Source organism: Acanthochromis polyacanthus, chromosome 16 (genome assembly GCF_021347895.1).
Source record: "Acanthochromis polyacanthus isolate Apoly-LR-REF ecotype Palm Island chromosome 16, KAUST_Apoly_ChrSc, whole genome shotgun sequence".
Classification (NCBI taxonomy): Eukaryota; Metazoa; Chordata; class Actinopteri; family Pomacentridae; genus Acanthochromis; species Acanthochromis polyacanthus.
In genome coordinates, this window is record NC_067128.1 from 35973752 (window position 1) to 36095647 (window position 121896).

General features: G+C 39.2%; 7 protein-coding genes and 2 long non-coding RNA genes across 11 annotated transcripts; 6 read left to right on the forward strand and 3 right to left on the reverse strand.

Annotated features, from left to right (window-relative positions):
* Positions 1-12080: 12080 nt before the first annotated feature.
* On the forward strand, positions 12081-12957 carry LOC127530402 (uncharacterized; the record flags this gene model as incomplete). Its single annotated transcript, XM_051937062.1, has 3 exons — positions 12081-12260; positions 12322-12794; positions 12942-12957. Coding segments are annotated over exons 1-3 (669 nt in total), but the record flags the coding sequence as incomplete, so codon positions are not given.
* Positions 12958-16637: 3680 nt separating this feature from the next.
* On the forward strand, positions 16638-25862 carry LOC127530287 (uncharacterized). The gene is made up of 3 exons (XR_007936779.1): positions 16638-16957; positions 17064-17144; positions 25627-25862. It is a non-coding gene; the product is annotated as an uncharacterized LOC127530287 (long non-coding RNA).
* On the reverse strand, positions 19960-29044 carry naga (N-acetylgalactosaminidase, alpha). The gene is made up of 9 exons (XM_022216750.2): positions 28856-29044; positions 27515-27671; positions 25858-25998; positions 24286-24497; positions 24114-24208; positions 21878-22039; positions 21593-21790; positions 20831-20971; positions 19960-20490 (listed from the first exon to the last, which is right to left on the reverse strand). The coding sequence occupies exons 2-9, from the start codon at positions 27667-27669 to the stop codon at positions 20287-20289; spliced, it is 1308 nt and encodes a 435-aa protein (XP_022072442.2). The 5' UTR covers positions 27670-27671; positions 28856-29044; the 3' UTR covers positions 19960-20286.
* A 2072-nt stretch (positions 29045-31116) lies between these two features.
* On the forward strand, positions 31117-36063 carry LOC127530283 (uncharacterized). Its single transcript, XM_051936658.1, has 2 exons — positions 31117-31212; positions 33380-36063. Exons 1-2 carry the CDS (start codon positions 31194-31196, stop codon positions 34765-34767), a joined length of 1407 nt encoding a protein of 468 aa, XP_051792618.1. The 5' UTR covers positions 31117-31193; the 3' UTR covers positions 34768-36063.
* Positions 35761-36656, reverse strand: LOC127530291 (uncharacterized). Its single transcript, XR_007936784.1, has 2 exons — positions 36536-36656; positions 35761-36444 (listed from the first exon to the last, which is right to left on the reverse strand). It is a non-coding gene; the product is annotated as an uncharacterized LOC127530291 (long non-coding RNA).
* LOC110967219 (adenylate cyclase type 3-like) lies at positions 36654-60694 on the forward strand. The gene is made up of 20 exons (XM_051936653.1): positions 36654-37316; positions 38091-38240; positions 43708-43844; positions 44878-44989; positions 45074-45201; positions 46363-46521; positions 46599-46758; positions 46875-46985; positions 48202-48278; positions 48367-48528; positions 48651-48738; positions 48875-48991; positions 52760-53031; positions 53969-54050; positions 54130-54288; positions 55665-55811; positions 56723-56839; positions 57210-57336; positions 57409-57533; positions 59305-60694. Exons 1-20 carry the CDS (start codon positions 36660-36662, stop codon positions 59485-59487), a joined length of 3270 nt encoding a protein of 1089 aa, XP_051792613.1. The 5' UTR covers positions 36654-36659; the 3' UTR covers positions 59488-60694.
* A 1397-nt stretch (positions 60695-62091) lies between these two features.
* On the forward strand, positions 62092-90937 carry wdr26b (WD repeat domain 26b). The gene is made up of 14 exons (XM_022216749.2): positions 62092-62790; positions 70007-70106; positions 71583-71639; positions 73735-73871; positions 76539-76636; positions 76727-76883; positions 78096-78234; positions 81725-81865; positions 82112-82231; positions 83885-84030; positions 84241-84319; positions 84423-84552; positions 87271-87465; positions 87623-90937. Exons 1-14 carry the CDS (start codon positions 62495-62497, stop codon positions 87646-87648), a joined length of 1821 nt encoding a protein of 606 aa, XP_022072441.1. The 5' UTR covers positions 62092-62494; the 3' UTR covers positions 87649-90937.
* A 1194-nt stretch (positions 90938-92131) lies between these two features.
* Positions 92132-116009, forward strand: fez2b (fasciculation and elongation protein zeta 2b). Of its 3 annotated transcripts, XM_022216746.2 has the most exons (11): positions 92132-92547; positions 102145-102253; positions 103420-103536; positions 104878-105019; positions 106486-106613; positions 108132-108281; positions 108387-108467; positions 108802-108877; positions 109993-110058; positions 111198-111224; positions 111525-116009. In XM_022216746.2, exons 1-10 carry the CDS (start codon positions 92243-92245, stop codon positions 111206-111208), a joined length of 1185 nt encoding a protein of 394 aa, XP_022072438.1. In that variant the 5' UTR covers positions 92132-92242; the 3' UTR covers positions 111209-111224; positions 111525-116009. The 3 variants fall into 3 exon arrangements, with proteins under 3 accessions (XP_022072438.1, XP_022072437.1, XP_022072439.1); XM_022216745.2 differs by lacking the exon at positions 111198-111224 and having other exon boundaries at positions 92133-92547; XM_022216747.2 differs by lacking the exons at positions 108387-108467; positions 111198-111224 and having other exon boundaries at positions 92133-92547.
* A 1885-nt stretch (positions 116010-117894) lies between these two features.
* On the reverse strand, positions 117895-120702 carry si:ch211-57i17.5 (usherin). The gene is made up of 3 exons (XM_051936776.1): positions 120479-120702; positions 120232-120405; positions 117895-119304 (listed from the first exon to the last, which is right to left on the reverse strand). Exons 1-3 carry the CDS (start codon positions 120488-120490, stop codon positions 119215-119217), a joined length of 276 nt encoding a protein of 91 aa, XP_051792736.1. The 5' UTR covers positions 120491-120702; the 3' UTR covers positions 117895-119214.
* Positions 120703-121896: the final 1194 nt, after the last annotated feature.

A 121896-nucleotide genomic window follows, 5' to 3' on the forward strand; every position in this document is an offset into this window, starting at 1 on the left:
TGATTTTACTACATTTTATCTGTAATTTAAGAAAACAGAAAATCTGTAAAACAAGCGTAAAAAATTATATTTTGAAGAATTTTAATTAAACATACAAAAAGGACTTTTACCGTCAGAATTTAACAAAATGTACAAAAATACAGATTTTTCATTTGAACATTGTTTAGTTTTGAACTGTTTTTTCTTTATTTTTTATTAGTTTTTTATTGACACATAAATTTACAGGAAAATCTGTAGAATAACCATTAAAGTACATTTTTAAATTAATTTCAATTAAATACATTCAAAAAAAGGAATTTTACACTGACAATTTTGCAAAATTTATAAGAATAGACTTTTGATGTGGACATTTTTGTTTTTTTATATTCATGTAAATTAATACTTTTCTCTGTGAGTTTACTAGATTATCGGTAATCGAACAAAGTAATAGTTAAACTATTTTCCATTTTTCAACCCTGAAAATATAAATCAAAACAAAATCGAGTGTAATTTTACAGTCAAACACTGTAAAAAAAACAAATTACCATTTAGAAAAAATACACATTTTTTTTAATGTGAACATTATTTACAGAGTTGTTTAAATTTCTCTGAGTTGACCATGTATTATCTGTAATTTAACAAAACAGGGAAACTGTTAAACCTTAAAATATACACTCCATTTTTCAATCCTTAATACATTACCTATTTTTTTCCAAGAAAACCAGAAAAGATCCAAACATTGTTTTTATCAAAGAATAAATTATTATTGCAACAAATAGTAACCATGTGAGTATTATTGAAACTTTGACAGTAAGAAATATCTTCTTCCATTTTCACTCCTTCAGATACATTTTTTCCTTCCAGATAGATACAAATATCTGTAAAATAAACAAATCTAATAATTTATTTAAAAAATTAAATGTTATTTGTAAAAATACACACTTGATGTGAATTTTTTTAATTTTGGCAATTTTTTACAGTCAACATATAAATTAATATTAAATTATCTATACTTAGCAAAACAGGAAACATTTTAAAACAATATTTGCAATTGTTAATCCTTAATATTTATATTTCTGTAAAAACAGTTAAACACTTAAAAAAAATGTAACCCTCAATTCTAGTTCTTCCAAATTATAGTAAACATTTGTAAAAAAAAAAAAAATCTTTAGCTGTTTTAAATACAGTAATAAAAATGGTGTAATTTTACAGTCAAACGTTTATGAAAAAGAGAGCAACTTTTAATGTTGACATATTCACAATTTTTGCCTTTTTTTCAACTACAGCATGTAGATATTTTTTTCTCTACATTTTCCAGTCAATTTCACCAAACAAAAGCAAAGAATTACTGAACATTTGTAAAAATACCAGGTATGTACAGTAGATATCGTTACATGGACTAAATTAATGCTCTTTTCTGTGTTTTACAAGATATTATCTGTAATTTAACAAAAGAGGGGAAAATGTAAAACAGTAAATATTTGTAAGAATGCCAAAAAGAAACCAGTGAAAACCAGTTAAAGGTTAACTTTTTTCAGCTGCTCTGTGTTCCTCATACTGCTGCTGTGAACTGAGGTTGCAGATCAAGGTGAGGAAATAATTGAACAGAAAACTTGATAACGAGTTACGATCTTGCAAATTATTCATCTGCTTCATTCTGTTTCTGCAGGAACCTGAGCTGCAGCGGAGATAAATCTGCCGCGTACCTGACAGACAGCTGCATGACTCACTCTGTACGTGACAACGTCCACACACTACTTGAACCACAATCTCCTCCGACACGCTGACACACACTGGAGGCCGTTGCGTCACGGATCTGACAAGTAGGTCTTTTCTTCAGAGCACACAAAGACTCGACTGTTCATAATGGAGTGAAAGAACAGCTGCTCACATGACAGACCGAGACACCGAGACTCTGCAGGATTCTGTCCTATAGGGGGCAGTGACGGGTCCACAGGTGGACTTCCTGTCGGCTACAGGTGAGTCCACAGGTGGACTTCCTGTGGGCTGCAGGTGGGTCCACAGGTGGACTTCCTGTGGGCTGCAGGTGGGTCCACAGGTGGACTTCCTGTGGGCTGCAGGTGGGTCCACAGGTGGACTTCCTGTGGGCTGCAGGTGGGTCCACAGGTGGACTTCCTGTGGGCTACAGGTGGGTCCACAGGTGGACTTCCTGTGGGCTGCAGGTGGGTCCACAGGTGGACTTCCTGTGGGCTGCAGGTGGGTCCACAGGTGGACTTCCTGTGGGCTGCAGGTGGGTCCACAGGTGGACTTCCTGTCGGCTGCAGGTGGGTCCACAGGTGGACTTCCTGTGGGCTGCAGGTGGGTCCACAGGTGGACTTCCTGTGGGCTGCAGGTGGGTCCACAGGTGGACTCCCTGTCGGCTGCAGGTGGGTCCACAGGTGGACTCCCTGTGGGCTTCAGGTGGGTCAACAGGTGGACCTCCTGTCGACTGCAGGTGGGTCCACATATTATGCGTGACTGCATATCAGATTGAGAATATTTGTCCAGCTAATAATGTTCTGTTATGACAATATCACCTTATGGTGACACATTAAGTCAATAAGATTTTAGTTATTGTGCTAGAACATGCAACTTTGGGTTCTACATGCTAAATCTTACGTATTTTTACACCAAAACCAAGCAAATTGCTGCACAAGACCAAGATCTAAAAAAATATGGAATTGCATGTCAGAAGTGGCAGCCATCTTGAAAATTTGGCTCAATTCTGATCATCTATGTGGCTAATAATGTTCTTTCATGGAAAACTGACTAATTTTGGAGCTTATATGACAAATTATTGCTGACAATATTTGCCGTTGGTCATTAAGAGTACATTAGCATGCTAACATGCTGACATTAGACATTAATGACACCTCTGCCTTCAGGCCTTGAAAATTTGTGCAATGAATAATGTTATTTTATGAAATATCACCTTATTGTTGACAGTAGAGCTAGTTTTGGAGCTTATATGACAAAATGAGCAATTATAATATTTACAATTATGTCATACAAGTCTAAAAAGTCTCTGCTTTCAGGCCTTTACATGAAGTGTTGAACAGCAGGTGAGTTATAGACACATATATACACTTACAGAAGCTTCATTAGACTAAATTATGTCCATAATCCCATAATATATAGGATGCATGCCAGATTTTGAATACTTGTGTAGCTAATAACATTCTTTTTTTAAAATATCACCTTAAGGTGGACATATTAAGCTACTAAGATGTACGTTATTGTATTAGAACATGAAAGTTGGATTGTACATGCTAAATTTGGTATGTTTTAACACCAAATCCAAACAAATCACTCTACAAGACCATGATCTCTAAAATTATATGGGATTGAATATCCAAAATGGCAGCCATCTTGAAAAATGGCCTGAAATTGTAAAATTAGAGTCACTAATAATGTCCCTTTATATAATATCACCTTATGGTGGATACATGAGTTAGTTTTGGGGCTAGCAAGACAAAATGAGCCATTGTTCTGATATCTGCACATTATTTAGTCCATACAGGTCTACGTTAGCATGCTAGCATGCTAACATTAGACATTAATGACGCCTCTGCTTTCAGCTCTCGACATGAAATGATGCACAACAGTTGCATATAGAGACATAAGTGCACTTACAGAAGCTCCGTTATCCCAAAATCCTATAAAATACTGGATTGCATATCAGATTTTGAATATTTGTGTCGCTAATAGCATTCTTTTATGAAAGTATCACCTCATGGTGGATATATTAAGCTACTAAGATGTACGTTGTGTTAAAATAGGCAAATTTGGATTCTACATGCTAATTTAATATATTTTGACACCAAAACCAAGCTAATAATGTTCATTTATGAAAAACTGGACAGTTTTGGAGCTTATATGACAACATTAGCAATTACATTTGCTGTTGGTCTTTTAAAGAGCACATTAGCATGCTAACATTAGACATTAATGACATCTTTGCTTTCAGGCCTCTACGTGAAGTGTTGCTCAACAGGTGAGTCTCCTACAGACGTATACGTTTGCTGGCAGCTCCGTTAGACTAAACGGCTCAGAGTTAATGTTTAGTCGAGGGTCCTGCTGAGATATACGCAGCAGGAGGCGGACCGCCGGGCTGAAGGTCGGCCCCACATGCGCTCTGGGATCTTTTCTGGTCGGGATAGATTTAAAGCTGGCGGGTCGGCCACAGCTGGCTGCAGGGCCACATGTGTGATGTTTTCCAGCCATCAGACAGATGAACGACATGGACCTAAAGTCCTCCAGCTGGCTGCCTGAGTAAGCAAGAGCAACGATACAGTTACCAATATTTCACCCTCTGGACCAGAAAAACAACCACCTGATGGAGGAGCAGTTTTTAATTTAATTAGAAACTCTCCATGAAACATTAACTTTTTACAGCTACAGTCTAATATTTGCTTTGTAATGTTCTATCGTGGTGCAGATAACTGATAAAGCATCAACATTTCTGGAGCATGTTACTTAAAGGATGCCTACTGAGGGGAAAAAAACATAAAAATTCTAATTGGCAGCCATTTTTCAAGATGGCGGACATTGGCGTCATATTCGTTCTAATTCATTCTCTTGTTTCATAGTTTTTTGTAGTCATTTGCATTTTGTTCTGTCACATTTTTGGTCATTTCACTGATTTTTGCAGTTTTTCTGGTCATTTTGTGTTTTACATGTTTTTGTGGTTGTTTGCGTTTAATTTAAGTTGTTTTATATCATATTTTGTGTCTTATTCTGGTCATTTTGTTTAAGTTTTGTACCCAATTTTGCTTGTTTTGTATGCTTTTATGCTGGTTTGCATTAATATGGGTTATTTTCCATCATATTTTATTCATTTTGTGTCTTTTTCTGGTCATTTTGTGGTATTTTTTTTTAACCAAATTTTGGTCATTTTCCATGTTTTCGTGGTTGTTTGAATTCATTTTGGTTGTTTCATGGATTTTAGTGGTTATTTGCATTAAAATGTAGTTGCTTTGCATCACATTTTGTTCATGTTTTTTCTGAGCAATTCGTGGTAGTTTCGTGTATAATTTTGGTTGTTTTGCATCACATAATGTTCTCTTCATGTCTTTTCTGGTCATTTTGTGCCAAATTTTGGTCCTTTTGCACGTTTTTGTCGTTGTTTGTATCACGTTTTGTTTGTTTCTTTTTCTGGTTATTTTGTGGTTGTTTTTCCCCCAATTCTGATCATTTTGCAAACATTTGTGGTAGTTTTGTGGCTAATTTTTGCCCTTTTGCATGTTTTTGTGGTCGTTTGCATTCATTTTGGTACTTTTTCATCACATTTCATTGGGTTTCATTTGTCATAACCCAAGTCAGTCTCGGCTCTTGATAACTGGTACACATTTGGCCACACTTCAGTCGTCATAACTGAAGTTGGACCGGGCTCCAAATGCTGACTCAAGAGCCAGAAGTGGACCAGATTAGCCTCAGATGTTATCTGAAGCCACCAAATGTTGAAAAAGGAGGAAACACTGGTGTAAATTTATCCTCTTGAGACCTTGAACTTTTGGTGCAACCTTCAAGAAGATCCATCCAACAGATGGTGGAGGAGCTTCAGCCAGAACCAAAGTGTTGTCCTGAGTCTTAAAATCATTTAGATTCGCGCTGTGGGAGCGACAGAGCTGGCTGTGGCGGTGTCACAGCGCTGAAAGCTGCAGATATGAAGCCGCGGGGACGTCGCTGCTGCTGCAAATTAAATTATCAGTGACAAGCTGCGACCTTCTCAGGGCCTGTTGAGGACGCCTCTGGCCAGACTGCACACTTAATCACAGTGCTACCGTACGGAGCAGTGACAGACTGACAGACCGGAGCAGCCTCAGTCTGACATGAACAGGAGAAAGTTTGACCGCTGATGGACGCCAACAGAAATAGCTCGGTGCAGCCGGACGCTGGCTGAAGGTTAGGAGGAGCATTGTTGACCGATCATGTCTCTATTTTTGTTGCCCCTCCTCCTCGGCACATGACACCTTTATGCAAACTAATCTCGTCAAAGTTTCTCCGGCGTCACGCTGTGTGTTGTTCCACGGCTCGACCCACGAATAGCTGCATTATCAGCGGCGTCTCCGGTTACCTAACGAATAGTTGCTGTGTCAATGCTCATCTCAGACCTGCTGGACGTCCATCGAGCCGCTCATAACGGGACTCTTTCTGTTCGCCAGAGAAGTCCACCTGCTGCTTCCTACCCTTTCTCCTTGAAGCCAGTTTGAGCCGAACGCCGCCGCTGAAGTCCAGGAAGTGAAAACAGAACCTGCTCGACTGCTCTGGTCTGACGCCGAAGCATCAAACAACAACAACAAACTCACAGATGTAGGATCGTAAAGATGATGCAGGAGTTTATCTGAACGTCAGAGGGATAAAATAAGATGTGACCCCATCAATAATCAGTCAGTCCATCCTGATCTGCAGACTGTTCATCTGCAGTAACTTTTACCTTCATAATATGAACACACAACATCAAAGGCAAAAACACACAAAAACTAAATGAAAAGCTGCAAAATCACTGCAAAAAGACAAAAAAACTCACAACATGCACGAAAAGGCATAAAACAACCAAACTGTGACACAAAAAGCCATGAAATGACCTAAATATGATGCAAAGCAACCTAAATTAAATGCAAAAGACCATAAAAAGATGAACAAAATGTGACACAAAACAAGTAAAATTAACTCCAGACAAGCACAAAACACACAAAATGACAGAAATGTGATGCAAAGCACCTAAAATTAAATGGACACCACCACAAAAAGTCATAAAAATACAAAAAATGTGACACAAATTGACAAAAATTAGCTACAGAAAAGCACAAAACAACCACAATTAAATACAAATGACCACAAAAAGATGCAAAATAGCCCAAAAAAAATACACAAAATGACCATAAAAAGATGCAAATGCATGAAAAGACACAAAATCATGACAAAAAAAAAACAAAATCACCACAAAGAATCTGTCAGATCCGACCAAAGTCCCTTCAAAGCTCCTCAGAACATCTTTTTCATCTTTTCTACCTTCATTCTATGAATATTTTCAGGTCCTTGAAGTCCATAGAGGTGATTTAAAATGACTAATCTGCACAGTTTTTTACTTAAAAGCGTAGAGATGTAAAACAAGCCAAAATATGACACAGACTGACCATAAAAAGATGCAGGAAACACAAACTGTGAGGCAAAGCAGCTAAAGTTAAATGCAAACTACCATAAAAAGCCATGAAATGAGGCAAACATGACACCAACATTAAGTGCAAATGAACACAAAAGGATGTAAAAACGGTCAAATATAACGCAAAAATTATTAAAACAACCAAAATGTGATGCAAAGTAACCTAAAGTAAAAGCAAAACAATCACAAAAAGATGCAAAACAACCAAAAAGTGACACAAAATGACCATGAAAAGATGCAAAGGTCCAAATTTATCACTTACTGAACTTTTTCCACTGTGCTTTTTGGTAATTTTATGTCTTTTTGATGTCATCTGCATTTAATTTGAATGCTTTTGTCATTTTGTGGCTTTGTCTGCAGTTGATTTTACTTGTTTTGTGCCATTTTGTAATTTTAGGGCTTTTTGTAAACATTTCATGTCTTAATTTGGTTGTTTCATGTAGTTTTGTGAGTGTTTCCAGTTAATTTTGTTCATTTTATGGGTGTTTGTCGTCGCATTTTGGTTGTTTTATTAATGCTGTGGCTGTCTTGTGTCATATTTTGACAGTTTTTAAATCTTTTTGTGTTCATTTGTACTTAGTGTTGGTGTTTTGTGTCACGCTTTGCTCATTTTATGGCTTTTTGTGGTTGTTTGCGTTTAACTTTTGTTGCTTTGCTTCACAGTTTGGGGTCGTTTCGTCTTTTTAGGGTCATTTTCTGTCACATGTAGGTTGTTTTCTTTTTAAATTTTGAAGTTATGAGGCTCAGAAATGATGGAAAAACTCCCTTAAAAGTGATAAATTTGGGAATTTGCATCTTTTATGGTCATTTTGTGTCACGTTTTGGCAGTTTCTATATCTTTATGTTTCCATTTGCACTTGATTTGGGTGCTTTGTCACGTTTTGCTCCTTTCGCGGCTTTTTATGGTTCTTTTCATTGAACCTTAGTTGCTTCCCATCACAGTTTGTGTCTTTTTATGGTCATTTTGTGTCACTTTTCGGTTATTTTTCGTCTTTTTGGGACTTTTTTTACGTTTCATTTTGGTTGTTTTATTCATTTTTGTGTTATATTTTGACTATTTTCTTGTCTTTTTGTGTCCATTTGCACTTAATGTCAGTGTTTTGTCACATTTTGAATGTTTTATCAGTTTTTCTAATGCCATTTTGTGTCACATTTAGTTTGTTTTTTCATTTTTGTGGTCATTCGCATCTTATTTTGACTGTTTTTAAATCTTGTGTTCATTTGCGCTTAATGTTGGTGTTTTGTGTCACGTTTTCCTCATTTCATGGCCTTTTGTGGTCGCTTACGTTTAACTTTGGTTGCTTTGCTTCACAGTTTGGGATTTTTAAGTCTTTTTGTGTTCATTTTTTGTCACATTTTGGTTGTTCTACGTGTTTCTAAGCTTTTAAGTCATGAGACTCAGAAATAATGGGGAAAAAAATCCATTAAAAAAGTATCCGAAACTGTTACAAAACCATTAAAAAAGTGCTAAATGTGGACCTTTACATCTTTTTATGGTCATTTTGTGTCACATTTTTGTTTGTTTTTTCCAATTTTGGTGGTAATTTTGTGTCATACTTTGACAGTTTTTTAACATATTTTGTGTTTATTTGCACGTAATGTAATGTTTTGTGTCACATTTTGCTCATTTCACAGCTTTTTGTGGTTGTTTACATTCAAACTTGCATCCCAAGCATGTTTTTTTGTATCTTTTTCGGTTTTTAAGTTACGAGGCTCCAAAATTATTCTTAAAAAATGCAGATGAATCATTTCAGGCCGCCTCCGTGGACTTCAAAGGCCTGGAACTGTTCCCAGCATGAAGGTAAAAGTTTTGAGCAGATAAAGAGTCAGCTGACGGTGCAGTCAGGTGGACGGTGTTTGTTGAGATTTGTTTGAGTTTTACATGTAACGACCTGAATGTGACGCAGGGATCTGTGTGCCGAGCTGCAGGATTAGAGGCTGCAGAGAGCTGAAGGAGGGAATGAGATCATGACGGGGTGACAGTGTGTGTTGGGCTTTGACCCACACCGGCTGCCAGCGAGCAGGCAGCTGACAGGCTGGCCGGTTGCCACGGAGCCCAACGCCTCGGCAACGTGCAGTCTGCCTCGTCCACAGCGGCGTCGTGGAAACTGTAACCAGGCGAGTCAACAGCAGCCACTGGTGGACAAACCCAGACATTCATTCATTAAAAAAAAGAAAGATGAAAGAGCTGCACAGCTGAGAATCTGCACTTTAATGGTGAATCAGGGAGCGTTTGTTCATCCAACACACCAAGATTTAGTGAAAAAAGATGTAACAACGCACAGAATATGACACAAAAATGAGTAAAACAGCCAAAATGTGACACAAAATGACCATAAAAAGATGCAAAAAAGCCAAACTGTGATGCAAAGCAGCTAAAGTTGAATGCAAACAACTAAAATGTGACAAAAAACACCAAAAAGAAGTGCAAATCATCACAAGAAGTGTCAAAATATGACACAAATGACCACAAAAATGTATTAAACAACCAAAATGTGACACAAAATGACCATTAAAAGATGCAAACATACAAAAAGACACGAAATAATGACAAAGAAAAAGCAAAATTACCACAAAGATGGCTTGAAATTTTAAATTTGCATGATTTTAGCTTAAAACTTGAACTTAAAAAACATAAAACAACCAAAATGTGACACAAAATGACCCCAAAAAACCTAAACTGTACAGCGATGCAACTAAAGCTGGATGCAAACAACCATAAGAGATGTGAAACAACCAAAATATGACACAAAACACCAAAATTTAGTGCAAATGAGCACAAAAACATGTAACAACGGACAGAATATGACACAAAAATGAGTAAAACAACAAAAATGTGACACATAATGACCATAAAAAGATGCAAAAAAGCCAAACTGTGATGCAAAGCAAGTAAAGTTAAATGCAAACAACTAAAATGTGACAAAAAAACACCAAAAAGAAGTACAAAACAAAACACAAGAAGATTTAAAAACTGTCAAAATGTGACACAAATGACCACAAAAATGAGTAAAACAACCAAAATATGACACAAAATGACCATAAAAAGATGCAAAAGCCCAAGAAGACACAAAATATCACAAAAAATCACCACAAAGGTGGCTTGAAAGGATTAATTTGTAATATTTTAGCTGAAAAACTTAAACTTAAAAAGATGTGAAACAACCAAAATGTGACACAGAACACCAACTTTAAGTGCAAATGAACACAAAAAGATGTAAACCCAACCAAAACGTCACAAAATGACCATGAAAAGACGCAACGGTCCAAATTTATCACTTTTTAATGGACTTTTTTCCATCATTTCTGAGCTTCATGACTTAAAAACATGAAAAACAACCCAAATGTGACAAAAAATGACCATTAAAAGATGCCAAAAACTCAAACTGTGAGGTGAAGCAGCTAAAGTTAAATGTAAACAACCATAAAAATGTGACACGAAACACCAACAGTAAGAGCAAATAAGATCTAAAAAACACTGTCAACATGACACACAATGACCGTAAAACGATGGAGACGTACAAAAAATCAGAAAATCAGCTGAAGAAATGGATGAAATCTGAACATGTGGTTGTGTGTCTGCAGTTCTGCCTTCATGCTTCCACATCATGCCTTCATGTGTTCACTGCAGCTGAAACAACAGCGTCTGGTTTCCAGCCAGCGGGACGCATTTAAAGCTTCAGAGGAAGAGTCTATCACGGATCACACCGTCCCAGAATGTAACGAAGCCGTCTGGGGTTTGAGTAATGCATGAGAGGAAAAGTAGGACGGAGACGACGTCAGACTGAAGACGTGTTTGATTCAGATGCAGTCTGGATGTCCAGGAGGACGCAACGCTCGCCGTGGACAGAAGAGAGTCAGGCTTTGTAGGTTTACTGTCTGTAAAAACCTGCCTATATGTAAAATACAGGCCACACAGTAGGACCGTAATGCAGCAAAGCTCCGTTCTTTAACCCTCCGGCTGTCCTCGTTTACAGGCACCAAAAATATGGTTTCCCGTCTGAAAAAAATCCAAAAATTCAGCAAAAAATTCCACAAATTACTGAAAAATTGCAAAACCTTCAGGAAGACAGTTCCAATAATTCCTTAAAAGTTTTATTAAAAAAAAAAAACATTTTCTTTGGCAAGAAAATTTTCAAAAAATGAATACAAATCTTCCAAAAATCCTAAAAGTATCTGAAGTGATTCCATATATATCAGTAAAACTAATATTTTCTTTAAGAATATTCATAAAAATTTTGTTGGATTTTGGTTGATTTTTTATTGTGAATGTTTTTAGTAATTTTTTTTCCACACAAAAAAAAATTCAAAAATGTTAAAAATGTGCACACAAGAAGTTTCACGATGAAAATATTTTTTTTCCACATTTCCGTCTTTGTGAAGTCCAACATTCAGATTTTTCTCTTCCTCTGTTCAGTTCTTTTCCACGTGGAGCCATGAAGCAGACAGAACCAGGACTGAGGAAGTTCTGGACCTGTAGACAAATTTTAGTAATTCTGAGACACATTTTTAGTCACTTATGACACATTTTGAGTTATTTCGGATGAATTTAGACTCATTCTTGATATTTTTTACACTTGTATTGGGCAGATTTTGGGTGGTTTTTGACTAATCTGAAGATATTTTGAACATAAACTTGGACTGGAAATCACAGCTGGACTCACTTTAGTCGCTTTGAGTTTCTACTTTGGGGTCTTTCCAAAGTGTCTAAACTTCACTTTTTATTGGAGGAAATACTCGACTGCTCTGAGAAGTAATGCAGCTTCTGAGACGTTTTCAACCAGCTGACATCCTCTTACACTTATTTTAGGTCTGGTTAAACATTGTGTTGGATCAGTTTGTCGGAAAGTGATTTCATGAGGTGCTGATGACATCATTAGCATGTTTTCCTGCAGAAGTGCTCCTGTAAGACAGTGTCCTCTCTGTTCTGACCTACATGCGAGGCCCCATCTGCTTCACCCCCGTCTGCCTCCCCCCCTCCTCCACCACGGTGCTGTTAGGGAGGCGTGAGGCCGGGAGTGTGACCGGCAGCGTGACAGGAACGAGGTCTGCAGGAGGAAGAGGCGGTCGGATCGCTGCACAAAGAGCAGAGCGGCGACTGCAGCTGTGGGCGTACGTGAGCATCGGCAGGGACGCCGACTCACCCGCCTCCCCCTGCACCCTCAAATACACTATAGAGAGCCCCCACCGTACTCCCTGCTCTCCTCGCCGTCCTCCTTGCTTCACCAAATACCTCCTGCCTCCCCCATCATCCTCCCTTCCTCCCCATCATCCTCCCTTCCTCCCCCGTCATCCTCTCTTCCTCCCCCATCATCCTCTCTTCCTCCCCATCATCCTCCCTTCCTCCCCCGTCATCCTCTCTTCCTCCCCCATCATCCTCTCTTCCTCCCCATCATCCTCTCTTCCTCCCCATCATCCTCCCTTCCTCCCCCGTCATCCTCTCTTCCTCCCCATCATCCTCCCTTCCTCCCCCGTCATCCTCCCTTCCTCCCCCATCATCCTCTCTTCCTCCCCATCATCCTCCCTTCCTCCCCCGTCATCCTCTCTTCCTCCCCGTCATCCTCTCTTCCTCCCCTATCGTCCTCCCTTCCTCCCCATCATCCTCCCTTCCTCCCCCGTCATCCTCCCTTCCTCCCCCATCATCCTCTCTTCCTCCCCATCATCCTCTCTTCCTCCCCATCATCCTCTCTTCCTCCCCTATCGTCCTCCCTTCCTCCCCATCATCCTCCCTTCCTCCCCCGTCATCCTCCCTTCCTCCCCATCATCCTCTCTTCCTCCCCATCATCCTCTCTTCCTCCCCGTCATCCTCTCTTCCTCCCCCATCATTCTCCCTTCCTCCCCCGTCGTCCTCCCTTCCTCCCTCGTCATCCTCCCTTCCTACCCCGTCATCCTCTCTTCCTCCCCCATCATTCTCCCTTCCTCCCCGTCGTCCTCCTGCCTCCCCCATCGTTCTCCCTGCCTCCCCCATCATCCTCCCTTCCTCCCCCATCATCCTCCCTTCCTCCCCGTCGTCCTCCCTTTCTCCCCCGTCGTCCTCCCTTCCTCCCCCGTCGTCCTCCCTTTCTCCCCCATCATTCTCCCTTTCTCCCCCATCGTCCTCCCTTTCTCCCCCATCGTCCTCCCTTCCTCCCCCATCGTCCTCCTTCCTCCCCGTCGTCCTCCTTCCTCCCCGTCGTCCTCCTGCCTCCCCCATCATTCTCCCTTCCTCCCCCATCGTCCTCCCTTTCTCCCCCATCGTCCTCCCTTCCTCCCCCATCGTCCTCCTTCCTCCCCGTCGTCCTCCTTCCTCCCCGTCGTCCTCCTGCCTCCCCCATCGTTCTCCCTTCCTACCCCGTCATCCTCTCTTCCTCCCCCATCATTCTCCCTTCCTCCCCCATCGTCCTCCCTTCCTCCCCCATCGTCCTCCCTTCCTCCCCATCATCCTCCCTTCCTCCCCCATCATCCTCCTTCCTCCCCATCATCCTCCCTTCCTCCCCGTCGTCCTCCCTTTCTCCCCCGTCGTCCTCCCTTCCTCCCCCGTCGTCCTCCCTTTCTCCCCCATCATTCTCCCTTTCTCCCCCATCGTCCTCCCTTTCTCCCCCATCGTCCTCCCTTCCTCCCCCATCGTCCTCCTTCCTCCCCGTCGTCCTCTCTTCCTCCCCGTCATCCTCTCTTCCTCCCCCATCATTCTCCCTTCCTCCCCGTCGTCCTCCTGCCTCCCCCATCGTTCTCCCTGCCTCCCCCATCATCCTCCCTTCCTCCCCATCATCCTCCCTTCCTCCCCGTCGTCCTCCCTTTCTCCCCCGTCGTCCTCCCTTCCTCCCCCGTCGTCCTCCCTTTCTCCCCCATCATTCTCCCTTTCTCCCCCATCGTCCTCCTTTCTCCCCCATCGTCCTCCCTTCCTCCCCCATCGTCCTCCTTCCTCCCCGTCGTCCTCCTTCCTCCCCGTCGTCCTCCTGCCTCCCCCATCGTTCTCCCTTCCTCCCCCGTCATCCTCTCTTCCTCCCCATCATCCTCTCTTCCTCCCCATCATCCTCTCTTCCTCCCCATCATCCTCCCTTCCTCCCCGTCATCCTCTCTTCCTCCCCCATCATCCTCTCTTCCTCCCCATCATCCTCCCTTCCTCCCCCGTCATCCTCTCTTCCTCCCCGTCATCCTCTCTTCCTCCCCCATCGTCCTCCCTTCCTCCCCATCATCCTCCCTTCCTCCCCCGTCATCCTCCCTTCCTCCCCCATCATCCTCTCTTCCTCCCCATCATCCTCTCTTCCTCCCGTCATCCTCTCTTCCTCCCCCATCATTCTCCCTTCCTCCCCCGTCGTCCTCCCTTCCTCCCTCGTCATCCTCCCTTCCTACCCCGTCATCCTCTCTTCCTCCCCCATCATTCTCCCTTCCTCCCCGTCGTCCTCCTGCCTCCCCCATCGTTCTCCCTGCCTCCCCCATCATCCTCCCTTCCTCCCCCATCATCCTCCCTTCCTCCCCGTCGTCCTCCCTTTCTCCCCCGTCGTCCTCCCTTCCTCCCCCGTCGTCCTCCCTTTCTCCCCCATCATTCTCCCTTTCTCCCCCATCGTCCTCCCTTTCTCCCCCATCGTCCTCCCTTCCTCCCCCATCGTCCTCCTTCCTCCCCGTCGTCCTCCTTCCTCCCCGTCGTCCTCCTGCCTCCCCCATCATTCTCCCTTTCTCCCCCATCGTCCTCCCTTTCTCCCCCATCGTCCTCCCTTCCTCCCCCATCGTCCTCCTTCCTCCCCGTCGTCCTCCTTCCTCCCCCGTCGTCCTCCCTTTCTCCCCCATCATTCTCCCTTTCTCCCCCATCGTCCTCCCTTTCTCCCCCATCGTCCTCCCTTCCTCCCCCATCGTCCTCCTTCCTCCCGTCGTCCTCCTTCCTCCCGTCGTCCTCCTGCCTCCCCATCATTCTCCCTTTCTCCCCCATCGTCCTCCCTTTCTCCCCCATCGTCCTCCCTTCCTCCCCCATCGTCCTCCTTCCTCCCCGTCGTCCTCCTTCCTCCCCGTCATCCTCTCTTCCTCCCCCATCATTCTCCCTTCCTCCCCCATCGTCCTCCCTTCCTCCCCCGTCATCCTCCCTTCCTCCCCGTCATCCTCTCTTCCTCCCCATCATCCTCCCTTCCTCCCCGTCATCCTCCCTTCCTCCCCCATCATCCTCTCTTCCTCCCCATCATCCTCTCTTCCTCCCCGTCATCCTCTCTTCCTCCCCCATCATTCTCCCTTCCTCCCCGTCGTCCTCCTGCCTCCCCCATCGTTCTCCCTGCCTCCCCCATCATCCTCCCTTCCTCCCCATCATCCTCCCTTCCTCCCCGTCGTCCTCCCTTTCTCCCCCGTCGTCCTCCCTTCCTCCCCCGTCGTTCTCCCTTTCTCCCCCATCATTCTCCCTTTCTCCCCCATCGTCCTCCCTTTCTACCCCATCGTCCTCCCTTTCTCCCCCATCGTCCTCCCTTCCTCCCCCATCGTCCTCCCTTCCTCCCCCATCGTCCTCCTTCCTCCCCCGTCGTCCTCCCTTTCTCCCCCATCATTCTCCCTTTCTCCCCCATCGTCCTCCCTTTCTCCCCCATCGTCCTCCCTTCCTCCCCCATCGTCCTCCTTCCTCCCGTCGTCCTCCTTCCTCCCCGTCGTCCTCCTTCCTCCCCGTCGTCCTCCTGCCTCCCCCATCGTTCTCCCTTCCTACCCCGTCATCCTCTCTTCCTCCCCCATCATTCTCCCTTCCTCCCCCATCGTCCTCCCTTCCTCCCCCATCATTCTCCCTTCCTCCCCCATCGTCCTCCTTCCTCCCCGTCGTCCTCCTTCCTCCCCGTCGTCCTCCTGCCTCCCCCATCGTTCTCCCTTCCTACCCCATCATCCTCTCTTCCTCCCCATCATTCTCCCTTCCTACCCCATCATCCTCTCTTCCTCCCCCATCATTCTCCCTTCCTACCCCATCATCCTCTCTTCTCCCCATCATTCTCCCTTCCTCCCCCATCGTCCTCCCTTCCTCCCCCATCGTTCTCCCTGCCTCCCCCGTCGTCCTCCCTTCCTCCCCCGTCATTCTCCCTTCCTCCCCCGTCGTCTTCCTGCCTCCCCCGTCGTCTTCCTGCCTCCCCCGTCGTCCTCCCTTCCTCCCCCGTCGTCCTCCCTGCCTCCCCCATTGTCCTCCCTTCCTCCCCCGTTGTCCTCCCTTCCTCCCCCGTCGTCCTCCCTGCCTCCCCCGTCGTCCTCCCTTCCTCCCCCGTCGTCCTCCCTGCCTCCCCCGTCGTCCTCCCTTCCTCCCCCGTCGTCCTCCCTTCCTCCCCCGTCGTCCTCCCTTCCTCCCCCGTCGTCCTCCCTGCCTCCCCCGTCGTCCTCCCTTCCTCCCCCGTCGTCCTCCCTTCCTCCCCCGTCGTCCTCCCGCCTCCCCCGTCGTCCTCCCTTCCTCCCCCGTCGTCCTCCCTGCCTCCCCCGTCGTCCTCCCTTCCTCCCCCGTCGTCCTCCCTTCCTCCCCCGTCCTCCTCCCTTCCTCCCCCGTCGTCCTCCCTGCCTCCCCGTCGTCCTCCCTTCCTCCCCCGTCGTCCTCCCTTCCTCCCCCGTCGTTCTCCCTTCCTCCCCCGTCGTCCTCCTGCCTCCCCCATCGTCCTCCCTGCCTCCCCCATCGTCCTCCCTTCCTCCCCCATCGTCCTCCTGCTCTGTTCTCTCGTCACGTTCGACCTGGAGACATTTAGACGTCTGAGATGACGACAGAGATCGTCTTTCTGCGTCCTGAAACCACCTCCAGGTGATGCGTCTCATCCTGTGTTTTACTGAAAGTCATGTGACCTCTGAATGTCAGAGAAGATCACAGATGAGTGGGAGGAAGACGAGATGAACCAGGAGGTGAGTCAAGGACAGAAAACAGTAAAAAAAAAAGACTTTCTACAGTTTTTGTATCAGAGAAGCTAAAACAAAAAGATAAACGTCTCGTTGTCCTTGTGATCTGCAGCAGGTGGATTTTCTGGCAGCAGATGGAACCAAATCCTGCAGAACGAAGAGGAGCGCCGCCCTCTAGTGGCTCAGCCAGGCGGTAACCTCAGTTTAAGATAGATTATTACTTTCAGGGGGAAATAATGAAGTTTTATTATAGTGAAGGCTTTAAACACGCAGAGACTTGTTCAGAAAAATCTATAAATTATTGATTTTTCTCTGTTTTCAGTGCATCTGGCAAGCAAATCTGTATATTACACATTATTAAAGTGCAATCTCCACGTTTTTGTAGGTTTTAAGTGCATTTTGCAAACAAATCAGTAAGTTTTCTAATACAAAAAATTTAAGTAAACATTCTCATTAGCAAAAAAGCTGAAGATGAGACAAGAAAATGTTTCGTCTGTGGCCATTTTTTCCAAACACAAATGCAGTATCTACGCTTTATTTGAAGGTTTTTGGTGCATTTTGCAAACAAATCTGTAAGTTTCATACAAATTATTTAAGAAACTTTCCTAATAGCAATAAAACTGAAAACTGTTTGGTTTGTTGGTAGACTACAGTTTCTCTGGGCGCTTTCTTTTCTCCAGAAACGAGTGCAGTTCCTTCATTTTGTTTGTAGTTTTAGGTGCTTCCTGCTAATAAATCTGTATTTCACATTTTGCAAATTATTTAAGAAACGATCTTTTAGCAAAGCAGCAAGAAAGCTGAAGGTGAGACAAGAAAATCTTTAGTTTGTTCCCTATTTTGCAATATCAATCCATTTTTTCAATCAATATTGGCTCTGATGTCAGATTTAAAACTACCTCTTTAGGTTTACTATATTTAGAATGCAGGAAGTTAATGCAACAAAGGTCAGCCTGCACAGTACTGGAAGAATACATAGATGAACACGTCATTTTAGACCAAAACAAGGACAGTATCTTCATTTTTTTAGGCTTTTGGTGCTTCTTGCAAATAAATCAGCATATTACACTTTGCAAAATATTCCAGAAATTGTCTCTCTAGCAAGAAAAGCAAGAAGAAATGTTCAGTTCAGGCCTTATTTTCTTTCACTATCTTCATTTTTTTAGGTTTTAAGAGCATGTTGCGAATAGATCTGTAAGTTACATTTCTGAGCACCAAACCACTGAATCTGTGCTGTAAAATCTTTAACAGTTTAAAGGTTATTATATTACTGCAGCCGAGCAGCTTGATGAATCTCTGTAGAAAAATAAACTTTTCTGGACTGATTTGCTGCAGATCAGTCCAGAAAAGTCTATTTTTCTCCATAAATGTGCAATGAAAGTGGATTTTAATGCAGCTTCTGTTGATCTGCAGCTTTGCAAAACACAGAAAAATACACTTCTGTAAGCTGGAAGTCAGACTGAAGGGGCTTTAGGTGGAAGTGAATCTGAGAAGTGAAAGCTGAAAGTGAAAAGCAGCTTATTTTTGATATTACTGAGAAAACATGAATCACATGTTAGCTAGAAAAACCCTCAGGGAGCGCAGTACTCCTCCAAGGACGCTCATTCCCACATATGGCATGGTCAGAAATGCAGCATTTGTTTATTAGTTACTGATGATCAGAAATCACAGCAACATAGAATGTGATCATTTAATGTAGACGTACCCACAGACAAAATGAGCTTGAGCTGAGCACAGGCGTGTGTTCTGCATGTGTACGTTATGTACAGATACCAAATTGTTTGACCTAAATATGTAGGCAGGCGACAGGAACTGATGGGACTCAAACCCCCCCACAATTTAATCAGTTGTTCCTTGGATCATTTTAGACTGATAAGTCCTCAGCGGTGGATTTGTAGTTTGATCACAATCAGCTGATGTAGTGTTCACTTGTTGTCATGGTTACAGTGACACCGTGACGCCATCTGGCAACGATACAGAAATCTTAAACTAATCCATGGATCCAGACTATGAGCTGCATCACTGCCAGAATCTGATCACTTGGTCCTTAGGACAACATCCTATGACGTTTTTTTCTAAGTTGTCTTTGCGCCCTTTTGTTGGTTTTATTCAGTCAGTAAGTAGAGAGGAAGACGGTGAAGACATCAGCAACCACAAAGAGACACAAAACAACCACAAAAAACATAAACCAACCACAAAGACACACAAAACAGCCACAAAAAACATAAACTAACCACAAAGAGACACAATCCAACCACAAAGAGACACAATCCAACCACAAAAAAGATAAACCAACCACAAAGAGACACAAACCAACCACAAAGAGACACACAGCCACCACTAAGAAACACAAAAATGACCACAAAAAGGCACAAAACAACCTCAGACACACAAAATAATCACAGAAATCCCCACAAAACAACCACAAAGAGACACAAAACAACCACAAAGTGACATAAAACCACCACAAAGACACAAAATAACCACAAAAAGCCCTACAAAACTATCTCAAACAAACACAGAACAACCACGAGACACAAAAGAGCAAAAAAAAGACATAAAACAACCACAAAAACACAAAATAACCTTAAAAAAAACACCAAACAACCACAAAGAGGCACAAAAGACCGAAAACCACAACAAAAAGGCGAGAAAAGAAGAGTGGTTAAAAATTCCACCTGAGACATGCAGAAAGTTTGTTAGTAATCACAAAAACTGTTGATGTGGTGGAAAATAAAGGCTTTAATATTATCACTGAAACAGTATGAAGCATTCTGGATGCTGCATTTTAGTAGAAATATATTTAAAAAGTTAGTTTTTCACATCACATTTTATGATTTTTGACCACTTTTCTTACATCACTTCCAGCCAGAAAACAACCGTCAGTCAAACACTAATTTACTATAAATCCAAATCTGGCATCACTATGAACAAGTTTAACCTCAAAAAGCATTGACTCTCATGATGATGAAAACTGAATTATTACAAACACAAAGGGGCACAAACGTTAGTCTGACTGAAAAAAGTCTTTAATTCAAAGCAAAAGACACAAATTCACAGAATCATTTCACATAAAAAGTCATTTTTACAGGTTCTTGTGCAGCATTAGGGGGAACTATAATTCATAAAACCGAGCATTCGTTAAAATCTCCCTTTCAATGTGAAGCTTTGAAATCAAAAATCTGATTCGATCCCTGAGCGTGAAATAAAAGGCACTTTGAAAAACACAATTTAGAGCTAATAATGTGTGAAATAAATCCTCCGAGTGCCGAACAGCAGCTTCAATCTAATCAGAACCTTTCATTAAACATCAGTGCGATCATTAGACGCTGGTTTTATCAGAGGAACACTGGAGGAAGAGAGTTTTCCTCGGCGTCTTCGAAGGACGGCCCGTGGAGTTTCCCGCCATTGTAGAACTGCCGGCGGTTTATTGTGGCGGGAGCGGAGACTAAAAACGTGACGACACCCGAAGGATTCACCGACACCACGAAGTCTGTGGCGTCTTTGACCAGCGTGGTCCTGGAGGTGAAGGCGTCAAAGAGCTACGAGGAAGAAAATAAAACGCTTTTAATAGTCAGAAGAGTTCAGATTTAATAAATGATACGAAGAAAAATAGCAAAAATGTGATTCCTGCACCAAAAACATCTCATTATGTTTTGCTTGTTTGAATTTGAGTCGTTTCCGAACAAAATCTGTGACAAAAAATGACCACAAGGCGACAAAAAAACAACACATTAAGAAATAAAATTACTACAAAGAGACAGAAAAAGCAAAGAAAGACACAAAATTATTACAAGGAGACACGTCATTACAAAAAGACAGAAAATCACCACAAAAAGATACAAAATCACCACAGATAGTAAAGTATGGACAGATTGTTACCTTGTAGTTTCCGGTGGCGTAGTTGAGTTTCTTCAGAGATGTGTGGTAGCGGTACGGCATGTCGCTACGACGACTGAAGAACACCAGAGCGCTGACGTTGTTCTGTAACGGCCGCCAGAACACCTCGATGCCGTACTTCTCCTGGAGGAAAGAAGTCACACAAAATAAGGTGAGAAATACTAAACTCACAAGAAGCCACGATAGCAAAAGCGAGACACAAAATGACAAGGAGACAGAATGACATAAACGAGACACAAAATGACAAAACGAGACAAAATGACAGAAACGAGACACAAAATGGCAAAAACGAGACACAAAATGACAGAAACGAGGCACAAAACGGGACACAAAATGGCAAAAACGAGACAAAATGACAGAAACGAGACACAAAATGACAAAAACGAGACACAAAATGACACAAATGAGACAAAAATGAGACAAAATGGCAAAAATGAGACAAAATGGCAAAAATGAGACAAAAATGAGACGCAAAAAGACAAAAACGAGACAGAATGACAAAAACTAGAAAAAACAGCAAAAATGAGACACAAAATTAAAAAAATGAGATAAAAATGACAAAAACGAGACAAAATGACAAAAATGAGACAAAACGGCAAAAACGAGACACAAAATGACAAAAATGAGACTAAAATGACAAAAACGAGACAAAAACGACATAAAACGGCAAAAACGACACAAAATGGCAAAAACGAGACACAAAACTCCAAAAAGCAGACACAAACTCCCCATAGAGCTCTTCACCTTGACGATGCGCCGGCCCTGGATGCCCAGCGGGTCCTGGTTGATGCCGATCAGGACCTTGTTCTGAAGGATTCTGCGAGCGTCGGCGCTGATGGTCCGCAGGTCGTTGGACATGAACAGAGGAGCCGCCATGATGGCCCACAGCGACATCTGGGTCTGGGACTGGTCCAGGCTGAGGCCGAAGTCTCCCACGATCAGCTGAGGACGCAAAACCACCAGGAGACGTAAGATGACGTCCAACAGGAGAGAACCAATGAGTTACAGCCTTTATGTCCGTAAACAGACCATGTCGGGGTCGTTCCAGCGTCCAGGTCCTGCTGCTGGAGCCAGAACATCCTGGTTATCGAAGAACCAGTCCACGATGCTCAGAACGCTCCCCCACGAGTCCTGGATGTCGCCATAGTTACGCCACAGGTTGCAGATCTTACCCAGCTGAGTGTAATTCACCTGGAAACAAGAATTAGTTTCACATGAGGACATAAAACTGTAAAGTGAGAAAGAGTCTAAAATCTTGATAAAAAGATCCATCTGAGACAAAAATAAATACCCGTGATACCATAAAATCCTCACAAAAAGACAGAACAACAGAGACAGAAAAGACACGTAATTACTAAAAGGAGACGTATCACTGCAAAAAGATATAAAATCACCACAAAAAGATACAAAATCGCCACAAAAACATATAAAATCGCCACAAAAGATGCAAAATTGCCACAAAAAGATATAAAATCACCACAAAAAGATGCAAAATCTCCACAAAAACATGCAAAATCACCACAAAAAGATACAAAAAGATATAAAATCTCCACAAAAAGATGCAAAATCACCACAAAAAGATATAAAATCTCCACAAAAAGATGCAAAATCACCACAAAAAGATGCAAAATCTCCACAAAAAGATACAAAATCTCCACAAAAAGATGCAAAATCACCACAAAAAGATGCAAAATCTCCACAAAAAGATACAAAATCTCCACAAAAAGATGCAAAATCACCACAAAAAGATACAAAATCACCACAAAAAGATGCAAAATCTCCACAAAAAGATACAAAATCTCCACAAAAAGATGCAAAATCTCCACAAAAAGATGCAAAATCACCACAAAAAGATGCAAAATCTCCACAAAAAGATGCAAAATCACCACAAAAAGATACAAAATCTCCACAAAAAGATATAAAATCTCCACAAAAAGATGCAAAATCACCACAAAAAGATGCAAAATCACCACAAAAAGATGTAAAATCGACACAAAAAGATATAAAATCGACACAAAAAGATATAAAATCTCCACAAAAAGATATAAAATCTCCACAAAAAGATGCAAAATCACCACAAAAAGATGCAAAATCACCACAAAAAGATGTAAAATCGACACAAAAGATATAAAATCGACACAAAAAGATGCAAAATCACCACAAAAAGATGCAAAATCACCACAAAAAGATGTAAAATCGACACAAAAAGATATAAAATCGACACAAAGATATAAATTCACCACAAAAAGATGCAAAATCATCGCAAAAAGATATAAAATCGCCACAAAAAAAGACAGAAAATGACCACAAAAAGAAACAAAACAACCAAAAAAAGACAGAAACAGCAAGAAAGACACTTAATCACTACAAGGAGACATCATTGCAAAAACACATAAAATCAAGACAAAGACAAATAAGATCACCACAAAGAGAAATAAAATCAACACAAAAAGACACAAAATCATCACAAAGACATAAAATCAACACAAATACAAAAAAGACGTAAAATCACAAGAAGAAGACAAAATAATCACCACAAAAATCACAAAAGGACATAAAATCCCCACAAACCTGTATTTCTGAGCAGTGTTTCACATGTTCTGGGTCACATTCACATCATGGTCTACCTCATGTGAAAATTAAAAATAACTCAGGAAAAAATGCAAATAACTCTAAGAATCCGTTTCCACCGGCTTCCTCCCGTTAAAAATAGTCCCCTAGACCTTTTTTAGTTGCCGTTTCCTTTATAGTCAACCAGAATGATGCCATTTATCAGGGGGAAGCTGTAAAAACAGCAACAATAATTGGATTTTCAACCTCCAAACTAATGATTTAGTGGAAAAATGGTTCAAATCTAAGCCAAAAATCATTACATTTATCAAGATCTATTTTAAACGTACACACATTCACCAAAAATAAACCGTCTGAGGGCAACATTTTTATTTTAACGCCCATTCTAAATTAGAATCAGAATCACTTTATTCATCCCCAAAGGGAAATTCATTAATTTAGTTAAATTAAATTTGTTAAATTATTATAAGGTAAATTAATTAGTAATTAATTTTTCATTCAGGACTCATCTCTGTGAGACATCTCTGCGTCAACGTGGATTTTATTGCTTTTTATAGATTTTAGAAAATAATTGATCTCCAGAGCCAATCAAAACACGGAACAACTTCTAAAGATGTAGAACAGGAAGTAGAATGCCGTGTATAAACAGTTGAAACTTTAGAAGAAAGATAAACTTCAGACATGTCGACTGTACCTTTGGTGGCAGGCCTCCCTGATAGGCCGGCCAGCTGCAGGAGTATGCAATAGGATGTCCGGTAGCATTCAGAGCCTTTGACATCAGAGGGTAACCTGTAGAGACAGAGGATGGATCAGTACTGCTAGATGTAGTCCCACATGTAAACGTAGTACCCCCTCCTAAACGTCACCTTTCTCCTGCTCCGAGGCGTTGGAGTAGCAGCCGTCGAATTTGAACATGTCCACCTCCCAGTCGGCGAACGTCTGGGCGTCCAGCTCGATCTTGTCCAGCGGCGTCCCGGGGTAACCTCCACAGGTGTGGCTGCCCATATCGCCATAGATACCCAGCTTCAGGCCACGGGCGTGCATGTACTGTGACAGGTTACGGATTCCCATTGGAAACCTGCAAGGGTCGGATAAGATACAGTAAGATACAAGGAGATATGATACAATATGATGACATATGATACGATACTAAACGATTAGATGAGATATGATGAGATATGACACGATACTAAATGATAAGGTGAGATATGATGAGATACGATACTAAATGATAAGGTACGATGAGATATACGATACTAAATGATGAGGTACGATATGATGAGATACGATACTAAATGATAAGGTACGATGAGATATGATACGATACTAAATGATAAGGTACGATGAGATATGATACGATACTAAATGATAAGGTGAGATATGATGAGATACGATACTAAATGATAAGGTACGATGAGATATGATACGATACTAAATGATGAGGTACGATATGATGAGATACGATACTAAATGATGAGGTATGATATGATGAGATACGATACTAAATAAGGTACGATACAATGAGATATGATGCAATACTAAACGATAAGGTGAGATATGATGAGATAAGATACAGTACTAAATGATAAGATACAATGAGATATGATGAAATATGATGAGATACGAGGTACAATGAAATGTAATGTGATGCGATGAGATGAGATACGATGAGATATGATGAAATACGATGAGATAGGAGGTACAATGAAATGTAATGTGATGCGATTAGATAATATGAGATCTGGTGAGGTACGATAAGATGATATACGATGATACGTTGAGATATGATACGATATGATAAAAAACGATGAGATATGATACCATGACAGCTGATGAGAAAAAATAGAATACGATAACATACCATAAGACACAATAAATAATATACTTTAACATCTATTAATCCTGAAGGAAATTCTCCTGCCAGATGTAGCGTAGAAAACAAAAGATATGAGTACGATACGTAACTGGAAATAAATTTCCATTTAAAAGTGAGAAGTAATACGTGGAATGGGTAGTAAATTAATTTTAAATGTTAAATTTGAGTATTACAATGTTGTAAAACTGTTGAAACTATTGAGTAACTAATACAGCAAATGTCAATATTATAGTTGGGATGGATTTCAGGAGTCCAAAATATTGTAGAATTCAAGTTTCTTCTTCTGTTTTAAGGCACTTTTTTAAAATCATATCTTCTTTTTATTGCACAGCCCTATAGACCGGTCAGTTCACATTTACCTGCCTGCCCTGTACGATCATGTGACATAAACCTGTTAAATCCAGCTGCAGTCAGTCCACAGGTCGTCGTTTTTATCGCACTGATCCTGCAGGTAATAAACCCGCTCAGGTGTTGTTTGGTCACATGACTTCATATCTGTCCTCTCTAACGGTTCATTGACCTGCAGCTCTCTAAAGCTCTGCTTCCAGGAATTAGACCGCACCTCTTGGGGTCGGCCTGCAGACGTCCCTGTTGGTCCCGCTCCATGGAGGACCAGCAGTCGTCGATGTTGACGTAGACGTAGCCCAGCTCCCTCCAGCCGTCCTCAGCCAGCCGGTCGGCCATGTCGGTGAACAGAGTCTCACTGGAGGAACACACCACACGTTAGAAAAAACGACAATAAAACAACAACAACACTTCAGAATAAACGACAATAAAACAACAACACATCAGGGTAAAGAACAATAGAACAAAAACAACACATTAGAATAAATGATAGTAAAACAACAACACTTCAGAATAAACGACAATAAAACAACACGGCGCTGCAGCTGAAATCTGGAGAGAAGTCAGAGTTTATATTCAGTGTCAGATGCAGCTTTTATTGTGTTTAATCTGGGATTTCTGAGTCTGTTACTTTATTTAACAGAAATCTCTGCATTTTCCTCCATTTGTGTCTACATCATAAACATAAATACTCTTCTGTTATGCTGAGTAAATGACACCTTTAACCTCCATGTAAACTATATTTTGGGTGTTAAAAAAAAAAGGTAATTTCTGTAACAATTCCCTGTTTTAACAATAACCCTATTTTATTGAATTTATCTTCAAAAAATAAGTATATTAAACATGAAGAAATTACAGACAATATCTAGTAAAAAAAAAACAATTTACAACCATAAAAGCAGAGGCTAAAGCCACATACTTTCTACATTGAAGATATGTATTTTTTACATACTTTTACATCATTTGAATATAAAATTTACTGTATTAAAATCTACAATTTAAATCTATTGTTTGCGTTATTTATTTATTTATTCATTTTCACCTTTATTTTTATTTATTTTAATTTAATTATTTAACTTTTTTAATATTTATTTTTTTTAGTATTTATTTAATCGTTTTTTAAATTTTCCAATATTCTGCCTTTTTAGTTTTTTTTAAGATATTTTTTTCTGGCACCTGCTGCCAGATTTTGTCCTTATTTTCATCTTTATTTTTATTTAATTATTTAACTTATTTCTTAGATTTATTTTTTAGTATTTATTTAATTATTTTTTAATTTTCCAATATTTTGCCTGTTTTTTTTAAAGATTATTTTTTCTGCCAGATTTTCACCTTCACTTATACTTTGTTCATTTATTTATTTACATTTTTTAACTGTAAAATATTCTGATATTTTTGGGGGTTTTTTTACATATTTTTTACCTGCTGCCAGAATTTCGCCTCATTTTACCTGTATTTTTATTTATTTTATTTCTTAATTTTTTTTTACTTTGAAATATTCTGCCATTTTTTACACATTTTTTGGCACCTGCTGCCAGACTTTCCTCCTTATTTTCACCTTTATTTTTTATTTGTTTTATTTAATTATTTAGTTTAGTTTTAGATTTATTTTATATTATTAATTTTATTTTGTTTATTTTCCAATATTCTGCATTTATTTATTTATTTTACATATTTTTTTCTGGCACTTGTGGCCAGATTTTCACCTCATTTTCACCTTTATTTTAATTAAATTAATTAATTAATCTATTTTATTTTTCACCCGTAAATTCGTGCCATTCTTCTTCTCAACGACAACCTTTAAATAAACAGTCATCCTCTAAAAATAGCAAAATAGTAACAATAATGAATGAATGAGCGTCGCGTCGGCTGACCTGATGCAGTTCTTCGGGTCGTTGTAGCAGTCGATGTCGCAGCGGAAGCGTTCCCATGCCAACCATCCCATAGGAGGAGTCCTCATGAGGCCGTTGTCGAGGGCGACGGAGGTTCCACAGAGAACCGAGGTTAAGACGAGCAGAAACAGCCTCATTCCTGCAGGAAATCAGAAAAACATTCATCTAAAACAGAAAAGCTGAACCAGATTTAAAGATTTTGAGTTGAAATATCAGAAAAAAAACACATTTTTACTGCATTAAATCAGGAAAAACCGAATTATCTGACGGATATTTGTCACGAATTGAAAGAATATTTACGTTATTTATCGCGAAAGCACCAAATTACCTGAAGCAGAGAGAATCATACATGTATTATTTGTAGATTTGAGAACTGGTTTTTACCAAAGATTAATCTGATGACGGTTAATGTGAACGTTTCTGTTTATTTTCAGGTTAATTTAACAACAGGAGCTGCTGCATGATACAAATGTATTTACAAAATGTACTGAGGAGGCTCTAAAGTACATTTTAATACATATTTTCTGTATTATAATTACTTCTAGGTTTTATTTATAGCCACTGATTTCATTTAATAAACAGCTTAGAGCTTGTTCTGATGGCTATTTTCAATAAAAGTATTGATAATGTGCAATATTTTATTTTTATGTAACGTTTTAGGTGTAATAGTTCATTGTAATGTGGGATTTTTACCTCACTATAACTGCCAGCATTACGGTTTTTGGCTTATTTTAGTTGATTTATTATATTTAAGTATTAAATTGTACTTATATTTGATCACTTTACTGCTTTTGAGCCACTACTTTTCTGATATTATGTTATTTTATTCATTCTGAGCAACAAGATTCTTTGTTATAAATCAGATTTTGGCACGTTAACATGTAATTTACTGTAATATTTACTGTATTATGCTCACATATTCTTGTTTCTCTGCGGCCCTGCCTGTTTAAACAAAGATGAAATAAAAAGTCAGACAGCATTAATCCTCTGGAAGCTGCTGATCCTCACCTGACTGGGTGTGGCTAACAAACAACCCGACAGGTAACTTCTGTTCTGAATAAATCCACATTCCTGCAGCGTAAACATAATAATATCTACATTTAATATCTGCATTACAGATAAACAATCTGAAAGATAACAGGAGCTGCTTTCAAATCATGAATTTTAACACCAAAACGCGGATTTTTAAATGAATTATTCAACAAAATCTTCTGAATTTAAGCTAAAATTAGGATTTTTTAATGTATTATTGAACAGATTTAACAGTTTGAATGCTTGCAGACGCACATTCATTGAAGAAACGCGATGAAAACATGAACTTACCGAGTCCGAGCAGCTGGAGCCGGAAGTAGGAAGGTGATGAAGATGATGATGATGAAGAACTGCAGCCTCCTCAGATCTGAACTTCTTATTTAGGTTAAAACTCTTGAAAATCTTCTTTCTGCTGGACGAGGAAACGATCCGAGCTACTGCTGCTCCGAAGAAACCCGGAGTCATGTGACTGGAGGCGCGGTCAGCTGACCCGGAAGTAGAGGGTTTAAAAACAAACCGGCTCATTTCCGGGTTAGTTTTTTCCTTCGATGTGCACTAAAAAGTTCAGAAACTAAAATATTGTTCACCAGAAACGAAAAAAATCCATGTGGTTTTATTGGTTATTGATCTGCAGGGTTGCCAGGTTGTGAAAAAAATCCTCCTCCGGCAGTATTTCTTTTTTTAGCAGGAGGATTATTGACACACATTGAAGTTTTCTGCAGGTACTAATATTAATAAATTATTAATAAATATATAGGATATTATTTTCTAATGTGCTTTCTCTCAGTGGAAACCAAAATATTCAGATGATGGTACAAATGCAGCAAATCAAAAATAATCAATAAGTAAAACGTGTTTAGTCTGTTTTTACAAAAGATTTTACAAAGTCCTGCATGAAAACGCTATTTAGTTTTTTAATTCATTTGTAATTCAACTCTTCTTCTGTCAATAATATTAGAAAAATATTAATTAAAACTCATTTATTATTATTTTAGAATAGGTCATCTATTGTCCAAGCACATCCTGTCATTCTAGTACATTCTGTTGAGTTTTTTATTCATGATAGTTTTTATATTTTTTACAATCATATTTCACTTTTTTAAATTTTGTTTTACCTTCACTTTATTCGCTAATATTCTGTGTTGTCTTATTGTTATATTGAGGACAAAGAGCAGTGGAAGCAGGAAGTAAAAGTACCTCAAAATAGTTCTTAAATACACTGAATGAGTAAATGTACCGAGTTACTTTGCAAAAACATCTATAAATACATCCATACGTCCAGCAGGAGGCGCACTGAAACCGCATAAAGTAAAGACACACGGAAGTCACCACTATTTCTGTCATAACCTATATTTATTTTTAATCTCATGAATGTAGAGGGTTTTTTGTTTAGTTTATTGCTGTATGGAATTCAATTATTTATTTGTGTTTGTTGTGGTGATGTGGGTGTGAAGAGAAAACTGAAAAATACAATAAATGCCTACAACCGTGTCACTCAGATTTTGGTGCCAAACAAACTGTACACAAAAATTAAACTAAATTTAAATTATGCATATATACATATATGTGTGTGTGTGTGTGTGTGTGTGTGTGTGTGTGTGTGTGTGTAAACATCTGCTTTAATTGTCATACAAATAAATCAATTTTTGCATGCACACATGCTCTTTATGCATAATTTCCACTTTTATCCATAAAGTATATAAATGGAGCCACAAACTTTAGCTCACATAAACGTGTTGCACAACCTATAAATATATTCATAATTTATAAGATATAACCTGTAATATAATAATAAATGACAGTAATTTGTAAGCTATAACCTACAATCTACCAATGAATATACTAATAATTTATAATATCTAACCTATAATATTCTAATAAATATTCTAATAAATCTTTTGTCTAATTATATATTTTTTGTATTTTAATTTTATTTTTATTCCTCCTTTTCTGTTTTAAATTGTAATAATTTTCTTCATTTTAATCCTGTTTTTATTACTTCATTAATTTATTTTTTTAATCTTTTTTTAATATTTGTATTTTTTCTTACTTTCAACCTTTTATTATTTTCTTATATTTTTTGTTTCGTATTTTTTTTTTTTAGCTTTATTTTAACCTATATGAAAGGTGCTTCAGAAATATAGTTTTGGAATAAAGTACTTTTGGTGTTTAGGTTTTACTACAAGCCTGAACTGACCTCATTATTTAGGTCAAATTAGAATAAAAAAACTAAAAAAAAAAAAAAAAAACTCGCTTCCTCTTCTTGTAACTTATTGTCTTTTGGGACTCCAGAGAGCTTCATAAAGGGTATTTTTGTTTCTCTGAATCCATTTAAAATGTTAGTTCATCTGAATTATCAAAAGATGCAGAAAGTAAATGAATCAAAAACGAGACTCTTCGTGGATTCTGGCTGTTTAGACGCTTAGGTTTCATTTCAAACATTTAATTCTGATGGTGGAATCCGGTTTTTAAGCCTTTAACAGCATCTTTCCTCCATCAGATCTCCTCACCTGCTGGACTTCTTTAAAAACTACATTTAAATCAGGAAGTAGCTGCAGGTTGCTGCTTCCTGATTGGCTGAGCCGCTGACTGAAGCAGGAAGAGGAGGAGCTTCAGAGCTTCAGGAAACATGGCAGAGAGCATCGCGGGTAAGATCTGAGCAGAAATAACTGAAAATAAACATGTGGAGGGAATCTGAGCTGTCATTTTAAAGAACTAGGATCAGATTTCTGAGCTGCTGCTGACAGGAAACAGAAAGTTTAGTTTTTAAATGATCTGCTGAGTGTTGCTGAGCTGCTGAGAGCCAAAGTGAAACTACCAGACAGAATCATGTTTCTGCAGCAGCTCAAATGGAAAAAGAAAGAAGTTCTTCTGCTAGAGAGACGATTAATGAAATGTTTGTTGTTCTTTCTGAGCTCAGAATGACTTCCTGGTTTTAGGTTTCAGATCAGAGACGCTAAAGTTCACCTCGTTCTTAAAGAGACAGCAGCAGAAAAACAGGACAGAAAAACACTTTAGAGTGACAGAAAGCAGCTAAACCAGAAGCCCGACTGCAGTTTTATTTAGTAAAGACACAAAAGCAGCATTCTGAACAGCAGAAAAACACGCAGGAAGACAGAAAAACACTTTAGAGTGACTGAATGCAGCTAAACTAGAAGCCCAACTGCAGATTTAATCATTACAGACTCATAAAAATCCTACATAAATAGAGTAAATAAAGGCTAAATGTTAAATTTATCACTACCTGCAGTTTAATTCAGTCTGAAAAATGATTTTTGCACCCAAAAATAAAAATGATTACAGCACAAGTTTAAATGAAAACGACTTTTTCTCCTGAACTAAACGTTCTTTCACTGTTTGTTGCATTTCTGTGCACAAATGTTGCAGAGAAAGAAGTGATTCTGACTTTTATTTTCTGCCGAAACATCAAACAGGTGATTTTATTAGTGATATAAATCTGGTCTTACATTTCCAATTTATTAGTTCAGTTTAATTCAATAAATAATCTGTTGAATAATGTTGATAAATTACTAAAAAAAGAAAGAAAAAGAGTCGTCTTCATGCAGAAAAATGCTTTTCAGAGTCTATATATAATTTATAATATCTGTACATAATGCAAATATTCCGATTATTTGTCATTTTAAAAAAAATGTTTTTAAAATATTTTTATTGTTTTATTTTATTGTTAATTATATTTAATTTATTTTAATTATATTATTAATTATACTACTTGTTTTTGATTGTGTTTTTTTAATCTTAGTTTTATGTTTTACTTATTTATTCTGTTCTGGATTTTTTTTAATCTTGTTTGGTGGAATTTTACTGGTATGTTTTTTTAAATTATTTTTTGTTCTTTTTTTAAACAAATATTTCTTGTTTTTTATTTTGTTTTTATTATTTTATTGTTGCTTAATTATTTCTTGTTTTTGATACTTAATTTTAAGTTTTGCTTATTTATTGTTTTGCTGATTTTTTTAAAATCTAGTTTCGTTTAATTTCACTCATATGTTTTGTTTATTTAATGAGATTTTTGTATTTCTATCTTATTTTATTATGTCCTATTGTTTTATATTTTAAATTATTTTTCTTTTTTAAATCCTGTTTTTATTCATTTTTTAAAAAATTTTTATTAGATTTTTCTGTTGTGTGTTTTTAGTCAGTTTCATGTATTTTTTGTTTGATTTTTAATATATATATATATATATATATATATATATATATATATAGTATAAATGGTTTTATTTCACTAAACTAAACTTATTCTGTCTTCTCAGTTTATCAGTGCAGCATTTTGAGCTTAACTCACCTGTATGAAAGGTGCTTCACAAATACTGTTTGAATAATTATTAAACTCATTTATACACAGCGAGGCATCAACTTTTTTTTACACTTTTACCTGTTAAAAATATTATTCTGCTAATTAATGAGGAACTAAAGCTGTTAGATAAAAATAGTGAAGAAAAACATTCATTTAAAGGTGAAAATATAAAGAGGCAAAACAAAAGAAATCCACCTCTAGCTCCAATAAAACAATAAAATACTGTTTTTAAAGCATTTGCCTGTTTTATCTCTTCTATCTACAAGTGGTTTACAAATTCAATAAAATTAAAAGAACAGGATTTCTCTCCACTTATTCTGACTCTTTAAATTTGCTAATAAAGTTTAAAATGCTTCCTAAAAACTTTATCTAGTCTATAAACTAAAGAGCTTTTCTGCCATCAGATCATCATGAATTAATGTTTATTCAGTGGAATGCTTCTTTAACTGCAGGACTTTTTCTCCAGTCAGAATCTAACGGTATCTGTGTTTCTGCAGGACTTCCTGGTTCGGTCCAGGCGTTGCTCTGCAGCGCTGCCGCCGGTTTCGTGTTCGGAGAAGCTGCTTCGTTTGCGGCTGAACCTGCTCTGACCGCTGACGGCGTCCTGCTGAGCGCCGCCACGCTGGCCGCCGGTCGGACCGGATCCACGGGGGTCACGGTGGTGTCGGCCTGCCTCGTCTTCACCTCGGCGCTCCTCTCTCTGGGCAGCGGCTTCCTGCTGGCCGCCGTGACGATGAAGCTGCTGGGTACAGCCGGGGTCAGGCTGCCGTGGTTACCGGAGCTCCTGACCGGAGCCTCGGTGGTTCTGGGTGCCGTGGTAACCGGAGCGCTGGCCGGCCTCCTCCCTCCGTGGATCTACATCGGAGCCCAGGCTGCTCTGGTCCTGCTGGTCTACTCCTACTCCAACATCAGCGACATGACCACGGCGCTGCTCATCATCTTCACCACGCTCTTCCTCAGCGTCGCCTACGGCCGCATGGGGCTCATCTTCGGACTGCTGCTGATGGTTCTGACCACCGCCGTGCTCCTGGTTCTTCGTAGGACCTTCACAAAGCGTCCCACCAGGAGACCTGCGGCCAAAGGAGGCTGCAAGCTGCTGGAGAGGATCGTCTTCTATGCGGTGTTTGTGGGGATCCTGGGCTTCTTCGTGGGTCTGGGGGCCGGCCAGGCGGGAGACGGGTCAGAACCGGAGGTGGTTCTGATGCTGCACTCGGTGCTGTGGGTGGCGTTCCTGTCGGCGGGGCTGCTGGGGGCCGGACTGGGGACGGTGGCCATGGTTTCTCTGGGTCCGGCTGCGGCTCTGAAGGTGTCGGTCGGAGCTGCTGTTCTGGTGTCGGCCGCCCTGAGGCTCGTCCTGCTCTGGAGCTCGTCTCTGGAGGCCCGGAGCTGCACCGGAGCTGCTCTGGGGGCGGCTGCAGCTGCGGGGGTGTCTCTGGGAGCCGCAAGCGTCGCATCAAAACTCGCATTCGGGTCCAGAAATTCGACCTTAGCAGCTTTGGGTTCGGTAGCAGCCGGGGTGGTCGTTGCCATGAAGGTGGTGGCGCTGAAGGCGACCCCGCTGACCTCAGAACTGATCACCGTCAGTCTTGTTGCTGCGGGGGCGTTTGTTCTGGGCGCACCGAAGAGCCCGTTCAACACCCAGGTGAACCTGCAGCAGGGCCTCCTCACGGGGACGGAGCTCATTAAAGGCATCGGCATGGAGACGGTCACCGCGGCAGCAGCGCCGATCGGAGCCGGGGCGCTGGGGGCGGCGGCGCTGGGCACCGCGGCTCTGGGGAGGCTGGGAACGCTGGGAGTTGTGGTGGCCATTGTGCTGGCTCTGGGAAGCGCTCTGAGCGGGATGATTGGAAAATCACCAGCGACAACACAAGAACACACAGACTGAGTTCACATGGTCCCCAAATAAACAAGAAACGGGAAGGAGACGGAACGACAGGAACATCACTGAAAGCTCCTTTTGCTTCTTTTTACAGTCAAAAACAAACACTTTAGAAACACAATATTGAAAGTTCAGAAGCAACCAAAGTGAATCCAGCTGTGAAATCACTGAACATAGTCCAATCAAAACCACAGAGTTTAAAGTCAACACCAGAAAGTCCAAAATGACTCCAGACGTGTCCAAAATAACATAAAATCACTTAAAATTGATCAAAGCTGACTCCAAACCTGTCCAACACTAGTTAGAAAATATCAAGAATGACTCAAAAACAGTCCAAAACAACCCAAAATTTGCACAAAGAGAGTCAAATTATGTCCCAAATTACTAAAAATCATCGAAAAAGGCTCAAAAAATGGTCCAAAATCAGCCGAACCGCATGAAGCTGGTTCTAAACTGAGCTGTGAACAGAACCTTCTCAGTTCTAGTCAAAGTTGACCCCAAACCTGTCCAACACTAGTTAAAAACATTAAAAATGACACAAAATTGATCCAAGACGACCCCAAAAGCTGTCAGAAAAAAACTAAATTGAGCCATTTTAAAGTTTGAAAATGTGGTCAAACAGTCAAACTTCTGATGTCCACATTTCCTACATTTTTGGGAAATTTTTGAACATTTTTTGGTGGAAAAAAGAAATTTAAAAAATGTTTCTTAAGAACATTTGTTCTTAAAGAAAATATTAGAAGTTTTACTGATATAATGTAATCAATTTAGATATTTGTAAGATTTTGTTTTTTGGAAGCATGAATGATTTTTTTAATCATTTTTTGGAAAAATTTCCAAGAATTTTGTTGCCAAATTTGAGGGAATTTTTAAGGGAAACTTTTAAGGAATTATTGGAATTTTCTTCCTGAAAGTTTTGCAAATTTTCAGAAACTTGGGGATTTTTTTGCTGAATTTTTGGATTTTTTTCAGACAAGGAAACAATATTTTTGGTGCCTGTAAATGAAGACAACAGGAGGATTAATATAATAAATCAAAACTGTTAGATTTTAATTTCACATCAGAACAAACTGTGTTGTACTTAGAAGTAATCTGATTACTTTAAGGTGTAATAGTTTTTGAATTATTTGACATTTCAGTGATGTTGCTCTAGTTTGCTTTTCTGCATGTCAGTAATTTAAAATGATTTAAACTGTCCTGTAATGTGAAGTTTTATCTGTTTTACACCAGAACACTTTGTTGTGTCATAAATCTGTTTTGTGGCTCCTAGTGTTGAATTAAAGGTTGGTTTGTTCACTGCAATATCGATTTCATGTTGTTCTCTAAGAAAAATGTGACTGTTTACTGCAAACATCTGAACTAGGAGCTCAGTTACTGTCGTTTTTGTGCAGCTTTAGTCACCCTTTTCCTTCTGGTCTGTTCCACCGTCAGCAGCTCATTTCCCCAGACATGACTGCTTCATCTTAGCAACAGTAACAGAGGATCTGCTGTTTAAGGAGGAGGAGGAGGAACACCAGAGCAGTCTGAGCAGCGTCTCACCATGATTCAAGTGGTTTTAAAGGAGAAGAAGGGTTCTAATGTTGGCTTCAGATGGACGTAAACATGAGGATCCAGACTGAAGAGGCAGCAAACACAAGTCCAGCTGGATCTAAGCGGAGAGGAGGAGCTGGAGGAGTCTGTGGACTGTAAGCAAAGAAGAAGATGTGGTGAAGTAGAAGGTCAGAAGGTCTCATGGTGGATGGATGTGAAGCTGCAGTTTGGGGTTTATTTTTACTTTCTGCTCTGAGATGTTGGAAGAATCTTTAGTGATGGTCTCCAGAAGCTGCTGGACTCTCCCATGGGCTCTGGTTCTCTAGGTTCTCCAGCTGTAGTGTTCTGACCCAGTATTGACCGGCAGCATGTCGGTGAACCGGGTCCACACCACAGACACGGACCAGTCAGCTGACTACTCCGTGGACTACTCGGTGCCGGTTCCCGGTGAGCCCTCCGGGGCTCGGACCCGGGGGGTGACCGTCCTTCATTCCGGCTGCCTGCCGCGCTCCGTGCGCCTCAGCTTCACCCCGGACTCCCTGGAGAGACTCTACCAGAACTACTTCCGGCGGCAGCGGGAGGAGAACCTGCCGGTCCTGGCCGTGTTCGCGGCTCTGTTCAACGGCTTCATCATCGTCATGTGCGCGGTGGTGTTCACGCACGAGCAGCGCGCCATGGTGGCGGTGGCGGCGGTCGCGCTGGCGGCGGACGCGGCGCTGTACGCGCTGTGCCGCCTGCAGAAGCTGCCGTCTTCCCCGGTGTCGCGCGGCGCGGTCCCGTACGTGCTGTGGCTGATGGTGAGCGTGCACGTGTTGTGCTACATGGGGCTGAACTTTGAGCGCTCCCCTCATGCCAGCGACTCTGTAGGCTGGCAGGCCTTCTTCAGCTTCTGCAGCTTCCTGACGCTGCCGCTGAACGTGGCCGCGCTGCTGCTGCTCACCGCGCTGTCCTGCGGGATCCACACGCTGGTTCTGGGCGTCACGGTGACGCAGCGGGTCCAGGACGGTCCGATGCTGGTCAGACAGGTACGGAGGAAAGAACAGCCTCAGAGTGGAGTTTAACACCTTTACTGGGCCTTTATGAAACACTTTAGTTTGTTCATAGTTTTAAATCCAGGTTAAAACTTTCTTTTTCCTGTCCTCGTGCTTCTTTTTAATTACTGACATTTTAATCTTTTATCCGCACTGTTTGTTCTCTTCATAATTTTCTGTTTATTGTTTGCTTTTATTGCATTTTATTGTTTCATGATCAGGTTTTCTTTTGAACTGTATGTTTTAATTCTTGGTATTTGTTGCTTGTTTCCATGTAAACCACATTGAGCTGCTCCTGTGTATGAAATGAATTATACAAATTAAAATGTCTTCCTTATGTTTATTTTAACCAGCATTCACAGCTTTATCTCCTTTAGGACGATAAAAAATCTCATTCTAGCTGTATTTCTTTGGTCAGTTTAGTGTGATTATTTTTGAGATTTTCCATGTGTTGTTAAATTGTACATATATTATCTATCTAGTATATTAACTTGTAAAATCATAGAAAAGTATTAGTTTCCATGGTAACCATAAAAAAGAGCAAACCAAAACTGTAAATAATGTCCACATTAAACATAAAGATTAAAAACAACAGTGCAAAACTGTGAATAATGTCCATCTGAAATCTATAAAAGTAATTTTAACTCGATAAGTGACATTTTGTGCCACTAAATGACACAGAAAGTGTCTAACGAGGCTGTATGATGCATTTAGAAACCAAGTTTTATATGAAATCTACAACACTAAACCTGTCCTCCTCCTCCTCAGCTTCTGGCCAACATCATGCTCTACCTGTGTTCAGCTGCAGTAGGAGTGATCTTCTACTACATGGCCGACAGGAAGTACAGGGCGGCCTTCCTGGAAGCTCGACAGTCTCTGGAGGTCAAACTGACTCTGGAGGAACAGAGCACCCAGCAGGTAGGTGGAAAACACAAAAACGCCATGATGCTGCCACCACCGTGCTTCACGTCATGATGCTGCCTCCACCATGCTTCATATCATGATGCTGCCTCCACCATGCTTCATCATGATACTGCCACCACCATGCTTCACATCATGATGCTGCCACCACCGTGCTTCACGTCATGATGCTGCCTCCCCCGTGCTTCACGTCATGATGCTGCCTCCACCATGGTTCACGTCATGATGCTGCCACCACCATGCTTCACATCATGATGCTGCCTCCCCGTGCTTCACGTCATGATGCTGCCACCACCATGCTTCACGTCATGATGCTGCCTCCACCGTGCTTCACGTCATGATGCTGCCTCCACCATGCTTCATATCATGATGCTGCCTCCACCATGCTTCATCATGATACTGCCACCACCATGCTTCACATCATGATGCTGCCACCACCGTGCTTCACGTCATGATGCTGCCTCCACCGTGCTTCACGTCATGATGCTGCCTCCACCATGCTTCATATCATGATGCTGCCTCCACCATGCTTCATCATGATACTGCCACCACCATGCTTCACATCATGATGCTGCCACCACCGTGCTTCACGTCATGATGCTGCCTCCCCCGTGCTTCACGTCATGATGCTGCCTCCACCATGCTTCACGTCATGATGCTGCCACCACCATGCTTCACATCATGATGCTGCCTCCCCGTGCTTCACGTCATGATGCTGCCACCACCATGCTTCACATCATGATGCTGCCACCACCGTGCTTTACGTCATGATGCTGCCTCCACCGTGCTTCACGTCATGATGCTGCCTCCACCATGCTTCATATCATGATGCTGCCTCCACCATGCTTCATCATGATACTGCCACCACCATGCTTCACATCATGATGCTGCCACCACCGTGCTTCACGTCATGATGCTGCCACCATCGTGCTTCACGTCATGATGCTGCCTCCCCCGTGCTTCACGTCATGATGCTGCCTCCACCATGCTTCACGTCATGATGCTGCCACCACCATGCTTCACATCATGATGCTGCCTCCCCCGTGCTTCACGTCATGATGCTGCCTCCACCATGCTTCACGTCATGATGCTGCCACCACCGTGCTTCACGTCATGATGCTGCCACCACCGTGCTTCACGTCATGATGCTGCCTCCCCCGTGCTTCACGTCATGATGCTGCCTCCACCATGCTTCACGTCATGATTCTGCCACCACCATGCTTCACGTCATGATGCTGCCACCACCGTGCTTCACGTCATGATGCTGCCACCACCGTGCTTCACATCATGATGCTGCCACCACCGTGCTTCACGTCATGATGCTGCCACCACCGTGCTTCATCATGATGCTGCCTCCACCATGCTTCACGTCATGATGCTGCCTCCACCATGCTTCATATCATGATGCTGCCTCCACCATGCTTCACGTCATGATGCTGCCACCACCGTGCTTCACATCATGATGCTGCCACCACCATGCTTCACATCATGATGCTGCCTCCACCATGCTTCACATCATGATGCTGCCACCACCGTGCTTCACGTCATGATGCTGCCACCATCGTGCTTCACGTCATGATGCTGCCTCCACCGTGCTTCATGTCATGATGCTGCCACCACCACGCTTCACATCATGATGCTGCCACCACCATGCTTCACATCATGATGCTGCCTCCACCGTGCTTCACATCATGATGCTGCCTCCACCGTGCTTCACATCATGATGCTGCCACCACCATGCTTCACGTCATGATGCTGCCACCACCATGCTTCATATCATGATGCTGCCTCCACCATGCTTCACATCATGATGCTGCCTCCACTGTGCTTCACGTCATGATGCTGCCTCTACCGTGCTTCACATCATGATGCTGCCACCACCATGCTTCATGTCATTATGCTGCCACCACCATGCTTCATATCATGATGCTGCCTCTACCGTGCTTCATATCATGATGCTGCCTCCACCGTGCTTCACATCATGATGCTGCCTCCACCGTGCTTCACATCATGATGCTGCCTCCACCGTGCTTCACATCATGATGCTGCCTCCACTGTGCTTCACGTCATGATGCTGCCACCACCGTGCTTCACATCATGATGCTGCCTCCACCGTGCTTCACATCATGATGCTGCCTCCACCATGCTTCACGTCATGATGCTGCCACCACCATGCTTCATGTCATGATGCTGCCACCACCATGCTTCATATCATGATGCTGCCTCTACCGTGCTTCATATCATGATGCTGCCTCCACCGTGCTTCACATCATGATGCTGTCTCCACCGTGCTTCACATCATGATGCTGCCTCCACCGTGCTTCACATCATGATGCTGCCACCACCATGCTTCACGTCATGATGCTGCCACCACCGTGCTTCACGTCATGATGCTGCCACCACCGTGCTTCACATCATGATGCTGCCACCACCGTGCTTCACGTCATGATGCTGCCACCACCGTGCTTCATCATGATGCTGCCTCCACCGTGCTTCACGTCATGATGCTGCCTCCACCATGCTTCATATCATGATGCTGCCTCCACCATGCTTCACGTCATGATGCTGCCACCACCGTGCTTCACATCATGATGCTGCCACCACCATGCTTCACATCATGATGCTGCCTCCACCATGCTTCACATCATGATGCTGCCACCACCGTGCTTCACGTCATGATGCTGCCACCACCGTGCTTCACGTCATGATGCTGCCTCCACCGTGCTTCACATCATGATGCTGCCTCCACCGTGCTTCACATGATGATGCTGCCACCACCGTGCTTCACGTCATGATGCTGCCACCACCATGCTTCATATCATGATGCTGCCTCCACCACGCTTCACATCATGATGCTGCCACCACCATGCTTCACATCATGATGCTGCCTCCACCATGCTTCACGTCATGATGCTGCCACCACCGTGCTTCACATCATGATGCTGCCACCACCATGCTTCACATCATGATGCTGCCTCCACCATGCTTCACATCATGATGCTGCCACCACCGTGCTTCACGTCATGATGCTGCCACCATCGTGCTTCACGTCATGATGCTGCCTCCACCGTGCTTCACATCATGATGCTGCCTCCACCGTGCTTCACATGATGATGCTGCCACCACCGTGCTTCACGTCATGATGCTGCGACCACCATGCTTCATATCATGATGCTGCCTCCACCACGCTTCACATCATGATGCTGCCACCACCATGCTTCACATCATGATGCTGCCTCCACCGTGCTTCACATCATGATGCTGCCTCCACCGTGCTTCACATCATGATGCTGCCACCACCATGCTTCACGTCATGATGCTGCCACCACCGTGCTTCACATCATGATGCTGCCTCCACCATGCTTCACATCATGATGCTGCCTCCACCGTGCTTCACATCATGATGCTGCCTCCACCGTGCTTCACATCATGATGCTGCCTCCACCATGCTTCACGTCATGATGCTGCCACCACCATGCTTCACATCATGATGCTGCCTCCACCGTGCTTCATATCATGATGCTGCCTCCACCGTGCTTCACATCATGATGCTGCCTCCACCGTGCTTCACGTCATGATGCTGCCTCCACCGTGCTTCACATCATGATGCTGCCTCCACCGTGCTTCTCCTCAAAACAAAGAGCCTTCTTCCAGTTGACAGTAATCTCTTTCTACCAGCTCCTTCAGAGGAGTCATTGGTGTCTTGGTGGCCTCCCTCTAGTCTCTTTCTTCTTGGTCTCTCAGGTCTTGAGGACGTTCTGCTCTAGTCAGATTTATTCATGTTCCATCTTCCTTCTGTTTTTAAATGATGATCTAACTGGACTCAAGGAGATCTTCAGGAACTTTAAATGTTCTTCTATCGTCCTGACTGATGCTTTTCAATCATTCTTCTCAGAGTTTCTTGGAGTGTTCTTTAGAGTCTTTGTACTAGAATCACTGGGCCCAGATAAACACTGAAAGAGTCTTTCTGTTGTAAGTTCTCCTAATTAAGTGGAGTGATTCCTTGCTATAAATCAGTAAACAGGGAAGTCTTCCATGGAGGTGGGTACTTCTATTAGACTCTGTAGGTTTGTGGAATGGAACACCTCATGCTGCCTAATTACTGAGTGTTTTCTCAGCTCAGGGCTAACAGGTTGATTAGTCAGTTGTTTTCTCCAGCAGAGACTCCATTAGGGACCTGAAAGCAGAAAGCTCCAACACGACCAACAGAGACTTTATTCAAACTCCTGGAAACACTTTAGTTTATTATTAGTTTAACTGACAGTCATCCTGTTGATTATACTATTAAATATAAATCATTTTTAGCAGTTTTAACTCTATTTATTTGATCAATTTGATGGTTGTTTTTAGGATTTTCCAAATTTTAATGTACTGGTATTATCTAACTAGTAACATCACAGAAAAAGTAATAGTTTCCATGGTAACCATAAATATGAACAAGCAAAACTGTAAATAACGTCCACATCAACAATCTGTGTTTCTCAAATAGGAACTTGCTCTTTTACATTATTTACCATAAATTACAGCATTCTTTCTGTATTTACATCAACAGAAATATCCATATTTTTGCTAATATAAAAATTCAATTTAAAATATGAGGCCAAAACTGTCAATAATGTCTTCACCAACAATTTGTATTTTTTTTTATTAATAATCAGTCATTCTGTTTTGCAATATCTGGCCATCAGATCAGAATTTTATTGTATTTACATCAGCAAAAAAAAATATATTTTCAGATATTTGGCATTATTTGATTGAGAAATTGTGTATGTTAATGATTAAAAAGGTATAAATCATTTTTAAACTGTTATTTTACAGATTTTACTTGTTTTGGTAAATTACAGATAATATCCAGTAAAATCACAGAAAGAAACATTAATTTATATATTCACTGTACAAATTAAAAATTTAAAAACGGGCCAAAACTGTGAATAATGTCCTCATTAATTTTTATATATATAAATAATATGTCATTTTTTTCAATATTTGGTCATAGAATTGCAGTTTTTTATATATTTAAATCACCTAAAAAATCTATTTTTAACAGATATTTTCCATTATTTTCACAATTTTTACAGTTTTTGAATGAAACAGTATTACACCTTTTACTTCCATGTTTATTCCTGTTTTTTTTCTTTTTTTAAACTTTATTTATTCCTGGTATTTTTGACTGTCTGTTTAAGTGCATGAACTAGAAAATTCCACCGTTTTCCTTCACAGTTTGAAGGTTTATTTGTTCAGTCTGAGCTGCTGTCACGCCTCGCTGTGATTTTCTGTAGAACTGAGACTCCTGAGAGCTTCGTAAAGAAGCGTGGAGACGATGATGAACGTCTGGAGACAAACATGACGAGAAAACCAACATGTTGGACAGAAGCATGGAGCCAGAACTGATCTGTGGAGGCTTCAGGATCCAGTCTGACAACCAACAGTTCACCACTGGATGGTTTGTGGTTTCTCCATGCAGGAGCAGCTTCTGCTGTCCATTCTTCCCAAACACATCGCTGATGAGATGCTTCAGGGGATGAAGAACCAGGAGGACCAGAAGGAGGTCCAGCAGCAGCAGTTCAACACCATGTACATGTACCGCCACGAGAACGTCAGGTCAGGAAACGGAGCTTCAAAGATCTCAGTTATTTATAAAGGAAGTGTTGATTTGTCAGAAAGTTTCAGATCCTCATGTTTTCCACTTTTACGAGGACACACACATATGATTTGTGTCTCCTTTTTGTTATTTTGCTTTTGTTTGTTGCCATTTTCTTTGTCTTTTTTGTAATTTTATGTACTTTTGTGTCTTTTTTTATAATTTTATGTAGTTACGTGTCACTTTCTTGCCATTTTGTATCAGTTTTTTGTAGGTTTATGCAGTTTTGTGTCCATATTTTGTCTTTTTTCTGTCTATTTTTTGTCATCTTGGGTCTTTTTTGTTTTTTTCTGTCACTTTTTTGCCATTTTGTGTCTTTTTCTGTCTCTCTTTGTCTTTTTGTGTGGTTTTTGTCTTTTTTCTGTCACTTTTTTGTCATTTTATGTGGTTTTTGTCCTTTTTTTGTTTCTCTTTTGTCATTTTGTGTCTCTTTATTGTCATTTATGTCTTTTTTGTTTTTTTGTGTCCCTGTCTTTGTTTTCTTTCTTGCCTTTTTGTATCTGTCTTTTAGAATAGAATAGAATAGAATAGAATAGAATAGAAAGCCCTTATTGTCACTGTATAACGAGTATACAATGAAATTATGTAATTTTGTGTCTTTTTTGTAACTCTTTTATTTTTTTACCTTTCAGTGTCTCTTTGTGTCTCTTTTTATAATTTGATGTAGTTTTGTAACTCTTTTTTTCTTTTTCTGTCTCATTTTTGTCACTTTTATGTCTTTTTAAGTCATTTTGATTTTCTTTCTTGACGTTCTGTATGTCTTTGTTGCTATTTTATAGAATTTTGTGTCTGTTTTTGTTATTTTGAGCCATTTTGTTTCTTCTTTTGTGTTTCCGTGTGGCAGGTTGTGGTTGCTTCCATCAGTTTTTAGGTTTCAGTGATGGACTGTAGAACAGAGGAAGGAGCCTTTTTTGTTTTTACTGCTGTGAATCTTTAACTTATTTATCGTCTGGAGCTCTTAGCTGTGTGGTAAAGTGTGTGTTTGTGCTGCAGCATCCTGTTTGCAGACATCGTGGGCTTCACCCAGCTGTCTTCGGCCTGCAGCGCTCAGGAACTGGTCAAGCTGCTGAATGAACTGTTTGCTCGCTTCGATAAACTGGCAGCGGTGAGTTTTACCGGTTTAATGAAGGCAGAGTAAAACCTTCATCAGAGCCACTAATCGCCTGTAAAATGTGTGTTTGTCTGACAGCAACACCACCAGCTGAGGATTAAGATCCTGGGCGACTGTTATTACTGCATCTGTGGCCTTCCAGACTTCAGAGAAGATCACGCCGCCTGTTCCATCCTGATGGGGCTGGCCATGGTGGACGCCATCTCGTACGTAGAGACTTCAGAAATAACGGAATAAAGGAGGCCGGATTATTTATAGAAGCTGGATGTAAGACGACAGGGATTCACAGCACATAAAGCCCAATGAATAATCCCAGCATGAGGAGAAAACAACAGATTAGAAACCAGAATCGTGTCAGAAACGTGGAAAAAGCATCGAGAGGAACTGATTTTAAACCTCCAACAGTTCCTGATCGTTGTGGATCATTTTCCACTACAGTTATGTTTTTGTTTTTGAGCTTCTTTTGTGTCATTTAGTGTCTTGTTTTTGTCGTATCGTCTTCTTTGGTGACAGTCTGGTCATTTTTTCTGATTTGTGTCATTTTTGTTGTAAGTTTTTGTAGTTTTGTTTTGTTTTTTGTCTCTTTTTTGTTATTTTTGTCAGTTTTTTCAGGTTTTTGTGTCATTTTTGTAATTTTTTGTATATTTTTTTATCTCTTTCTTGTCACTTTGTATCTCTTTTTTTGTTTTGTCATTTAGTTTCTCGCTTTTGTTTTTTAACCTTTTTTTGTTAGTTTGTGACTTTATCATTTGATGTAGTTTTTTATCTCCTGTTTCTTTTTGAATTTCTTTTTGTCAGTTTGTGTCTCTTTATTGTCATTTTATATCTCTTTTCTAGTTTTATGTCTCTTTTTTGTTACTTTTTTATCTCTATTTTGCCTTTTTGGTGTCTCTTTTTGTCAGTTTTTTAATCTGTTTTTTGTCTTTTTGTGTCTCTTTTATAATTCGATGTAGTTTTGTATCTCTATTTTGTATTTTTGGTGTCTTTTGTTGTCATTTTTTAATCTGTTTTGTGTCTCTTTGTGTCTCTTTGTGTCATTTTGATGGTCTTTCTTGCTGTTTTGCATCTCTATTTAAAATAATTTCATGTAATTTTGTGTCTTCAGTGTGGAAACGTAGTACAGAGGAAGGAGACGTTTTTGTTTTAACTGATGCAAATCTTTATTTTTAGTGAATTTTTAAATTGTTTTGATGAAATATCACAATTTGGAACAACAAGAAGTTTGTTTTTTACAGTTTCTAGCTGAGAAATGCTGTAAGTTGGAGGATTTACCAGAAAAAACCAGCAAGACTAAGGGTGACAGTCAGAGTAAGAAAACTTCTCCTCTCTCCGGACATTCCTTGTTTTGTCTCTTCGTTTTCGTCCAGGTATGTCCGTGAAAAGACGAAGACGGAGGTGGACATGCGAGTGGGCGTCCACAGCGGCACCGTCCTCGGAGGAGTCCTCGGACAGAAGCGATGGCAGTTTGATGTTTGGTCCACAGACGTCACCGTGGCCAACAAGATGGAGTCTGGAGGGATTCCAGGGTAGGAGAACATCTGCTGAAGAACACCAGACTGATTCTGTTATGGAGTTTATTACCACAGGTTGATGTTCTTCACAGGAGAGTCCACGTCTCTCAGACCACCAAGGACAGTCTGCACGGAGAGTTTGAGCTGGAGCCCGGAAACGGAGGAGAGCGATGTGAATACCTGCTGGAGAAAGGCATCGAAACGTACCTGGTCCAGGTTCCTAAGCAGCCGGCCAAGGGGCTCAACGGGAACGTGAGCGGATCCTGACTCTTTATTACACCACAGCTTCCTGCTTTTATGAAGACATATGCCCTGATTCATCTAGAACGTTGCTCATAAAAGCTGTTTTTCTGCTCGTCCTCCCTCAGACACCGGCCACACTGACCAACAGGAACTCAAACCAGCTGATCAACACCTCAGTAACCAACGGGAACACAGCAGCGTCTCACCAGTCCACGCCCACCGAGGCTAGACAGGAAGTGAGTTACAATAAATGGTTAAACTTCAGCGACCTAGATCTTCATAAAAGAGGCTAAAATATGTGTAACATATGTGCAGAAAACCAAGAAGTGCAATCAGAAAACGTTAACCACACTCAGAGTATTCTGGCTCTGCAGTGCTGCTCTGCAATCATTTCAAACTGTGATGAGCCACCGACCTCCTGAACCGAATCCAAATGACAGCACTTAAGTTTCATTTTGGGAAGACGAAGAACAGGAAGTCAGTCAGTTTGCACAAGAAAACAAACAAACCTGGCCTCAAAAAGACATAAAACTTGTCCAGAATTACTAAAGAATTGCTCAAAATACGTCACAATTTGACCAAAATCACTGAAAATCTAAAAATGACAAAAAAATTACTCTCAGTTTATCTAAACTGAATTCATATTTGTCCAAATTAACTCAATATTAGTTCAAAATGAAAAAAGAAGTAACTAAAAAATAGCAGGACTTTATATTGCAGTGAAAAATTGAGCTTACAGTGAGTAAAAATGTGACAGGAGCTGAAAACACCCAGGAATTGAACGGTAGAGCTCTATTTTGACAGTTCAGCCCCGGGTGATGAATCCATGGTTCACAGCCTCATGAATATTTAAGGAAAAGAACAAAACTTGTCCAAAAAAACTGACACAGTGGCTTAAAATTTTGTCCAGAATGACACGTAAATTACCAAAAATTTCTCAGAATTAGACCAATACTTAAGAAAATTGTACAAAATTAGTCTTATTTTATTTCAGAAGGGCAAAAAGGTGTCCAAACTGACATAAAACGGTCTAAAAATGTTCCAAAATGATTGAAAAATTAGTCAGAATTAGACCAAATATTCAGAAAATTGTCCAAAATTCCTTACATTTTCTTCCATAAGGACAAAAATGTGTCCAAAGTGACATAAACTCGTAGAAAATGACCCAAAATTGTCCAAAATGATTCACAATTTGACTAAAACTAGCTAAAAGTACACCTTTTATTCACATGTCCAAAATTACTTCTTGTTTTTTTTCAGGACAAAGCGTGTCCAAACTGACATAAAGTTGTCTAAAAATTGACCACAATGATTCACAATTTGACCAGAATTAGTCAGAGTTACACCAGAAATTAAGGAAATTGTCCAAAAGGACTCCTTTATTCATAACACAAATGCTCTGTTGTTTGTATTTACACTCACTCGTCTGATCTGATGTGTTTTGTTGCTCAGAGGAATAAGATGGTGGAAGAACAAGCGATCAACAGACGACTGCAGCAGGAACTCCTGGAGAGAGAAAGCCAGCAGATGTAAGAACTTCAGAATTAAAACACAGATTAATTCCACTGAGCTGAAGTGAAGCACGTCTTTGCTAACGTTCCCTCCTGTTTCCTGCAGAATGAAGGATCACCAGATCAACGCGGTCTCGCTGCGTTTCGTGGACGTGAAGCTGGAGGAACTTTACTCCTCAGAGAAGGAGAAACGAAGCGGAGCTGCTTTCTGCTGCTGCATCGTCGTGCTCTTCTTCATCACAGCCATGGAGGTCTTCATCGACCCGCTGTGAGTTCAGACGTCCATATGAGTCCTCTAAGGGCTCATTTATGTGTTTATTTCTGCTCCTAGAGAAAGATTGTCTGCTACAGATTGTCTGCTGCAGATTAAAGTTGTGTGTTTTGCTGCAGGCTGGTTGTGAACTACGTCACTCTGGCAGTTGGTCAGATTCTACTGCTCATCCTCACCGTTTGCTCACTGGCGGCCGTCTTCCCTCGAGTAAGAAAACATTCTTTACTTCTTTTACTTAAATATACGATCTGAATACTTCTTCCGCCACTACTGGGATGTGACACAAATATATTTACAATAAATCATTCCTGAGTATTTAATATTTTATTTTTTGTCATTACAGATGTTCTCCAAGAGGTTGGTTTCGTTCTCCATGTGGATCGATCGAACCCGCTGGGCGAGAAACATCTGGGCCATGGCGGCCATCTTTGTTCTGACCATGGCTGTGATCGCCGACATGGTAACACGATAAATCTGTGTTTTGTATCACGCCTTTAAATAAGAAAGATAAGGATTTACAGTAAAGCATCACAAACACACCACAGTGAAGCATGGTGGTGGCAGCATCATGATGTGAAGCATGGTGGAGGCAGCATCATGACGTGAAGCACGGTGGTGGCAGCATCATGATGTGAAGCACGGTGGTGGCAGCATCATGATGTGAAGCACGGTGGAGGCAGCATCATGATGAAGCACGGTGGAGGCAGCATCATGATGTGAAGCACGGTGGAGGCAGCATCATGATGAAGCACGGTGGTGGCAGCATCATAATGAAGCATGGTGGTGGCAGCATAATGATGTGAAGCATGGTGGAGGCAGCATCATGATGTGAAGCATGGTGGAGGCAGCATCATGATGTGAAGCACGGTGGAGGCAGCATCATGATGTGAAGCATAGTGGAGGCAGTATCATGATGTGAAGCACGGTGGTGGCAGCATCATAATGAAGTATGGTGGTGGCAGCATCATGATGTGAAGCATGGTGGAGGCAGTATCATGACGTGAAGCACGGTGGTGGCAGCATCATGATGTGAAGCACGGTGGTGGCAGCATCATAATGAAGTATGGTGGTGGCAGCATCATGATGTGAAGCATGGTGGAGGCAGTATCATGACGTGAAGCACGGTGGTGGCAGCATCATAATGAAGCATGGTGGTGGCAGCATCATAATGAAGCATGGTGGTGGCAGCATCATGATGTGAAGCATGGTGGAGGCAGCATCATGATGTGAAGCACAGTCGTGGCAGCATCATGATGTGAAGCACGGTGGAGGCAGCATCATGATGTGAAGCACGGTGGAGGCAGCATCATGATGTGAAGCATGGTGGAGGCAGCATCATGATGAAGCACGGTGGAGGCAGCATCATAATGAAGCACGGTGGAGGCAGCATCATGATGTGAAGCACGGTGGAGGCAGCATCATAATGAAGCATGGTGGTGGCAGCATCATGATGTGAAGCATGGTGGAGGCAGCATCATGATGAAGCACGGTGGAGGCAGCATCATAATGAAGCACGGTGGTGGCAGCATCATAATGAAGCATGGTGGTGGCAGCATCATGATGTGAAGCACGGTGGAGGCAGCATCATGATGTGAAGCACGGTGGAGGCAGCATCATGATGTGAAGCACGGTGGAGGCAGCATCATGATGAAGCACGGTGGAGGCAGCATCATGATGTGAAGCACGGTGGAGGCAGCATCATGATGAAGCACGGTGGAGGCAGCATCATGATGAAGCACGGTGGTGGCAGCATCATGATGAAGCACGGTGGTGGCAGCATCATGACGTGAAGCACGGTGGTGGCAACATCATGATGAAGCATGGTGGAGGCAGCATCATGACGTGAAGCACGGTGGAGGCAACATCATGATGTAAAGCACGGTGGTGGCAGCATCATGATGAAGCACGGTGGTGGCAACATCATGATGAAGCATGCTGGAGGCAGCATCATGATGCCACCACTATGGATCAAACTTATGTTTTTCTGTGATTTTGAGATATTATCTTTAATTTAACAAAATACAAAAAATCTGTAAAATAACCATTTTAAAACCAGTACTTAAAATTTTTCAATCCTTAACATACATACTTTTTTCCCCCAAATAAGTGCAATTACTTTTAAAATAATTGCAAATTTGGTGATATAAAACCCTACAAAATTAGTGGAAAAAATAATATACATGCATTATTAAAGCTTATTATAAAGAAAAACATTTTTGTTGCTGCTTTAAATAATGTAATATAGTAAAACATAATAAAGTAAAAACTGTGCAATTTCACAGTGAAAACCTGTAAAAGAATAAAGTGTAATTCATAAAAGTGCAAAACTTCAATGTGAACGTGGCCTGTTGTGGGGCTTTAATCAGCCAGTGCAGAGATGTTCTATTATTAAACTGCTCCCTGTTGATCATAACCTGGTTACTATAGCAACAACAGGATTAGAAAAGCATGCTGCGTTTTCCTGAAAGCTCCGCCTGCACCTGACAGGTGAGACGGGGAGATGAACGCTGGGTTTTAGTGTTTGTTGTTACAGCTGAGAGGCAGTAATGTGTGAGGCAGCCTTTGGGTCCTGGGGGCCTTCAGGCAGCACGACAGACGCCTAATGGAGCCCTGAGGGACCCAGCAGTCTCTTTACAGGTGGTTTGATGAGGACAAAGTGGAAACACCTGCTGTGTTCATTCACACACTCTGCTGCTCCTCATGAAGATATACGTTCATCCCAGGAGGATCTCCAGGAAACCCACTGGATGAATCTTCCTACTGTAACATTAATTACACCCTAGTCATAATATTTATGTTTATTAGTTAGGTTCACTTCTGTATTTTATGATACTGTAGGGCCTTAGCTGTTTTACTGCATTAGTCAGGCTAATCTCAGTAATAAATATCACTGTAGGGCCTCAGCCTTTAATACAGCGTCTACATACGTCTATGTACAGTTTCTAATCCACCAATCAGGATCAACCAACCAATTAAAGTCAGTTATTAAAAATATAAAATGTAAAATAAACACTAAACAATGAACTTCATCACAACCAAGCCATCCCCACCATGAAGCAAGGTGGAGGCAGCATCATGATGTGAAGCACGGTGGAGGCAGCATCATGATGTGAAGCACGGTGGAGGCAGCATCATGATGTGAAGCACGGTGGAGGCAGCATCATGATGTGAAGCACGGTGGTGGCAGCATCATGATGTGAAGCACAGTCGTGGCAGCATCATGATGTGAAGCACGGTGGAGGCAGCATCATGATGTGAAGCACGGTGGAGGCAGCATCATGATGTGAAGCACGGTGGTGGCAGCATCATAATGAAGCATGGTGGAGGCAGCATCATGATGTGAAGCACGGTGGTGGCAGCATCATGACGTGAAGCACGGTGGAGGCAGCATCATGACGTGAAGCACGGTGGTGGCAGCATCATGACGTGAAGCACGGTGGTGGCAGCATCATGACGTGAAGCACGGTGGAGGCAGCATCATGATGTGAAGCACGGTGGTGGCAGCATCATGACGTGAAGCACGGTGGTGGCAGCATCATGACGTGAAGCACGGTGGTGGCAGCATCATAATGAAGCATGGTGGAGGCAGCATCATGATGTGAAGTACGGTGGTGGCAGCATCATGATGTGAAGCACAGTCGTGGCAGCATCATGATGTGAAGCACGGTGGAGGCAGCATCATGATGTGAAGCACGGTGGTGGCAGCATCATGATGTGAAGCACGGTGGTGGCAGCATCATGATGTGAAGCACGGTGGTGGCAGCATCATGACGTGAAGCACGGTGGTGGCAGCATCATGACGTGAAGCACGGTGGAGGCAGCATCATGACGTGAAGCACGGTGGTGGCAGCATCATGACGTGAAGCACGGTGGTGGCAGCATCATGACGTGAAGCACGGTGGTGGCAGCATCATGACGTGAAGCACGGTGGTGGTGGCAGCATCATGACGTGAAGCACGGTGGTGGCAGCATCATGACGTGAAGCACGGTGGAGGCAGCATCATGACGTGAAGCACGGTGGAGGCAGCATCATGACGTGAAGCACGGTGGTGGCAGCATCATGACGTGAAGCACGGTGGTGGCAGCATCATGACGTGAAGCACGGTGGTGGCAGCATCATGATGCAGTTGTTATGTTTTTTGTTATTTCCCATCATGTTACTAAAACCTCCATAAAAGCAGTAAACCATTCTGTATTTTTACTGTATTTTTACTTCCTGGTTCTCCAGCTGAGCTGCGCCCCTCCGTCTCTGCGGCTCTCCAACAGAACCTCGGGTCCGACCCTGGAGTCCGTCAGTGATCGCGGCTGTGCAGAGAACCCCAAACACTACAGCTTCATGGCCGTGATGTCGCTGGTGGCCACCGCCATGTTGGTGCAGGTCAGTCACCTGATCAAGCTGGGCCTCATGGTGCTGGTCGTCACGGCAACCGGCGCCGTCAACATCTACAGCTGGAGGGACATTTACGACCTGTACGACTACATCCGCTTCACCTCCAACAGGTGAGGGACTGGATGGATACAGCTGAGAAATAAATTATACTCACAAGGTCAAATATGATTTATGTGACTTATTCAAATATTATTTATTGTACACATTCAGCGACTAATTTAAATGTTATTTATTATACATATTTACCTGAGTAGTTTAAATATAATTTTTCATTTAAAAATTACCAGTCTAATTAAAATATTATTCATTGTACACATTTCATTGATGAATTTAAATATTATTTATTATTTAAAAAAATGGACCTGGCTAATTTAAATATGATTTATAGTACAAATGCATTTATAACACAAATATATAAATAAATATAAATAAATACATTTAAATATGACTAAATTAAATATTATTTATTATTTTAATTTACTTAGAAAATTTAAATATGACAAAAGTCAGATATATTTTTATCATGTAAAACTGATTATAATATTATTTATTATGTATTATTTTAATTAGCCTGACTAATTTAAATATGGACAAATAAAACATTATTATGTAAATTTACTGAAATGATTACAGTATTAGCTCATATTAGATTAAAAATTAAATTAAATTAAATTAAAAAATTAAATTAAAAAGGACATTAAGACTGAGTTATTATTTGTGCACATTTATCTGACTGTAAAATATTGAAGCTGAAGAACTACAAAAATGTGTTGTTGGAAAATGGTATTTTATTTAATAATATTTAAATTAATATTTAAATAATTAATATCTAATTAAATAAATGTATGTAAATATTAATACCTGCATATTATTGTATGATATAGAAATTAAAAATTACAGTTTCAGGTTAAAAATATTTTGCATTTTGCTAATTAAAGTTACAGCCCTCTAAAATGTAACACAGAGAAGCTGACAGCACGTTGGCAGTGGAGTTGTTTTTGGTATTTTAGTAGTTTTTCTGTGGATTAAATGTGTTTTTATCTGCAGAACGTCCACCGTTCCCTCCAAGTACCTGATGACCATGATGATCATCGTCATGATGATCTGCTTCTACGTCTTTGCTCGACACGTGAGTCTGAAACTCAGGGAAGGTTCATGTTTTACTCAGAACATTTCAGATCTAATATCTGTGTTTGGTGGGTTTCCAGCTGGAGCGTCAGTCCAGGAAGCTGTTCCTGTGGAAGATCGGCGTCCACGACCAGAAGGAGCGAGTGTGTGAGATGCGACGCTGGAACGAAGCTCTGGTCACCAACATGCTGCCGGAACACGTGGCCAAGCATTTCCTGGGCTCCAAGAAGAGAGACGAGGTGACCGCTGGATGGATGAAAGAATATTTAATAGGATTTAAAAGCTCTTCCAGCTGGTAGGAACAGAAACAGAAGATCAAAAACATCTTAAGAAACCAAATACAGTTGATTTATTGGCAAAAAAAACAAAAACAAAGTGCTGCACGTTTTATAAGATACAACAAGAATGTGAGGAAAAAAGTCAGAAGAACAAGAGTGATATTTTTAAATATGTTTTTTATATACAAATATATTTCCCACTTCCTTTCTTCCAAAACGCAGTGTGTAGTCGGGCTCACAGTTCAGATATATATATTTTTAATTTTTTAAAAAATAGGTGATACTGACATTCGTTGGTTTCAGAGTAGTTTATATATGAAGAGTTCATTTGCAAAAACACGGAACTCCGTTTTCAGAAAACTCATTTTTTATTGTTTACTTGACATAATAATAATAATAACACTAATAATTTATTTTTTCTCTATTTTTCATGTATTTTTCTACTGAGTCAAATCCACTCAACTTCAGTTTGATTGATATTATCTGAAGTAAACAATAAAAAAGGTTTTCTGAAAATGTATCAAAACGGAGTTATCTGTTTTTGCAAATGAACTCTTCATATATATGTCAGGGTAGAGACTGCGATTTGGTAGAATTGGAGTCTCTACCAGTAGAGATGGAACTTTAAATCTGACCCCTGACCCTAACCTTAAAAGTCTAACCTTAGCCCTGACAAATTTCTACTGGTAGGAGTGGAGTTTCTACTGGTAGAGACTCCAATCGCAATCTCTACCGGTAGAAACTCCAATTCTACCAAATCGCAGTCTCTACCCTGACATATATATATATATACAACTTTGAAACCAATGAATGTCAGTATAATAACGGAGGGAAACGCTCCTCATGACAGTTTGCTGCACATCACTGCCATCTTCAGGTCTGTTGGAAAATTGCATTTTACTGATCTGTGACGTGTTAATGAGCAGAAAAACAAACAAAGTTTAATTTAATATAAAATAACTAATGAAATTCAGTTTATTACCTTGCTAATTTTCATATTGTGTCTGTGTGGATTCTCAGTTCGAGCTTCAAGTTTGAAACAACTGAATTCTCTTCTGGTTCTGGAACATCTTTCATCTTCATCCAGGAAAATTCTTCAGCTATAAAGAATCTTCTGAATACTGCAGCTGTGTGGTGGTTCTTTTATATGTGATTAAAATACTAAATAAATGATGATCAGAGCTTCTCCAGCAGCTTCTTCATCCTTTAAGTAGCAGCTAAAAGTCGACCTCCAGGTCAGAAGAGGAAATGAGGACCTGAGATGATCTGAGTAGAAGCTCCTCACAGCAGATCAGATCCTCTAACTGGAGATAATAAAGTGTATTCTGACTCTCCAGGAGCTCTACAGTCAGTCCTACGAGGAGATCGGAGTGATGTTTGCTTCCATCCCAAACTTCTCTGACTTCTACACCGAGGAGAGCATCAACAACGGAGGAATCGAGTGTCTCCGGATCCTCAACGAGATCATCTCTGACTTCGACAGCGTGAGTTCTGCTGCTGCTTTCTTAAATACTGTAATAAAGTACACGTTTCAGGTACTTTTACTGGAGATTTCCTTCTGATACGTTCTCCTTTCATTCCTCTACATGTCAGAGGGATGTAATATTATAACAAGCCTAAAATACAACACAGTCATATATTAAACCTATTATGAAAAAAACTATTAATTTCAAGATTTTTTCTCTTAAATTTAAAAATGTATATACATTTTGAATATTTTCTAAAAAATAATTACTGCTTCCAGTTTTTATTGTTATTATTATTATTATTATTTATATTTTTTTTCATTTTTTTATTTTAAAATGTTTTTAAAACATTTTCTTATTTTATTAAAAAAGAAAAAAATACATAAATAAATTATATAAATATGTATGTATAATTTATTTACATTTATATGTATTTATTCATTTTATGTCATCCACCTATTTCTTCCACAAGACAGTCAGATTCCCAATTTAATTTTGGTTTTAGATTTTTTTAAAAAAAATTATTTCTATATTCATCTAAGTTTTTTAAATATTTGTTTTCTGACATTTTAATACGCTTTTTAAATATTTTCCACCTACTTTTTTGCAAAATTAAGTGATTTGTTAGGTTTATTTATTTATTTATTTATTTTCTAAAAATATTTTTCGATAATTTAGAAAGGTTTTGACTTTATTTTCATTTCTTTTAAATTTTAACTGAGTTCAATAAGAAGCCAGTACTTTTACTGTAACATTTTACTTTAATTACCTGGTTCTGCTATGCACTTTTATGTTTTTTCATGCAAAACCTTTATTTATAATGAGGCATTTCTACATTTCTAAAATAGAGGATCTGAGCACTTTTTCCACCCCTTCATCTGACCTCAGAGTTTAAACTCCGACTACTTCCTGTCCACTTCCTCCTCCAGTTATTAGACAGAGACGAGTTTCGATGCATCACGAAGATCAAGACGATAGGAAGCACCTACATGGCGGCTTCAGGACTGACGCCAGAGAGCAACACCAACGGATACAACAACCGCAAGGTTCGACCCAAAACCTGCGTCTATGAGTGGATTTATTTTAACACTGAGAAAGATGATAAGCAGGACAGTGGAGAAGACTGAGCTACAAACGTCTGGTTTATGCTCCATTTTTATCCTTTTCTGCTTCAATATCTGGTCAAAATGTGAAGGAAAACACTAATTTATGGCACGACTCATTCATTTTTTTATCATCCCTGCTGTCCTTTTTGTGTCTTTTTTGGGGGTTTAACCTCTGGAAATGTGCAGATGGAACCTTTCCACGCCAGTAACAAATGAATTCACATTATTATGTATCAGTAACAATCTGCTCTCCTGTTTTATATGTCTGCATATGTTAATAATAGTAATAGTAATCCCTGTTGGTCCCCAGCTGGAGGACCAGTCCCTAATCGAACGCTGGCAGCACCTGGCCGACCTCGCAGACTTCGCCTTGGCCATGAAAGTGATGCTGAACAACCTCAACAAGCAGTCCTTCAACAACTTCATGCTGAGAATCGGTCAGTGCAGGTCTCTGAGCGTCTGTCTGCAGCTTTAAACTAATATTAATGATTCTTTATTGATCACTTCAGGTCTGAATAAAGGAGGGGTTCTAGCCGGTGTGATCGGAGCTCGTAAACCTCACTACGACATCTGGGGCAACACGGTGAACGTGGCCAGCAGGATGGAGTCGACCGGAGTGATGGGGAACATCCAGGTCAAACTCAAACACTGCCTCTTATTCTTCTTCTTTTTCCTGCTCATTTTAAACCTCCAAACTCTCAGGCCAAACTTACGGATTCACAAGCATTTAGTACGTTCCCACCGTCAAATCATCAAGTAAACAAAGACTCCTTCACAGACGTTTAAATTCCTTTGCGGACGTTTTTATCACTCAGGGTTTCTTTAGACTTTGCCTAAAGGAATTACCCACAATCCAATGTTGCGACATAAAAAAGTCAGAACAAAGTAAACAAATCCCAAAATTGCAAGAAAAGAGACGCTTACATGTCAGTATAAACACAAAGTTCATTGGTAGATTATAGACAAAACTGTGTGTAGTTGGTTTTAGGGTTGCTTCAATCAAGTGTTATTGGCCCTCGATTCACGCCATGTAACATTTAGTATCTGCTGATACCCGATATACCAATTTCCTACTCTTTAAGTATTTTAGATCAGCTGTAGTACCTGGTTGTTCCACCAGGTGGAGCTTCTTTCTGTTTAATTCCTCTAGCATTCACAGGAAGCAGGCAGCATTGTGGGACTTTAACTGATAAGATCACTGTGACAGAGACTTCAGTGAGGTTTACTGATGTCAGGGTAGCAAATAAGAGCTAAATTATCTTGACTTTAAGTAAGATAGCGTTTCTACAACCCAGAGGAGCACATGATGACCAGTTTTGCAGTTCTATTTGAGATTTTTGCTCAAAAACAAACTTTAATCAAGATAATTTTGTTGTTATTTTTATATCTGTTTAATTTCTATATTCTTTTAAAAACAATAATTTTTAAAACACACAGTTCATTGGTAATTTATAGACAGAACCTATTCAAGGATTTTTTAGGAGTATTTTTGGCTCCCAACCTCAGTTATTTAATATTTAGTATCTGCTGATGACATTTTACTAGATTATACACACCTCAAATATTCTACATCAGCTGTAGTACCTGGTTGTTCCACCAGGTGGAGCTTCTTACTGTTTAGTACTGTAGAGACCAGCAGAAGCAGGCAGCATTGTGGACGTTTAGCTCATAAAGGAACACCGTGACAGACTTCAATGAGGTCTACTGACATCAGGTGAACAAATGAGTGCTAAATCATGATGTGTTTAACTAAGTTAGCACATTTACAACCCTGAGGTACATGTCATAGCTGGTGGTGAAGCTTTTTTTTTAACATTTCCACATGAAAATGGATGTAAACAATGTATCAGAAGTAAGTATTTGCCATTACTATACACTATCTATATTGTGATAATGGGTATTTTGTTTAATTTTATCTCGTCTGGTGTTTTCTCAGTTCATTGTGTTTTAGAGCCCTTCATTTATAACATGATGCTGGTTGTTGTCTACATTGTTATATTGATTTTTTTTTATTCCTTCCATCTGTGACGCCCCTTGTGTTTCATTTCATTTGTCTGGGAAGTGCGATATAAATAAAGTCGGATTGATTAATCTTGGAATGGGGCTCAGAACATTCCTAGCTGTTAGTCATTAATTGACTTAAATTATTCCAAACATGCTTTCCTTTAAGTGCACTGGACGTGAGGACAAAGGGTCAAATAAAAAAATCCCAAACTAATACTCTGGTGTCGTCAGCATAACATGACACGTGTCACGAAACGTGTCCTGCTCCTGTTGATACCACTTTGAACCCCTCACACTCAGTCATTTCAATTACAAGGTGATGTCAGCTGAGTTCAGTGTTAAGACTTCATGGTGGCTCTTGATATTGTGCCACTTACTGTTTGGTCCTGCTGCGCCCCCAGGTGGTGGAGGACTGCTACAACATCCTGAAGGAGTACGGCTTCCGCTTCATCCGGAGAGGGCCGATATTCGTCAAAGGAAAGGGGGAGCTGCTCACTTTTTTCATGAAGGGCAAAGACAAACCCAGTAGAAACGCCGACCCAGTGACCACCGCCCTTCCACACCAAGTCGGGGAGCTTTCATGACAGTTTTCTTCTTTTGAAATGTCTTTAACACAGAGATAGACTCAGCAGGATGTCAGTTTTTGCTCCATTTCTCACATATGGGGTGCGACCAAAAAGTTCAGCGACTGTGAGTGTAAAAATGCAAAAATAACTTCCATTTCTGTAGAAGTATTCTCCTGGTGCGGTGATACTCTGCTCCCAGTGCTCCTACAATGCTGGTAACACTTCCTGGAAATTTTGTTCGGTAAATTTGTTGAATTTTTCCTATAAACAACTGATTTTAGGAACTTTTTTCAAATTGAATTGACTATTTTGACTCATCACAGTTGCACATGTTGGACTTTTTGATTACACCTCATCTACATTTTATCGATCTAGATCTTTTTATAGCTAATTTAAGCTACATGGACGTAGGCCAACACAACAACATGCTACTGTACTATTTTTGCAGCAGTGAAATAACTTTTAAGAACAGAAACCTCTTTTGTAAAGTTGTATATACTTCAGGAATATCTCACAGAGCTCCTGTTTATCATTTTAATTCACTGAGATGTGGAAAAAATAAGCGCATCCAATTCAAACTCTTGATTCTTCTAATATAATTGAGAAAACAAACTGAGAGACTTTACAGAAAAATGTTATGCACTCAATAAATGACATATAAACTGATGAACACAAAGCCTTATATTTAGTGACGCAGATTTTGAACAAATTCGTCCAGAACTGGCTGCAAAGCAAATTAGCTTAAGAACAAACATGCTAAACGTGCAATCAGAAAGAAGCGTGTGAGGAAAAAGCATTTACTGGTGATCATACAAACAAAGAGCAGGTGTTTTGGAATCATTTTCTGGACAGATGAATCGAACATCGAGCTGTTTGTCCACAGAAACAAGTTTGGCAGGTTTTCAGGAGAAGAAGCTCACAGCAGCTGTGAAACATGATGATGGAAATGTTCAGGTTTGTTGCACTCACGCTAGATTAATTCTGCATCAAAAAGAGCTTGACAGTTAATACCTAAAACACCTTTACCTGTATCAGAGGGTCAACTGTTTATCAGATAAACCAACATTTTCCATTGATGTACTCGTTTTTTCACATGTAAATTACACGTTTGGACCAGACAATAAACTACTCTCTCTGTTGTTTCACTTTGAGCTCAGGTTTGTAAAATAATGTAGTTTAATCACTTTGTACTGATGCTGTGTTAATAAAACATGTTTGCACTACATTTTGGAGATTATTTTGTAATGTGGCATTGATTTTGAGAGTTGTCCAAAGCACAAATTAAATCCTCAATTTAGCATGAATGTAAATGAAAAGCAAAAACATAGAAATATGAAAAAATTAAAGTTAATCCAACAGATTTCTTTCTAACTTCATCACAGGAGATGTCAGTGTATTAACATCACTGTTACCATAGCAAAGATCATTTACTTTCATCCATTAGGTTAATCTGAGGGGTAATTTGCACTGATCAGGGATCTAATTAACTGAATAATCTTAAAATGGCAATAAAGGAAATGTTCATATTTACACTTTAAAAATGACAGGAATTAATTTATAGATAAAAGTGACACAATTTACAGCACGATGTTGTAGACATTAACATGTTACCAAACTAATTTAAAAAGTAATGTGAAGACCCCCCCAAAAATGCATGTGGAAAACAAAATAAATCCAAAGCTTCTTTGAGTCAACTCTCTGGAAACAAAACATCTAATAAAATTATATGTAGTTATGATGCTAACTAACCTCTCTGATATTGTTGTGGGTAGTTAGTATACTAACTAACTCTCCTGTTATTGTTGTGGGGAATTATGATGCTAACTAGCTTCTCTGTTATTGTTGTAGGCAGCTATGATTACTAATCCCTCTGGTATTATCGTAAGTAGAAATGATGCTAACTGTCTCCCCTGCTCTTGCTGGGGGTAGTTATGATGCTAACTCCCCTTTTATTGCTGCGGATATCTATGATGCTAACTCCTCCATTGGTAATATGGACAGTTATGATGCTAACTTGCTTCTCTGTTATTTTGTGGACAGCTATGAAAGTAATTAACTCCTTTGCTATTGTTGTGGGTAGTTAAGGTGCTAGCTATCTCATCTGCTATTGTTTTGGGTCGTTAAGATGCTAACTAACTCATCTATTACTACTGTGGGTAATTAAGATGCTAAATTCCTCTGCTATTGCTGTGGGTAGTTAAGGTGCTAATTTACTCCTCTGCTATTGTTTTGGGTAATAATGATGTTAACTTACTCCTCTGCTATTGTTATGGGTAATTAAAACACTAACTAACTCCTCTGCTGTTGCTGTGGGTAATTAAGATGCTTACTAACTCTTCTACTATTGTTGTGGGTAGTTAAGATGCTAACTCCTCTGCTATTGTCGTGGGTAGTTAAGATGCTAATTAATTCCTACTATTATTATGGGTAATTAACATGCTGATTAATTCCTACTATTATTATGGGTAATTAAGATGCTAACTAACTCCTCTGCTATTGTTGTGGGTAATTATGATGCTAACTAAGTCCTCTGCTATTGCTGTGGGTAGTTAAGATGCTAACTAACTCCTTTGCACCGCCCTGGATTATAATTCTACCCGGAAGCTTGCTAGTGTAGGAATTTCCTGTTACGTCACAGCGTCGGGCCTCCATTAGAGCTGCAGCTGTTTTCAGAGAAACAACAACAAAACGGTCAGACTGACGGAGCTCCGCCGTGACAGTCCGCTCCAAACCTGGAAACGCAACCTTCATTTCCCACCCGGAGCTCCGCCGGCTTCTAACCACGGCCGCTCTCGGTGAGGAAACTCTGGCCTCCGCTTCCTCCTCCTCCGACTCGGACACCGGCGGAGCGTCGCCGCCCCCGCGGAAGAAGCACCGAGCCTCGGCGGCGGAGGGAGCAGGAGAGCCCGGGGCTTCAGCAGTCGTAACAGGCCTGTCCGGAGTTGTCCTAGGACTTGCTACTCACTCTCAAGCCACTTCAGCCATCCACTTTAACCGAAGCGTCGTCAACAACCTCAGCGGCAGCATGCAGGCAAACGGGGCAGGACAGGGACAGGAATCCTCGGAGCTCTCCTGCCTGAACAGCGCACAAAACGGGGAGTCATCTTCGGCCGGGGGGACCCACTCCAACGGGCTGCTCTCCAGTACGGACAACGGTAACAGTGTCGGTACCAGCAACGGCTCTTCAATCGGGACTTCCTCAGCCGCCTCCACGGCCTCGGGCTCGGAGGTGGGCTCGCTGAAGAAGAAGAAGCGGCTATCGCAGGCGGAGGAGGATGTCATACGATTAATAGGACAACATCTCCACGGACTGGGACTCAAGTAAGTTTATTCAGCCTGTCAGTCGAGGAAAAACTTGTAAAGGCGTCTAACGTTAGCGCCGAACACACGACGAGGCGTCAATATTTGCATTTATTCGTGCGAAAGTGCGGAATAGCGGCCGGTAAAAGCGCTATTATTGCGGCTGACAGACACAAACATGGGGGGATGGGGTAGTTAGTTAGCCTCGGCTCGGCAGTTGGTGGAAAGAAGGGGTCCATCTTGCACAATAACAGTTAGCATGGGAGCTAACAGCATTAGCCTGCGTTCAAAGTGTTGTGTCCGGACATTAAACCTGCGCTCAGAAAACAAAAACACACATTTATATTTTCACCACCGTGATGCTTAACACGATTTATTTCTGCTCCTCTAACGCCTCGAAGTGTCCTTTTAAACAACAGAATAAAAGGCATTACATCATCTGATTACTGACACCAGGATCACTTGTTATGGGGTAAAAAAAAAAAAAATCAATGTCACTTTTACTGGAAAAACTCGATTTGGATTCTAAATGAAACGCTCATTCTGGATTATCGAGGTTTTTTGCGGTTGTGCTAAAAAATAGAAATTGTGAGCGTCAGTATTTGGTGTTTTTTTTTTCTTTATTTTCCAGCTCACGTTTGATTTTTTTGCACATTAATAGGCATGTAATGCAGACAAACAGTGTAATAAGTGGGTTTTTTAGTGCACTCTTTGCACTCTTTCAGCTGTCACCTGTTTAATTCATCAAAATATCCCCCATGGATGTCATTTACTGTTATTATTATCCACTAGAATCCAAATTAAACCTTTATTTTTGTGCCAGATCAGAGTGAGCCACTAGCAGCCAGAAGGGTGCATGCATGTATTATTATATATATGTTATAATATTTATTATTAGCTGGTAGTCAGTATTGTGGGCGACGTTTTTTGCTCCTGAACTGAGCAGAATGGGATGGTTTCATGGCGGCTGAGGAATGCGAATCCTTCAACCAGCTGTTTTTAGAAGGAAAACGCTGTGTTTGAATCTAATTATAGCCTTTTGGGGGGGGGGATATATGTGCAGTCATCATATCCAGGGAGGCCGATCTGTGGCGTCCAGCTGAGAGTCGCTGCCGTTAATATAAGATGTTATTAAAGGGGTTAGTTTGGGTGGTGGTGGAGGGGGGGGGGGGGGGTAGGATAGGATACATGGCTGGTATGAAACAGAGCCCCCACATTTCAGCTGGGGAAATGCAAGAGGAATCAGTGTGGAGAGCTGCTGCGCCACTCCATTGATACCTGAGAATGATGTCATCATGCTGAAGGTGTAAACCCCCCCCCCACCCCCTCTAAACACACTTTCATTATCTGGCTCACACACACTGGTGCCGGCGGGCGGTGGAGTGTGTTCAGAGGAGATGGTGGTGTTTGGACAGATGGTTGTGGTCGACAGGCTGCCGTTCATGACACCGAACCTCCTCCGACGTTCAATCAATACACGCAAAATTACAATTATTATGCACTTTAATTTGCTTAATATATCCCCTGTTTTTCTGAATTATGACACTTGTGAGGGACAGGACACCTTGACTTCCCCCAAGAAGTTGAATTAAATCGACTATTTTGGCATGTATTGCAAATTGGAAATACATGTACATGTAAACATGATGATGTAATGAACAAACATGTTCTTTTATACAATCTAAAACAAGATTTGAAGGTCAGTGCATCTCTGTAGCACCCAGTTCATAAGCAGTGAAGCACAATTCCTCAGGTTTATTCTTATTATAGATTCTTCAGACACGATTTTCGATGTCTAAAAAAACCCTAAAAATTCTGCGTAAAGATGTGCCTCAGTTGAGAATAATGTGGTCAAAATTTTGGTTGTGATTCACCATGGGGTTGTTATTATATTTCTTATTGTTGTTGTTGCAAATTAAGGCCCTATCTTAACGTAAAGTTTAATTTTCACCAGGTAATGAGTAACGCATAAATAAGATGATGTAATTAACAAACATGTTATTTTACAGCTCAGAACAGATGAGCATCACGATACTGTATTTATAATCTGCAGCACATTTATTACTATTCCTCGGGTTTATTCTTATTATAGATTCTTCAGACATGATTTTTGTTGTCTAAATCGTCCCACAGCTTTAAAAAAAAAACCTCAAAATTATTCATGAAAATGTGCGGCTTGATTGAGAAAGGTGTGCTTTAAATGTCGGTAGTGATTTGTCGTATGGTTTTTATCATATTTATTAGAATTGTTAGTTATTTTTATTTACATAAATTGCAAATTAGTTCCCTATTTTGGCATAAGTTAAATTTTCACTTTGAAATAAAAATACATGTAAAAATGTTGATGTAACAGACTTGTTCTTTTATTTTCTCAAAAGCAGAGTTTAATGATGCCACAATACTTTATTCATAATTAATTCATAGGTCTGTTCTTATAGAGATTCTTTAGACCCGCCGTCTACATCCAAATGTGCGACTCAGTTGAGAAAAATGTGCTATAAATTTTGGTTGTGATTGTCGTATGTTTTTTACAACATTCATTAAAAAACTGCGTGATAAATCCCCATTGCCATATGCTAGCGTTTCAAATAAAAAGTACTTAATAATTATATATACGGTACCCCTTTCTACCTGAAATAATACTGTTGGGTGTAAGTCTGTTAAATATGCATGATAATATTTTTTTTAGGGTTTTAACCTCAATATTTAAGCTGATCTGGTGAATTCCATCAAACCAAACTAATGGAGCTTGGTTTGATGAAGCTTCATTAAAGGGCTGCAACTCTTTTAGATGTAGAAAAACACTTAGTTTTTTGGTCTATAAAGTATCAGAAAATGGAGACAAATACATCAGTGTTTCCTCAAATGTCTTATTTAGTCCAAAGAGCTTTAGTTTACTGTCATAGAGGAGGAAAGAAACCAGAAAAATCAGAGAATTAAGACTTCATTCTGTAAAAAAATCCTCAAACTGATCAATCATTTATCAGAACAAATAATCAATTAATCACTGCAGCTCTACTGTCCTCGTAGTTTATCGGTCTTATCTTTAATGTTGTCTCTCGTTTCAACACCCCATCACGTGTTTTAATGTTAAACTGAATTTATTATAAAAATTAAACTGCAAATGAAGTCACAATATCTGACAGAAAATCTGCAATTAGATGTTTTCTTAGAAACCGTTCAGACCTTCTGTCCACAGATAACGCTGGCCTCACTCACACGGTTCTCCTTTTCCATGACTACTGTACCAGAGAATGACAGAATTAATGTAATCAGTTGTTTAAAAGACACCAAAATAAAGCAGATATATGGAAATACTTCAGCTGCAGAGAGGACTATGTGGCCAGAAACAGGCTTTGACAGAAGTTTTACTTCATTTGATCATTTCTTTTAGATACCCTCCCTTTAAAATTCACCAGAAAGATTAATTATTTCCAAGTAAAGTTATAGAAGTAAACTAGTAGAACGTCCTGTATTTATTTCACTTTGTTGTCTACAGTTTTATGCTCTGTGTTGGAATAATGTTAAGCTGCATCATCACTATGTGCTGTCTGAGCTCCTGATTTCACATCACATCTACATTTTCCTTTTTTTTTGCATAGTGCTGCAAATAACTAATATTTTCATTGTTTATTAATCTGTCAATTATAATCGGTTAGTTGTTTGGTTGATAGAATATCAGAAAATGGTGAAAAATTTCATCAAATGTATTGTTTTATCAACTCTGTTTATTGTCATGAAAGAGGGAAGAAACCAGAAAATATCACATTTAGGAAGCTGAAATCAAAGCGTTTAGACTCTTTTCTTCTTGAAAAGTGACTCAGGCTAATTTATTCATCTTCAAAATGAGTCGTTTTGTCTTTAAAATCTCATAAAATGGTGAAAAATGTTCATCAATTCAAAGATACTCAGTTTGCAGCCATAGAGGAGGAAAGGAAACGGAAAATATTCACATTTAAGAAGATACTTTACCATAATCCTGACCCACTGTTTCGGAGCTGAAATCTGACCTCGGTGCTTTATTTTTAAAATCTTCCTGTCCTGCTTTTATTTTCTTGTGTCTTTAGTCCATTTGTCAGCCTAACCTTACTTCCTGTCCTGCTTTTATTTTTTGTCTTTAGTCCATTTATCAGCCTAACTCTACTTCCTGTCCTGCTTTTATTTTCTTACATCTTTAGTCCATTTATCGGCCTAACTCTACTTCCTGTCCTGCTTTAATTTTCTTACATCTTTAGTCCGTTTATCAGCCTAACTCTACTTCCTGTCCTGCTTTTATTTTTTTGTCTTTAGTCCATTTATCAGCCTAACTCTACTTCCTGTCCTGCTTTTATTTTCTTACATCTTTAGTCCATTTATCGGCCTAACTCTACTTCCTGTCCTGCTTTAATTTTCTTACATCTTTAGTCCGTTTATCAGCCTAACTCTACTTCCTGTCCTGCTTTTATTTTCTTACATCTTTAGTCCATTTATCGGCCTAACTCTACTTCCTGTCCTGCTTTAATTTTCTTACATCTTTAGTCCGTTTATCAGCCTAACTCTACTTCCTGTCCTGCTTTTATTTTCTTACGTCTTTAGTCCGTTTATCAGCCTAACTCTACTTCCTGTCCTGCTTTTATTTTCTTACATCTTTAGTCCATTTATCAGCCTCGCGTTACTTCCTGTCCAGCTTTTATTTTCTTACATCTTTAGTCCATTTATCAGCCTAACTCTACTTCCTGTCCTGCTTTTATTTTCTTACGTCTTTAGTCTGTTTATCGGCCTAACTCTACGTCCTGTCCTGCTTCTATTTTCTTACGTCTTTAGTCCGTTTATCGGCCTAACTCTGCTTCCTGTACTGCTTTTATTTTCTTACATCTTTAGTCTGTTTATCGGCCTAACTCTACTTCCTGTCCTGCTTTAATTTTCTTACATCTTTAGTCCGTTTATCAGCCTAACTCTACTTCCTGTCCTGCTTTTATTTTCTTACGTCTTTAGTCCGTTTATCAGCCTAACTCTACTTCCTGTCCTGCTTTTATTTTCTTACGTCTTTAGTCCATTTATCAGCCTCGCGTTACTTCCTGTCCAGCTTTTATTTTCTTACATCTTTAGTCCATTTATCAGCCTAACTCTACGTCCTGTCCTGCTTTTATTTTCTTACATCTTTAGTCCATTTATCGGCCTAACTCTACTTCCTGTCCTGCTTTAATTTTCTTACATCTTTAGTCCGTTTATCAGCCTAACTCTACTTCCTGTCCTGCTTTTATTTTCTTACGTCTTTAGTCCGTTTATCAGCCTAACTCTACTTCCTGTCCTGCTTTTATTTTCTTACATCTTTAGTCCATTTATCAGCCTCGCGTTACTTCCTGTCCAGCTTTTATTTTCTTACATCTTTAGTCCATTTATCAGCCTAACCTTACTTCCTGTCCTGCTTTTATTTTTTTGTCTTTAGTCCATTTATCAGCCTAACTCTACTTCCTGTCCTGCTTTTATTTTCTTACATCTTTAGTCCATTTATCGGCCTAACTCTACTTCCTGTCCTGCTTTAATTTTCTTACATCTTTAGTCCGTTTATCAGCCTAACTCTACTTCCTGTCCTGCTTTTATTTTTTTGTCTTTAGTCCATTTATCAGCCTAACTCTACTTCCTGTCCTGCTTTTATTTTCTTACATCTTTAGTCCATTTATCGGCCTAACTCTACTTCCTGTCCTGCTTTAATTTTCTTACATCTTTAGTCCGTTTATCAGCCTAACTCTACTTCCTGTCCTGCTTTTATTTTCTTACATCTTTAGTCCATTTATCGGCCTAACTCTACTTCCTGTCCTGCTTTAATTTTCTTACATCTTTAGTCCGTTTATCAGCCTAACTCTACTTCCTGTCCTGCTTTAATTTTCTTACATCTTTAGTCCGTTTATCAGCCTAACTCTACTTCCTGTCCTGCTTTTATTTTCTTACGTCTTTAGTCCGTTTATCAGCCTAACTCTACTTCCTGTCCTGCTTTTATTTTCTTACATCTTTAGTCCATTTATCAGCCTCGCGTTACTTCCTGTCCAGCTTTTATTTTCTTACATCTTTAGTCCATTTATCAGCCTAACTCTACTTCCTGTCCTGCTTTTATTTTCTTACGTCTTTAGTCTGTTTATCGGCCTAACTCTACGTCCTGTCCTGCTTCTATTTTCTTACGTCTTTAGTCCGTTTATCGGCCTAACTCTGCTTCCTGTACTGCTTTTATTTTCTTACATCTTTAGTCTGTTTATCGGCCTAACTCTACTTCCTGTCCTGCTTTAATTTTCTTACATCTTTAGTCCGTTTATCAGCCTAACTCTACTTCCTGTCCTGCTTTTATTTTCTTACGTCTTTAGTCCGTTTATCAGCCTAACTCTACTTCCTGTCCTGCTTTTATTTTCTTACGTCTTTAGTCCATTTATCAGCCTCGCGTTACTTCCTGTCCAGCTTTTATTTTCTTACATCTTTAGTCCATTTATCAGCCTAACTCTACGTCCTGTCCTGCTTTTATTTTCTTACATCTTTAGTCCATTTATCGGCCTAACTCTACTTCCTGTCCTGCTTTAATTTTCTTACATCTTTAGTCCGTTTATCAGCCTAACTCTACTTCCTGTCCTGCTTTTATTTTCTTACGTCTTTAGTCCGTTTATCAGCCTAACTCTACTTCCTGTCCTGCTTTTATTTTCTTACATCTTTAGTCCATTTATCAGCCTCGCGTTACTTCCTGTCCAGCTTTTATTTTCTTACATCTTTAGTCCATTTATCAGCCTAACTCTACTTCCTGTCCTGCTTTTATTTTCTTACGTCTTTAGTCTGTTTATCGGCCTAACTCTACGTCCTGTCCTGCTTCTATTTTCTTACGTCTTTAGTCCGTTTATCGGCCTAACTCTACTTCCTGTCCTGCTTTAATTTTCTTACATCTTTAGTCCGTTTATCAGCCTAACTCTACTTCCTGTCCTGCTTTTATTTTCTTACGTCTTTAGTCCGTTTATCAGCCTAACTCTACTTCCTGTCCTGCTTTTATTTTCTTACGTCTTTAGTCCATTTATCAGCCTCGCGTTACTTCCTGTCCAGCTTTTATTTTCTTACATCTTTAGTCCATTTATCAGCCTAACTCTACGTCCTGTCCTGCTTTTATTTTCTTACATCTTTAGTCCATTTATCGGCCTAACTCTACTTCCTGTCCTGCTTTTATTTTCTTACGTCTTTAGTCCGTTTATCGGCCTAACTCTACTTCCTGTCTGTGTTTCTGCAGTCAGACGGTGGATCTGCTGATGCAGGAATCGGGCTGCCGGCTGGAACATCCTTCGGCCACCAAGTTCCGAAACCATGTCATGGAAGGAGAATGGGACAAGGTGGGTCTGGTCTTTACATATATATACGTAAATAAACGGATAAACAGCCGTTATATTGTCCTGTAAAGCACGAGAAGTCAGCTACACGTCATATTTATCATCAACTAAAGCAAATGGGATTCCTGTTTGGAGTTTTTAGTGACAGAATTCTGAATTTCAGCCACGATTTAAAGACATTTCTGACAAGAAGTCACAGTTTTTGACATGAAGCTGTTTTCTCCTGGTATTAAATTTAATTTAGTGTTCAACCATCGAATGCATGACATAGATTGTATATTTATTAATATTGATAGACAGATAAAAATAAACTTATTGTCCCTGAGCAGTATGAAAGGAACTGAAACAGCTCATTATTATTATATTTACAACTCAATATTAACATGAGACAGCTAAATTAGTATTTTATATTAAATAAATCAGGTGTCTTTGTATGGTACTACTGTCGGGTGTAACCTTAATAAGTAACTAGTCTGATAAACTAATGTATTAAATAAAATTGCAGGTTTTTAGCTTCAGTATCTTAATTTGTTAGTTGCATTTGAATATAAAATACTGTTCATTGTTCATTTTAATATTTAAAAAAAGTCACGTAAATTATTATTATTAATGTGTAATAAATGCTTCTGCACCGTCTAACATTAGTATTTATTTAGTCAGATAATAAATAGAATAGCAAATTAGGATTATTGTGACATAAACACAGGGTGTTATTTAGGTTAACTAGTGTAATAAAGTTTGATGCTTTTAACTGCAGTAACTCTGAATTAGCAAAGTGAAAAGTGTTAAAGCTGTGTGATAATTAATGATGTAGGTTTCTAATCTTTGTATTTAATTTAGTCAGAAAATTGTTATTATTGTATAATGGATAAAATAATAAGTCTGATAGATTTGTGTAGTAAATATTATTGTAGGGTCTTGATCTTAATGTTTAATTTAGTCAAGTAAATTTGTGTAATAATGTGTTTATTGGGTTCTTATTCCAAATATTTAAACTTGTGAGCTAAGTTTTAGTCGTTACTAATCAATGTTATTATTTCCCGACTGGAGAACACTTTGAAATGTGAAATCTGAAAAGTCTAGCAAACAATTTTCAATCATTTTAGAATGAAAAATCAATTAATATGTCTAATTATGAGGTAAATATTACATGAAAAGTATAAAGTTGTGTTTATTAGAACACTACCGTTCAGGAAGTCATTAGATTTTAAGTCATTTTTGTGTAACTAGCCTTTAAATCTCTTTAAGTCCAAACTTTAATTAAAATAAATCTTCTGTAATAACGGTCCTCTATCAGAACTGAATGCTGTAAAATGAATCCTGGTGTAAATATTTGAATGTCTGACGGTCTGTTCTACCTGTAGAACACTAAAAGCAGTTTGTGTTTTTCCTCCAGCTGTTGACATGATTGTTTTGTTTTTTTTCTGCCTGAAACTGCCGAGCTGACATTTCTGTCTGCGTCTCTTTGTTCTGGTCCAGGCTGAGAATGATCTCAACGAGCTGAGAGCACTGATGCATTCTCCCAACGCTATTGTGGTGAGTTTCCCTCTGCACAGACCTGCACCGGTCGGTCGGCCGGAGGTTCCAGAACCATTCAGGTTTCTGCTGCGGATCGTTATGGAAACGTTCCAGACGTTCTGGAAAAAAGGCTGCAGCCAAAACAGACGCCTTGTTAGATTCAGGGGATGGACAGTCCTGTTCTTCAAGCAAACTGTGGTTCTAATGTGCAAGATTGATTCAGATTAATAGACGCTAATGTTCAGTTGATCAGTTTTAATCCTGGTGCTGATTGGTTGGTTCAGGCAGCAGATGTGTTAAACAGGAACCTACAGTTGTGTTGTTTAGCGCTGTGCTGCAGTCTGTGAGGGTTTTTGTAGTGTTTCTTCTTAATACAAACTGATTAAAGTCCACGTACTGCATGCTAACTACTGAGATAATATACTCTGAAGATTAGTTAGAGAGCACATACTTTTGGAAACGAGACTCGGCTCAGGCTAATTAGCACGAGCTAGCATGTTAATTAGCAGGAAAAATGAGCTTCATAAAATGCTCCCTGGTGTCAGACGTCCGTCCTGTCGGGTTCTTATCTGCTGATCTTCATCAGTCTGCAGAGTTTAACCATCAAAGGTCTGACAGTCGGCGTCATCACAGCAGTTCTGGTTTACTGATAGCTCAGGCCGAGCTGGAGAGTCTTTATTTGTGGAGCGGTGTGGGAGGATGTTCTGAATTTATGTGCAGCAGGTAGAACTGTGTCTGCAGCAGTAGTCAGAGCTACATACCTGAGATAAGACACCGAATGCCACAAATGTTAGCGCCGAGCTGCAGCCGTAGGAAAAACAGCTGTTGGTATGAAAGAGCACGACGGGCGACGTTTTATACACGTTATATGATAGTTACAACACGCTACGGCCTTTTTTAGTCTAGCTGTAGGTGATTTAAATATCATGTAGGGATTTATTGTTGTCATGTTGCAACACACCCTAAACCTATGAACCAAAGGGTTTCTGTGCATGTTTCTGGTCACTGTGGGATCATTTATAAAGTCCTGAACCTCTGTGGAAACAACACAACCATGACTAGAAGAAATGAGAACTCAAATGTGCAAAATAGCCGTGACATCCATAAAAAAGAAAAAAAAAAGAAAGAAACGCGAGATCGAGTTTGATTATATATTTTACAACAATGTAAGTCGACATGTCCAGCATTTTTCCAGAAGCCCACAGGTGGTATCAACACTGGAGAAATGGAAAATATCGTCTCCACATACTGGAGATATTTAGCTAAACAAGACACACAGTCACACAAACGAGACATAAAAAAGTAAAAACAAGACACAAAAGAACACAAACAAGGCAAAAAACAATAAAAAACACACAGAAAGCAACAAAAATAAGACAAAATGATGAAAAGAGGGACACATTCTAAGTTGTTTCAGATGCTTTCAGCATGGTGAATGGATGGTGTTCTTTTTCTTGCCGTTAGTTACAGAACATGGTTAATTTTTCTGTTTGTTTCATGAAGCATCATGATTTAAAGGTGGCTGGTTGGTAGATTTTCTGAACAGAGCGACACATGATTAGATCAGGGAGTGCTGAAAATCTGAAGGTCCTTTAAGTTTTTTACAAATTCTGCCTCATAAATGTTGTAATTTGAGCTTTGTATTTAAATTTAACATGTTTAATGGCTTCACGGTTTTGCTGAACAGTGCAGAGTTTAGTCTGGTTTGACATACGATTTATTTTTTAAATATTTGGATGAAATGTGATTTTTTTTTTTTTTTTTTTTGTTCCAGAGAGAATAGCACATAATTAGTTAAAAGACTCTCAGGGAATTGAGTATCTGATGATTCTTTGTGTTTTTACAGTTCCTGGCTCTGATGAACGGACTATTTTTGGCATTTTTTAAAAAAGACCACATGCTGCTCGTGAACCTTGGTGGTTTTTGAGGCTCAGAGGGTTAAAAATGTGCAGCTTTAAGCCTTTTCAGTGGTTGAAATCAGTTTTCATCTGTGTCAAAGCGAAGCCTGCTGGCCTAGTTTCAGCGTATTCATCGTTCTGTCTCTCCCTTATTCAGTCGTTCCAGCATGTCTCCTCTGTTCTCATGCCTTTCTTCTTGCTCTGGTTCTGCTCAGCGTATGAAGTTCCTGCTGCTGCAGCAGAAGTACCTGGAGTACCTGGAGGACGGCAAAGTCCTGGAGGCTCTGCAGGTCCTCCGGGGAGAGCTGACGCCGCTCAAGTACAACACGGATCGCATCCACGTCCTCAGCGGGTAACGTCCGGCGCTGCATCTGCCTCACCGCCGTCATCGCACAATGTTCACGCTGCCTACACAAACACACACCTACAAACCAGCCGTGCAGCCCTCACACAGCTCTGCAGTCACTAACGATGCAGCTCCTGCCGACGCTCACGAGTCGACTTTAAAAGTGATTTACAGGAGCTGTGTTAGATCAGTGTTATTAGCTGTTAAATAAAGGAATATTAGAGGTTTAATGAAGGCCAGTTAGTCAGTCAGGTGGAATCTACACGCAACAAAAAGAAGCCACAGTATGAGCAAAACAAGACAGGAAATGATACAAATGAGACGCAAAACAACACAAATGAAACACAAAAGAAAAATGAGACACAAATCAACACAAAACACCACCTACGAAACATATATTGTCCACTAATGTCCAGAGCTTAAAGACTTATCACTGATTTCCAGACTCTGTTTCAGGTTAATCTGTGGCTGCATTCTAACTAAGCTACTAGCCGTTAGCGTAGCATTAGCCACTGTGAGAGAAGCTAACTTAGTGGTTTGTGTGACAAAACGAGGCACAAATGGGCATAAACAAGATAAAAACCAATAAGAACAAGACACAATATGAGCAAAACAAGAGAGTAAATGAAACAAACGACACAAATATTAACTTAGCCGTTAGCCATGAGCGCAGCTAGTTTCCTGGCTTGTGGCGACAGCTTGTTTCATTCAACCGACAATAACAAAACAACACAAACAAGAAATCTCGCTGTATACAGTCTGTCTGTATCTTCTCTATAATCTGACCTGTTACACATAGAAATGTCCTTATTTTTGAAAGAAAAGCAGTTTTTTTCCAATGAAGATAGCCCTAAATGAATGATAAATCCAGTTTAGATACTGTTAATGTGGTAAATGACTATTCTATCTGTAAACAGCTAATTTTTAATGGAATATCTCCATAGGGGTACAGAGGAACATTTCCAGCAACCATCACTCCTGTGTTCTAATGCTACATTGTGTTAGCTAATGCTGTTGAAAGGCTCATTGATGATTAGAAAACCCTTGTGCAGTTATGTTAGCACATGAATAAAAGTGTGAAAAAGTATGAAATTATCTCGGGAACCCCAGACTTTTCGGCGGTAGTGTATCAGCGTTTCGTCCACTGTGAGAATGATCTGTGATGAATGCCTCCAGGTTTAATGTTTCAGCTCTAATCTATCATGCCACACAGCTCCTGTTGATCCAGTAAACTTCAGATTAGGAGACGTGTTGCTTTCATCTTGAACAGGTTTTTACTCACAGGAATATTGACACTCCATTATGAGGCTTTTTAAAAACAAGCTCCTGTGTTTGCCCTCGACTTTATCTTTATCGACGACTCAGACGACCTTTAGCTTGTTGCTGGTTTGTTTTCATGTTTGTAGTTTCGATCGTTACATACAGTGGAAGCAAATAAATTCCTCTCATGTTTCATTTAATCAATTAGTGGGAATCGATCACTCAGAGCGACCTACGAGCCTGTTTACCTGAACAGGCATTGATCCGTCTGTTAGGTCCATCAATCAGCTGCATGTAAATGTGTCCTTGACTCTGTCGGCTTGTTTTTCACACGATACCTGCAGTCAGTTAACAGCTGAGTCACTGTAGGTTTCTAAATTGAAATGTTTCACTGGAGCTCCTCTCAGACTTGCACTTCTGAAGTCATCTGAATGTGTCGCCGTCATGTCTGAGTGTTTCTGTTAAAGTAGGAACAATAATCTTCATAGTATGGATTGAGGAGAACATTTCACTTTAACACAAGTCTGAAGTGATTGTAGTCGAGTTAACAGGATGAAATGTGACACAATCTGAGTTCTCTGAAGTAACTCACAAACTTTTTTCCTCATTTCAGGACCAAAATTGATCTTAAACGCCTTTCTTAGTCACTTTCCTGTACAATTTGACACTTATTTCAAACTAAAATGTCCATAAAAAGTGTCGGGTAACAAGTAAGAGGTCAGATTATAGAGAAGATACACATAGACTGTATACAGCGAGGTTTCTTGTCGTTCTGTTATTGTCAGTTGAATGAAACAAGCTGTTGCCACAAACCATCAAGTTAGCTTCTCTCACAGTGGCTAACAGCTAGCGGCTAACGGCTAGCGGCTAAGGCTAACGGCTAAGTTAGAATGCAGATTAACCTGAAACAGAGTCTGGAAAACAATAATTAATGATTTAAGATCTGGACCTTAGTGGACATTATGTGTTTGTGTTGTTTTAGGCCTCATTTATGTCGCTTTGCTTTAATTTGTGTCTCATTTATCTTTTTTGTGTCATTCGTGTGGTTTCGTGTGTCATTTTTGTGTTTGTTTAATTTCCTGTCTTCTTTGGTTCACATTGTGCCTTCTTTTTGTCGTTTTTTTTGTTTGTGTCATTTTCTGTTTCGTTAAAGTGAGTTCAATGAAACACAAGCTGTTGCCACTCTCAAGACTTTAGCGGCTAGCAGCTAAATTAGAATGCATCCATAGATCAACCTGAATCAGACTCTAGAAAACATACTTAGTTCCTACAGTATTATCAGGACTTGGTACTGTTTGAATGCCTCAGTGTGTAAAGCAGTCGGCCACCTTTAAATGAGCAGCTCTGTAGGGGTTGAAGGCATTTTTGTTGCTCAGTGTTTATTGTACACTGACATCTTGCGTCTCCTGTCAGGTACCTCATGTGCAGCCACGCCGAGGACCTTCGAGCCAAGGCCGAGTGGGAAGGGAAGGGCACCGCCTCACGCTGCCGGCTGCTGGACAAACTACAGAGTGAGGATCCATTCCCGTACTCCGACCCTGTTCTTTCTCCGCTTTATGTTCCACCCTCGGGGCTGAACTTGTGTCCTGATCTTCCTGCAGCCTACCTGCCGCCCTCCGTGATGCTGCCGCCTCGCCGGCTGCACACTCTGCTGCGACAGGCGGTGGAGCTGCAGAGGGACCGCTGCCTTTATCACAACACCAAGCTGGACAGTAACCTGGACTCGGTGTCCCTCCTGCTCGACCACGTCTGCAGCAGGTCGGTTACATCGTCGTGTTCACGAGACGTCTGACCTCTCGCTGGGGTCTCGTTTTTGTCGTTTATCTTTTGTGTCTCATTTTTGTGTCTCGTTTGTGTCATTTTTTGTCTTTTGTTCATGTTGTGTCTTGTTTTCGTTGTTTTATGACTTGTTTGTGTAATTTTGTCACACAATCCAAGAAATAACCTTCTCCCACAGTGGCTAAGTGCACGCTAACGGAGCAGTGAAATAATAAGAAAACAGGAAAGGGACAAACTGATCAGTTCCTGTTTGTTGATTTGTGTGTCATTTTTATTTATTGTCTTGCTTGTGTTTTGTGTTTCATTTCCTGTCTTGTTTTGCTCATCTTGTGTCTCATTTGTGTTCTTTTGTGTGTCATTTTGTTTCTAGTTTGTGTTGTTTTACATCTTTGTGGTGTTTCTGTCCAATTTTTGTCATTTTGTGTCTCATTTGGGTCATTTTGTGTCATTTTTGTCACGTTGCATCTCATTTTTGTCATTTTGTGTCTCATTTGTTTCACTTCCCGTCCTGTTTTGCTAATATTGTCATCTTTGCATGCATTTCTCTTGCTTGTGTTTAATTTGTGTTGTTTTGTGTCCAGTTTTAGTCTGTTTGGATCTGATTTGTCTCATTTTTGTCATGTTGTGTTTTGCTTGTGTTGTTTTGTGTCTTGTCTGTCTTTTGAGACTTGTTTGTGACATTTTATTTCTAATTTTTTCATTTTGTGTCTCATTTTGGTCAGTTTGCGTCTTGTTTGTGTTGTTTTGTGTCTCGTTTGTTTCATTTCCTGTCTTGTTTTGCTCATCGTGTGTCTCATTTTTGTCAGTTTGTGTCTCGTTTGCATTGTTTTGTCTCGTTTGTTTCATTTCCTGTCTTGTTTTGCTCTGTTCTCTCTTGTTTTTGTTGTTTTTGTCTCGTTTGTGTTGTTTTCTTGTTCTGTTCTTGTCGGTTGAATGGATATGTACAGATATGATGGAAACCGTTCCCATCATTTCCTTTACGGCAGTCGAAGCGTTAAGAGACCAGAGTTGTGTTGTCTCCTTCATTAGAAGTCGTAACTCTTTTGCGTGTCGCCCTCAGCATCTCTCTCCTCCACTATTCGCACTCATAATCCATTTACTGTCCTCTCCTTCCCCTCAGCTGAATATTAGCTCATCCAGTTACTGCAGAATCCTGAGCTAACGGGTGATATTTTTCTCGTTGTGTTGCAGGAAGCAGTTCCCGTGTTACACCCAGCAGATCCTCACGGAACATTGTAATGAGGTGTGGTTCTGCAAGTTCTCCAACGACGGCACCAAACTGGCCACCGGCTCCAAAGACACTACGGTCATAATCTGGCAAGTGGACCCGGTGAGTGTGGAAGAAACAAGCAGCCGGCGCTTTTTTCTTTTTTGCAGTTTAGTTCGCAGCTGAAGCTATGCCTCAGGAATGTTGTGGTGATGTCGCGGTGCACGTTTTATACGCTTTTAGCTCTTTGAAGCAGCTTTTTTTGAGACTCTATCCACCAAAATACACGTATGTTTCTATCCTTCTATCCTGAGGTGCAGTTTTTATTGTGTTATTGAGCATAAATGTGAAACTGTTCAGTGCTTCCTGATGATTTATATTTGGTTTGTGGTGTTTTTCTGAACATGCAGCGCCGCCTGTTCTCACATATAGCAGAACATGTTCTCATGCAGGACTCTTCCAGGACAAACAGCGGCGTATTTTCCTCCAGGTTCTTTTATTTTCGCTCAGACTCCAGTCTTTTTGAATTTCTCAGACCCAGAGTGAAGAAAATGAATTTGTCACTCACAAACTGGACTCGGTTTCCTTCAGTTTTTCACTCGGGCTTCGTCCACATGAACACATTTCTGTTTTAAAACACGCCGACGGTGTAAACACGAGGCAGGGTTCTGGTTGTTTGGTTGCAGAAAGGAACCAAAGGGAGCTGCTGCAGAGAGAACGAGGTCGGCAGCACCTGGAATCCATCAGCTGTGAGGAATTAATGTGGGATTTATGGCTGCTAGTCGAAGCTGAATGCTTTGTTTTCTTCTGGGAGGCATTCAGGTGATAGAAGAATCAGGAACAACACAGAGCTTGTGCTTAAACCAACTAAAAGTGAATATTCAGGGTGCGTTATCGATTCTACAAGTCTCCAGAAAACATGGAAACACAACTTTGGAGTTTAAATCTACAACAAGGCCTCAGTTTTAGGGTCCTAAAACCAATAATGTGGATGCTGGGAGTAAAGTAGGACTGAATGATTTGGAGAAAATGTCTAACCGTGATCTTTTTCTGATAGAAATTAGAATTAATTAATTAATTGATATAACTCTTTTAAAGTTCTGTAAGCATTAACCTACATGAGACACACAAAGAGAACACCAGGAGTTAATAAAACCGTTTACACAACTGTTTAAACTCTGGATTAGACATTTGCAATCTGTTTGGTACTTCATTTTAAGTCCTGATTTCAACTTAAATTTTTCATAAGCATAGCAAAAGCATTAAAATAAACTTTTTAATGGTTATCTGACAGATAATGGAAAAAAGACATCAAAATGCAAGATACAGCAGTTTATCAGTGGTTAGCCACTGTTTTTATGAAGACATTTCTGTTGTTGCTGATGTTTGTGATCAGTTTTTCATCTTTATTGTGTTGTGTGGAATGAAAAGAAGCAAGTAAAAAGTGTAGAAGCTGGAAAAAAGGACTAGAAACTTGCCTTTACTGATCTCAAAGTGAGGAGATTTGCAGTGTTATTGCAGCAAGGCCAAAAAATGAAGCTAAAATTAGTAGAAAAACAAAGAATACTATGCTGAAGTACAGAAATTCCTCAAAACCTCCACAAAGTCTGACATAAGAAACACTGATTTTGCATACATTTTGTCATATGGATGCAACTTTATGCATAATACGGAAAATATGATTCAATATGCAACAGGCAGTCACTTTTCCTCTCAAATTAAACTTTGATTTTGCTGTTTTTCTACAGTTTAGCAGCTTGTCTGTGTTGGTGTGTCCAGAACAGGATATCTGGAGAATTTAGAGCTTCCTACTGCGCATAAATCTAAATCAAACCTCCTAAATCTGGCGGCGGCTGCTTCAGCTCCGTTAATGATGAGTTATAAAGGTGACCATCCTTCAGCCTCTCTGCTCTGAGCTCCATTAGTCGTCCTGACAGATGTTTGGGCTGCAGACGTCCACAGAGGGGTCCGTGTGGGCGGACGACGAGGTTTACATCACGACTTGCAGAAAGCATGACTCGGCCTTTAGCGAGCACGAAGCCTAAATGTTACATAACGTCCTGCACACCAATCTGCACTGATTTGACTATGTGAGATTCTTATGACAACACAGAACAGAGACCGACAACATCAACAACCTGTGCAGCGTCGCTTTTCTCTATAGTTTGTCTATTTGCATATTATGTGGAGCAATATGTCATATTTTAATTTCTCAAGTGTGAAATTTCACTAGAATCAGAATCAAATATACTTTATTGATCGTTATGTTAGAGCTTCTCACATTCAATTTAAAAGCAGAAGAAATGTAAACATCTGCTCACCTCTATTCCAAGATTCAGTTCTGAACTAAAAATGCTTCCTTTTACCAAAGCTACTAGGATTCCCTCTAATGTTGTTTGCTTATTTTTTTTGTTTTTGATTGGTGCTTTGAAGACGATGAGAATTGCAGGAGAAGAGAGTTTACAAAAAGAAAAAATATCTCAGTTTTGGTGTTTGTACAGCAGCTGATAGAAAATACGTCCTAAATATAGAAACACAAGTAGAGAAATATAAAGGGAAAATGTACATTGTCATATCTTATCTGCAATTCTACAATTTCATTTAGCAGACGCTTTTGTCCAAAGCGACGTACAACACAAGCAAGATCTTATCATATCTTGTCACATCTTATCCTGTAGTATGCTGTTATATTCTAGCTTATCTCTTATCGTATCTCATCTTACTGTATCTTATCGGATCTAATATCGTATCTTATTATATCTCATCGTATCATATCTTATCATAGTCGTATCCTATTTCTTATTGAATCTCATTGTATCTTATATCTCTTCCTATCTCTTTGTATCTTAGTGTATCTTATCCCTTCATATCTCATCGTATCTCTTCCTATCTCATCACATCTCATCGTATCTTATTATATCTTATCCCTCCATATCTCATTGTATCTCTTCCTATCTCATCGCATCTCGTTGTATCTTATCTCTTCATATCTCATTGTATCTCTTCCTATCTCATCGCATCTCGTTGTATCTTATCTCTTCATATCTTATCGTATCTTGTCATATCTCTTCGTATCTCATCATATCTTATCTTTTATCTTATCGTATCTTACCTTATTGTTTCTCATTGTATCTTTTCGCATGAGATACGAAGAGGCAGGCGTGTCTTATCTCATTGTATCTTGTCATATCTCTTCGTATCTCATCATATCTTATCTTTTATATTATTGTATCTCATTGTATCTTACCTTATTGTATCTCATTGTATCTTTTTGCATGAGATACAAAGAGGCAGACGTATCTTGTCGTATCTCTTCGTATCTCATTGTATCTGATCTCATCGTATCTTATTGTATCTTATCGTATCTCATCTCTTATCTTATACATTGTCTCTTATCTTTTCTTTCTTTATCTCGTGTCCTCTCATCTCATCTGTATTTTGGTGCAGGAGAGCCACCAGGTGAAGCTGCTGCAACATGAATTTCCTTGTTCTTGATCAGTAAAGTTCATCTTCTCTGTATTTTGGTGCAGGAGAGCCACCAGGTGAAGCTGCTGCAACATGAATTTCCTTGTTCTTGATCAGTAAAGTTCATCTTCTCTGTATTTTGGTGCAGGAGAGCCACCAGGTGAAGTTGCTGAGAACCCTGGAGGGTCACGCCTACGGAGTCTCCTACCTGGCCTGGAGCCCCGACGACACCTACCTGATTGCCTGTGGACCCGACGACTGCTCCGAGCTCTGGCTCTGGAACGTCCAGGTAACGTTTATGTTTTGTCTCTATTCTCTGCCCCTTTAAAGGCCAGAGACGTCCAGTAAATAAAAGCAGCCTGTAGACTCCAGCCGTGGACTCAGTGACCTGTCCTCCTCATCCTCCCTCCTCTCTCTTCCTCTGCTGTCCGTCCCTCCCCCACTCTGACTTCATGTTTCTTCTCCCTTCCCCCATTTTTCTTTTTTTCCTCCTCTTGTTTTTCTCCACCATCCCTGTAATCCCCCTCCTGGCCAGACGGGGGAGCTGCGCACCAAGATGTCCCAGTCCCACGAAGACAGTCTGACCAGCGTAGCCTGGAACCCCGACGGCAAACGCTTCGTCACCGGAGGACAGAGAGGACAGTTTTATCAGTGTGTGAGTGCAGCAACACTATTTATTTTCAACATAAATGTGAGAATTTAACTTATTACAGAATAGGCAGAAAAAAAGTCCTAAAAATATAAAACTAAGCAGAAAAAAAGGTAAAAATGTTGAAAGAAAATAATAAAAATACATGTGTATAGCATAATAAATAGCAAAAGTTGGAGTTATAATTGTGTTATTGCACATTAATTCATTTAATTCAGCTGAAAAGTCTCTGAATTTTTGTCCTGTAACTGTTGATCTCAGCTGCAGCTCTAATAGACTCTCAGTTCCAGCTACAAGTGCAGAATTTTTTGCTTTTTACAGAATCTGCTTAAAGCAAACGGGTTGTTTTTAGTAAATTTTTTAATAAGACGAATAGAAATACTTAGATTTAGTTAATTTGTCTCACATCACTGTTTCTTTTATGCCTTATATTTATAAAAATGTTGAAATCAGTTAATTCCCTCAGTATAATTACCAGCATTACTTTTACTGTTTCTATTGCAGCCTTATTTTTTTAGCTAGTTATTTTATTTCAGTGCAGTGTCATACTCCTATATTATCGTTTTTGTACTTTCTTGGCACCACATTTCTTATCTGTCCCAAAAATGTAAACATAAATAGAAAAATACGAGCAGAAAATGTAAAAAATGTACAACAAAAATAATGAAAGTACAAGTATACGGCGTAATGAATACTAATAGTTGGAGTTATAACTGTGTTATTGAGCGTTCATAAGTTTCAACTCAGTTAGTGAATATTAGTTAACTGCTGGCTGGTGCACGACAAAAATGATTATTTTTGGCCTGGATTTGGTTAATTGATTCATTGATTTCTTGTTTTTTTTCACAGTTTCTTGCTTTGATAAATGTCATTTTACAGATTTTCTGAAGTGGCTGTTGATACAAAACAATCGAAAATATAATAAAAATTAAAATATAAAAAATATTTTTCTATTTATTTACAAATCTGTGCAAAAATAAAACTTCTCTATCTGTATTTCTGTAATAATTGAAATAGTAAACTTGCAGAAAATAAAGTTTAAAGTCTGAAAAAAACAGGTTTATATGTAAACAATGTAAGATAGGAAAATAAAAAGATAAGTAATAATAATAAAAAAACTAAATTAAAGGCGGTTCAAGAAAATTAAGACTCATTTGTTTTCAGATTTCCCCACTATAGGACTAATAAAGGTTTATTTCATCTTATTTTGATACATGTTTCAGGTCATATTAGTCCCATCGGCTTCAATACAAAACAACTAAACTGCTCTTTAATTTTTCTTGAAGATGTTTCACCTTTTTATCCAAGAATCAGTTCAGAATTAAAGATGCTGCTCTTTCCTGAAGCTTCTAGAATTCAGTTTAATGTGCTTTTTTTTTGTTTTTTATTTTATTTTTGCAGCTCTGAAGAGTCAAATATCTCTTCTATATCCAGTTTGTGAGGTTTGTTTTCTGTCCAGCAACTGTTAAACATCTGCTCTGGTCTGTAGATAATCGTCTCCTTGAGCGTATTGATTTTCCAGCCTTGAACCCGATGAACCTGTTGGAATGTTTTCATGTGGGAGGATGATAGATGTTCTCCCTGTGAATGATAACACACTCTAAATGACAGAACATGCAGCCGTTTCTCTTGCTAATGAGTTTGTTTTTGTGTTTCCAGGACCTGGACGGTAACTTGTTAGACTCCTGGGAGGGCGTCAGAGTTCAGTGTCTCTGGTGTCTGAGCGACGGACGGACAGTTCTGGCCTCAGACACCCACCAGCGCATCCGAGGATACAACTTCGAGGACCTAACGGACAGAAACATGTACGTCTGTTGGTTTTTTCCTACAAGGGACGGCGCACAGCTAAAATTATATTGTACATATGTAGTATAGTACGGGGGTATTCAACTAAAACTCAAAGTCATGGGAACCCTACATGTATTTAGTTGGTGATGCTGAAGTCACATAAATCTGTTTTATATACTTGTGTTACTGTATGTCTTCTGATTTTCTTATTCTTCTGTCGTTCACAGAGTTCAGGAGGACCACCCTATCATGTCTTTTACTGTTTCAAAGAACGGAAGATTAGCTTTGTTAAATGTAGCAACTCAGGTAAGGCTTCCTGCTGTTAGAAAAATCAGTTTGTTTACTCCTGAATGTCAGCGCTGCTTTCTTTTGCTGCATTGGTGTTCATGAACTCTCTGCCTCCTTCCAGGGAGTGCACCTGTGGGACCTTCAGGACCGGGTGCTGGTCAGGAAGTACCAGGGTGTGACCCAGGGCTTCTACACCATCCACTCCTGCTTCGGAGGACACAACGAAGACTTCATCGCCAGTGGCAGCGAAGGTAGCGTATCGGAAAAGCCTCGTTAGCTTAGCATTAGCTACCTTTGTGAAGCAGAAAACCTTGTCATCTCAGGTTTTCTGTTTCAAATTCTTCTCATAAAAGTGGTCCACAGCATCAGTTACCATGGAGATCTAGCTCCACAGCATCGGTTACTGTGGAGATCTAGCTCCACAGCATCAGTTACTATGAAGATCTAGCTCCACAGCATCAGTTACTATGGAGATGTTGCTCCACAGCATCAGTTACTATGGAGATGTTGCTCCACAGCATTGGTTACTGTGGAAAACTAGCTCCACAGCATCAGTTACTGTGGAGATCTAGCCCCACAGCATCAGTTACCGTGGAGATCTACTGCCACAGCATCAGTTACTATGGAGATGTAGCTCCACAGCATCGGTTACTGTGGAAAACTAGCTCCACAGCATCAGTTACTGTGGAGATCTAGCCCCACAGCATCAGTTACCGTGGAGATCTACTGCCACAGCATCAGTTACTATGGAGATGTAGCTCCACAGCATCGGTTACTGTGGAAAACTAGCTCCACAGCATCAGTTACTATGGAGATCTAGCTCCCCAGCATCAGTTACTATGAAGATCTAGCTCCACAGCATCAGTTACTATGAAGATCTAGCTCCACAGCATTGGTTACTGTGGAAAACTAGCTCCACAGCATCAGTTACTATGGAGATCTAGCTCCCCAGCATCAGTTACTATGAAGATCTAGCTCCACAGCATCAGTTACTATGAAGATCTAGCTCCCCAGCATCAGTTACTATGAAGATCTAGCTCCACAGCATCAGTTACTATGAAGATCTAGCTCCACAGCATCAGTTACTATGGAGATGTTGCTCCACAGCATCAGTTACTATGGAGATGTTGCTCCACAGCATTGGTTACTGTGGAAAACTAGCTCCACAGCATCAGTTACTGTGGAGATCTAGCCCCACAGCATCAGTTACCGTGGAGATCTACTGCCACAGCATCAGTTACTATGGAGATGTAGCTCCACAGCATCGGTTACTGTGGAAAACTAGCTCCACAGCATCAGTTACTGTGGAGATCTAGCCCCACAGCATCAGTTACCGTGGAGATCTACTGCCACAGCATCAGTTACTATGGAGATGTAGCTCCACAGCATCGGTTACTGTGGAAAACTAGCTCCACAGCATCAGTTACTATGGAGATCTAGCTCCCCAGCATCAGTTACTATGAAGATCTAGCTCCACAGCATCAGTTACTATGAAGATCTAGCTCCACAGCATTGGTTACTGTGGAAAACTAGCTCCACAGCATCAGTTACTATGGAGATCTAGCTCCCCAGCATCAGTTACTATGAAGATCTAGCTCCACAGCATCAGTTACTATGAAGATCTAGCTCCCCAGCATCAGTTACTATGAAGATCTAGCTCCACAGCATCAGTTACTATGAAGATCTAGCTCCACAGCATCAGTTACTATGGAGATGTTGCTCCACAGCATCAGTTACTATGGAGATGTTGCTCCACAGCATTGGTTACTGTGGAAAACTAGCTCCACAGCATCAGTTACTGTGGAGATCTAGCCCCACAGCATCAGTTACCGTGGAGATCTACTGCCACAGCATCTGTTACCATGGAGATCTAGCCAGGTACAGGAGGGCCACCTTTGTGACACTTCAAACTCTGACGTTCGGCTCAGCTTACCTGCTAATTATTCTGTCAGTTTGGAGTTTTTTTTTTTATTCAGTCGTTTCTCTCTTCAGTGCTGATCACTTCTGGAACTCTGACTCATTTAAGCAACACTGACATAAATTTGCTTTGACTGACATTAAAAGCGTCTTGATTTATTCTTATATGCTGAATTTACGTAAAAGCAGAATGAAACAACCTGTCACGATGACACAGACTGTAAAACCTCTGAGATAACCGTCCTGGAAAACAGAATAAATGTGTAATTAGGCTGTAACCGTGTCTGACCGAATGGTTAGGCAAACACAAGAAGAAATAGTACGCTAATTTAGTATTTCCAGCATGATCCTCTGTTTTAGTCACCATTGTTTGGAAAAGGAATTGACAGATATGTTGTTTAGAGCCGACAGCAAATATTTTATTGAAGTGGACCAGTATTTGGAGAGTTAGCTGCTGTTTTGTGTATCTGTGATATTATTTCTAAAGTTTACGTTCCGTCCATCAGTTTGAACAAAACACAGAAACACCGATAATTTCTTTGACATTAGTTTGGAGTTGACTGATTCCGTCTCTCTGGGGTTCATCAGTTTCTGGTCTTTTTGTGGTTTTTTGTGTTCATGGATGTGTCTAAGTTTGTAGATCGTCAGAGTTTTTTAGTCTAATTTCAGCCATTTTGCTTTTCCTTTTTTTTTTTCGGGGGGGGGGGGGATCTTGCATCTCTCGGTGTTTGTTTTGAGGAAATTTGTACATCTTTGTGGTTGTTTTGTTGGACCAGATCAAAGTTGTGAAAACACAGGGAGTTGATCCTCCTGCAACCAAAAATAATGGACTAATCCTGGAAGATTGAATTTCTGTTTTGTCAAACCAATGAGATTTCAAGCAAATGAACCAACGAATCGATTACAGATTCAGTTAGTTTTTAACTTTTGTTTGACAGTGTGAACTGCTGTCTGATATAAAGATAACTGACGAATGAAAACACAGTCCAGTGTTTCCTCCTACATTCTGAGTCTTCATCTTCTTTTTTTTTTTTAATTTTCTCTGTCTTCAGACCACAAAGTATACATCTGGCACCGGCGTGGAGAGCTTCCCATCGCTGAGCTCACCGGACACACTCGCACCGTGAACTGTGTGAGCTGGAACCCGGCCATCCCGGGCCTCATGGCCTCGGCCTCCGATGACGGCACCGTCCGGGTCTGGGGTCCGGCACCGTTCCTCGACTCGCAGGAGGCCGACGGACTCAACGGTAACCGACGGCAACTTAAAAATATATTTAAAAAAAAAAAAAAACCATTAACAAAAATGTATATATTTTAAAAAACTATCAAAAAATAGTGATGGTTTTTAAATATTTGTGTTTTTAGCGTCATGTTTACGTGTTTTCTTTGTTTTTTTTCTCTCAGAAAACTGCAGTAACATGGACAGTTGATGGTCGCTCTCGGAGCCGATGACGTCTCTCTTTAACAACCCAACAATCCTACAATAAGACGAAAACTCCAACTAAACCGGACACCAAGCCAAGCGAAGAATCTCCATCCGAAGCCACAAAAAAGAGAAAACCACGAGCGAGAAGATTTCTGTCGGAGGCGACGACGACAACGACGGACTCTGAAAAATTCACGTCCTCGAACCCGACGGCCCGGAGAACCTCTGAGGCCAGCGGGAACCTCCGCTGGCCGGCCAGCTGCGACTCTTCCAACCGAACCCTTCGTCCTCCATCCGGCTGCTGGGTGGACAGACGTCTCCTGATTGGACCACACCTGTCTGCTGCTGGACTCACCTGTAAAGAGTCTCCATGGACCGGGGCGGGGTGTTGGGGGACGATAGAGCAGCTCTTCTGTATGTATGTTTCCCTCTGTCACCCCTCTTTCTCGCTAGATTCCCTTTGTTTTTGGATAAAAAAGGCTGAAAATCCTCCGTTAAAAACAAACAAAACAAACACTGACCGACCAGCTGACAGAGAGAGAAAAAGAAAACAAAAAACGAGGCTATGCTAAATGTTTTTTAGCTTCATTTAGCTCCAGTAGCGGCCGTGGAAAGCGTTGGCGTGAAGATTCCACTTTGTTTTTTTTCTCAGCATTTAGAGACGGAAAAAAAAACCAAACGTTTTACTCCTTAATTTAAACGAGGAGAAATTGCCGTAATGAGGCCCCGCCCCCTTCCTCTGACGTCAAACTAGCTAGCTAGCTAACCGCACAACTCCATCACATCTGAGGACGACCGGGGATCCACATACCAGCCGGAGGTTCTTCTGTTTTGTTTTTTTCCCCGCTTCCTCTAAAGACGCTTGGAAGAGTTCACGTGCGACTTAAACGTGCACGCCAATGACTGCTACAAAAAGTGAGGCTACGCTAAATGTTTTTTAGTTCCATTTAGCTTGAGTAGCGGCCGTGGAAAGCTCTAGTGTTGTTTTTTCTCGGCATTTAGAGAAGGAAAAAAAATTTTACTCCTTAATTTAAATGAGGACGAGTTGACGTAACGAGGCCCCGCCCTGTCCTCTGAGCTCGCTAGCTAGCTAGCTAACCACACAACTCCATCACATCTGAGGACGACGGGAGGATCAACATGCCAGCTGGAGGTTTTATTTTTCCCCCACTTCCTCTAAAGACGCTTTCAGACGTGGAAGAGTTCAAGTGCGGCTTAAACGTACACGCCGGTGACTGCTGCATAAAACGAGGCTATGCTAAATGTTTTTTAGCTTCATTTAGCTCCTGTAGCGGCCGTGGAAAGCGATAGCGTGAAGATTCCACTTTGTTTTTTCTCAGAATTGGAGACGGAAAAAAAACTTTTTACTTCTTAATTTAATCGAGGAACAGTTGCCGTAACGAGACCCCGCCCCCTTCCTATGAGCTAGCTAGCTAGCTAACTGCACAACTCCATCGCATCTGAGGACGACCGGGGATCCACATATCAGCCAGAAGTTTGGTTTTTTTTCCTGCTTCCTCTAAAGACGCTTGGAAGAGTTCAAGTGCGACCTAATGTGCTCGTTAGCGTGACCGAGTGATGGTGAGCGTGCATGACGTTGTTTCCGGGTGCAGACGAAATCGGCGTGTTTAATTTTTTATTTTATTTTTTTGTACGTGTGTTCAATTCGCACCAGCAGAAGATTGTCCTTCCCCCCCGACATCCCTCAAGAGTCAAATTGTAAAGAGGATTTTAATCATCCAAAGCCCCTGTACGGACCTCGATCTAACCATCTGTGGAACAAAGAATACTTGAGAGCCATTTTGTAATAAATTTGTTGTTTTTTTTTTTTTTTTTTTAAATCCGGGGCTTTAATTCCTCCTTCCCTCCTTCTTTTTACCATTCAAACGGCACTGATGGATTCAGAAACAGCTCAGAGATAGAGGTCATTTAGAAGGTAAAGCCCACAGACTGCCTTCCCGTTCATACAGTTGCACACAAACCTTCAGTATGTTCGATAAACCCTCCACCTTCCCTCCACTCGCTGCTCTCTTGCACGTCCGGCGTAAATCGACAGCAGGATCTCTGCCTCTATGCACCCCCAACGCAGCGAATAAAAGTCTAAAAACAGAAAAAGGAAATAACGGAATCTAAATCGGCGTTACGGAAACCAACTTTCAGAGCTTTCTTCCTCCCCCTTTTTTCAGGGTATGTAATGACTATTTGCTACAGTAAAGTGTTTAAAAATAAAAAACAACAGTGCTTTTTCTGTCTGTTTTTATCTTTTGTTACTTTTGTTCACATTTTATCTTTTATTTTATTTTTCTTTTCGGTTGATATTTCCTTGTATGATCATATTAAAATATAACCAGACATTCGGAGTCCTAATTATTATTATTATTATTTTGTTAATCTTTAATAACCCCTCTTTATCCTTTCCTTTTTTTGTTCTTTTTTTGTGTTTATATCTCACCACTGCTTTCACAACTAAACTTATATGCACAGTAACACAAGAGGCCGGCCGACAGGAAGCGTGTTACCTTCAATCAAATCAGGTTCGAACTATCCACCCCTCGCCTTTAACGAGTGCTCCTCCTCCATGTGTTGAACTTTTATCTTCTCGGTGTGTTATTTTTTTTCTTTTTCTTCTTTTCTCCTGGACCACAGAACCTCTTCCACGCCACACATCATTTCAGAAGACCCGAGAGAAAACAAAAAAAAAAAAAACCTGCTGGTGGCAACAACAACAAAAAAACAACAAAAAAATGTCTGTATGCAACCTGGTGTCTGTTCTGTTTACCGAAGGAGTCGTTTCTGATTTAATGTCTTATTCTCAGCGGTGGTGGTGGCGGCGGGTCGGGACCGGGGGGGAATATAAGGGCTTACTGTAGCATCGCTAAGTTCTTTGGGTTCGGGAGGGGAAAAAACAAACAGAAAAAAACGAAGGGAGATGTGTTGGGGAGGGGAGTTTTTGCGTTCAGTGTGTTATTTACATTAAAAAAGTGATTGTACTGTTTTGTATTGTTGTGTAGGAAAAGTGTTATGTATGCATATTTTCAATAAAGCATTCAGGGTTTTGGAAATAAAAAAAACAAAACAAACAGAAAACAAAGCAGGAGTTTGGTGGAGCTCCCAGTGCAGCCGTCCGCCCTGAATCACTGACTTGCATGTGTGGAGGCCTCCAGGACCGTTTCTGTTTCTAAATGTCTGGGAAGCGATGTGGAGGGCTAGAGCACCTGGGAGGAGGCCGTCTCTGATGCCAACGTTAGCAGTAATAAGAACAATTGCCAATAAAGTCGACTTATTTTAAGTAAGACTTGTTGTGGGGAGTCAGTGCACACGGCATGGAGGCAGGTAACCACAGCTTTCTCTACAGTGTTCCATGTTACAGATAAATCATTTTTACCGAGAGACAGAAGATAAAATACCAACATGAACCTATATAAAACTAATAAAAACTTACATAAAACCTAATAAAAGCCTGTAAATAACCCAATAACCAATATAAAGCCTTAAAAAACTTTAGAAAAAGAAGAAAAGCCTATATAAAAATAATAAAACTCTTATAAAAACCTAATGGCCTGTATAAAACCTAATAACCTATATAAAATCTAATCAGAACCTATATAAAACCTAATAATCTAATAACCTATATAAAATCTAATATAAACTGAACCTACATAAAAAACTAATGAACTATATAAAACCTATATAAACTTAACACCTACATAAGCCCTGAAAAAATCCTATATATAACCTAATAAAACCTATAGAAATATCGATATAAAACTTAATACAAAAAAATCTATATAAAATCTAATAAAAATCTATATAAGATCTAATAAAAGCCTATAGAAAACCCAATTAAAAAACAATAAAGAACGTAAATAAAACTTTAAAAAAATCGATTTAAAATCTAATAAAAACCTACATACAACCTAATAAAACCCATACATACCTAAAAAAAGCATAAATATAACATATTAAAAACCTATATAAAACCTACAAAAACGTTAAAAACAACTAATAAAAACATTAAAAAATCAAGTATAAAACCTAATAAAAACCTATACAAAATCTAATAAAAACAAATAAATATATTATTAATACATATATTTGCTATCTTATTATTATTTTATTGCTATGTTTCTTGCTAAATAAGCTTGCTGTAACGATGTGAATTTCCCCTGGCCTGGGGAGCAATAAAGGACTATCTTATCTCAAAAAACGTATATAAAACCTCACAAAAAACTATCTAAAAACAGTAAAGGTCCATTAAGGGATAGGTGCAGTGGAAGAAGAAAGCAGCACAACATATATGTTAACAAAAATACTCAAGTACCAGTAGTACTCCGTTCCTTTCTGTTTGTATAGTCCAAATACCTATAAACTGAGTAGAAGTACTCCGTCCGATAGAATACTGTGTGAGTTTGTTTTGCTCCATCTGACGGGGCAGGTCTTCCTCCCTGACGTCACCAGGTCCCGCCTCTCTCGCTCGGCTCTACCTCTCTCTCTCGCTCTCCCCCCGCGGCTCGTCTCGTCTTGTCCCGCAGCCCGACAACAGAAGCTCCATCCGGGGGTCCGACTCACTGCGAACTGAGCTCCCACGGCAGTCAGTCATGGCGGCGCCGTTAGCCCACTTCGACGAGGACTGGCAGGACTTCAACGAATTCAAGCCGTCCTCGGAGTCCGCCGAGCGGCTGGACCAGCTCAACTCGAACGTGGGCGAGCCGTCGGGCCTAGACGACTTCTCCGACCTGGACAACAGCTTCTCCGGGGAGATATGCAGCTTCAAGTCGATGGAGGACCTGGTACACGACTTCGACGAGAAGCTCACGGTGTGTTTCCGAAACTACAACACCACGACGGAGAACATCGCCCCGGTCAAGCCCATCACGGAGGATAATTACCTGAAGGACGACGAGTGAGTTTCACTTTAATTCGCGTTTTATTCGCGTTAACTTTTAATCTCCGCTAGCCTAGCATCGTTAGCTTACCCGGCTAGCTGCCTTTTAGCCGTTAGCTTCAATCAGTGTCGAGCAAACTTCAGCTTGTTTACTGAAGAAAAACACACTTTCTGCCTCCTGGAAACCAAATATGTTGAACTGATCTGCAAGCTTAGGCTGTTTTATTAAAGTTAGCACACATATCTAATAAAATAATAACGTGTCGCAGTGTTCTAAATGACAAATTCGAGATATTTAGATGTTTTGGTTGTTATAGAAATTAAACAGGAAGTAGTTTTATGTTTGTTTTGTTTGTTTTCCTGATTTTATTTGCTGTTGGTTTTTTTTTACGTGTGTGTTTCCTGTACAGAACACAGGGCTCATGCCACGTTAGCACTTCTACATTTACGTGGGTAATTGGTGTTTGTGAAGTAGAGCTGCAAATATTAACTGATTAGTAGTCATTTATAGAATGAATCGACATCTATTATTGATAATGTGTTCATCATTTAGAGTAATTCTTTAAGGAGTCTCATGTTCTGTGCATCTAGCTTCTCAAATGTGAATATTTTTTGGTTTTCTAGAGGTTTCTAATAGATTTAAACGCTACAATATTATACATTTCTGCAAACTCGCATTGTTATTTGTTAGAAAATGTCTTTTTCATCAACTGTTATGTCAAAATATCACCTCTTGTGCTACAACTGTGCTGTTCACATCCACTTAACGCTTAAATAATCATTCAGTAATTTGGTTTTATCACATTCTCTCATGATCAGGTCTCGTCCAGGATAACAAAATGTCATTTTTAATCATTTTTATGTCCCTAAAGATAAGATATTTTTGTCTTCTCGCTGTGGTGACGTGTCAGAAACTGAAACAATGTTTTTCGATCAGTGTGTTGGAAAATGAGCATTTTATCAGAAGCTGCAACCATCATTTGCTTAGTTATCAACCCATAAATTATTCTGCAACTATTGTGACAATTTATTAATCAGATTTTTTAAAGATGAACAAGAGTTAATTCTGTGATTGCAGCTTCTTAAACATGAATATTTCCATTTTTTCCTCTGATGGGTTGTCGACAAAAAAGACATGTGTTATCTTTGACATTTTTCTCCATTTTCACACATTTTAGAGACCAAACAACTACTCGGGTAATTCTGAAAATATTAAACACCAGTGAAAATAATCTTTAATTGAAGCCTTAATTTAAAAAAAAATTATATTAGCAGTGGAAAAAATGGATGTTGACTCTATAAAAATGCATCTTTTTCATGTTTTTATGCAAGCAGATCAGTCAAACATCCAATTATTGATGAACATTTCATCTATTTTAAGTTGCAATTTAAAACATTGCTTTAATTTTTCAGTCCTTTGGTTTATAAATGTCAGAAAATGATGAAAAATGTGCATCAAGGTTTCCTCAAATGACTTGTTTTGTCCAAAGATCTTCAGTTTACTGTCACAGAGGAAAGAAACTGGAAAATGTTGACATTTAACAAGCTGAAATCACAGAATTCAGACTATTTTCTCCTTGAAAAATGACTCAAACTGATTAACTAATCATCAAAATGAGTTGTTTTGTCTTTAAAAAGTCAGAAAATGGTGAAAAAATGTCAATTAGTGGTAAAGATGTTCAGTTTAATGTCACAGAGGATGAAGGAAACCAGAAAATATTCACATTTAAGAAGCTAAAATTACAGAATTTAGACTGTTTTCTCCTTTTAAAACGACTCAACCAGATTATTTGATTAATTTTTTTGTGTCTGATGTCAGAAAATGGTGAAAAATGTCAATTAGTGTTAAAGATGTTCAGTTTAATGTCACAGAGGATGAAGGAAACCAGAAAATATTCACATTTAAGAAGCTGGAATCACAGAATTCAGACTGATTTCTTCTTGAAAAATGATTAAAACTGATTGATTGTCCAAATTAGTTGATTTTCTTTAAAATGTTGTAAAATATGTTAATCAACCTTCAGTTTACTGTTACAGAGGAGGAAAGAAACCAGAAAATATTGACATTTAAGAAGCTGTAAATTTAGATTTTCTCTCCTAAAAGATCACTCAGACTGATTAATCCTTCACCAATATATTTGGCATTTAATTTAATACTTAGCAGTTAATTGTTTAAGGGTGTATGAGGCAATTATTTTCTGGATTAATCGTTTGTTTTCTATCTAAAATGTCAAAAACATCGTGAAGAATGTTCGTCATTTGTTCTGGAGCTCAGAGTCTTTAAATGACATCAATCTGGAGTCCAGTTCTTTCTAGAAAAATGACTTCAAAGGTTATTTTTTCACTTAAGATTGTTCCCAGTTAGTTCAAACCGTTGGAGCTCAGCAGTGCTCTAAACGGTCTCCTGTGTTAATTACATGTCGGTTAATGAACTCTGAAGCTGTTCTTACATAAATGTCACGTCACTGATGTCAGCTGCTTTACGCTGGTTGATGTTCGCTGTTAAACCACTGATCCTTAAACTGAATAAAGATGTCAGCCGTCTGCAGATGATTTAATCATGGGATGTCCAACTCGTTTTAATTCAGAGGAAGCACGTAAAATCACAGCATTATAACCTAGAAATAAACAGAAGGGACAAAAAATGAGACATAAAAGTTACAGAGCGCCAAAAAATAGAAAAACGAGACAAAAAATGACACAAATGACGAGATCAAAAGTGAAAAAAGCGAGAAACAAAACAACAACAAAATAGACAACACAGGTGAGACAAAAAAACCACAAAACGACAAAAACGCTACACAGCAACAAATAAAGCGAAACACAAAATAAAGAAATAAGACAAAAAACACAAAACGACAAAAATATGAGACAAACAACAAAAGTCAGACAAAAGAAGTCAAAAAACAAACAAGATAAATGAGACACAAAATGACAAAAAAACGACACAAAACACAACAAAAAAAGACAAAAAATTAGACAAACGTTACAAAGCGACAAAGAAAATAGACACAAGCGACACAAAAAAGTAGATGAATGACACAGCGAGACGAAAAGAAAACACAAAAGGACAAAAACAAGAAACAAAATGATAAAAACAGGAGAAAACAGCAGAAATCTGTCGGGGAAAAGACACAAAAACAAGACAAAATATTACAAAAATGAGACGAAAAATGAGAAAAGAACAAAGAACAATCTATGTTATGATCAAAACAACTTGTCATAGTGTAGAAACTATTTTAAATTTCCAGTTTTATTATTTAATAACTTTCCAGTTAATGTCTTCTCTGTAATTTTTCCACTTTGAGGACCAGATTGGACTCTCTGGAGGACCAGTTTTGGCCCACGGGCCTCATGTTGGACACCGCTGGTTAAACTGAACATAGACAGACAGAATGAGGCGTCTACAGAGGATTTAGTCCGACTTTATTTCACACTCAGGGTCCTGATAAATAATAACGTTCAGTCTAGACTCTCAGTTCTGTTCTCCTGCTATCAGACGCAGCATGTTGTGTTTATTTAGTGTTTTTATTCAAGTTTTCCCGGTCGGTGTCCTCTGTTAGCACCTCAGCGGTCCTGGTTGTCTCTGTCGGAGGTCCTGTGTCTCAGATGTCTGAACTTTACTGACAGGACGACCTGCTGGTAGCTCCCAGCGGTCGGTGGAGCTGCAGAGCTGCTTTTCTGTCCATGTTAGATTTAATGTCTGCATGCAGGCTGGGCTGGAGGAGTTCACTCTGCACGGTTACTGATGCTTTATAAACATTCATTCTGCTAAACTTTAGGTCACAGCTCAACCATAATGTCTTTTATTATTCTGAATAACTGTTTAAATGGTTGTGTGAGCGTTCCTGTCTTTTTTCTATCCAGGACGTCTGAATAAAACCACAGCTTTATTTATAGCAGCATGTTGAGACTCTTAACTTTGCTGCTGTTGATTTTCATACATTTGAGGCTTTTAGTGAATAAATTCACAGCTTGGTGTCAAATATCAGTTTGGGTTTTTGGTGCAGCAGAGAAAACAAAACAATGAAAGCGGTCATTTTTTCATTTATTTGCAAAGATAGAAATATGTAGCAGTGCCACATTTAGCAGTTTATTTTTATTGTATTTGGCATTTAAAGCTTCACCTTCATAAACTTAATAAAAACCAATATGAAAACTAATAAAAACTTATGGAAAACCTAATAAAAAATCTAAATAATTAATAAAAACCTCTGTTACACCTGATAAGAACAAAAATCCTAAATATATAACTAATAAAAACCAGCATCAAAGCTAAGAAAAACTAATTTAGAAAATCTATTAAAACCTGCATGAATAAATAATAAAGATCTATGTAAAACCTATATAAAACTAATAAAAAACCTGTTAAAAACCGATGCAAAATGTAATTAAAAGCAATAAAAAAAACTATGTAAAAGCCTGCTTCATTTCTTCTCTCTTGCTCTTAAATTTAAATAATAAAAATTAAACACAGGACTTTTTCTTAGCATCTTGTGTGATATTAATAGTTGTAAAGAAGAAAACAGAACTAAAAAATGCATCACAGGGGAATTACAGAACAGATGTGGTGAGAAAGAAACTCACTGGCTGATTAACAGCACTTATTGGTTCATTTATTGATCTGTTTTTCAGAGGAATGACTCAAATTAAGAACAGAACTAACCTCACCTCCTGTCTTCTCCTTCAGGCGTCACTTTTAAATGTAGGACTGAACGCAGTACTTTACTCTATTATACAGCGTGATATTCATAGTTGTAGTCGATAAAACAGAGTTAAAAATGTGCAAGATAATATTTTTGAGAGCTGATTGCTCATTAATTCATCCTGGGGTCGGTTTAGCAGCAGGTTTGGGTTCAAAGAAAAGCAGCTGATTGCTCCATTTAAGGCTGAACGGGTCGACGGTTCTCTGGATTAATCACTGGTTTGATACATGAAGAATAATTCAGAGAATATTAAAAACGTTAATCAGCAGTGAAAATAATCGTTAGTCACAGCCCTACTTCATAAAAAGTGTAGTTCATCAGTGAAAAATGTGGATGTTGACCCAATAAAAATGCTCTTTATCGTGTTTTTAGGCAATGAAATGAGTCAAACATCCAATTAAGGATTAACGCTTCGTCTGCTTTAATGATTTAATTGTTCAGTTGTTTTGTCTCTAAAATGTGGATCATTGTTTCCTCAAATGTCTGATTTAGTCCAAAGATCTTCAGTTTACTGTCATAAAGAAGGAAAAAACAGAAAATATTCACATTTAAGAAGGTGGAATCACAGAACTTAGACAGATTTTATAAAAAAAATCATCTAAAATCTGCTGGAGGCGACCAAATCGGAGCTAAAACTCAGAATTAACTCATAAACGTTCTCTGTTTGGCTTTAAATTAGATTGTTTTAAATTTAAGTTTGGTTTAACGAAGGTTTATTGAAGCTCTGCAGCTAAAAGCATCTATAAAATCCATGAAAAATCGGAACCATTGTTTCCTCAAACGCCTAATGTAGTCCAAAGATCTTCAGTTTACTGTCATAAAGAAGGAAAAAACAGAAAATGTTCACATTTAACGAGCTGGAATCACATAATTTAGTCAAATTTTATGAAAAAAATCATCTAAAATTTGCTGGAGGTGACCAAATCAGAGCTAAAAATCAGAATTCAATCATAAACATTCTCTGTTTGGCTGTTAATTATTATTTTTTAATTAAATTTGGTTTAAAGAAGATTCATTGAAGGTCTGAGACTCTGCAAATCTATGAAATCCTTGAAAATCATAAAAATTTGTACCATTGTCTCCTCAAATGTCTGGTTTAGTCTGAAGATCTTCAGTTTGCTGTCATAAAGACGGGAAGAAACCAGAAAATATCCAGAGAATTTAAAAAAAGTACTTAAATCAAATAAACAGTTTATTAGTGGATTAATGGATGAAGAATAATTATTGTCTTTTCTCAGAACCAGAGACTTTAAACTGCTTCAGTTGTTGCCTGAAAAATCTGTATTCTGGTAATAATTGTGAATTAATTGATGTACAGCCGTTGGAGCTGTTGTTAGACGAACATCAGACCCTCTGAGTTAACGGTGAGGGGATCCGAGGACGACGGTCCGACTGGAGGAGGAATAAACATCTCAGAGCAGAATAATTGGCCGTGAGCCCGGTGAAGCCCAAAGAGCAGCGCCAGGATCAGCCGGAGTCTTTTCTGGACGGCTGCACTGGAGGAGGACGTGCTCAGACGCTTAACGAGCTTCCTCAGAACCACTGCAGACCGGAGGAAGACCGGAACCGAGCCCAGTGGTGCAGAGCAAAGCGAGGAGCGGAGAAGGCTTCCTGAAAATGTTTCTGACGCTAACGGAGGATTCACGTGCCGACGCGCTGCAGGCTGGAATAATGTTTCCTGCCCTATTTAAAGCAGCGCCGCTCTGCAGGCCGTGCACGAGCGCCTCAGGCAGGAACACGCGTGTTAGAGCGTGTTACATAAACACACGGAGGTGACGCATGGCTTCACAGCATCCCACTGCATTTCTGTCATCATGTTTAAAAAAGGGTTATATGGCAAATAAAAGGAGCAGAGAGCAGCTTAAACCAGAGTGTTACTGTTAAGTTAATAAAAGTATGAGTTTAAAATCATTTCTAGACCATGACGAGTTGTTTGGATCAGAAAGTAAAATACTGGAATGTTCTTTGGTTGTTTTCTGTCTCATTTTTATATTTCATCTTGTTCTCATCATTCTTTGTTTTTTTGTCTGACTTTTGTCATTTCTTCTCATTTTTGTCATTTTTTGTCTCATTTTTTAACATTTTGTCTTATGTCTCTTTTTGTTGTCTCGTGTTTTTTGTTTTCCGTCTCATTTTTATGTTTCGTCTTGTTTTCGTCATTCTTTGTTTTTTTTTCTGACTTTTGTCATTTTGTTTCTCGTTTGTCATTTTTTTTGCCTAATTTTTAAATATTTTGTCTTATTTTTGTCTGTTTTTTGTCGTTTGTCTCGTGTATTGTCATTTCGTGTCTCATTTTTATAATACTTCGTCTTGTTTTTGTCATTCTTTGTTTTTTTTCTGACTTTTGTCGCTTTGTTTCTCATTTTTGTCTCTTTTTTAATATCTTATTTTTCTGTTTTTGTTGTCTCGTGTTTTGTCGCTTTGTGTGTCATTTTTGTTGATTTTTGTCTCATTTTTGTTGTTTTTTTTTGCTCATGTTTTGACGTTTTGTTTCTGGGTTTTGTTGTTTTGTTTCTTTTTTGTCTTGCTTGTGTCGTTTGTCCATTTTTTTTGTCGCTTTGTAACTTTTTGTCAAATTTTATGTCTCAATTTGCTTTGTGTCATTTGTCTAACTTTTTGTCATTTTGTGTCTTTTTTTGCCTAATTTTCATAATATTTTGTCTTGTGTTTGTTGTTTGTGTTTCCTTTTTGTCTCAGTTGTGTTTTTTGACATCCCTGGTCTAAAAGGAAGCAGTTTTACTAAAAGCTCCTCTAGTCTGCTCTCACATGTTTTAAAGACGATGAAGGATTTCACAGCAAACTTCTCTCCATCTGTTCCTCTGATTTCTGCAAACTGGAAGCTGCAGCATCGTAAACATTCAGCAGGAGGAAACGCATCCACTCTTCTACTTTGATTCATGCTTTTTTGCAGTTTTATTTATTTTCTGGCTGCAGCAGATTCAGACTCGGTTCATTTTAAAGTTTACAAAGGCTTCCTGAACTTCTGCTGATCCCAGAACTAAAAGATCGACAACAAAGAAAACGCAACAACGAGAAACAAAACAACAAAAACAGGAGACAAACGACAAGTCAGACAGAAAAAAGACAACAAAAAACACAAAAACAAGATGAAAAATGAGACACAAAACAACAAAAACGAAACAAAATGGTGAAAAAAAATGAGGCAAACGAGAGAAAAGTTTGACTAAAAAGTTACAAAGCAACAAGAACATGAGATGAATGAGACAAAATCGGGACAAAAAATGCCAAAAACAAGAAACTAAATGAGAAAACACAAGACAAACGACAAAAACCAGACGTAAAACGGACAAAAATCAAGAAAGAATATTACAAAAAGGAGACACAAAATGACAATGAACAATCTGGTATTTTAAGTTACGATCTAAGCTACTTGTCGTGGTCTAGAAATGATTTTATTTTTTTCTTTTTATTCTCTATTTTTAAATGATAACAAAAGGAACTTGAACATTGAAATCGAGCTTTTCAAACGTGTTCAGCGGGTAGAGCACAGCTTGAGTCTCATTTCTTCTCTTAATCCTTTATTTTTCTCTTTTTTAAGCTCTAACTTCACACATGTAAACATAAAGAAGTGTTTTATAAAGTCAGCGGGGGGATGAACATTTACTAAAGTGCTTAGAAACGAGGTGCTTGTGTTGCTTTGTCCATTATGGGAAAGAAAAATGAGCAAACTAGTAAATAATAGAAAACCAAAAGTCTCTTTTTTAATAAAGAGTTCCAGGCACTCTTCCATCCGTCCAGATTTGGAGCACATATAAAACCCATTTTGACCAATTTGTTCACCTGTAGATGGACGGAGAAAGTCATTTTTTTCCATTATGTTCATTTGGTTACCAGTTTCTATCCATTATCCAGATATCAGAACACCAAACGGATATTTACCAGAAAAAAAACGGCATTTCCTGAGAGGAGGGTTTTAAATTGGAAAGCTCTTTTAATATTGAATATTTCTTCTGTTGTTTTGTGTGTCTCTGTCCAGAACGTTTCTATAGCCGGTTATTATTATCATTGTTTATAAATGATGGTATTTTGAGGAAACGGGAAGGTTTGAAATTGTAAGAGGAGAAGAGGTGGGATTAGATGAGTTCTTCTTCATTGTTTTGTTGTTTTCTTTTGTTGAAATGATCTAGATAAACTTTCAAAAATAAAAAAAATCCAACATGTAGTAGAAATTATTTAAGTTTGCCTCCATTTCCACATCTGTGTAATCCTGACACCACATCGTACAAACTAGAGCGGGATCCATTCAGGAGAACGTTATTTAATTCATGTGTAAAAAGTATACATAAAAATCTTAGGGCTGGACCCGAATATCTGAATATTCGTTTACTACGGCGGTATCTGGGTATTAATTTTGGTATCCGAATGTTGGCCCGGTCAGACGTTACCGGGCGGAAACAATATGCGGCGTTACTGTCTCCGTCTTCGGCCCACATCGGCTCATCTCGATGTGATCACCCCCTCCTCCCCCAGACGGAAATATTCGGAGCTCGTCTCTTCCCTTCGTCTTCGGCCCACTTCGGCTCAGGCGGAACGGGGCGGAACGAATATTCGGAGGCCAGAAACCACTATACGGGCCAGCCCTAAAAAGTCTCATAAAAGCTGTGTGTTGTCCTGACACTGCATGAGGCTGTAGCTTTAAACGCCGTGTGTTTGGCGGCCCTCATCCAAACACTTCCAGCCTTAATTCTCTGCTTTTCCTCTCCGTGTGATGAAGTGTGTGTCGGTGTTTAGCAGCAGGAACATGACAAAGTGTTGAGGAGGCGATAGAACAGAAACGCTGCGTCACATTAAAACGAGAAGGAAACGGTCCGACTCGTCTGCAGCTTCTTCTTCTTCTTCTGTCTCATTCTGTCAGTAAATGCTAAATGTCAGCTCTGCTTTGTTTCAGAGTGTGGAACGCTCTGACCGATAACTACGGCAACGTGATGCCGGTGGACTGGAAGACGTCTCACACTCGCTCCCTGCACCTGCCCACCCTCAACCTCATCCAGCACGAGGTAGACTGCTGTTAAAACACGCCAATAACACGCATGTTGGTTTATTGACCCTCTGAGCTCCAGCAGCAGCTTCACTGACCGCTTCTCTGCAGTTAGAATGACACAAATCAGAGAAAATACGTTGAATTTCTTTGATTATTTATGAACCAAATGTTGAAAAAAAACCTGGAATCAACCACATATATTAATAAATACATGGTGACTCCACACATTATGGATATGTGACATTTTTAATTCGTTTTTACACTTTGTCCCCTCTTTATTCTGTTTCAACTCGACTCAGTTCAACCAAAAAGTCCCTGAATTTTCATCACGTGACTCCAGTCTACAGCTGAGTCACTCATGGCTTCTTAGTTTGGTGAAGAATCTCAGAATTTTTAGTTTTTATAGCGTTTCAATAGGGTAAACAGTTTATAATATATATATATATAAGTAATATCGTTTTTTTCTTTTTTAACTTTTTGGATTTTTTTTAATTGCTTCTTTATGTATGATATTTTCTTTCCTTGCTTTTAAAATATTTTTTTTGTTTTTAAAAAAATATATATCTACTTTATTGTTTCACTTTTTTATTTCAAAAATATTTTTAACATTTATATTTTTCACGGCTTCATTTTTTTACTTCTTATATTTTTGATTCTTTTTAATTATTTTTTTTAAAGCAAATTCTTCTTTTTTACTTTTTAAAAATTTATATTTCTTCATTTATTTTGATATTATTTGATCTGCTTGTCCAATATTACAGATTCTGAATCAGTGACATGATGAGAAAAAACTGTTAAAAAAAAATCAGGTTTTTATCTTTAATAGTTGTTCAAACAGCCTCAAATTTAAGAAATGTCTTGGAAAATAAATCAACCTGAAATTGAGCAACTGCCTGTACAAATAAGCAGATTTTATGCTGTAAACTTTTCAGGAAAGGCAGAGGTAGTTAAGCAGAAAAAACCTGTATTGTTTGCGATGTAATAAATTCTTATTGTGTCTGCAGTTAATCAAAGAACAGAAGTTCTAGTCATACTGCCCCAACTTCCTCCTACAAACCTGCACATATCGGCTTCTCTGTTCTGATCAGTTTTTCTTTTATCGGCAGCTGCAGATGATCTCAAAAAGGCATTTAATCGTCCTAATTAATCAGCTTAGCCACCTGTCTGTCTGTGTTTGGACAGAAGCTGGACAACCAGTCTCTGGACCTGTCGGACGACGAGGAGCTGAGGGAGCAGATGGACATGCACTCCATCATCGTGTCCTGCATCAACGACGAGCCGCTGTTCACGGCCGAGCAGGTGACCGCTTTACACGAAGTCACACTTTTAACCCGTTTAAGTTCACACGTAATCACCCTTTAACCCGCCTGTCGTCGGTCTAAACTGATCCGTTTTAAAGTTTGAAAATGTGGAAAAGAAAATACTTTAACAATTAGACTTCTGGTGTCCACATTTTCAACATTTTTTGGTGGAAAAAAGAGTGTTTCTGAAGAACATTCCCCAAAAAATCAACCAAAATCCAGCGAAAATGGTTTTGGTAGATTTTTCTGTGAATGTTCTTAGAAGTTATACTGTTATATATAAAATCACTTTAGATATTTTCGGATTTTTTTGGAAGATTTTTACAAATTTTTTGAAAATATTTACAAGAATTTTCTCGCTAAATTTGGGGGATTTTTAAAAAATAGAACCTTTAAGGGAAACATTTAAGGAATTATTGGAATTTACTTCCTGAAGGTTTTACAAATTTAAAGTTTGAAAATATGGAAAAAAATTATTTCACAGTGAAACTTCTGATGTCCACATTTTCAACATTTTTGGGAAATCTTTCAACATTTTTTGGCGGAAAAAAGAAATGTTAAAAATGTTTAAGAACATTCACATAAAAATCGACCAAAATCCAGCAAATTTCACTGGATTTTGGTTGATTTCTATGTGAATGTTCTTAAATAAAATATTAGAAGTTGTACTGATACATATGTAATCACTTTAGATATTTTTAGGATTTTTTGGAAGATTTTTGCGAATTATTTGAATATATTTACAATAATTTTCTTCCCTAAGTTGGGGATTTTTTTTAAAAAAAAGTAAAACTTTTAAGGGAAATTTTTAAGGAATTATTGGAATTTTCTTCCTGAAGGTTTTGCAAATTTTCAGAAAGTTGTGTTTTGTTTTTTTTTTTGCAGAATTTTTGGATTTTTTTCAGACAAGAAAACAATATTTTTTGGTGCCTGTAAATGAAGACAACAGGAGGGTTAAAGCAGTTTAAACTCTGCCGTTGTGGTTTTTTTTTTTAAATGACTGCTTCACTCGTCGTCACATGCAGACGTTAAAACAGGACAGTTTACATCAGTGAGAGTGTTTTACAGCATGTTTGTTTTATCACAGGTCTGATCCCATTTTATCTTGATTCTTCACCGTTTCAACCATGATCAACACACTTTAGATTCACCAGAGTTGTGACCACATCCAGGATAATAAGATGCTTCAAATTCTGCTTTTTTCTAAACTGAAACCAGCTTCACTCAGTTTATTAACCCAGAATGACCAAACACAGCCTCACAGCATCGTCATATTCCATCTGAAAACATCTGCACTGCCAGCTGTAAACTCCCAAACAAACTGCTGTGATTGTTTTAGGTGATAGAGGAGATCGAGGAGATGATGCAGGAGTCTCCAGACCCAGACGACGACGAGAGCCCGTCTCAGTCCGACCTGTCCATGCTTTCTCAGGACCTCCACGCTCTGAAACGCTCCGGCTCCAACACCAGCTACGAGGACCGTGAGTACCACCGGAGCGTCTTTTAACCACAGAGCGGAGCGGAATCAGTGGAAGCGTCCACATGAAGGCGTGACCGCGCACACGCACACACGTGGCTTCATTCTTACGTAACAAACGGCGACCGTGATGCCCCAAATGTTATATAATGAAGTCACATATCTACATCTCAGAGGGAAATGATTTATTTCTGCTCCACTGCTTTGAACCCACAGCCTGATTAGGATGCAGATTTGATGCAACAATTAATAGAATGAGGTTTAAAATACAGTGTGTGATTACAGGTTAAACAACTACCTGTTTGATCTTTAAAATGCATTTATTAAGATCTATTCATTTGTTTTTTAATGTTTCTTGCATTTTTGTGATCTATTAATTTTTTGATATTTTGAAATATATTTATATTTCTTTTAATTTTCTTCTTTTTAAAACAATTTTTGTATGTGTCATATATTTATATAATTTTTAACTACTTCTTTTGTTTACTTTTTAAATGTTTGATTTTTTTTAATTTATTAATATTTTTAAAATTATTTCTTTTTTACTTTTAAATATTTTTGATGTATATTTACAATTTCTTCATTGTTTCACATTTTTATTTTAAAATATTTTTAATATATTTGTTTTTCACTGGTTAATTTTTTTACCTCTTAAATTTTTGATTCTTTTTAATTTTTTCTTATATATTTTCAAACATTATTAGTATTACTAGTATTATTTTTTCACTTTTTAAATATATTTTTTAATATTTTACATTTCCTTCATTATTGTCTTTTCTCTTTTAAATTTATTTTGAATGTATATATGTATTTTTATTTACTACTTAGTTTTTCATTCTTTTTTCATTTATTCATGTTTTTTAAACAAATTATTCTTTGTTGCTTTTTAAAAAATATTTTGAATATATTTATATAATTTTTTACCATTTCATTATTTTTGCTTTTAAATATTTTTAATTTATTCTTTTTTGCTATTTCTTCTTTGTTTTACTTTTAAAATATTTTTGTATTTTTGACATATTTGTATTTATTTATTTAGTTATTATTCTGGTCTGCTGCGTCGTGACTTTGCACCCAGAAAACTTTACTGTGAGTCATGTAACTTCAGGTACTAAAACAGAAAACGGTGGCTTCGCTGTACAGTGACACGCAGACGCAGCAGATGTGGCTGAAACAGACTCACATCAGTGGACGTGTGTGATTAAAAGCTTTGTTAGATTATGTCTGATAAAAGCATCGAGGCTTAAATGGAAAATGCACTTTTGTCTGTTATAAAGTAGGTGTTTATCGTCTGTCTGTTCGTTTAACCTGTGATCTATGTGCACATTCTCAGTCCTGCTAATGCTAGCAGCTTCTACGACTGACTTTAGAGGTCATTGTTGTCATTTAACAGCTGAAATGTGATGGATTTATCCATCTCCACGCCTCAAACTCATCCTCGTTTTTGGTGTTTGTGCACGTCTTCTCCAGGCCTCCGTCAGCTGTCGGTGTCGGAGCTCACAGAGACCCTGGAGGAGGTGGAGACGGCGATCCGGCGTTTCAGCGAGGAGCTGATCCAGGCGTTAGCGCTGAGAGACGAACTGGAATACGAAAAGGAGGTGCTTTGATTTGTTGTTCTGCTCACAAAATACCAGCAGAATTAAAAAACAAAAACGTGAGCAGTCGGATCGTTCTGCAGGAATTCAGAAGCTTTTAAACGAGTTCAAAGCATCATTTGTTCGTCTGCAGAGCCGACTGCAGCGTTTATTTTTAGCTTCTTTTTCATCGTCATGATTCTGCTGCAGGGTATTTTTTGACGGCGGCTAAAAATAGGTTTCTTTGAGTGTATAAATATCCAGCAAGTAAACCGTCGTAGAGCTGCAGTCACATCTGACGTTCAAACAGAGATAATTACACATTTACCTGATTAACTTAAACATTATAGCTACAACGCTCAGTTTAATGTATCATTCTAGTGTACAAGAAACAACGTTCTTGGTGGACATAAATCATTTTATACTGGATTTTAATGTTGATTTTTTAATGTCTTTGGGCAAATAAGGGTGCAGATAGTCATTTATCTACACCTCAGAGGAAATATTTAACTTTCTGCTCCAGGGCTTTAATCTCACAGCTGGTTTTATAGGATGTAGGTTTGATGCAGTAATTAATAGGACGAGGTTTTAAAATGAAATGAATGATTACAGATTAAACAACTACCTGTTTAATCTTTAAAATGGAATATTTTTTATTATTATTTTGGATTATTTTAAACGTATATTTATTTCTTTTTAATGTTTCTTCAATTTTTGTGCCCTTTAATTTCATAAAAAATATTCTAAAATATGTTTTTATTTCTTTTACTTCATTTTTGCGTTTTACATTTTTCATATTTTTTAATTTATTCATATTTTTAAACTATTTCTTTTTTAAGCTTTTAAAGATATTTTTTTTATATATTTATGATTTTTTTCTTTTTACAATTTCTTCTAGTTTGCTTTTTAAAACTATTTTTAAAAGATGTTTAAAACTGTTTTAAAATATTTTTGGTTATTTTTAATGTTTCTTCAGTTTTTGTAACCTTTTATTTTTTATATATATTTTAAAATATATATTTATGTTTGTTTTAATATTTATTATTTTTTGAGTTTTTCTTTAAAGATATTTGTAATATATTCATAATATTTTGCTACTTTGTTCTTTTACTTTTTAAATGTTTGAATATTTAAACTATTTCTTTTTTTTTATTCCAATATTTTGTGTATTTCGTCTGTTTTTTACTTATAAAGATTTTTTTAGATATTTATATTTAATTTTTCTTTTTACTCTTTCCTCTTGTTTTACTTTTTAAATATTTCTATATATATGTATATTTAGTTTGTTTGTTTTTTTTACATTTCATTTTTTTGTACTTTCGTATTTTAAAGATACTTTTAATGTTTTGGGTTTTTTTTTTTTTTTTTTTTTTTGGTATTTGACCTTAAATGCGAATGAATGAGGATTTGGTCACATGGGAGTTTATTGTTCCAGTATATTTCTGACTTCACCTAAAGATAGATTTCTTTCAGAATAAATTAAACTGAGGTGTGATTCTCTAAAAACAGAACAACTGAAGCAGGTTTTGTGTCTGTAACCAGGTGAAGAACAGCTTCATCTCGCTGCTGATCGACGTCCAGAACCGGCAGAAGGAACACCGCGAGCTGCTGAGGAAGAAGAAGAAAATCCGAAGTACGACCACGACGGGAGCCAACGGCCAGAGGACGGCGAGCACGCACATCCCGGGAACGGTGAGCAGACAAAACACCGCACAGACACAGAAACACAGAGAGCCTCGTTCTCCTTCCTCCTCCTGAAAGCTCCCGTCTTTCTCGTCCTCCTCTTCCTCCTCGTAGCTCCTCACTCTGGAGGGACTCTCCAATGTCATTCAGAATGGCATCCGTCAAACTTTTGGCACCACAGGATTGGACAAACAGGTCTTTGTTTACTTCTGTGCATGTTTTATTCCCTTCCTGCAGCCGGTTTTTATCCTCAGTTCCTGTTTTTTCTTTTTTTAATTCATCACTCGCTCACTTTTTATTTTGCAGCTTTGTTTTGGTTTGCTTTGTTGCTTTTATTTTGTTACTTCCTGTCAGTAAAGGTTTATTTTGAAAGGTTGAAAGCAGCCAACATGTTTCCATCTGCTCGTTTGACCTCCACCACTCTGACAGACGTGTTTTTATTTTCTGTTCCAACCCTGAACCAGAACGCTGAACGGTTGTTTTATTTATAAAAGTTTCCTCGTGTCTTATATTCTGATTTTCCTTCCAGTACCTGACCACCGTCATCCCTTATGAGAAGAAATCAGGTTCTCCGTCTGTAGAAGATCTGCAGATCCTCACAAAGAGTGAGTTTATCAATAAAAAACAACCATCGTTTTACTAGTTTCAGTGATTATCGTTTTCATTTATTTGCTTATGTTTGAACTGTTTCTACATTTTTGATATATCTTTATATTTAATGTTTTTAACAGTTTCTTAATATTTTGCTTTTTTATTTTAAAAATGTTTTCATTGATTCATATAATTTTTATTACTTCATTTTTTTGCTTTTTAAATTTTTAAACATTTTTGAATTTATTAATATTTTTTTACTTTTTTTTAATTTTTAAATATTTTTGTCAGGTTGAGTTTTTGTACTACATCTTATTTTTTGGCTTATTTTATTTAATATTTCTTTTTAATGTTTATTCTTTAACTTTTTGAATATTTGTAATATATTAAGACTTTTTTGTAGTCCTTCATTTTTCTTACTTTAAATTTTTGAATTTTTTGTTTATATCTTTTACTGTCTTTTTTACTTTTTAAATATTTTTTGACGGATCTATGTTTTTATTCCAATTTCTTCATTTCTTTACTTTTTTATTTTAAAGATATATTTAAATATATTTATTTCTTTTAAGATGTTTCTTCAGTTTCTGTGACCTTTTACCTTTTACATGTATTTATATTTCTTTTTCATATTTCTCAGTTATTTTAACTTTATGGGTTTTGAATATTTGTAATAAATTTAGATTTTTTTTACTGCTTTATGTTTCTTTTTTTTTTTTAATATAAAGTTTCCAATTAGGCTTTTTATATATATTTCTTATTTTTTTCTTTTAAAATATTTTTGACAGATTTGTCTTTTGCTTTTTTTTTTTTTTTACAATTTCTTCACTTTTTTACCTTTTTATTCTAAAATATTTTTACATATATTTTTCTTTTTAAATGTTTTTGTTTTTGTGACCTTTTCATTTTTTTTAGATTTTAGGATATATTCCTTTTAATGTATCTTAATTGTCTTACTTTTTAAATTTTGAATATTTGTGATATATTTATATTTTTTACTATTTTATTTCCTTTCCTTTTTACATTATTATTTTCAATTTATAGAATTAAATTTTTTAATACTCAGTTTTGGTGCTTTTCCTTGATTAAAAGTGTGTTTTTAAGCAGCAGTGATCTCTTCTGTCCATGTCAGTTCTTCATGCCATGAGGGACGACAGTGAGAAGGTTCCTGCTCTCCTAACAGACTACATCCTCAAAGGTAAACACGTTTCCTCGCATCATTTCTGACTCTTTAAGCTTCCTATTTAATTAGGAAAAACCAGGGAACCTTCAGAGTCGTGGAGTCGACTTAGATCGGTTGGTTTCATTCTTCTCTGGTGCTGCTTTCAGGAGGAAATGTTGAATTTTACACATTTTTGATCGTTTTGGCAAAGAAGACGTATTAGGTCTTTTAGAACACATTTCAAATCATTTGGGGCCAATTTTGGAGTCTTTATAGGTAAATTTCGAGTAATTTTTTTTTTACCAATTTTGGTCACTTTGGCAAACTTTTAACTTCATTCAGACAAGTTTTGTAAAAGTTAGTCATTTTGAAGATTCAGTTCCTCATCTATGGATGTAATTTGAGTCACTTTGCAAATTTTTTTCGTCATTTTGGCTAAATTCTAGGTCATACTTGACCCTTTTGATCATTTTTGGCAAAGTTTCATGTTATTTTAGAGACGTATTGGCTCTTTTTGGACACGCTTTAAGTCGTTTTGGGACCAATTTTTGAGTCTTTTTGAAAAGACGTTTTTTGTTTCAGATAAATTTTTGTCATTTTTACCATTTTTGGTCACTTTAACAAAGTTTTAACTTCATTCAGACAAATTTATAGTCATTTTATAAACTTTGGAGTCACTTTGAAGATGATTAAATATGGACATATTTGTCATTTTGCACAAGTTTTGGTCTTCTTGGTTGAATTTGACGTAATATTTAAAGCTTTTGATCATTTTGACAAAGGTTCACATTAATTTACAGTCTTTTAGGGCACGTTTCAAGTATTGTAGGGCCAATTTTTAAGACATTCAGCAAAATTTTGGTCATTTTGGCTAAATTCTAGGTAATTAACATTTTGGACGTTTCAAGTTATTTTAGAGACGTATTGGCTCTTTTTGAACATGTTTCAAGTCATTTGGGGCCTATTTTTGAGTCAAAAAACATTATTTCAGATAAGTTTTGATTCATTTTCAACAATTGGTCACTTTGGCAAATTTGAGACTTTAAAGCAGAAGCTCAGAGTAAATTTCTTCTTCGTGGACGGTAGATAAACCAGACTTGATCATGACTGAAGCAGGAAGTGCTGCTCTTGTTGACTTCTACCTTCCTTGTGTCTCACTGCTGCTTCCTCGGTAGCTCTGGTATGAGAGCAGCGGAAACGAGGTTTGTTTGGTTCAAACAGATTCTTCTTCTTCTCTGTCTGCATAGTGACGTTGCCTTCACTTCCTCTTCTTCTTCTTGGCTTCCTGCTGTGTAGCGCTGTTAGCTACACCGTTAGCTACACCGTTAGCTGCACTCCTGAACACTCCAACACTGCTAGTTTAGCAGCTGTCCACCTGTTTGCTTCTCACCTGTGCTCCGTGTTTCCTCCTCCGTCTCCATGTTTCCCCGTCGTTAGCTGCTCTCCGTTAGCGTCTCGTCCTCCTCCTTCATCCTCAGTTTAACCTCTTCTTGTCTCCACAGTTCTCTGTCCCACGTAAACCCGGAGAGGAACCTCCAGAGCCGACCGTCGAACCTCCAGCAGGCGGTTCTGGTGACGTGGAAACAAGATCTAAACCTTCCTCCTTCACATCCTAGACTTTCCTTCCTCGTCGGTATTTTTTACTCCTGAGATTTTAACTCTTCTTTAACGTTCTGATGCTTGAGTCTCTGTCTGTTCTCACTGCATGATGCCAGTACTCAGTATTAGCCGCCTTGCTAACAAGGCGTTTTTAACGAATCCCGACAGAATCTGTGAATTTTCCAGGAGCGTCGTGGTTTCAAGCATTACTCCTGTTTTTATTTATTTTTCTCCTGTAGATTTTGCATTAATGATTAAGAAGCTTGCTGAGGATCAAAGAGCAAAACCCTTTAATTTAACGGTAGGTGCTTTTGTTAGCTGCATGTTGGCTTCGGGTTTATGCTCAGCTGAATGTCAGAGGAGGATTCTGGTTTATTTCAAACTGCAAAATTAGCTCCCTGCTGCTAATGCTAACTCTGTGTCCTGCTAAACGCAGTTTCTATGAATTTCAAGTGTGTTTAATGGGGCACAGTTAGCATTAGCTCCCTGCAACTCTCCAAAAAACACATGATTTATACATGAAATATTTAAGAAATTCAGTCTGAATGAAAGGAAACTCGGAGAATGGCCTTTAGTAGGACGCAGTTAGCATTAGCTTCCTGCAGCTAATGCTAATTGTTTCTATGAATGTCAAGTGTGTGTAGCAGGACACAGTTAGCATTAGCTCTCTGCAGCTTTACAAAAAGACATGATTTCTACATTAATTATTTTTTAAAAATTCAGCCTTTAGCATCTCAAAGTCTTTGGCAGGATACAGTTAGCATTAGCTCCTTACAGCTAATGCTAACTGCGTCCCACTAACCACAGTCTCTATGACTCTCAAGTGTGTTTAGTGGGACAGAGTTAGCATTAGTTTCCTGTAGCTTTACAAAAACACGTGATTTTATACATGAATTATTTAAAAAATTCAGTCTGATTTTAGCAGGACACCGTTAACATTAGCTCCCTGCAGCTAATGCTAACTGTCCTGCTAAGCACAATTTCTATGAATCTGAAGTGTCGTAAGCAGGGAGCAGTTAGCATTAGCTCCCTGCAACTTTTGGTAACTATTTCTATGACTCTCAAGTGTGTTTAGCAGCATACAGTTAGCATTAGCTCTCTACAGCTTTACAAAAACACATGATTCATACATGAATTATTTTAATTGTGGAACTCATAAAGGATATTCTGTTCTATTTCAAAATATTCAGTCTAAATGAAAGGAAACTCAGAAATTAACCTTTAGCAGGACACAGTTAGCATTAGCTCCCTGCAGCTAATGCCAACTATTTCTGTGAATCTCAGTTAGCATTAGCTGCAGGAAGCTAATGCTAACTGTGTCAAGTGTCTCATCTCAAGTGTGTTTAGCAGGACCCAGTTAGCATTAGCTCCCTATGTTGGGTCTTTTAGGACAGATTTGAAGTAATTTTGGGCCGATTTTTGAGTCATTTTGAAATCTTTTCATAATTTGATCCATTTCTGGTGGCTAATTTCTGTGTTTGCACTCCTTTATCCTTCTTTGTTTTAATTTATTTGTGTTTTTCAACATTGTGTTAGCATTAAAATTATTAGGTGCTTTCTTTAGCAAACAGGCTAAAATCCGATTAAAACCTTTCTTCTGTTGTCCTTTAATAAATATAGGTCATTAATTATTATCAAAAAATACTGAAAATGACTGAAAACTTTCTATGGTGATAAATGTTTCTGTTATAGAGTTCAGTCAGACTAAAAGTTTGAAATGATTGATGTAAAAATCTGCTTTAGTTTGTGCTAACGGAAGTGAAACGTGTAAATTTAAGGCGACACTTTGCAGGTTGGAACAAACCAGAATCCTCCTCCTAAAGTGAAATATTTTGTACATGATGAGGGAAACTTGCACAGTTCTGGGAACTTTTTACTGTTTTGAAAAAGGGAAAGAGGAGAGAGAAAAGCTTCCGAAGGTTCTCTGCTGGATGAACAAACGTGGAAAAGCATATTTTTGGATAAAGTCAGATTGTAATGTTTTTGTAAGCCTCTGAGCCCGTCTTCATCCCCTCATTTCATGCCGATACCTCACGTGTCTCGTTGAGCCGCCGCTAGCCGGCTAGTCGTGTCGTGGTTTCTGTTAGCTCGTTAGCTCGTTAACGTTTAGGGAACTCGTGGTAGCACTTTACTCCGTCGTAGGTGAGTTTAGAAACTTTAGCTGAAGTCGTGTAAAGAGTTGTTATCAAACACCTGTTTTTAGTCACTGTGAGCAAGAATTCAACCCTAACGAGGTTCTCCACTGAGTTTAGACAGTTTTTAGCATCTTATCTGGATTTTAGGAGCTGATTTAACGTCTAAAATCTGAGTTTAACCATCTGGAAATTACAGACAACATAAAAAGACATTTAAATTTTTATTCTAGGCTGCCTTCGTCTTCATAATATGCCCCAAGTTTGGAGTCATTTTGGACAATTTCTGTCATTTTGGACAAATTTTTGAGTAATAATAAAGAATTTTTATAATTTTGGCAAAACTTTTGGTTGTTTTAAGCAATAATTGAGTCATTTTGGAGGTTTTTCTCAGTCTGCCATCCATTTACTCTTTGTAGCAACAAGATTTCTGTCTTTACTCTGCTTCCTATGAATTTTTTGTTATTTTAGAAAAATATTGTTTTGGAGACATTGGGAGCATTTCTGGACACATTTCAATTAATTTGAGGGCAATTTCTGTCAATTTTGCCAAATTTTTACTAATATTAATGAATTTTTGTAATTTTGCCAAAGTTTTAAGTTGCTTAAGGCAATATTTGAGTCATTTTATAAAAGTTAGAGACATTTTGGAGGTTTTCTCAAACCTGACAACAGATTTTACTCTTTACAGAAACTGTTTCCTTTCTTTACTTTGTTTAATATAAAATTTCATCATAGTAGCAAAATTTTACATCATTTTGGAGACATTGGGAGTCTTTGTAGGCACGTTTTAAGTAATTTGGAGCCAATTTTTGAGTCATTTAGCAAAACTTTTGTCATTTTAGCAAAATTTTTCATTATTCTGGACACAAATTGAGTCTTTCTGGACACATTTCAATTAATTCAGGAGCCCGTTTTTGAGTTATTTCGAAAGATTTTTCAATATTTTAGATAAGTCTTTAATAATTCTCAACAATTTTAGTCACTTTTTGCCAAAGTTTCAAGTTCAAATGGACAAATTATGACTAGATTTGCCCAGTTTTTCTCATTTTGACAAAATTTCACATTATTCTAGAAACATATTGAGTCTTTTAGGACACATTTTCAATCATGTGGGGCCAATTATTAAGGTAAATTTTCATCTTGGACTGATTTAGAGTAGTTCTCAACAATTTTGCTCATTTTTTTGCCAAAATTTCAAGTTCATTCAGACAAATTTTGATCCCAAACTTTTGTTCATGTTGGCTATTAGTAAGAGTAGTATTTAACATTTTCATCATTTAGCATCTCATCAGTTGTTCATCAGTTCTTTTGGAGACCTTCTGAGTCTTTTAGGACATGTTTTAAATCATTTGGGGCCAATTTGTAAGTTGCATTTTCATCTCAGATCGATTTAGAGTAACTCTGAACAGTTTTTCTCACTTTTTGCCAAAGTTTCAAGTAGAAACGGACAAATTCTGAGTAAAGTTTCGGTTTTTGTCAGTGGAAATGTTCAGCTAAACCAGTGGATGAACCTCCAGATCACCAGCTGCTCCAGGAGCTCCAGCCGCCTCCCGTCACATCAGGTGTAGCTCTCAGGTACGACGTTAGCGCGAGACGACGCTCCTTTTATCTCCTGAAGCGCGACTAAACAACCCAGGTAGCATGGCAGACTGTACTGCTAACCAACGTTAGCCGTCGTAGCTTCTGTAGCGGTCGGTTCACTTTTACTGGACTCAGATCCTTTATTCTATTTAACTCTTACTATGTTTCTCTATGAAGACGTGGAGCACCGAGCATGAGCTGCATGCACTTTACTGGTTCGTTTACAGACTGATGAACGTCACACTAAAGGGACGAGTGCATGTGAAGCTTGACATTTAAAACCAGAAATCTGAACCGCGTTTGATCCCGTCTGGTTGCTGTTTTCTAAAGCAGGAGGCCTCGGCAGACATATCAGAGTATAACTACACTTTAGAGATTTATATTTGTACAACAAGCAACAGAATAATAAGAATAAAACAGAGGCTGCCTTTGTAAATGCCTGGAAATCTTTGTACATGTAACAAATTCCTTTTTTTTTGTTTGCTGTTGTTTTTAATGCAGAATGATCCCCAGTCTGGGGTTTTATAATTCCTGTCTCATGTGGTACTGCGTCATTTTATTAATTTATTCTGTAAATGTTTGTTTTGTAACCATATTATTGACTGTAACGGTACAAGTGTTTGTGCCCTCATCGCATTGCAACTCATTTCAAATAAAAACGGAGATACGAGACGATGTGGAGACGTCTTCTTCTCACCGCGGTTCCATTAGATTCATGCTTTATAATGTCCTCTGAGATTCTTTAAGGTGAGCAAACAGAAATATTGCTTATTTTAACATCAGCTGCACCTAAAAATGGATTTAAATAAGTTCTGAATACGTATTTGCAGTCAAAGTTGCTCATAATTCTCTCAATATGCCTGAAATTTTGAGTCATTTTGAACAATTTCTGTCATTTAGGCGAAATTTTAGAATAATATTGATGAATTTTTGTAATTTCGACAAAGTTTTGGTTGTTTCAGACAAATTTTGATCCCAAACTTTTGTTCATGTTGGCCATTAGTAAGAGTAGTATTTAACATTTTTCATCATTTAACATTCATCAGTTCTTTTGGAGATATACTGAGTCTTTTTTAACACATTTCAAGTCATCTGGGAGCCAAATTTTCACCGTTTGGTTTAAGTCTTTAGTAATTTTGAGTAACTTTTGTCACTTTTTTAAAATAATTTTTTTAATCATTTGGGGCCAATTTGTAAGTTACATTTTCATCTCGGATCGATTTAGAGTAACTCTGAACAGTTTTTCTCACTTTTTGCCAAAGTTTCAAGTAGAAACGGACAAATTCTGAGTAAATGTTCAGTTTTTGTCAGTGGAAATGTTCAGATGAACCTCCAGACCTCCAGCTGCTCCAGGAGCTCCAGCCGCCTCCCGTCACATCAGGCGAGTCATTTTCTACAAATTCTACTCATTTAGGAGGTTTTTCTCAGTCTGCCATCAACAGATTTTACTCTATGGAGGAACAGTTTTTTTGAGACATTTTGCACAATTTGATCACTTTGGCTCAATTTTCAATTATTTTGGAGACATTTTGAATATTTTATGACGTTTCAAGGAATTTCAGGACAATATTTGAGTTTTTGCAAAAGTGTTCGTCATTTTAGCAAAATTTACAGTATTCTAAAGATATTTTGAGTCTTTTTGGACATTTCAAGTGATTTTTCTGTAATTTTGACATGATTAATATTAGTGATTTTTTTGTAATTCTAGCAAAGTTTTAAGATGTTTTAGGCAATATTTGAGTCATTTTGGAGATCAATTGAGGTTTTATCGGTGTGCCATTAACACTTTTCTCTCTTCATGTGGCTTCCTTTAAAAGTTTTTGAGTCGTTTTCCAAATTTTTTGGTCATTTTAGCAAAATTTTGCATTATTTTGAGTCTTTTTGGACACATTTCAAGTAATTTAAGGACAATTTTTGAGTCATTTCAGGACAATTTCTGTCATTTTGGCAAAAATTAATGATTTTTTGCAATTCTGTCAAAGATTTAGGTTGTTTTGGACAATGAGTCATTTTGAACCATTTCTGTCTTTTTAGCAAACAATTTTCACTAATAATCCCCAAATTTTGTAATTTTGACAAAGGTTTCAGTCGTTTTAGGCGATATTTACATATATTTATATATACAAGTTAGTCATTTAGGAGGTTGTGTATCGGTCTGTCTTTAAACATTATTTGCTTGAACACGAAAAACTCAGATCTCAATGAGAGTCTTTGTTTAAATACAGGATTTACTCATAATAATAATAATATCAAAAACAAGCAAAAACGTAAAAAACATGCGTTTGCAGCTTTTTATTCATTAATGGATAATTTTTTAACCCATTAATGATCCTTTTGCTAAAAGAATCACAGTCACCAAATTTGTGATATTTGAATTCAAAAAAGTTACAGCAAACTATTACGTCCCGTAGTTTCAAATCTTTTTAAACTTCCGCTGTAAATTCTGTTCCAAAGTTCAACTCAAAGATCCAAAGTAGTTTAAATCAATCCACTGGACTTTAAGAAAGTTCCTTGAAGACGTTTCACCTCTCATTCAAGAGGCTTCTTCAGTTCTGGTGGTGGTTGGTGTTGCCTCAGCTTTTAAACCTCTGTGAGGTGTGTCCAGGGCTATTATGCTCATACTCATGCTAATGACCACCATTAGCACACGAGGGCTCAGTGACATCTGTGCATTTCAACGACCCCCACCGATACAACGACCATCGTTGAGTAGTCAGAAGAGTTTTGGTATCGGTCGTTGGAATAATAGCCCTGGACACACCTCACAGAGGTTTAAAAGCTGAGGCAACACCAACCACCACCAGAACTGAAGAAGCCTCTTGGATGAGAGGTGAAACGTCTTCAAGGAACTTTCTTAAAGTCCAGTGAATTGATTTAAACTACTTTGGATAACCATGACCTGGATGAATGAGAACCTACACAGACAACTCAGATATTTTTTTATTTTTTCAGGAACACAGTTGCTCCTTAACATTCACCTCTTTCTACAAAAAACTACATTTAAAGTGAAAAAATATTTTGTTCAACCAGAAAACAGAAGAAACTACAATTTTGCCGTCTTATTACAAAGTAAGGAACTGTTGTTACGGTTTTGTTGTCTTAAAACGGATTAAACTGGTTTGAATTTGGAGGTTTTGTGTTTTCAAACGATGTAGATTCAGAAATTTGTTGACTTGAAAGACGTTCAAGTGAACTTTCACTAGATCCATATTCAGACCAACATCCCCACTTCAACAACATTCAGCAAATGGTTCAAGAACATTAATGGAGAAATTTATCCTCATACTGAGATGAACATTTGGAGAACTTGAAGAAAACTCCACTTGAAAACATTGGTCGAACTTTACAAATTCCCCAGATCTCAGTTCAATTGAGATTCCGTTGAATGAATCAGGAAAAGTCTGATCCAAAGAAGCTCCAACTCGACCTACAGCGACGTCCATCTGGTTTTAATGTTGTGGCTCAGAGGTGTTTGTTCAGCGTTGACTTTGAGAAGAAAACCAGTAATTCTACCACTTACTAACTTCATGGCACTTTACAAACTGTGTCCACCAGGCTGACGAGAAATTTACCAGATAAAATCCAAAGACGCAAGGTTTTCCAGATGAAAAACTGAAAAAGTACAAAAACACCAAAGATTTTCTGTAAAATATTGTGATTAAAAAGGCTGATTATATGACTGTCCATTTCTGGTTCCGTCTTTTCCAGCTGGTGTTCTGTCCTCTGACTAAACCAGATTTTTCGTTCTTCCACTCCACTGTCCGAACACGAAGCACCATTTTCTCTTTATTTTCCTCCAGACGTCTGGAACTGACCTCCAGGCAGGAACTTCAGGCACATTTGAGGACGTGTCCTTAAAGGTCCAGGTTCTGTCGGGTCACAGGTTGGTGTCGGTGAACATGGTGTGTTCCTTCCTCACGGTGCTGAAGCCTTTAATGGTGTCGACAAACTCCTCATCGTCCATAAACTACAAGACAGAAAAGTCATGCTTGTTAAACTGAAGATACAGCGACACGTTTCTAGTTGGTGATATTTGTCGGTCTTTTCTGAATGTTTCATCCACTCTTGGAAGTTTTCATTTTTAATTGAGTTTTTACACTGAATCCTTGTCAATTTAAGTTAAACTAGAAACTACATCATAAAGAACACTGCAAGAAACTATGAGAAGAGGTTGTTGAAAGGCATCAGTCAGGACGATACAAGAACATTTCCAAGTTCCTGAAGATCTCCGAGTCCAGGGAGGCCACCATGACACCTATGATACCTATGATATGTCTGGTGGACACCAAACACTGAACATCATCACAAACACACCATCCACACTATGAAGCACGATGGAGGCAGCATCATGATGTGAAGCACGGTGGAGGCAGCATCATGACGTGAAGCACGGTGGAGGCAGCATCATGACGTGAAGCACGGTGGAGGCAGCATCATGACGTGAAGCACGGTGGAGGCAGCATCATGACGTGAAGCACGGTGGAGGCAGCATCATGACGTGAAGCACGGTGGAGGCAGCATCATGACGTGAAGCACGGTGGAGGCAGCATCATGACGTGAAGCACGGTGGAGGCAGCATCATGACGTGAAGCACGGTGGAGGCAGCATCATGACGTGAAGCACGGTGGAGGCAGCATCATGACGTGAAGCACGGTGGAGGCAGCATCATGACGTGAAGCACGGTGGAGGCAGCATCATGACGTGAAGCACGGTGGAGGCAGCATCATGACGTGAAGCACGGTGGAGGCAGCATCATGACGTGAAGCACGGTGGAGGCAGCATCATGACGTGAAGCACAGTGGAGGCGGCATCATAGAATTTCTCAGCAGTAAAGGTAAACACTTAAAGGACTAAAGACCAGAGTCTTTGTTAAATATTCTCTCTGGGTTCTCACCATCCCACTGTCGTGGCCGGAGACGTTTGGGTCCCAGACGTCGTCGTCTACGGTCAGAGACTTCCCGTCCATCACCTGGCTGACGCTGCGTCTCAGGGCGTTCACACTGAGCATGCCCAGTTCACCTGGAGGAGGGGTGTCATCAGCAGGATCTAGTTTACCCTCCGGTGCGTCCTGGAAACACAGAACATTCCTGAAACATCATCCATGAAGAGCTGCTGGTGGGTTCAGATGGTTCTGGTGGTACCTCCATCTTCATGGTGAAGCCCCTCAGGGTCACGGTGTTGGAGAATCCTGTCGTATCGGGAACCGTGTCGAACTGGACAGGAGGAAACTATTACTTAGCTATTAATAAACTCTGGTATTCAGTGTGTTGACAGAACCATGTTTTAAAACAATTTTGGGTCAATTTTCAGTCATTTTCTGTCTATAAACTTCCACACTAGTGCAAAGAAAATCTTAAAAATACACAATTAGGGTTAGTTTGACTTCAAATATTGGATAGATTTAATAAAATACTACCCGATTTGTGTAATTCCACATAATATTTACGTAAATTTAGAAATGTTGTGGCATAAAAACCATTGTATTAATGTCAGTTATGAGCTGGGGAAGTTCCATGCTGATGACTTTGTGGTTTCTAATAGAAATATGTGGAATTTTCTCACCAGAGCAGAGCTGCTGGCCGGATAAACAGCTGCTGGGTTCCTCTTCTGGATGGGCAGTGGGGGGCGCTCTCTGGAGAACGGGGGTCTGTTTAGGGCCTTTCCACAATAAGAGCACAGAATAGACATTAAAAGGCTAGTTTTTCACAAAAAGAGTATTAAGTAGGAACTCAATAAGGGCACAAACTAGATGCTCTAAGTCTTAGTTTTGCTTTTGTTTTTCCTCAGTAAGAGCTCAATGTCTTGTTTTTGTTGTTTTTCACAATAAGAGCACATAAACACGGCTTAAAGTCTTGGTTTTGCAGGTGGGTTTTACACTTAAGACAAAGAGTAAAGACTCAGAGTCTCGTTTTTCCTGTTTTTTCACAATAAGAGCACAGAGTAAAGACCTAAAGTCTTATTTTTCTTTTCTTCCTGTGTGTTTGTATGTTTTTTCACAATAAGAGCACAGACTAGATCCTATAATCTTGCTTTTGCAATTTTTCACAATAAGAACACAGACTGGAGGCCTGAAGTCTTGTTTTTGCTGTTTTTTGTCACAATAAGAGCACAGACTAGAGGCCTATAATCTTGTTTTTGCTGCCATCTGGTGGCTGAATCTTTAGTTTCATTGCAGTTTCCTTCACACTAAAACATTTTAAAGCCAGTAAACCTGCAGATGGTCTCACCTTGTGAAGCAGGACTCCCAGAACCACGGCCATCAGCAGCAGAGCCACGGCGGCCATCACCACGATGAACCAGAGCTGCTGGACCACCTTCTGCTGGTCTGGACCTCCTTCTGCCCGCTGACCTCCTCCTGGTGGAGGGGTGGGGCTGGCCGGGTCTGCAAGAGGTCAGAGACACAGAAAAAATATTTAAAAATAACTGGCGTTTTGGTTTCATATTAATAAACATTCATTTATTCAAACACAAGTTAGAAGCTCAAAATCATGTTTTTTTCAAATTGAGAGCACCGAATAGAAGCCAAGACTCTTGTTTTTGCTGTTTTTGTCACAATTTA

Excerpts from the sequence above, each read along its gene's own strand:
- LOC110967219 (XM_051936653.1), top strand. The coding sequence starts at position 36,660 with ATGTCGGTGAACCGGGTCCACACCACAGACACGGACCAGTCAGCTGAC. Across the intron at positions 44,990-45,073 it reads GCTTCGATAAACTGGCAGCG|CAACACCACCAGCTGAGGAT; the intron begins GTGAGTTTTACC and ends TTTGTCTGACAG. Across the intron at positions 46,759-46,874 it reads CCAAGGGGCTCAACGGGAAC|ACACCGGCCACACTGACCAA; the intron begins GTGAGCGGATCC and ends GTCCTCCCTCAG.
- fez2b (XM_022216745.2), top strand. The coding sequence starts at position 92,243 with ATGGCGGCGCCGTTAGCCCACTTCGACGAGGACTGGCAGGACTTCAAC. Across the intron at positions 92,548-102,144 it reads AATTACCTGAAGGACGACGA|AGTGTGGAACGCTCTGACCG; the intron begins GTGAGTTTCACT and ends GCTTTGTTTCAG. Across the intron at positions 108,468-108,801 it reads CCACAGGATTGGACAAACAG|TACCTGACCACCGTCATCCC; the intron begins GTCTTTGTTTAC and ends TTTTCCTTCCAG.
- naga (XM_022216750.2), bottom strand. The coding sequence starts at position 27,669 with ATGAGGCTGTTTCTGCTCGTCTTAACCTCGGTTCTCTGTGGAACCTCC. Across the intron at positions 24,498-25,857 it reads CTGCAGGCCGACCCCAAGAG|GTTTCCAATGGGAATCCGTA; the intron begins GTGCGGTCTAAT and ends CGACCCTTGCAG. Across the intron at positions 22,040-24,113 it reads AGGGAGGCCTGCCACCAAAG|GTGAATTACACTCAGCTGGG; the intron begins GTACAGTCGACA and ends TCTTGTTTCCAG.
- wdr26b (XM_022216749.2), top strand. The coding sequence starts at position 62,495 with ATGCAGGCAAACGGGGCAGGACAGGGACAGGAATCCTCGGAGCTCTCC. Across the intron at positions 71,640-73,734 it reads ATTCTCCCAACGCTATTGTG|CGTATGAAGTTCCTGCTGCT; the intron begins GTGAGTTTCCCT and ends GGTTCTGCTCAG. Across the intron at positions 81,866-82,111 it reads TCTGGCTCTGGAACGTCCAG|ACGGGGGAGCTGCGCACCAA; the intron begins GTAACGTTTATG and ends CCTCCTGGCCAG.
- si:ch211-57i17.5 (XM_051936776.1), bottom strand. Across the intron at positions 119,305-120,231 it reads CCGGCCACGACAGTGGGATG|TTTATGGACGATGAGGAGTT; the intron begins GTGAGAACCCAG and ends TCTGTCTTGTAG.